The sequence below is a fragment of the Pristiophorus japonicus genome, chromosome 7, assembly GCF_044704955.1.
Source record: "Pristiophorus japonicus isolate sPriJap1 chromosome 7, sPriJap1.hap1, whole genome shotgun sequence".
Classification (NCBI taxonomy): domain Eukaryota; kingdom Metazoa; phylum Chordata; class Chondrichthyes; family Pristiophoridae; genus Pristiophorus; species Pristiophorus japonicus.
Genome location: NC_091983.1, coordinates 233,074,200 through 233,218,378, shown reverse-complemented (window position 1 = coordinate 233,218,378; position 144,179 = coordinate 233,074,200). Strand labels below are relative to the sequence as shown.

The following is a 144,179-nucleotide window of genomic DNA, read 5'->3' as shown; positions in this document are numbered from 1 at the left end:
AGTGTTGCCTCAGGAGGAAACGGTCAGCTGAGACCAGTGGTGTACTCCTCCAGGGTCCTCACGGAGGTAGAAAAGGGATACTCCAATTGTGAGAGGCACTTGCTTGCCACCCACTGGGCAGTAAAGAGAGCTCAGATCTTTACCGGAATATCCCCCATTACACTCCTCACCCATCATACCCCGACGCAGATGCTGTTGGACGGGAGGATTAAGGACGGGACAGTGAGCAGTGCTCGAATCACTCGCTGGACCCTCCTCCTCTCCCAAATGACTTTAAAGGTCAAGGGCCTCTGCGAGCCCAGGCTCGCAGCAAATTTAATCTATCCAGGGCAGCCGCATCGATGCTCTGTGGAGGGAGTATGGGACATTAACTTTGGATTTCGGGCAGGGATACACCCCACAGAGGCCGCGAGATCTACGTTGATGGCTCCAGTTCAGTGTCCGCGGGTACAAGACTCACGGGCTGTGGAGTTTGGGATCCCAAGGCAGGAATTGCCTTGGCTCTTAAACTCCCATGCACCCTGAGCGCCCAGCAGGCGGAACTCTCGGCGGTGATGTATGTGGTCACACACCCCGAGGAATTCCCTACCCCATACACGATTTGCTCGGACAGCATGTTCACTTGCAATTCATGTACAGAGTATCTGGCGATTTGGTCACGCCGGGGGTACACCTCTGCGGATGGGAAGCCCCTTGTGACCAAACCCCTGCTAGAAAAGATCGTGGCTGCAGTGGGAGAAACCGGGGATGTATATATCCATAAGGTAAAGGCCCACTCCAAAACTGAGCCACGGGGGGAAGGTAACCAGCAGGCAGACCTGCTGGCAAGCGAAGGTGCTCACACAGGTCGCCCATGGGACCCATATGAGGCAGGCAGGATAGCAGCAGCAAGAAGCAAGCCAGGGACACAAGGGAGCGTAGGGGCGGCTGCGGCCCCGGACCTTAAAGTAGTCCAGATGCAGGATCCGATCCTGAAGGCTGCCTTGGCTGCTATCAAAAGGGGGGAAAAGGCGGAGGGCCCATACAGTGCTGTAGATATTGCTGTGCGGGAAGGCATGTTGTTTAAAGGGGACAAATGGGTAGTGCCGCCACAATACTGGAGGGAATTCCTTCAGCTGGCCCATGAGGGTCCAGGTGCGGGACACCCTGGGCCGGAATCTACCTGGCAACGGGTAGAAAAGGCAGGGTGGTGGCCAGACCTCCGGGAAGACGTCCGCAACTTCTGTGCGGGCTGTCTGGTTTGCGCTGCAAACAACCCAGACCATCAGAAAAGGAAGGCATCTATGGGACACGTCAGGCAGGTAGAGGGACCATGGCAGTCGATCCAGATCGACTACATCGGACCCCTACCGGCCGCCCAGGGAGGTTATAAATACTGCCTCGTCCTGGTGGATGTGTTTTCCAAGTGGGTGGAAGCCTTCCCTTGCCGAACAGCTACCGCGGTGGGGACTGCAAAAATCCTAGTGAGGGAGGTGTTCTCTTGGTGGGGTCTACCTCAAATCTTGGAGTCCGACCGGGGAAGCCACTTCACCGGCCAGTGATGCAGGCCATCCTAAAGGTGCTGGGGATAAGAGCCAAATGGCATGTCGCCTACAACCCTCAGTCCTCAGGCCCCGTAGAACGCCTGAACCGGACCCTAAAGGAAAGGCTGCGCAAGGAGACGGGAGACTCACCAAACAAGTGGGTGGAGGTCTTACCGTTGGTCCTCATGGGAATCCGGGCCAGTCAGTCAAAGAGCACAGGGTACTCACCCCATGAGCTGATGACGGGCCGGATCATGAGAACCCCAGTGCATGTGTTGGCGCCGGTTCTCACCGAAGGGCAGCTCCGAGAGGTGAACCGGGACCGGTTTGTCAGGAACCTGTTTGAACACCTGAAACAGATTCACTGGCAGGCTGCTAGTAACATGGGCAGACAGCATCAGAGTAACCGATTGCTGCTAGAACCCAGCAAACACCACGAATGGGAGATAGGGGACCAGGTCATGGTGAGGAACTATGCTCGGGTCGGGGTTTTTGAAGCATTATATATGGGACCATACAGCATAATCGACAAGGCTAGCCCTATGGTCTATGCGGTTCGACTGCCTCGCCGGGTGAAGTGGTATCACATTAATCAGTGTAAATTGTTTGACCCTAAAAGAGGTAAAAAACAGAGGGGACGAGCAAGGGAAGGGAATCAGGCACTGGGGGAAGAACAGGCCCCAGTGGATTTGGAGGCTGGAGGAGGCAGCGGGCCCCAAAGCTCTACAGCCGGGGCTGGTTCATTGCTCCTGTAAGGCTATCCCACCACTAGGTAGAGGTTCCCAGCCCACTAATAGAAGTAGGGAGAAAGGCTCTACCATTAGCAAGGTTCAAGGGGAAGCTGAACCTCCCATGGTGGATCAGCTGGGGCTAGCCCAAGAGGTGAAGGAGATGGCATTGCAGCCCATAACGTGGGACTCTGCACCGACAGTAAGGAGGAGTCACAGAGTGCCACAGCCCAGGGCGCCGTGGTCCCCTGTTTTCTTAGCCTCCTGCCCCAGACTGATATGGCGAAAGACAACAGGGAGGGTGCTCTGTTGCACTAGCAAGGGTCTCCCACCGATTATCCGGGGCTCGGGACGGCCTTGGAGGGCAGCACAAGACTCATTAAGGGGGACCATACGAGCCCCTCAGCGGAGGACATCCTGGTCCCCAGGGTACGGTCAGCCGAGTGGTCGACGACGCCTGTACAGTGACAGGATGTAGCCTGGCCACCCGGGGACGGGTGGCGGTGTATATATTTTCCCTTCCTGTTTTGTTACTTTGTGTTGTGTGTATATGTGTTTAGGTAAGGCAGTGACGGTTGGGTACAGCATTTTTGTGTTTGGAACATGTTAAGTGGGCCGAGCCTGGAGAGGTCTCTTAAGGCAAGGCCATGTTCTTCTTGCCTTTCCGATGTCAACACCTCCCGACTGGACGTTAGTGATGCTGGTATCGCTAAGGATCTGCACCGGGCACCGAGGGGACACCGAGGACTCCCTGGTTTTTGGATGCTCCAGGGGCAGAGCGCTGACAGTGACCACAGGAGAAGGGACTCCGGTGGCGGATGGCCGGGTCACCTACTCCCACGAGAGGAGATGGCCTGGGTGGTTGGGATCGAACTCCACCAAGTGCTCCAACCATAAGGACTTTACCTACGGAGAGGCCTCCATCCCCTGCCCGGAGATCACTGTGGCCACTTCCAGAGTGAGAGTGACAGAAGGCAGGAAGGTATGCCTAACTTGCCAAGGGGACATACCTCTGGGACGGTGGTGGTGGCTCAGAAAGCTCAAGAGGGACATGGGAGACCGACACTCAGACTGGGAACGTCTGGATAATGATACCTACCGAACCATCATGGAGTCATCTGGCGGGGTCACGGTGTGCTGGGAGAAATGGTGGGCGTACGACCAAGGAATTTATTTGTGTATGTGGGGATCCACTCGCGTGTGTTCAGAGGGGGTCTCCATTGCTTTTTATAGGTGGTGGCAGGATGTCGGGGATGGGGTGGTATGGGATCGCAGCGGGGAGGCGTGTGTGATCCCTAATCCCCGGGTACCAGTAAATGCCACTGAACTTGTAGTTCGGGAAAGGAAGCCCCCACCCACGGCCAAGCCCACCGTCCCACACGAGTGCCCGACAATAACCAGGGGGCCGGGGAATGGTTTAGTGTTGGTCCCTACCGAGAAACTATTTTATCAGGGGGTACACTACGCAGTGGCATCAGTGGTGCTAAATCTGACAGAAGTCCGCCTACCTACGTGGTGTCCCCGGGAAACCGAGCTGTTATACCAGGCTCTGCTGCGGGAGATGTTCCGGAAGTTCTATGAACTGGACTTCGGGGATGTCAAAGTGACAGACTTGTATAAACAGTGGGATAGGGCCGAACCGGGCAGGCAGAGGCGTGGCACTTTAAATGACATTCTTACGGGGTTTAACACCGGGGCGTCCGCCATAAACAGTTTGGATAACATGCAGCTGGCCCTCCAGATAAATGGGTTAAAGAATCAGCTGCGCAAAGTCCTGGGGGACGAGAATACCATAGTGGGATCCGCGCTCCACGAAGAGGTGGCAATGACAGTTCACTTAAAGGAGATTATCTATCAATTGGAGGCGCAGGCCAGGGATGTAAACGCCTTGATTCGGGAGGATAGAAACGCCTCCGATCAAACCGCCCAAAATGAGGTGTGCGTGCTCTATGGGGCCTGGTTGCTGGGAGAGGGACGGAGTAACCTCGAGGATCTGAGACAGGGACAGGTCCCCTCCTGGATCAGCAACCAGCACTTAGCAGCACTGCACCCTTACGATAATGTTTTGAGTCCTTGCCAACTTCGTGTAGCATCGGAAGCCTACCCGGTACCGGTGGACTGTGGAAAGTCAAATCATACCATCATGGGTGTGGTGGTCAGGATGCCCGTGATGGGGGCGTCCCCATGACCAGCACCCCTGTACCGAGTGGAGAATGTGGGAGTCATTCGTGGAGGGGTGTATGTTCGATTCCAAGAGGTCCCACTTTATGTCACAATGTGGGAGCACACTGTGACAGGTACAGACCTCTCGGGTTGTCGGAGCAGGGGAGCACAGGTAATCCTGTGCCCCCAGCACTTGAACGCTTTTGCAAGGCCACAATGCGGGTTCAGCACTGCTGGGGCAGAGCCTATCAATTGCACAATGGAGGTAATGGCCCCTAACCACATGCCTCCACAGGTAGCGTATGTAGGCGGTGGGACATATTGTGTCACCACAAGTGCCCAACGGTATGAACACGGACCGGGAAGGTGGTGTCCATTTCCGTACAGCAGCTTTTGCTTTAAACCCAGGGCAGAGGTTCAAGTGGCACACAACAGAATCACACCCATCCCTGAACCTTCCACGATTCACCTCACGATACAAAACAACCTCAGCCATCTACAACAATATGTCACCCAGTTTGGCTATCCCATTGCCCCACTACCTGAGAAACTTACAGCCCTCCTCCAGGCAGTGGATTTGTCTCAAAAACATTTTTACACCATGGAGCAGAAAACTGAAATTCTGGCAGGGGAGATTGCCCAGATTAAACCCCCAGCATGGTGGGATTTGGGAATATGGGCAGACATACCTGCATGGATCTGGGTGGGATCGCATGCCTTAGTAATCGGCCAACTCCTGATTGTAGCTTATCTGCTAGTTACAAGCTGTAAGCTCAGGAGAAAAAGAAAAAGAACGCAGTTCCTCAGGCTACTACACAGCCAGGAGAGCCGTTGCTAAACACTCAAGGCGTGTAAACAAAGTTTGACCGCGACACTTAGGCGGTTTTATTATTTCCAGGGATGACTGCGTTTTTCATACATGGCTCCTGGGGAGTTTGCAGGGCAGGTTTCTTTGTTTTACGTTTGAGACCGAAATGAGACTCAATGTACAATTACTGCTGTAACCTTAAGTACATATATGTATGTTGCTGTCGCGTATTGTAACCTGTTGGATTTTTGTGTTTAGTACCGCTTTAAAAGGAATTACGATATATATCGACGGGATCAGTTTAGAGTTAAACTGGGGAAAGTTGGGCAATTTGGGAGACCTAGGGTTTTCTCACCACCCTGAACTTTGACACACTCGAGTGGTGTCTGACTGTGTCAGATGGGGGATTATGTAGGGGAGGACGAAAACCCCCTCATTTTACCCAGAAGGCAAAGGGCTGTGGGATCAGTCTGTGCTGTGAATTGAAACCGATGGAAGGAAAAACTTTGGGACACAAATGGAGACCCCCCCCCCAGTGTTTGGACTCATAGGAAAGGGAATTTAATTTGGAACTATCTACCAGAAAGTTTGAAATCCTAAAGTGCACATGGAAGAAACTATGAACTTTAATCGAATTTGGGATTTTTTTAAAGGTCTGCAAGAAAAGGGGTGGAGTCAATATCAAAAGGGCCAGTTTGGACATTGGAACTAATCAAATTGTCTGGGAACTGTATACCCTCGAAACTTGCCCCTTGAAAACATTAGCATTTAAACAATGCCACATACATATTCCAACACCTTTTTCATCAGGCATAGAAATATCTGGCTCAGGCCAGACTAGCACAATGGCTACAGGAGGCCAATGCAATCAACACCCACTCAAACCTTGAGTAGGTTAAGATCAGTGGAAAAAAAACCTAAAAACCTCAAACTGCTGCATTTTTCAAAATCAAAAGTCCACCAATGAGAAGAATCGACTTCAGCAGGAGAGGCGGACTGGATAATCTGGCTATAAAAAAGGGGTTTCTGACGTAGTGAAGTAGAGGAGTGATGATTTTCCTTGCCCTCGTGATTCAACAACCACAACCACAGGCCTCTCGACACTGAAGGAAAATCAGTGTCCGAAGACACCAAAGATAGAAGAAACAAACCACCAGACTGCGGAAGGCACAGTAGTGAGTATAACCTCTGGTCCCCAGAACTCCCAACTCAGTTAGGCCAGGAAAGGTGGGAGGTTGGGCATTGTACTGCTAAACTGGTGTAAAGATTTTCGTTGTGTCCGTTTAGTGGGATTTAGGGGGATTGTTTTGTTGGTGTATTGCTGTTTGTTGAGTTACACCTTGCCAAATAAATTGGAAGCCTAAAGTTCCTCTTGGAATCACCTTGTCTCAGTTCTATTGTATTACATCTCCTGATCGTGAGTCTTATGTCAGAACCGTGTAAGGGAAGCTAGGAGCGCCTCGAAAACGCTCAACTGTGTGTCACAGGCTAGGGAAGAAGGGGTTAGGAGTGTTTGACACTCACAGGTGCCTCACAGGCTAGGCATAAGCTGTGGGGACGCACGAGTCTCAAAACCCCCTTCATAAGCTGTGGACACAGTCTCTCCAGGGGTGCTCTTGCAGCACTCAGGGTACCTCACAGGCCAGGCATAAGCTGTGAGGGCAGAAGCCCAGAGAGAGACACCCAAGGCACAACAACAACCCTGTGAAAACCCCTTACACCTTGGTCTCTCTCTGTGTGGGATTACCCGCTAATCAACGGGCTCGGCAGGAACTATTGGCAAAAGCTCCTGCTGTTCAAAGGGAAACAACATGAACTGGGGAGTTTTAAAGCACGGGTCAACTCAAGGGAGAGTCTAGAGATACAGGGCACACAAAACACCCTACAGAGGCCAGCTGGCCCATCGAGCTGGTGCAGCCTCTGAAAAATCTACCAATTAGTACCACTCTCCGCTCTGTGCCCATAGCCCAGCAAATGTTTCCTTTTTAACTCGAGATCCTGTATCCAATTTGAAAGTTACTATTGAATCTGCTTCACCATCCTTTCAGGCAATGCATTCCAGATCATAACAACTCTCAGAGTAAAAATAATTCTCCCCATCTCTCCAGGCTTTTTTTGACAATTATTTAAAACATGTGTCCTTTGGCTCCTGACTGTCCTCCCAGTGGAAACAGTTTTGTCCTCTCTATTCTATCAAATCCCCTCATAAACACCTTCATTTAATCTCCATTTAACATTCTCTTATCTAAGAAGAACAATCCCAGCTTCTCCAGTCTATCCAGGTAACTGAAACCCCTCATCCCTGGAACATTCATGTTAATCTCCTCCGGACCCTCTCCAAGGCCTTGACCCCTTTCTACACCGTGGTGCCCAGATTTGTGAACAATACTCTCGCTGAGATCCAAACGTTTTGGGAAGTATATGAATCAGTTCTGTGAACATAACATGGAAGGCCCTGGGATTCCAGGGCCAGCGGCAGTGTGGATATAAAATTGGCTGCGGGACAGAAAGCAGAGAGCAGTGGTGAACGGGTGTTTTCCAGTGATGTCCCCAGGGGTCAGTATTCAGACCACTGCTCATTTTGATAGATATCAAGGAGCTGGAATTGGATATAAAGGATATAATTTCATATTGTGCAGATGGCATAAAACTCCTGTACACTGAGGAGGAACTCCCTCCTGAACAGCACTGAGGGAGTTCCATCACCACAAGGACTGCAGCGGTTAAAGAAGGCGGTTCACCACCACCTTCTCAAGGGCGATTAGGTATGGGCAATAAATGCTGGCCTTGCCAGCGACGCCCACATCCCGGAACAAATAAAACAGCAGCAGACTTCAGGAGGAATGACACAGACTGGTGAAGTGGGCCGACACACGGCAGGTGTTAGAGTAGAGACGTGGGAAGTGATATATTGTGGAAGGAAGAATGAGGTGAGGCATTATAAACTCAATGGTGCAATTGGAAAAGGGAGTTCAGGTGCAGAGAGACCTGAGGGTTTATGAACAAAAATCTTTGTAGGTGGCCGAACAAGTTAATCAGACTGCTGGAAAATCAAAGGGATCCTTGGCTTTATAAAACGAGGCAGAGAGTAAATCACTCCTCCACCACTGGGACACTTCCATTTCCCTCACCACTTGATCTTTCCCCACCCTGAGTCACATTATCAATGTGTGCTCAGTTAGAGCCATCCTTTGAGAGGAAAGGATAGTTTGCTGACCACTTTGCCACTCGTTCCACAGCTGAGCTCACTCGTCTCAGGCAAGTCAAAGCTTCAACACTGGTCCCCAGAGCTGATGCTCAGAAATATTGGGGTGAGAATTTTTTACAGCCCGTTTTTGGGTCCATAACCAGCGGTGCGCCGACAGCACGTGTCCGAAGCCCAAGGCCTGCCTGAAATTGGTCCTCAGCCCTCATTAACATTTTATACATGAGCTGCCATTGTCTGTTTGGTTTCTACAGGCAGTGGCACATTTTAGTGAGAGGGATATCGGGAATCTTGTCTCACCGGCAGCGGCCTGAATCGAAGACCTGGAAGGGGTGTTGGAGCGGTGACATGGGAGCGATCGCAGGGACTGTGGAGTCGGGGAACACTCCTGCTTCTCCTGACTCTGTTCAATCCCAGACAATTTCTGCAAGGAGGCAGAAAACAAGTAATAGATCCCTCAATTACATCGTAAGAGACCTAACGCCTGTTTTAGATGCTGCTCGGGATGACGGCAAAACCGCCTTTATTAATATGGCAGAGCCCTTAAAACAGGCACTCATCTGGTGCGGGATGTGCTCTGGAATTTTTCCTTTTTGTCCCAATTACTTGCCCGGAAACAACGAGGACCAAATTCTACCCATTTGAAATTTCTCTGTTTCGATAACGTGGTACAGGACTCACAGAGAAACACGGTACCTGGTCATGGGGTCATAGGGTTCATTCAGTGTGGGAGGCTTTTATTAATGTTCTCCATATTTTTATTAAAAACTCAAGGGGAAGAACAAAGGCCCATAGTGCAGGACACCACCAAGGGTGAAAACATGAGAGAGAAAGTAAGATGAACCAGAAAGTGCTGATGCTAAGAGTCCCATCAAAACCTCCTAACTTTCTTCAAATCCCAGTCCAGGACATGAATACTGCCGCCACACCTGGCCACCTAGGACAGTCCCCTCAACACAGATGTGTGTCAGTGACTGTACAGATGTGCCATGTTGTAATATAGTTTCACTTGTTACCTGAGAATTATGAAGTGATAGAATATCCAGCCCTCAGTTGGATGGAAAGGGAAGTTAATGGAATGGATATGAAGATTGCAGTAACGACTGGCCTGGACAATCTTTTGAAACTTGCACATTTTTCGAATGCTCTGGGTGAATTATTTGTTCCTTCAATGTAACAACGGAATATAAAACAAACTTTCACTGTTTGACCCGTCACATTTGAACCTGTATAAAGAGACACACTGGTCAAATAATTTCACCATTGTCAATCCCAGCGGTTGTGCCAGGATTGTGCCCATTGTGCTCTCCATAACTGACCCAGATAAAGTTTTTACATCGGATTACATCGAATATACGGCACAGAAACAGGCCATTCGGCCCAACCAGTCTATGCCGGCGTTTTTACACCACTGGAGCCTCCTCCTGTCTTTCCTCATCTAAATCTATCAGCATCACCCTCTATTCCCTTCTCCCCCATTTGCTTGTCGAGCCCCTCACCTTAAATGAATCTGTATTGTTCGCTTCAACCACTCCGTGTGGTAGTGGGTTCCACATTCTCACCACTCTTTGGGGAAAGAAGTTTCTTCTGAATTCCCTGTTCGGTTTCTTGGTGCTGCTTATATTGATGGCCTATAGTTACGCGCTTCCCCACAAATGTTAACAGCGCATTTAGCACTGGGCTGTTGCAACTATCATTTAAAATAGTAGGCAGCACAAAGTTTGCATGCTGCCTGCATTAATTTAAACGGGTGCTGGTTAATGCGATCCCCCACCTGCGTTTTTGGGTGCTTTCAAATTTTTAGCCCAGTGATTTAACGGGAGCTTTAATTATTCAACCAATTAGAGCTGTGCTGATTAGGCCTGCATTTCCATCGATGTGTGGAAGTAAATTACCTGCGACAACCTGGGCCTCCCCTCCTCCATCGACAACCTGGGCCTCCCCTCCTCCATCGACAACCTGGGCCTCCCCTCCTCCATCGACAACCTGGGCCTCTCCTCCTCCATCGACAACCTGCGCCTCTCCTCCTCCATCAACAACCTGGGCCTCCCCTCCTCCATCGACAACCTGGGCCTCTCCCCCTCCATCGAAAACCTGGGCCTCTCCTCCTCCATCGACAACCTGGGCCTTCCCTTCTCCATCGACAACCTGGGCCTCTCCCCCTCCATCGACAACCTGGGCCTCCCCTCCTCCATCGACAACCTGGGCCTCTCCTCCTCCATCGACAACCTGGGCCTCTCCTCCTCCATCGACAACCTGGGCCTCTCCCCCTCCATCGACAACCTGGGCCTCTCCCCCTCCATCGACAACCTGGGCCTCTCCCCCTCCATCGACAACCTGGGCCTCTCCTCCTCCATCGACAACCTGGGCCTCTCCTCCTCCATCAACAACCTGGGCCTCTCCTCCTCCATCGACAACCTGGGCCTCTCCTCCTCCATCGACAACCTGGGCCTCTCCTCTTCCATCGACAACCTGGGCCTCTCCTCCTCCATCGACAACCTGGGCCTCTCCTCCTCCATCGACAACCTGGGCCTCTCCTCCTCCATCGACAACCTGGGCCTCTCCCCCTCCATCGACAACCTGGGCCTCTCCCCCTCCATCGACAACCTGGGCCTCTCCCCCTCCATCGACAACCTGGGCCTCTCCTCCTCCATCGACAACCTGGGCCTCTCCTCCTCCATCGACAACCTGGGCCTCTCCCCCTCCATCGACAACCTGGGCCTCTCCTCCTCCATCGACAACCTGGGCCTCTCCTCCTCCATCGACAACCTGGGCCTCTCCTCCTCCATCGACAACCTGGGCCTCTCCTCCTCCTGCGGGGACTGGGCCTCTCCTCCTCCTGCGGGGACCGGGCCTCTTCTTTCTCAATATCCGTTCTATCAAAACTTTCATAATTTTAAAGACCTCTATTAGGTCCAGTTTGTGAGATCAGTGGGAGGGCTCCTCATTCACATGTTGCTGGTGGGCTAAAGTGCCACATGGGCTATTTCTTTGGTGCTCACAGGCCCTGTGTGCCCAGAATCTGGAGAGGCTGCCCACACATGGGGGAGTTGGGATGTCAAGCTCACGCCCCCAACTCCAAGACCAGCCATGGCTCCAATCGACCCTTGAGTTGTCTTTGGTGCTATAGACTAGGCCTGGAGCCCACTGTCGGAGTCCAGGTGCACCCTTGTGTAGGCCGATACACTTCATGTCTCTCGGTGTCCTGGCTACCACTGGAATGCTGGATCCTGACTGAGGCTTGTTTGTTGCCCGGGGTGTGAGTGAGGATGAGCGAATGGCGAGCCCGCTGATGACCATTTTCTACCGAGCTTGCACAGGTTATATTCCCCACCATGGACTCGGACTCCGAACTCTGCCCTTTAACATCTACGGTTAGAAGCAAGAAAGTCTGCCATTCTTTTTAGAATAACAAACTTCCTGACATGAAAGTTAATTTGCCCTTTTCCACTTTGACCCAGAGACCCCATTTCCCTCACTTACCCAACCCGTACACTTTAGTTTTCCGGATTTATCTTTTCTAGACCATTTACTATTTTAAGGATCTCTAAACGCTTCCTTTCCCAGCTAGAAAGCCCACGTTTCTGCTGTGTTTGCTCATAATTCAGTCCCTTTCCCCAGGGATCAGTCTCATGCAGTGCCTCAATGGTACTGAAATTTATTCAATGACCGATCCCCCACAGCTTTCTGGGGCAGAGAATTCCACAGATTTACAACCTCTGAGAGAAAAAATTCATCCTCATCTCAGTTTTAAATGGGCGGCTCCTTATTCTGAGACTATGTCCCCTAGTTTTAGTTTCCCCTATGAGTGGAAATATCCTCTCTGCGTCCACCTTGTCGAGCCCCCTTATTATCTTACATGTTTCGATAAGATCACTTCTCATTCTTCTGAAGTCCAATGTGTATAATCCCAAACTACTCAACCTATCTTCATAAGTCAATCCCCTCATCTCCAGGATCAACCTAGTGAACCTTCTCTGAAGCTATATGTGAGATGACCCATTGACAATGACATTTAGCATCGATCCTGTCATGTGGGAATGTTTGAGAATGTAATGTCACCGGGGCTTGCAGGCCCCAATGAAATCACGCACTTTTTAACAATATTTCATTGTTATTATTACTGTTGGTATTGGTTAGGTGAAACGCACCATCAAACTTCTCAGGCTTGTGCACTTAGCTGATTCATGGTTAACACACGAATAGACTTGCTGTATATCGGGGTTTCTGGTTTCTGAACATGATTAACATCATCATCATCACAGGCAGTCCCTCAAAATGAGGATGACTTGCTTCCACACCAAAAAGGGATGAGTTCCCAGGAGTTTCAATGAAGAACCTAATATTCCAGGTACCGAACTACATCTTGAAAGGTGGAAGATGCCTGTGCGTGGATTTTTTTAACGTGTGGTGGCCATTGTACACCAGCCACCACACGGGCTTGACAGAGCTAGGTCTTGGTCCACTGGCAAGAATTAACCAAGATGACTGGAGACCAGCTCTGCTGCATGGACCAAGTGTGCACACATATCGCAGTGTGGGCTAGCCCGTGCTGCCCCTGAGCCCTTGCCTCTTCTGGACCCCGAACTCTCACCTCTCCTGGGCCCCGATCATGTCCCTCTACGATCTCTTACCACTCCTTCGCCCTGACCTCACTGCTCCTTCGCCCCGACCTCGCCCCGACCTCGCCGCTCCTTCGCCCCGACCTCACGCTCCTTCGCCCCGACCTCGCCCCGAACTCACCGCTCCTTCGCCCCGACCTCGCGCTCCTTCACCCCGACCTCGCCACTCCTTCGCCCCGACCTCGCCCTGACCTCGCCGCTCCTTCGCCCCGACCTCGCCCTGACCGCGCCGCTCCTTCGCCCCGACCTCGCCCTGACCTCGCCGCTCCTTCGCCCTGACCTCTCTACTCCTTCTCCCCGACCTCGCCGCTCCTTCGCCCTGACCTCGCTCCGACCTCGCCCTGACCTCGCCACTCCTTCGCCCTGACCTCGCTCTGACCTCGCCCTGACCTCGCCGCTCCTTCGCCCCGACCTCGCCGCTCCTTCGCCCCGACCTCGCCGCTCCTTCGCCCCGACCTCGCCGCTCCTTCACCCCGACCTTGCCACTCCTTCGCCCCGACCTCGCCGCTCCTTCACCCCGACCTTGCCACTCCTTCGCCCCGACCTCGCTCCTCTTCTGCTGTCATCTGAAAGATGCTTAGTTTTCCTCCAGCAGATGGGATATAATCAGTACATAAGCAGACACTCTTTGCATATTATATTGCTCGTAAATGGATTTGTATGTGGTTAGGGACTACCTCCAAGTGTGAACAGATTATGAGAATGACCATACCTGTCAGATCAGAAGTAGGGACAAATTATTGGAAACCTAATGAACGGCTCTTGTACCCATTCTAATGGTTGGCTGCCCAGTAGTTTTGGTAGCATCTGCCACAAATCCATTCAGACATTTTTCATTTTCCAGATTGAGTAACGGGAGAATGTTATAATTGTCTCCAAATATGACTTTCATCACTATTTGAAGAAAGTTTCATTTTATGATTGTACATTCATTAATGCTTTTCTTCTTTCTTTAAATGGTCCCTCTCTCAATTATATCGCCACCTCCTCCATTTACAGAAAGGGATTTATTTCAATGGTGCATTCATTCACATGCCATTTCCACACAGAAAAACTGGGTAGTGTTTCAACTTGTTTCCATGTGTGGCTTGCAAGTACATTGAAAGAATAATGTAACAATTGAAGATTCATTTATTGTTTGTTTGCCGATATAGAATCAAAGAAATTGAAGCACAGATAGAAGCCTTTCATTCCACTGTATTTAGCTATTAAACCGGAGTAATCTACTCTAATCCCAATTCCATGTCCTGTCTATATATATAACTTTTTACATTCTTTTTCTGTGTAAAAAATTCTATCCTGTATATAAGCATAATACCTATATTTAAGGGGATAGAACATGTCCAGGGAATTTTAGACCAGTCACTTAACATCGGTGGTCGGAAAAGTAATGGAACCCCTATTAAAGGAGAAAATAGAAGAACATCTAGAAACCAAAAATATAATAATGAATAGTCAGCATGGATTTCAAAAGGGAAAGTTATACTTGACCAACTTCATTGAATTTTTTGAAGAGGTAACAGAGAGAGTAGACAAGGGTAATGCAATAGATGTCATTTATCTGGATTTTCAAAAGGCCTTCGATAAGGTATCTCATAATAGACTGATGAACAAGGTCAGAGAATGTGGAGTCAGGGCACAAGCAGCAGAATGATTAATACAAGCTGTGGTTAATGTCTGGTTATTGCATTGATTTTTATATTCAACAATCCAACACTAGAGGGTGCCATTGCCTTGGGAACTATGGAAGTGCGGGTTCGATCCTCAGAGTGAGTATTTGCACTCGGTTTTTCTGTGTCCTTCTGAGCATGCGCATTGGACTCCGCCCGCTTTTTTGAGCATGGGCCCTCAACTCGGTTGCGCATGCGCAGTGCAATGTACGAGGAAGTCGGAAGTGGGGCGCAAGGCAGAGAGACAGCCGTTGGAGTTGGAGCTGGAACTGCTTCGAGCTTTTGGATTATTTGGAATATTTTCACAGCCTTCTGTGGGAGAGAAAACATCGGAAGTAGTGGGAGAGAGAGAGAGAGATACAGACTGGGGAGGGAGAGAGAGAGAGAGAGAGACTGGGCAGGGTGAGAGAGAGAGAGACTGGGGAGGGAGAGAGACTGGGGATGGAGGGAGAGAGAGAGAGAGCGAGACTGGGGAGGGAGGGAGAGAGAGAGACTGGGGAGGGAGGGAGAGAGAGAGACTGGGGAGGGAGGGAGAGAGACTGGAGAGGGAGGGAGAGAGAGAGCGAGAGAGAGACTGGGGAGGGAGAGCGAGAGAGAGACTGGGGAGGGAGAGAGAGAGGGAGAGAGATTGGGGAGGGAGAGAGAGCGAGAGACTGGGGAGGGAAAGAAGGAGAGAGAGACTAGGGAGAGAGAGAGAGAGAGAGACTGGGGAGGGAGAGAGAGCGAGAGAGACTGGGGAGGGAGGGAGAACGAGAGAGACTGGGGAGGGAGGGAGAGAGAGAGAGAGAGAGAGACTGAAGGAGGGTGGAAGAGAGCGACTGGGGAGGGAGAGGGATACTGGGGAGGGAGAGGGAGACTGGGGGAGGGAGAAAGAGCTGCGGTAGAGAGAGGGAAAGTGGGAGACTGGATCGCAGAGGAGAGAGAATTCAGGGAAGATGGATCACATTCTTCCATCCCCCTTTACACCCACACCCAATTTCTCAGAAAGCTCGGTACGTGTGTGACAAGGGACATCACTGGAACGGATAAAATCCGGAAGTCACGACACTGTCACTATTCACTTCAGACCTAATAAACCTGTTAACAATCCGTGACCCACGTACAATGCCCCATCTATGGTGGGAATGGGGCAGGAACTTGGGCTGGGATGGAGCAGGAAGTTGGGCTGGGATGGAGCAGGAAATTGGGCTGGGATGAGGAAGCTTTATCCTGTCTGGGCTCTGAAGTCAGAATGGTTCGAATTACATTTTTCAAAGTCACTCAGAGCTTGGGCTGGGCAGTTCCAATTACACTTTCCAGAGAAACGTCTAGGTGTGTCTTACCCTCCAAGGGGACCAATCAGCAATCAGATCATGTGATCAAGGAAAGCCAATCAGAGCATTTTGTAGTGCAAATATCTGCGTCGCGGCTTAATTATACACTCGAGGTAATAATTATACAGAGAGCTGTGAGATCCGATATATCAATGTGTTTTCACTGAGGTGGGGAGGGGGAGTGATATATCAATGTGTTTACTCTGAGGTGGGGAGGGGGGTGATATATCAATGTGTTTACTCTGAGGTGGGGAGGGGGAGTGATATATCAATGTGTTTACTATTCTATTTTAACAGTGAGCTGTTTGATATCAATTAGCGAGGCTGATTGACAGATTGCTGGCCCCAATTGTGTCCTTGGTATCCTGACCTGCCCTGGGGTTAATCACATCGATTGATCACCAGAAATATCAGGCAGAGGGAGAAGACCAGAAGGAGGCAGTAATAAGGGGTTGGATTTCTGTACAGTTGAATATTCTCTCTGATATTCCCGTTCACACACTGAGCTGTGTTTGAGGATCGGAGATATGGGCGAGTGTTGCACTAAATCCCATGGACTGTGTGACCCGGGTTAACATAATGAGACATTAATTAGAGCGATGAACAGAGTCAAATGTGGCCCAGAATCAGAACTGAGCATCAAAGCGAGAGAGCGGAGCCCCTGGATTATGGGCTGTTTGGGATGTCAGCTTTCATTCGCTGCCAAAGGCAGAAATCTTTGTGAAAGATCGCACTTAAAGACAATGTTCAAATGTTCAGTGTTGTTGCGTTTAACCAGAATCTTTAAACAGATTATTGAAGCTCAGCGGGTCTCAGATGAAACAATCTAATAACATTGAAGTGTGTGGGAGCTGTGATATATCAGCTGGTGAACACGGGGCGTTTCATTTCACTGGAGGGGCGGATACAGCGGAAGCAGTAGATCGCATCGTGACCAGAAATGGAGGTGAACGGATTTAACCACCGATCTCCCTGCAGCCGGCTCCTCACTGCTGCTCTTCTCTACCTTAGTGTCTGCAGCAACTCGCCAAGGCTTCTTCAACAGCACCTCCCAAACCCACTCCCTCCACCCACACCGCCCCGTGGCTGCAGTGTGTACCATCCACAGGATGCACTGCAGCAACTCGCCAAGGTTTCTTCAACAGCACCTCCCAACCCACCAACTCCACCATCGAGAAAGACAAGGGCAGCGGGCCCATGGGAACATCACCACCTGCAAGTTCTCCTTTGAGTCACATACATCATCCTGACTTGGAAATATATCGGCCATTCCTTCATCATTGCTGGGTCAAAATCCTGCAACACCGTCCCGAACAGCTCCCTCAATACCACCCCTGTGACAGTGCAGCACTCCCTCAGTACTGCCCCTCTGACAGTGCAGCGCTCCCTCAGTACTGCCCCTCCGATTGTGCAGCACTCCCTCATTACTGCTCCTCTGACAATGCAGCACTCCCTCAGTACTGCGCCTCCGACAGTGCAGCACTCCCTCAGGAATGCCCCTCTAATAGTGCAGCAGTCCCTGATGACTGTGACATATCCTCCTGTGAATTTTGCTAATCTCTGTCACGAGTTTTCAGTTCATTTTAAAATGCCATTCATCTCACCTCTTCCCAATGTCCTTGGGATTGGAATCCGAGAGCACATGGTTTCTGGTCGCCAGTAAATCCCAACCCTTTGAACGGAGACAAGGCTCCAGTGTTCCCACACTGCGCCTGCAATGGGAGCCTGCCCCTGTGTCCTGTTTTACATCGGCCTTTACTCCCATATTACTCCAGTATTCCCACACTGTGCCTGCACTGGGAGCTTGTTCCTATGTCCTGTTTTACATCGGCCTTTACTCCCATATTACTCCAGTATTCCCACACTGTGCCTGCACTGGGAGCCTGCCCCTGTGTCCTGTTTTACATCGGCCTTTACTCCCATATTACTCCAGTGTGCCCACACTGTGCCTGCACTGGGAGCCTGTCCCTGTGTCCTGTTTTACATCGGCCTTTACTCCCACATTACTCCAGTGTTCCCACACTGTGCCTGCACTGGGAGCCTGTCCCTGTGCCCTGTTTTACATCGGCCTTTATTCCCATATTACTCCAGTATTCCCACACTGTGCCTACACTGGGAGCCTGTCCCTGTGTCCTGTTTTACATCGGCCTTTACTCCCATATTACTCCAGTATTCCCACACTGTGCCTGCACTGGGAGCCTGTCCTTGTGTCCTGTTTTACATCGGCCTTTACTCCCATATTACTGCAGTATTCCCACACTGTGCTTGCACTGGGAGCCTGTCCCTGTGTCCTGTTTTACATCGGCCTTTACTCCCATATTACTCCAGTATTCCCACACTGTGCCTGCACTGGGAGCCTGTCCCTGTGTCCTGTTTTACATCGGCCTTTACTCCCATATTACTCCAGTATTCCCACACTGTGCCTGCACTGGGAGCCTGTCCCTGTGTCCTGTTTTACATCAGCCTTTACTCCCATATTACTCCAGTATTCCCACACTGTGCCTGCACTGGGAGCCTGTCCCTGTGTCCTGTTTTACATCGGCCTTTATTCCCATATTACTCCAGTATTCCCACACTGTGCCTACACTGGGAGCCTGTCCCTGTGTCCTGTTTTACATCGGCCTTTACTCCCATATTACTCCAGTATTCCCACACTGTGCCTGCACTGGGAGCCTGTCCTTGTGTCCTGTTTTACATCGGCCTTTACTCCCATATTACTGCAGTATTCCCACACTGTGCTTGCACTGGGAGCCTGTCCCTGTGTCCTGTTTTACATCGGCCTTTACTCCCATATTACTCCAGTATTCCCACACTGTGCCTGCACTGGGAGCCTGTCCCTGTGTCCTGTTTTACATCGGCCTTTACTCCCATATTACTCCAGTATTCCCACACTGTGCCTGCACTGGGAGCCTGTCCCTGTGTCCTGTTCTACATCGGCCTTTACTCCCATATTACTGCAGTATTCCCACACTGTGCCTGCACTGGGAGCCTGTCCCTGTGTCCTGTTTTACATCGGCCTTTACTCCCATATTTGCCTCCAGGATCTCAGTCAGAATTTCATTGAACTGAAACTGCTCCTCCGAGGAATCTCTCCCTATTCTGTGCTTCATAACATCATCTTCAGACTGTCTCTCCCGAGACTCTTTAAAGACTGAGATTCAGTCCTCGATTGGCTCACATCAGCCCTCCTCCCCAAACTTTAAACTTCAATGCTCATTCCCAGAGAGAGAGTCACGGCTCAGAGTGTTGGTGCCAGATTCTACCAAACATTCCTGGGCTGATCCCAGTCCCATTTCTAATTGATTCTACCACATCCTCCTTCCAGAAAATCTCTCCCCCAGAATCCCAAAGGAAGTGTCTGGGCCCACTGCTGCTCCCTGTATAACCGTAACCCTGAACAGGACCAAGATTCTGAGAGGGGACAACCAGCCTGGGAGACATTCCAACCATTCCCATTATCAATGACCAGCTTTATTTGAAATAAGTTTGCTTTATCTCCTGATGATCCTTTTGTTTTTTGTGCTTTACATATTTGTTCATTTCAGAAACAAGGTTGGGATTTATACGGATCATTATTGTGAACAATGTGATAATTTGCAGGAACAGACTCACAGCCCAGGGACCGTCTGTCTCGGGATCCCCACTGTGAACTGGGAAAGAGTTAAAGGTCTTGCTCAGAAACTGGCAGAGTGCCGGCAAATATTCTCATGGTTTGTGAAGGATAATTTCTGTTGAATATCCATTGGGATTCTTCCGATTGTTATTCTGTGTGAATGGTAAATATACCAGCACCAGGTCCCTTGTTTCAGTGTAAATTCTGTTCTCCAACAAGACCTTTACATATTGACATATTGGGAAGCCCAGTGTCATTGTCTTCAGTCCCCACCACAAACTCTGTTCCCTGACCCCCGACCCCATCGCTGACCACTGTCGAAGGCCGAACCAGACCGTCCACACCCTTGGAATCCTATTTAACCCTGAGCTGAGCTTCCCACCCCAAATCCTCCCCATCACCAAGACCGTCTATTTCCATCCCCGTAACATCACCCGACTCCGCACCTGACTCAGCTCATCTGCTGAAACCCTCATCCATGCCTTTGTTATCTCTGGACTTCACTCTTTCAAAGCTCCCCTGGTCAGCCTTCCATCTTTCACCCTCCGTAAACTACAGCTCATCAAAAACTCTGCTGCCCGAGTCCTAACTCGAACCAAGTCCCGCTCACCCATCACCCCTGTGCTCGCTGACTTACATTGGCAACACCTCGATGTTAACTTCTCATCTTTGTTTTCACATCCCTCCATGGCATTGCCCCTCCCTATCTCTGTAACCTGCTCCCACCCTCCAACCCTCTGAGCTCTCTGTGCTCCACCAATTCTGGCCTCTTGCGAATCTCTAAATTATATCACCCTGCCATTGGTGGTCGTGCCTTCAGCTGCCTGGGCCCTAAGCTCTGGAATTCCCTCCTGAAACCAATCCATCTCTCTATCTCTCTCCTCCTTTAAGATGCTCCTTAAACCCTACCTCTTTGACCAAGCTTTTGGTCACCTGCCCTAATATATCCTTATGTGGCTCGGTGTCATATTTTGTCAGATTTACGCTCCTGTGAAGTGCCTTGAGATGTTTTACTACATTAAAGGTGCTATATAAATGCAAATTGATGATGTTATAGGATGGCCACTACACTAACCATACCCCTCTGATACATCCCATGATACTGTTACCATAGTGATGAATGAAGAATTATTGTGAGAGAGCGCAGTGTTAATTAACGATGGCCTGAATTGAGCCCAAACTCTCCAGGAATCAGTGAGTGCCTCCTGGCCCCATGGATTGAGGCAGTGTGTTGAGGGCGGGCTCTCTGTGACTCTTCCTGTGATTATATTGATACTCAGATCTCCTGGTATTACTGGGAGCGCTAATAGTATCAATAACCTGACCCATAACCCTGACAGATTGTGTTAACACAATATCAATACTGAGAACATCTGTACATTTAACAGGCAGTAAAATTACTGGAATAAGACAAGGTTAAGTCTCACTCAATGGTATAGTCCCATCTCTCGCAGTAATGGCCTTGTGCTGATCGAGAATTTCCAGCGGTAACATTCAGTTATAGTGTGTGTTGGCCTCGATTTATTACAATCATTAACCATCGGATCATCCTCACGGTTTCCCAGAATTCCATGACAAATCTTTCATTTATATTATTCCAAGTACCAGACAATTATTCCCAACCACAGCATATCCCACACTGTGCTGTATAATGAGCAATATAAACCATGCAAAGCTTCCTCAGTACTGCGCCTCCGACAGTGCAGCACTCCCTCAGTACTGCACCTCCGACAGTGCAGCACTCCCTCAGTACTGCATCTCCGACAGCACAGCACTCACTTGGTACTGCACTGGGAGTGTCAGCCTGGATTCTGTGCTTGAGTCTCTGGAGTGAGATTTGAACCCATGACCTTCTGACCCAGAGGCAAGAGTGCTGCCCACTGAGCCACGCCTGACTCTGAGTTGTTGGTTGAAATTGTTTTTTCGCTGATGCATCGAATGAGAAAACGAGTCAGTGTGGAGATTGAAGAATGAAATGTGGCCGGACTGGGACAATGTCAGTTTAATTCCTCTAAACCCTGGGATTATTCTATAAAGAGCTTCCTACACACAAAGGATCAGAGATTTCAGTGTTTGCAATTTGACGGGTTATTGAGATTCTCATCCTGCTTCTAGTCTCTGGATTTCAATTTTATTTCACTCCCGTTATTAAACTGTGATATAACAACTTTCTTTTCAACAAGTCCCCGTCCAATCAACTTGGCCGACCCTGGTGTCCATCAGATTGACACTTGACCCCTGAGCCAAGTGGTGTCCATCAGACTGACCCTTGACCCCTGGACTGAGTGGTGTCCATCAGACTGACCCTTGAACCGAGCGGTGACCATCAGACTGACTCTTGGCCTGAGTGGTGTCCATCAGATTGACCCTTGAACTAATGAGTGTTGACCTTGCAGGGATTATATGATATTATTATTGGGGTTTGGGGTCTGGTTGGGGTTGAGATTGGGATTATTGCTGCTTATTATTCTGTGCCAGCAATGTCCTGATTTATACTTTGCTCACATTGACCCTGGATACTGAACCCATGATTAGAATCTGATTTCTTTTCACATTTCGAGAGGGGCGGAATCCTGAGCTCTGCTCCCTGCAGTTACAGAAATCAATGTGACCATTTTCTAATGACGGGAGATTGGTGGAAGGAGGTCACAAGCTGCAAAACCCAAGGAGTAAAGTGAGAAAGTGTGGGAGCCGCTGTGATGTGAGGTGGATATGGGGGAAAGGTTGCTGGGTTTGAATGCTGGAGCTGTCTGATCTCAGGTTCATCATTAGTTTAGTGAAGGGAAAAATCTTTCTTTGACAAATACCAGGAGAAATGAAACCGAAATCAAATTGCAGCATCTGAGCTCAGACAGGAGAAAGAAGGAGCAAAGATTGGGGCCTTTGAGACTGAACTTATTCCTGAGATTTCATATTTGTGGAAAGAGGATCAGGTTTTTATAATGGTGATATCAGAAAGCATTACATATTGGAGGGGGATTAGATCAATTTTCAAAAGGAATTTGAAATTAATTTGCAGAAAATGATGGATATTTATTAAGAGTGAATAAGATTTAATTATTTGAGGATTAATATTCTCAGCCTATGTCCCTTGTATTGTACAGACAGACAGATTGCCCTTTCATAAATCCATGTTGACTCTGCCCAATCTTATTATTTTCTATGTGCCCTTAATAATAGATTTGAGAATTCTCCCTGCAACTGACGCCAGGCTAACTGGACTGTAGTTCCCCGTTTTCTCTCTCCCTCCTTTCTTAAATAGTGGGGTTACATTTGCTATCTTACAATCCACGGGAACCATCCTATAATCTATAGAATTTTGGAAGATGATAACCAATGCATCCACTATTTCTATAGCCACCTCTTTCAAAACCCTAGGCTGTAGGTCATCAGGTCCAGGGGATTTATAGGCTTTCAATGCCATTTATTTCTCCAGTACCATTTTTTTACTAATATTAATTTCTTTTAGTTCCTCATTCTCGCCAGACACTTGGTTCTCCACTATTTCCACTAAGTTGTTTGTGTCTTCTTCAGTGAAGACAGACAGACACAAAATATCTGTTTAATTTCCCTGCTATTTCTGTATTCCCCATTATAATTTCTCCTAATTCAGCCTGTAAAGGACCCACATTTACTTTCACTAATCTTTTCCTGTTTATATACCTATACCTCTTTACATACCTACAGAAGCTTTTAGTCTGTTTGTACTCTCATATTCTATTTTCTCTTTCTTTTTCAATTTCTTGGTCCTCCTTTGCTGAATTCTAAAATTCTCCCAATCCTCTGGTTTGCTACTTTTTATGGCAACATTATAAGCCTCTTCCTTTGATCTAATACTATTTTTAACTTCTCGTTAGCCACGGTTGAACCACATTTCCTGTGGGATTTTGGTACTTAAAGGAATGTATTTTTGTTATAAATTTATGTATTAATTCTTTAAATGCTATAATTGCCTGTCCACCATCATACCTTTTAATGTAATTTCCAATCTACCTTAGCCAACTCACCCCACATACCTACGTAGTTTGCTTTGTTTAGATTTAAGACCCTAGTTTCGGATTTAACTAAATCACTTTCAAACTTATGTAAAATTCTATCATATTATCGTCACTCTTCCCTGAATGCCTATTTACTACAGCTTATTAATCAACCTTTCCTCATTGCACAATAATATATCTAAAATAGCCTGTTCCCCAGTAGGTTCCTCAACATGTTGATTTAGAAAACTATTTTATACACATTCCATGAATTCGTCCTCTACACTACTACTGAAAATTTCATTTGCCCAGTCGATATGTAGATTGAAGTTCCCCATGATTACTGTATTACCCTTATTACATGAGTTTCCAAATTCCCATGATTTATACTCTGCCCTACATTACAACTCCTGTTCGGGGGCCTATAAACAACTCCCACCAAAGTTTTCAGCCCCGTGCTATTTCTTAGCTCCACCCAAACTGATTCTATTTCTGGATTTTCAGAGCTAAGGTCCTTTCTCTACTGTCTTTATCCCATCCTTTATTATCAGGGCTACCTCTCCTCCTTTTCCATGTTGCCCACCTCTTCTAAAATATCCCTGTAATCCCAACCTTCGCCACTTTGCAACCACGTCGCTGTAATGGCTCTTCGATCAAACCTATTAATTTCTATCTGCGCTATTAATTCATCTATTTTATGGTGAATGCTTCGCGCATTCAGATATAGTGCATTTAGCTTTGACTTATTTATATTCTTCCCTGATGTCACCTTAGTCACTGATGCCTTATTAACTTTGTTATTTTCTCCGTCTCTTCCTGATCCACTCTGCTTATTTTTACCCAAAACTTTACTCTGCTCCAGTGCCTTGACATTTCTCTTGCTGCTTTTAAATTTACTCTTTCCTGAAACCTCCTACCCACCCTTCATTAGTTTAAAGCCCAATTCAAAAAATAATGGAGGTTAGAGAAATATTTCTATATTCAAGGACTTTCTATCTCCTGAGCACCATTTATATCAAGGCAAGGTCTTTCTTTAAAGGATGTTGTTGTTTGAGTCTAAGGCCCTTCCCCAGATGTTGCAGCAGCTGTGTCAGAGGCCTGGGAGGGAGTTACAAGCCCACCCTCCCATCCAGTCAATGTTGGGCAGTGAGAGGGAGGAAACGGGAAGATGGAATGGTTGTAACAATGAAGGAGGAAGAAGGGAGAAGTTTACAAATAAACATCGACACTGATAAAAAGGTCACTGGAAAGTGAACACACAGAAACCCAAATACTTTCCACAGGCTCTCCCTGTCCCGTGTGTCTGGGCCTGAGATTTATATTTCAGCTGACTTCAGTCAGAAATAAGAAACACATCTTTGAATTATTGATCTTTCCGACCTGTTTATTTCAAGCTCTTTTAACTCTCATTCGACATCCTGTCAAAAGAGGCAGCAAATATTTCATTGAGGAAATCTGTTGGTATCATTCTTTGCTCAGATTTCAGTCTGACAGTCGATGAGAAACAGGTTCGGAGAAATTTCAGAGTTTTTTGACGGAAAGTTGAACTTTAGGTGTGAGCTGTGGTTCATTGGCAGCATTTCACCTCTGAGTCAGAAGGTCGTGGGTTCAAGTTGGCCCCTAAAGACTTGAGCCCATAATCCAGGCACATACTCCCAGTGCAGTACCGAGGGAGTGATGTCATCTCATCTGTGCACTGTCGGAAGGGGCAGTACTGAGGGAGTGATGTCATCTCATCTATGCACTGTCGGAGGGGCAGTACTGAGGGAGGGCTGCACTGTCAGAGGGGGCAGTACTGAGGGAGGGCTGCACTGTCAGAGGGGCAGTACTGAGGGAGTGCTGCACTGTCAGAGGGAGCAGTACTGAGGGAGAGCTGCCCTATCAGAGGGGCAGTACTGAGGGAGGGCTGCACTGTCAGAGGGGCAGTACTGAGGGAGTGCTGCACTGTCAGAGGGAGCAGTACTGAGGGAGGGCTGCCCTGTCAGAGGGGCAGTACTGAGGGAGGGCTGCACTGTCAGAGGGGCTGTACTGAGCAAGTGCTGCACTATCAGAGGGGGCAGTACGTCACTTGTGACTTTGATGAGAGTTGTTTCGATACTGTGGCAGGGGAGGAAACCTGGTGCTTCACAGGAGCGTAAATTATTTGACACCAAGTCACGTAAGGAGATATTCGGATAGGTGAGGTTTAAGGAGCATCTTTGAGGAGGGAGAGACGGAGAGGTTTAGAGAGGAAATTCCAGAGTTTGGGGCCCAGGGAGCTGAATGCATGGCCGTCAATGTTGGAGTGATTAAAATCGGTGATGTACAAAAGTGCACAGATCTCGCAGGGTGGTAGGGCTGGAAGAGGTTACAGAGATAGGAAGGGGTACAGGGCTGGAGGAGGTTACAGAGATAGGGAGTGGTGTAGGGCTGGAGGAGGTTACAGAGATAGGAAGGGGTGCAGGGCTAGAGGAGGTTACAGAGATAGGGAGGGGTGTAGGGCTGGAGGAGGTTACAAAGATAGGGAGGGGTGTAGGGCTGGAGGAGGTTATAGAGATTAGGGAGGGGTGTAGGGCTGGAGGAGGTTACAAAGATAGGGAGGGGTGTAGGGCTGGAGGAGGTTATAGAGATTAGGGAGGGGTGCAGGGCTGGAGGGAGTTACTGAGATAGGGAGGGGTGCAGGGCTGGAGGAAGTTACAGGGATAGGGAGGGGGTGTATGGCTGTAGTGGGGTTACAGAGATAGGGAGGGGTGCAGGGCTGGAGGAGGTTACAGAGGTAGGGAGGGGTGCAGGGCTGGAGGGGGGTTACAGAGATAGGGAGGGGTGCAGGGCTGGAGGAGGTTACAGAGATAGGGAGGGGTGCAGGGCTGGAGGGGGGTTACAGAGATAGGGAGGGGTGCAGGGCTGGCGGAGGTTACAGAGATAGGGAGGGGTGCAGGGCTGGAGGAAGTTACAGGGATAGGGAGGGGGTGTATGGCTGTAGTGGGGTTACAGAGATAGGGAGGGGTGCAGGGCTGGAGGGGTTACAGAGATAGGGAGGGGTGTAGGGCTGGAGGGGGGTTACAGAGATAGGGAGGTGTGTAGGGCTGGAGGAAGTTACAGAGATAGGGAGGGGTGTAGGGCTGGAGGGGGGTTACAGAGATAGGGAGGGGGTGTATGGCTGGAGAGGGGTTACAGAGATAGGGAGGGGTGTAGGGCTGGAGGGGGGTTACAGAGATAGGGAGGGGGTGTATGGCTGGAGAGGGGTTACAGAGATAGGGAGGGGCGAGGCCATGGATGGAGTTGAACACAAGGGTGAGAATTTAAAATCGAGGTGTGGCCGGACTGGGAACAATGTCGGTCAGTGAACGGCGGGGTGGTGGGTGAACGGGACTTGGTGCGAGTTAGAACACAAAGGGGCCGAAATTGCTCTCCGACCAAAACGGGACACACTCACCGTTTCCTTTGCTGATTTACCGCCCCAATCGTTGTGTCTGGATCGATTTTGGACCTTTGTTAAATGTTTCTCTGGCGGGACGGTGAAGCCGGGCTGCGGCGGGGCGGAAGTCGGTGGGGAGCGGGGCGGAAGGTGGGCGGATTCAGGGGCGTCGCTCTGACGTGTCACAACGTCCCTCCCCTTCAGTTAAAGGGGAGGGCCGCTGCCAGCTCTGCATCAACTTTAGTGGTGCCCACTGGGCCACCAGGGAGGGTTTTGGCCGGGCCAGCGACCGACAATTAAAATAAAATGGCGGCCGCGGCAGTGCGCCCTCCTCTTTAAGGGCAGACGCCCCACGCAGCCACAAGCAGCTTCCCACCGGGGAAAGCTGTCAGTGACACCGACCGCCGGCCGATCTGCTCTCGCGGGACAATTTCCCATGGGGCAATTTCCCTTGCGGGGCGGAAAGGGGGTCAATGCTGCAAGGTAAGGGGTTGGCGTGCGCCCGACGGGATGGGAACACGGGCAGGGTGGTAGCTTACACCGCCATAAAAATGCACCAGGGCAATTTCTAAAATGGCGGCACCTCCGTCCCGACTGAGCGGTAGCTAATTGGTAACTGCTCTTAAAAAAAGGGGCAATTTCAGCCCCAAAACCATTTGATACAAAGGCACCCAACAGAGACAGCTCTTCAAAACCATAAACTAAAGGGAAATAATTTCCCCAAACACTGGGCTCCAGTTCCAGTCCGTGTGGAATGGCTCGAATCTAAAGAGCAAATCATCGTCTGTTATCAGCAACAAGCAAGTTGTAAATCTGCCGATAAATCTTCACACAACCTGTTGAGAGCAAGTGCAGAGCGTTAAACTGAGATGAAAGGGCCCAGTGGAGCCATTCTGACCCCGGCTGTCATGTATCTCACATTACTCTATATAACTGTATCTTACCATGCTATACATGACTGTAACTGGATATGGCCTGTAACAATAGGCATACCTTATCACCAGGGGTGCACTTGCAGGAGACACTCCATACCTGTCCCACTGAGGTATATAAAGGGAGGTCTCAGGCAAGTGCAGCACTGGAGAGCTGGAATGAAAGGTGCAGGTCCTGAGTGACCTTGACTTCAGCATGTGTCTTGTGTAAGTCAGTACATTAGAGTCAGGACTTAACACCGGCGAGTGACTTTTCAACATTTAATATCTGAAATGTCAGATAAATTAGCTTTGATGATAATTCCTTGGAACCAGGAAATATTCTACAAGAGTTCCCGAGACAGGTCAGGAAAAGCTTCTCCAGAACAAGAAATAAATGATGATTAATGTCCCTGTCTAGAGCACCATCGAATGAAATATTTTCAGGACACAATCTCTCTTCTATTTTGTTGTAAAAGCTTCGAATCCTCTGTGTAAGATAAACTCAGAGCAAAGTGAATCATTTCTCAGCCGTGGTCAGTCAAGGTCTCAGGTCAGAGTTTATCTGCACTGTCTGAGGGGCAAAACTGTGGGAGTGCTGCACTGTCGGAGGGGCAATACTGAGATAGTGCTGCACTGTCGGAGGGACAATACTGAGATAGTGCTGCATTGTCGGAGGGGCAGTACTGAAGGAGAGGGGCACTGTAGGAGGGACAATACTGAGGGAGCGCTGCAATGTCAGAGGGACAATACTGAGCGAGCGCTGCACAGTCGGAGGGGCAGTACTGAGGGAGTGCTGCACGGTCGGAGGGGCAGTTCTGAGGGGACACTGCACTGTCGGAGGGGCAGTACTGAGGAAGCACTGCACTGTAGGAGGAGCAGTACAGAAGGAGTGCTGCACTGTCGGAGGGTCAGTACTGAGGGAGTGCTGCACTATCAAATGGAGTGAGGGAAGGAATGAGGAAGGAAGGGAATGGATGGAATGAGAGTGATGGAGTGTAACAAGTGTGAGTGAGTGAGGGAGTGAGTGCTGCACTATCGGAGGTACGATCTTTTGGATGAGACATTAAACCGAGGCTCCGTCTGCCCTCTCAGGTGGGTGTAAAATATCCCATTTCATTATTTGGAAGAAGAGTGGGGCAGTTATCCCCGGTGTCCTGGCCAATATTTATCCCTTGACCAACATCACTAAAACAGGTTGTCTGGTCATTATCACATTGCTGTTTGTTGAGAAAGTCCTTCATTGTCTGTGAGGTGCTTTGGGCCATCCTGAGGGGGTGAAAGGCGATGTAGAAATGCAAGTCCTTTCTTTCTTTCTTTGTCCCCAAGCTGGACATGGGCCGAGCAGCTGGCGATTGCAGAATGAATATTAGCAGCTGCCTGGGCCCCGCGGGGAGTCCGAGAGTCCAGTCCCCACTGACTGCCCATTCCTTCCGGCCTCTCACATCCAGTCGGGCTGGGTGGGCTCCGGCCTCAGTTCCACTTTGCCTTTCCCAGGGGTGGGAGCGTGGGAGGGGAGCGTGTATTACCGGCGACGCAGTAAACGCTGGATTCTCCTGCGCTCTTCGCACCTTCCCGTGAGCGGCCATGGCACTGGAAGCCGGTCAGAGCGGCGGGCGGCCGTTAGCGGTGGTTAGCAGCGCAGTCAGCGACAGCAGCACCCGGTGTAAGGTGGGGTCCTGCGGGGATTGGGAGACACACCCTCCCACTTCCTCCCCACACTGGCCTTTCTCACACAGGAGCCCGGTGTAGGGAGCGGGGCACACACACCTCCCATTGTCCTCACACACTCCTCCGTTCTCACACCGCGTCAGAAAGTTATCGCACACGCCCGCTGCAAGAGGTCAGAGAAAAGAAAGGTCAGGTCATAGAAACTCTCCCACGTTACAGATTGTTCCAACTCTCTCTCACTTTTACAACAACTTGCATTTATATAGCGTCTTAATCGTAATAAAACGTCCCAAGGTGCTTCACAGGTTATCAGACAAAATTTAACACCGAGACACAAAAGGAGATATTAGGACAGGGAACCAAAAGCTTGGCCCAAGAAGTAAGGTTTAAGGATTGTCTTATAGGAGGAGCGAGAGGTGGAGAGGTTTAGTGAGTGAAATCCAGAGCTTCGGGCCCAGGCAGCTGAAGGCACGGCCCCCAATGGTTGAGCGATTAGAGTTGGGGATATGCAAGAGGACAGAACTGGAGAAGCACAGAGTTCTGGAGGGTTATGTGGCTGGAGGGGTTTACAGAGATAGGGAGGGTTATGAGGCTGGATGAGGTTACAGAGATAGGAAGGGGTATAGGGCTGAAGGAGATTACAGAGATAGGGAGGGGTGTAGGGCTGGAGGGGGTGACAGAGATGTGGGAGGGGCGTAGGACTGGAGTGGGTGACAGAGATAGGGAGGGGTGTAGGGCTGCAGTGGGTTATAGGGAAGGATGTAAGGCTGGAGGGGTTACAGAGATAGGGAGGGGAGTAGGGCTGGAGGAGGTTACAGAGATAGGGAGGTGTGTAGGGCTGGTGGGGATTACAGAGATAGAGAGCGGCATAGGGCTGGAGGGGGTTACAGAGATAGGGAGGGGTGTAAGGCTGGAGGGGATTACAGAGATAGGAAGGAGTGTAGGGCTGGAGGGGGTTACAGAGATAGGGAGAGGTATAGGGCTTGAGGTGGGTACAGAGATAGGGAGGGGTGTAGGGTGGGAGGAGGTTACAGAGATAGGGAGGGGTGTAGGGTGGGAGGAGGTAACACAGATAGGGAGAGGTGTCGGGTGGAGGAGATTACAGAGATAGGGAGGGGTGTAGGGTGGGAGGAGGTTGCAGAGATAGGGAGGGGTGTCGGGTGGAGGAGATTACAGAGATAGGGAGGGGTGTCGGATGGAGGGGATTACAGAGATAGGGAGGTATGAGGCCATGGAGGGATTTGAACACAAACATGAGAAATTTAAATTTGAGGCATTGCCAGACTGGGAGCCAATGAGGATCAGCGAGCACAGCGGGGATGGGTGAACGGGACTTGGTGCAAGTTAGGATGGGATAAATATTGAGGCAGAGACTGAGGATTAAATTCTGTGTCCAATTATTCTGTCTAATTCTGGGCACATTAGGAAGGATGTTAAGGCCTTGGAGAGGGAGCAGAGAAGATTTACAGGAATGATACTGGGGATGTGGGACTTCAGTTATGTGGGGAGACTGGAAAAGCTGGGATTCTTCTCCTTCGAGCAGAGAAGGTTAAAGGGAGATTTAATAGTGGTGTTCACAATTATTAAAGGTTTTTGATCGAGTAAATAAGTAGAAGCTGTTTCCTGGGGCAGGAGGGTCAGGGACCAGAGGTCACAGGTTGAAGGTAATTGGCAAAGGACCAGAGGGGAGATGGGGAGAGTTTATTTACGCAGCGAGTTGTTGTGATCTGGAATGCGCTGCCTGAAAGGGCGGAGGGAGTAGATTCAATAGTAACTTTCAAAAGAGAATTGGATAAATATTTGAAAAGGAAAGATGTGCAGGTCTATTGGGAAAGAGCAGTGAGTGGGACTAATTGGATCGCTCTTTCAAAGAGCCAACACAGGCCCGATGGGCCGAATGGCCTCCTTCTGTGCTGTCTGATTCTATGACCCGCCCTCACTGAACTCCAGGCCTCCCTTTGCGAGGAGCTGTGCCACTAATTGTGTGGCAGGTGATGGGAGAGTCCAGGGGGATTCACTCACTAAAAGCCTCTGTGTTTCCCCCCACGGTACCTCTGCTATCGGATACTCTGCTGACCCTGACACCCAGAAGCCGGGGCGGAGTGAGGGGAGGGGCTGGTGCTGGAACGGTTACTTACCTCGACAGCCCCTGTGCCAGTTATATCCGGGCAGACACCTGTCACACTTGGGCCCTGTCGCCCCCTCCTTACAGTCACAATATCCCGTGTCATTACAGCGATGGTGGAACGAGCCATCAGGGTGACACTCACAGTCTGCAGAAACAAGACAACACACACACTGCACACGGCTGTTCCCAATAAACACAGCGACACAACCTCAGCGACAGGAATGAGTGCGAGCCGGGACAAGGGAGCCTCAGACTGTGGGGGTGAAACAAGTCTCCAACACTTTACAAACAGCTTCAATCCTCCACACACTGACTGCACACGGCCCGTGTTCCACTCCCTGGGGCGACTGCACAGAATTAACGCAGGTTAACAAGGCCAGAAAAAACAAGCCAGGTTCATCAATACAGGATAGAATGCACAAGCACAGAAGTGATGTAAAACTTGTATCGAACCTTGGTTAGACCGCACTTGGAGCACTGGGCACAGTTCTGGTCTCCGTATTCTAAAAAGGACATAGAAGCACTGGAGAAGGTACAAAGTAGATTTACAAGGATGATACCAGAACTGAGACGTTGTACCTATCAGGAAAGGCTGACCAGGCTGGGGCTCTTTGCTGGGAAAGAGAAGACTGAGGGGTGACCTGATCGAGGCCTTTAAAATTGTGAAGAGGTTTGATAGGATGGACGTAGAGAAGATGATTCCACTTGTGGGGAGTTGAAAACTAGGGTCATAAATATAAGATCATCACTAATAAATCCAATAGGGAATGGAGGAGAAACTTCTTTATCCAGAGAATGGAACTCGCTACCACAGGGAATGATTGAGGCGAATAGTATCGATGCATTTAAGGGGAAGCGAGATCAACACATGAGAGCGAAAGGAATAGAAGGATATGCTGACAGGGTGAGATGAAGAGGGGTGGGAGGAGGCTCGTGTGGAGCATAAACACCGGCATGGAGTGGTTGGGCCGAATGGCCTGTTTCAGTGCTGCACATTCTGTGTAATTGTGTGTGTGGAGAATGGGAGGAGATGAGGAAATGGAGAGAGATGATTGTTGGTGGACACTGACCGGAGGGGTAACATTGAGCAGAGGGAAGCAATGCTGCTACGATGCAGGATGGTCATTTACCGAGAATACAAACTGTCATGTATTCAACTGTCATTGTAACCCAGGTATAAGCTGACCTAAGTTGTACACCTTGAGAACACTGACCACAGGGGGCGAACTTGTGGGAGACACTCCTAACCTGGACATTCCGGTATAAAAGGGGAAGCTCCACCCACCGTCTGTCTCTTGAGGTCTTGGTAATAAAGGTAACTGGTCACAGAGTGACCTTCTCTCAAGTATGGGCCTCGTGTGCATTTATACTGTATAGTAAGGACATATTATTGGCAACGAGAAACTGGGATTTAAACCACGCGAGCATGGCCACTAGCAGCACAGAAAAGAGGTACTGTGTTGGTGATGATTGGGACGACTTTATTGAGAGACTATAGCTAAGTTTTGTCACTAAGGAATGGTTGGGACAGCATTCGGCCAGCAAACGCAGGGCTCATCTCCTGACTGTTTGTGGATCCAGAACGTACTCCCTGATGAAGGACCTTCTAGTGCCAGAGAAGCCGGCGGATAAGACTTTTCAAGAGCTCAATAAGTTGATCAGGGAACACCTTAAACCAGCGAGCAGCATGCACATGGCGAGACACCGGTTTTACACGCACCGGCGGCGAGAAGGGCAAAGCGTTCCAGACTTCGTGGCAGATCTCCGGCGACTGGCGAGCCGATGTAAGTTCTCAGATGCATGCAGAGCGGAGATGCTGTGAGACTTTTTTTAGTGAGGGCATCGGGCATGCTGGGGTTTTCAGGAAACTGATTGAGACCAAAGACTTGACCTTGGAAGTGGCAGCTCTGATAGCCCAGACAATTATCTCAGGGGAGGAAGAGACTAGAATGATTTATGGCAAAAATCTTGGCTCAAATGCGGCAAATGACCAAGGACTCAACATTGTTAACGCGGCACACAGTTCTCGAGGCAGACAAGGACAATCAGACATGCCCCAGCATGTAGTCGAACCCAAAGGGGGAATTCAACAGAGACAATGGCTAGCTGAATGGCGATTCAGGCCATCGCAATGGACAATGTGCGGCCAGTAATGGGTTCATCAATACCTGTTAATGGTGCGCTTAAGGACAGTTACAGGGACAGTCAGAGACGATCGACTGGTAATGGATCTTTTGTTTGCAACAATGGAGCCTCCAGCTCATGCTGGAGTTGTGGAAGCAAACACCCAGCCAGAGCTTGCAGGTATCAGCAATATACCTGCAGAAATTGCAACATCAGCGGTCACTTGGCGCGTATGTGCAGGAAGCCTGCAGCCAGGTTAATGTACGAGGAGGACGGGACCGATGTAAGCCCTACGAAGCCAAATGAATACTGGGGGAAATCACTGGAAGCTGAAGTTCAGCGAGTTCAGGTGGAGCACATATACAGTTCATACACCAGGACGCCACCGATAATGATGAAAGTGCTCCTCAATGGCATCCCAATATTAATGGAGCTAGACACGGGGGCCAGCCAGTTCCTGATGAGTATCAAACAGTTCGAAAGGTTGTGGGTGCCCAAGGCCAGGAGGCCAAAATTATTGCCGATTGACGCACTGCTACGGACATATACAAAGGAGATCATTCCGGTGCTAGGCAGCACCACGGTAGCCATGACCCACAAAGATTCGGAGAACAGGTTGCCACTCTGGATTTTCCCAGGGGATGGTCCCGCACTACTGGGGAGGAGTTGGCTTGCTGTCATGAACTGGAAATGGGCGATGTCAATGTAATTTCTTCTGTGGCGCGAGTATCATTCTCACAGGTCCTGGACAAATTTGACTTATTATTTCAACCCAGCATCGGCACTTTCATGGGGACCAAGGTAGTGATTCACATAAACCCGGACGCCAGGCCAGTATACCACAAGGCCAGAGCGGTGCCGTAAGTGATGCGGAAAAAGATAGAATGCGAATTGGACCACCTGCTGAGGGAAGGCATCATCTCGCCAGTCGAATTCAGTGACTGGGCGAGCCCAATCGTGGCGGTGCTCAAGGCGGATGGGTCGGTCAGGATATGTGGCGATTACAAGGCCACCATCAATCGGGTATCACTCCAAGATCAGTACCCGCTACCGAGAGTGGAGGACCTCTTTGCGACGCTATCTGGTGGCAAACTTTTATCAAAATTGGAACTGACCTCAGCTTACATGACCCAGGAGCTGGCGAGTGAGTCAAAGAAGCTGACCACAATCACGACACACAAGGGGTTGTTTGTGTATAACAGATGTCCGTTCGGGATTCATTCGGCCGCCGCAATCTTTCAGCGAAATATGGAAAGCCTCCTCAAGTCGATTCCAAGGACAGTGGTCTTTCAAGACGACATCCTCATCACGGGTCGCGATATTGAAGAACACCTCCACAACCTGGAGGAGGTGCTACGTAGACTGGACCGGGTAGGGCTGCGACTGAAAAAAGCGAAGTGCGTCTTCTTAGCTCCAGAGGTAGAATTCCTCGGGAGGAGGGTGGCAGCAGACGGGATCAGACCTACTGCGTCCAAAACGGAAACGATCCAGGGAGCCATAACACGACGGAACTGCATTCGTTCCTGGGGCTCCTGAACTATTTTGTTAACTTTCTTCCCAAATTGAGCACGCGGTTAGAGCCGCAACACGTGCTCCTACACAAAGGTCGTGATTGGGTCTGGGGGGACAGCCAGGAAAGGGCTTTTGATAGAGCACGCAATTTGTTGTGCTCTAACAAACTGTTAACGTTATATGACCCGTGTAAGAAACTAATTTTAAAGGGTGATGCGTCATCCTATGGGGTCGTGTGTGTATTGCAGCATGTGAATGCCAATGGTCAGTTACAGCCGGTAGCTTATGCCTCCATAAGTCTGTCGCAGGCATAAAGGGGTTACGGGATGGTAGAAAAGGAAGCACTAGCATGTGTATATGCAGTAAAAATAATGCATCAGTATCTGTTTGGCAGGAAATTTGAGCTGGAGACAGATCACAAACCACTAACATCCCTTTTGGCCGACAACAAGGCCATAAATGCGAATGCATCAGCCTGCATACAGAGGTGGGCGCTCACGTTAGCCGCCTATGACTACACAATTTGACACGGACCGGGCACTGAAAACTGCGCCGATGCACTCAGCAGGATCCCACTAGCCACCACTGAGGGGACAGCTGAGCATGATGCTGAGATGGTCATGGCTGTTGAAGCTTTCTAAAGCGAAGGCTCACCTGTGACAGCCCATCAGATTAAGTTCTCGACAAATAAAGACCCGCTACTGTCTTTAGTTAAGAAATGTGTCCTGAATGAGGACTGGGCAGCCACGTACGGGGCATGCCCTGAGGAGTTTAAACCATTTCATAGGTGCAAGGATGAACTCTTGATTCAGGCCGATTGCCTACTGTGGGGAAACCGAATAGGCATGCCCCCGAAGGGCAGAGAGGTGTTTATCAGAGAACCACACAATGAGCACCCGGGCATTGTCATGACGCAGCCAGGGAAGCCCCCCTTAGCCCTGGTCCTGGCTCGCCAAGCCATGGTCACGCATCCATGTGGACTATGTCGGTCCTTTCATGGGAAAAATGCTTTTGGTTGTAGTAGACGCTTACTCCAAATGGATTGAGTGTGCCATTTTAAATTGAAGCACATCCTCTGCCACGGTAGAAAGTCTACGGGCAATATTTGCTGCCCATGGTCTACCGAACGTCTTGGTCAGCAACAATGGCCCATACAAGTACTGAATTCCAGGACTTCATGGCAGGCAATGGAATCAACCATGTCAGAATGGCATCGTTCAAGCCGGCCTCAAATGGCCAGGCAGAACGAGCAGTGCAGATAATCAAACAGGGGATGCTCAGAATCCAAGGGGGTTCCCTACAAAGCTGCTTATCACGTCTTCTGTTGGCCAATAGATCCCGATCACACTCGCTCACAGGGGTTCCACCTGCAGAGCTGCTAATGAAAAGGATGCTCAAAACCAGGTTATCCTTATACACCCTACTATGAAAGAAATTGTTGAGAGCAGGCGTCAGTCACAATGTGACGACCATGACAGGAATGCGAGGGCACGATGTATTGATGTCAATTACTCTGTTTTTGTCCTTAATTACGCTGCAGGGCCCAAATGGCTTGCAGGCACTGTGATTGCCAAAGAGGGGAATAGGGTTTTGGTAGTTAAACTTACCAATGGACAAATCTGCCGCAAACTCGTGGATCAAACTAAAAGGAGGTTCAGCAACCCCATAGATGAAGCAGAGGAAGAACACGACGTACAGTTTACTCCACCACAGGTGATGGAACACTGGAACCAAGTGGAGGAGAGCCCAGTCACTGTGGGCAGTCCAGACAGGCTTGAGGCACCGCAAACAGCAGACACTCAGGCCAGTGCCCAACAACTAGAGCCCCAACTCAGGCGCTCTACAAGGGAGCATAAACCACCAGAGAGACTTAACCTGTGATCCCAATAAGACTTTGAGGGGAGGTGATGTCATGTATTCAACTGTCATTGTGACCCATGTATAAGCTGACCTAAGTTGTACACCTTGAGAACACTGACCACAGGGGGCGAACTTGTGGGAGACACTCCTAACCTGGACTTTCCGGTATCAACGGGGAAGCTCCACCCACCGTCTGTCTCTTAAGGTCTTGGCAATAAAGGTAACTGGTCACAGAGTGACCTTCTCTCAAGTATGGGCCTCATGTGCATTTATACTGTATAGTAAGGACATATAACAAACAACATACAAATTCCTGAAAAACAATGGAGACAGGGAGGCAACGATTATATTGTCAAAACACAGAGCTTTCAATTTACCTCAACACAGCCTGGGCCAGGCCTCATCGCTTTGGAAAGGGTGGACCCAGGCCTCATCGCTAGGGAAAGCCTGGGCCAGGCGTCATCGCGAGGGAAAGCCTCACCAGATCTCATCGCTGGGAAAGATTGGGTTGGGGCCAAGTCACTGGGGAAAGGTTGGGTCAGAGTCTAGTCACTGGGGAAAGGTTGGGTCGGGGTCTGGTCACTGGGGAAAGGTTGAGTCGGGGTCTAGTCACTGGGGAAAGGTTGGGTCGGGGCCTAGTTACTGGGGAAAGGTTGAGTCGGGGTCTAGTCACTGGGGAAAGGTTGGGTCGGGGTCTGGTCACTGGGGAAAGATTGAGTCGGGGTCAAGTCACAGGAGAAAGGTTGGGTCAGGGCTGAGTCACTGGGGAAAGGTTGGGTCTCAGTCGAGTCGCTGGGGAAAGGTTGAGTCGGGGTCTAGTCACTGGGGAAAGGTTGAGTCGGGGTCTAGTCACTGGGGAAAGGTTGGGTCGGGGTCTAGTCACTGGGGAAAGGTTGAGTCGGGGCCCAGTCACTGGGGAAAGGTTGGGTCAGGGTCTAGTCACTGGGGAAAGGTTGGGTCTCAGTCGAGTCGCTGGGGAAAGGTTGAGTCGGGGCCTAGTCACTGGGGAAAGGTTGAGTCGGGGTCTAGTCACTGGGAAAAGGTTGGGTCGGGGTCGAGTCACTGGGTAAAGGTTGGGTCGGGGTCTAGTCACTGGGGAAAGGTTGGGTCGGGGTCTAGTCACTGGGGAAAGGTTGGGTCTGGGTCTAGTCACTGGGGAAAGGTTGAGTCGGGGCCTAGTCACTGGGGAAAGGTTGGGTCGGGGGTCAAGTCACTGGGGAAATGTTGGGTCGGGGCCTAGTCACTGGGGAAAGGTTGAGTCGGGGCCTAGTCACTGGGGAAAGGTTGAGTCGGGGTCCAGTCACTGGGGAAAGGTTGGGTCGGGGTCTAGTCACTGGGGAAAGGTTGGGTCAGGGCCTGGTCACTGGGGAAAGGTTGGGTCAGGGCCTGGTCACTGGGGAAAGGTTGAGTCAGGGCCTGGTCACTGGGGAAAGGTTGAGTCGGGGCCTGGTCACTGGGGAAAGGTTGAGTCGGGGTCAAGTCACAGGAGAAAGGTTGGGTCAGGGCTGAGTCACTGGGGAAAGGTTGGGTCGGGGTCTAGTCACTGGGGAAAGGTTGAGTCGGGGTCAAGTCACAGGAGAAAGGTTGGGTCAGGGCTGAGTCACTGGGGAAAGGTTGGGTCAGGGTCTAGTCACTGGGGAAAGGTTGGGTCAGGGTCTAGTCACTGGGGAAAGGTTGAGTCGGGGTCGAGTCACTGGGGAAAGGTTGGGTCAGGGCCGAGTCACTGGGGAAAGGTTGGGTCAGGGTCAAGTCACAGGAGAAAGGTTGGGTCAGGGCTGAGTCACTGGGGAAAGGTTGGGTCAGGGTCTAGTCACTGGGGAAAGGTTGAGTCGGGGTCAAGTCACAGGAGAAAGGTTGGGTCAGGGCTGAGTCACTGGGGAAAGGTTGGGTCGGGGTCTAGTCACTGGGGAAAGGTTGAGTCGGGGTCAAGTCACAGGAGAAAGGTTGGGTCAGGGCTGAGTCACTGGGGAAAGGTTGGGTCAGGGTCTAGTCACTGGGGAAAGGTTGGGTCAGGGTCTAGTCACTGGGGAAAGGTTGAGTCGGGGCCTAGTCACTGGGGAAAGGTTGGGTCGGGGTCTAGTCACTGGGAAAAGGTTGGGTCGGGGTCGAGTCACTGGGGAAAGGTTGGGTCGGGGTCTAGTCACTGGGGAAAGGTTGGGTCGGGGTCTAGTCACTGGGGAAAGGTTGAGTCGGGATCTAGTCACTGGGGAAAGGTTGGGTCGGGGTCTAGTCACTGGGGAAAGGTTGGGTCGGGGTCGAGTCACTGGGGAAAGGTTGGGTCGGGGTCTAGTCACTGGGGAAAGGTTGAGTCGGGGCCGAGTCACTGGGGAAAGGTTGAGTCGGGGTCTAATCACTGGGGAAAGGTTGGGTCAGGGTCTCGTCACTGGGGAAAGGTTGGGTCGGCGTCGAGTCACTGGGGAAAGGTTGGGTCGGGGTCTAGTCACTGGGGAAAGGTTGGGTCGGGGTCTAGTCACTGGGGATAGGTTGGGTCGGGGTCTCGTAACTGGGGAAAGGTTGAGTCGGGGTCTAGTCACTGGGGAAAGGTTGGGTCGGGGTCTGGTCACTGGGGAAAGATTGAGTCGGGGTCAAGTCACAGGAGAAAGGTTGGGTCGGGGTCTAGTCACTGGGGAAAGGTTGGGTCTGGGTCTAGTCACTGGGGAAAGGTTGAGTCGGGGCCTAGTCACTGGGGAAAGGTTGGGTCGGGGGTCTAGTCACTGGGGAAATGTTGGGTCGGGGTCTAGTCACTGGGGAAAGGTTGAGTCGGGGCCTAGTCACTGGGGAAAGGTTGAGTCGGGGTCTATTCACTGGGGAAAGGTTGGGTCAGGGCCTGGTCACTGGGCAAAGGTTGGGTCAGGGCCTGGTCACTGGGGAAAGGTTGGGTCAGGGCCTGGTCACTGGGGAAAGGTTGAGTCGGGGCCTGGTCACTGGGGAAAGGTTGAGTCGGGGTCAAGTCACAGGAGAAAGGTTGGGTCAGGGCTGAGTCACTGGGGAAAGGTTGGGTCAGGGTCTAGTCACTGGGGAAAGGTTGGGTCAGGGCCGAGTCACTGGGGAAAGGTTGGGTCAGGGTCCAGTCACTGGGGAAAGGTTGGGTCAGGGCCGAGTCACTGGGGAAAGGTTGGGTCTCAGTCGAGTCGCTGGGGAAAGGTTGAGTCGGGGTCTAGTCACTGGGGAAAGGTTGGGTCTGGGTCTAGTCACTGGGGAAAGGTTGAGTCGGGGCCTAGTCACTGGGGAAAGGTTGGGTCGGGGGTCTAGTCACTGGGGAAAGGTTGGGTCTGGGTCTAGTCACTGGGGAAAGGTTGAGTCGGGGCCTAGTCACTGGGGAAAGGTTGGGTCGGGGTCTAGTCACTGGGGAAAGGTTGGGTCGGGGTCTAGTCACTGGGGAAAGGTTGGGTCGGGGTCGAGTCACTGGGGAAAGGTTGGGTCGGGGTCTAGTCACTGGGGAAAGGTTGGGTCTGGGTCTAGTCACTGGGGAAAGGTTGAGTCGGGGCCTAGTCACTGGGGAAAGGTTGGGTCGGGGGTCTAGTCACTGGGGAAATGTTGGGTCGGGGCCTAGTCACTGGGGAAAGGTTGAGTCGGGGCCTAGTCACTGGGGAAAGGTTGAGTCGGGGTCCAGTCACTGGGGAAAGGTTGGGTCGGGGTCTAGTCACTGGGGAAAGGTTGGGTCAGGGCCTGGTCACTGGGGAAAGGTTGAGTCGGGGTCCAGTCACTGGGGAAAGGTTGGGTCGGGGTCTAGTCACTGGGGAAAGGTTGGGTCAGGGCCTGGTCACTGGGGAAAGGTTGGGTCAGGGCCTGGTCACTGGGGAAAGGTTGGGTCAGGGCCTGGTCACTGGGGAAAGGTTGAGTCGGGGCCGAGTCACTGGGGAAAGGTTGGGTCAGGGCCGAGTCACTGGGGAAAGGTTGGGTCAGGGTCTAGTCACTGGGGAAAGGTTGGGTCAGGGTCTAGTCGCTGGGGAAAGGTTGAGTCGGGGCCGAGTCACTGGGGAAAGGTTGAGTCGGGGTCAAGTCACAGGAGAAAGGTTGGGTCAGGGCTGAGTCACTGGGGAAAGGTTGGGTCAGGGCCGAGTCACTGGGGAAAGGTTGGGTCAGGGTCTAGTCACTGGGGAAAGGTTGGGTCAGGGTCTAGTCGCTGGGGAAAGGTTGAGTCGGGGCCTAGTCACTGGGGAAAGGTTGAGTCGGGGTCTAGTCACTGGGAAAAGGTTGGGTCAGGGTCTAGTCACTGGGGAAAGGTTGGGTCAGGGTCTAGTCGCTGGGGAAAGGTTGAGTCGGGGTCGAGTCACTGGGGAAAGGTTGGGTCGGGGTCTAGTCACTGGGGAAAGGTTGGGTCTGGGTCTAGTCACTGGGGAAAGGTTGAGTCGGGGCCTAGTCACTGGGGAAAGGTTGGGTCGGGGTCTAGTCACTGGGGAAAGGTTGGGTCGGGGTCTAGTCACTGGGGAAAGGTTGAGTCGGGGCCGAGTCACTGGGGAAAGGTTGGGTCGGGGTCTGGTCACTGGGGAAAGATTGAGTCGGGGTCAAGTCACAGGAGAAAGGTTGGGTCAGGGCTGAGTCACTGGGGAAAGGTTGGGTCTCAGTCGAGTCGCTGGGGAAAGGTTGAGTCGGGGTCTAGTCACTGGGGAAAGGTTGGGTTGGGGGTCTAGTCACTGGGGAAAGGTTGGGTCGGGGTCTAGTCACTGGGGAAAGGTTGGGTCGGGGTCTAGTCACTGGGGAAAGATTGGGTCGGGGTCTAGTCACTGGGGATAGGTTGGGTCGGGGTCTAGTCACTGGGGAAAGGTTGGGTCGGGGTCTAGTCACTGGGGAAAGGTTGGGTCGGGGTCTCGTAACTGGGGAAAGGTTGAGTCGGGGTCTAGTCGCTGGGGAAAGGTTGAGTCGGGGCCTAGTCACTGGGGAGAGGTTGAGTCGGGGTCTAGTCACTGGGAAAAGGTTGGGTCGGGGTCGAGTCACTGGGGAAAGGTTGGGTCGGGGTCTAGTCACTGGGGAAAGGTTGGGTCTGGGTCTAGTCACTGGGGAAAGGTTGAGTCGGGGCCTAGTCACTGGGGAAAGGTTGGGTCGGGGGTCTAGTCACTGGGGAAATGTTGGGTCGGGGTCTAGTCACTGGGGAAAGGTTGAGTCGGGGCCTAGTCACTGGGGAAAGGTTGAGTCGGGGTCTAGTCACTGGGGAAAGGTTGGGTCAGGGCCTGGTCACTGGGCAAAGGTTGGGTCAGGGCCTGGTCACTGGGGAAAGGTTGGGTCAGGGCCTGGTCACTGGGGAAAGGTTGAGTCGGGGCCTGGTCACTGGGGAAAGGTTGAGTCGGGGTCAAGTCACAGGAGAAAGGTTGGGTCAGGGCTGAGTCACTGGGGAAAGGTTGGGTCAGGGTCTAGTCACTGGGGAAAGGTTGGGTCAGGGCCGAGTCACTGGGGAAAGGTTGGGTCAGGGTCCAGTCACTGGGGAAAGGTTGGGTCAGGGCCGAGTCACTGGGGAAAGGTTGGGTCTCAGTCGAGTCGCTGGGGAAAGGTTGGGTCGGGGCCTAGTCACTGGGGAAAGGTTGGGTCGGGGGTCTAGTCACTGGGGAAAGGTTGGGTCTGGGTCTAGTCACTGGGGAAAGGTTGAGTCGGGGCCTAGTCACTGGGGAAAGGTTGGGTCGGGGTCTAGTCACTGGGAAAAGGTTGGGTCGGGGTCGAGTCACTGGGGAAAGGTTGGGTCGGGGTCTAGTCACTGGGGAAAGGTTGGGTCTGGGTCTAGTCACTGGGGAAAGGTTGAGTCGGGGCCTAGTCACTGGGGAAAGGTTGGGTCGGGGGTCTAGTCACTGGGGAAAGGTTGAGTCGGGGCCTAGTCACTGGGGAAAGGTTGGGTCGGGGGTCTAGTCACTGGGGAAAGGTTGGGTCGGGGTCCAGTCACTGGGGAAATGTTGGGTCGGGGTCTAGTCACTGGGGAAAGGTTGGGTCGGGGTCTACTCACTGGGGAAAGGTTGGGTCGGGGTCTACTCACTGGGGAAAGGTTGGGTCGGGGTCTACTCACTGGGGAAAGGTTGGGTCGGGGTCCAGTCACTGGGGAAAGGTTGGGCCGGGGGTCTAGTCACTGGGGAAAGGTTGGGTCGGGGTCTACTCACTGGGGAAAGGTTGGGTCGGGGTCGAGTCACTGGGGAAAGGTTGGGTCGGGGTCTAGTCACTGGGGAAAGGTTGGGTCGGGGTCTAGTCACTGGGGAAAGGTTGAGTCGGGGCCTAGTCACTGGGGAAAGGTTGAGTCGGGGTCCAATCACTGGGGAAAGGTTGGGTCGGGGTCTAGTCACTGGGGAAAGGTTGGGTTGGGGTCTAGTCACTGGGGAAAGGTTGGGTCAGGCCCTGGTCACTGGGGAAATGTTGGGTCGGGGTCTAATCACTGGGGAAAGGTTGGGTCAGGGTCTCGTCACTGGGGAAAGTTTGGGTCAGGGCCTGGTCACTGGGGAAATGTTGGGTCGGGGTCTAATCACTGGGGAAAGGTTGGGTCGGGGCCTAGTCACTGGGGAAAGGTTGGGTCGGGGTCTACTCATTGGGGAAAGGTTGGGTCGGGGTCTAGTCACTGGAGAAAGGTTGGGTCGGGGTCTAGTCACTGGGGAAAGGTTGGGTCGGGGTCTAGTCACTGGGGAAAGGTTGGGTCGGGGTCTAGTCACTGGGGAAAGGTTGGGTCGGGGTCGAGTCACTGGGGAAAGTTTGGGTCGGGGTCGAGTCACTGGGGAAAGGTTGGGTCGGGGTCTAGTCACTGGGGAAAGGTTGGGTCGGGGTCTAGTCACTGGGGATAGGTTGGGTCGGGGTCTAGTCACTGGGGAAAGGTTGGGTCGGGGTCTCGTAACTGGGGAAAGGTTGAGTCGGGGTCTAGTCACTGGGGAAAGGTTGAGTCGGGGTCTCGTCGCTGGGGAATGGTTGGGTCGGGGTCTAGTCACTGGGGAAAGGTTGGGTCGGGGTCTCGTAACTGGGGAAAGGTTGAGTCGGGGTCTAGTCACTGGGGAAAGGTTGAGTCGGGGTCTCGTCGCTGGGGAATGGTTGGGTCGGGGTCTAGTCACTGGGGAAAGGTTGGGTCGGGGTCTAGTCACTGGGGAAAGGTTGGGTCGGGGTCTAGTCACTGGGGAAAGTTTGGGTCGGGGTCTAATCGCTGGGGAAAGGTTGGGTTGAGGCTGGTCACTGGGTAAAGGTTGAGTCGGGGTCTAGTCGCTGGGGAAAGGTTGGGTCGGGGTCTAGTCGCTGGGGAAAGGTTGGGTTGAGGCTGGTCACTGGGGAAAGGTTGGGTCAGGGTCTAATCGCTGGGGAAAGGTTGGGTTGAGGCTGGTCACTGGGGAAAGAGGGGCTGATTTCCAACGCGCTTTGCTCAGCCCTATTGAAGGTATTTTCTTTGTTTCTTTATCTTGTTTTGGGCTGAAAGCAGAAGGGTGAAAGAAGGAGAGAGCAGAGATTGTAACAGGAACTGACCTACGCAAACGTTGTGGTGGTCCAGCTGTGCTGAAGGGTTTTGGTGATAGCCCAGCCGACATAACTGGCAGTGTCGGCCTCTAGTGTTGTGCTTACAGCTCACGCAAATGGCGGTGGTGAGCAGCTCGAGGTAACTGCACCGGTTCGAATGGCCGAAGCATTCGCAGGCTTGCAGGGAAAAGACAGAGAGTGTAGACGGGACACAGACAGTTTGCAGACTGTGAGAGGGTCACATGCTGCAGGAATGAGAGGTGGGGAGGAAATGGTGGAATGGGAGGGAGGGAGGGAACACTGAGGCTTTTAGCAGTGAGGGGAAAACATCAGACTCCTGGCTAGTTACGGTTTGCATTGAATCAGGCAGATGGCAATGGATGGTCCCAATCCTGGGTTTATAGATTCTGTGCCGGGTTTTACACAGCACTTCCAAGTTAGGGGCCTTTCAACTGTGGCTCAGTGGGCAGCACGCTCACCTCGGAGTCAGAAGGTCATCGGTTCAAGTTCCATTCCAGAGATTTGAGCCCATAATCCAGACTGACGCTCCCAGTGCAGTCCTGAGGGAGTGGTGCACTGTCGGAAGGGCAGTTCTGAGGCATCGCTGCAGTGTCGGAGGGGCAGTTCTGAGGGAGCACTGTGCTGTCGGAGGGGCAGTACTGAGGGAGTGCTGCACTGTCGGAGGGGTAGTAATGAGAGAGCGCTGCACTGTCGAATGGGCAGTACTGAGGGATTGCTGCACTGATGGAGGGGCAGTACTGAGGGAGTGCTGCACTGTGTGAGGGGGAGTACTGAGGGAGTGCTGCACTGTGTGAGGGGCAGTACTGAGGGATTGCTTCACTGTGTGAGGGGCATTACTGAGGGAGTGCTGCACTGTGTGAGGGGCATTACTGAGGGATTGCTGCACTGCCGGAGTGGTTGTACTGAAAGACTGCTGCACTGCCAGAGGGACAGTACTGAGGGAGTGCTGCACTGTCAGAGGGACAGTACTGAGGGAACACTGCACTGTTTGAGGGGCAGTACTGAGGGATTGCTGCCCTGCCGGTGGCGCAGTCCTGAAGGAACAATATATAAATGCAAATCCTTGCTTTCTCATGTGCTCTGAGCCAGTCGCGGTGTTTGAGAGCTCCTATCTTGCTCTGGGGTCGTGACCTCTCGTGATGAGATTCTTGGCCGTGTGCGACCGAGCTTTGGGTCAGCTGCATGTGTCAGGAGAAATCAGCAATTATTAATCCCAGCTGGAGAACACGCGTTCTGAACAGAACATCTGTACTGTACGCACACACATCGAGTGGAGACTATCCGAGATTGCAGGAGTATCCGAGAGACAAGCAAACAGACATTTCCATCTCCGCTACACCGCCAATCAGACAGAAACTCACACCGAGACTCGGGAGGAGATATTAGGACAGGTGACCAAAAGCTCGGTCAAAGTGGTAGGTTTTAAGGAGATTCTTAAAGGAGCAGAGAGAGGTGGTGCGGAGACGTTTAGGGAGGGAATTCCAGAGCTTCGGGCCCAGGCAGTTGGAGGCTTGGGAAGGCGTTAGGGATGGAGAAGGTTACAGAGATAGGGAGGGATGTAGGGTGGGAGGGGGTAATAGAGATAGGGAGGGTTGTAGGGTGGGCAGGGGTTATAGAGATAGGGAGGGGTGTAGGGTGGGAGGAGGTTATAGAGATAGGGAGGGGTGTAGGGTGGGAGGAGGTTACAGCGATAGGGAGGGATGTAGGGTGTGAGGGGGTTATAGAGATAGGGAGGGTTGTAGGGTGGGAGGGGGTTATAGAGATAGGGAGTGGTGTAGGGTGGGAGGGGGTTATAGAGATAGGGAGGGGTGTAGGGTGTGAGGGGTTTATAGAGATAGGGAGGGCTGTAGAGTGTGAGGCTTTACTGATAGGGAGGGGTGGGGCCACGGAGGGATTTGAACGCGAGGATGAGAATTATAAATTGGAGGCGTTGCTGGATCGGGAGCCAATGTCGGATCAATCAATCACTTCCCCGGGTCTACTCACTGCCCGGGCTCTCACTCGAACCGGATCGATGGATAATTAGTGGGAATCTGGTCCGCGGAGAGATGATTAAATGGGGTGAGGCCGTGACAGGCTGTTATTGTGGGATTACGGTATATTGAGGGTTTGTACCTGGGTAGCAAAGGAGCAGGTTTGGGGTCAAAGTGTAACATTTCATAGACCCCCAGTCTCGGTCAATATGGTGGGTTATGGTCACTCCTGGTCAGTGTGGGGAGTTTTGGTCACTCGCGGTCAGTGTGGAGAGTTATGGTCACTCCCGGTCAGTGAGGAGAGTTATGGTCACTCCCGGTCAGTGTGGGGAGTTATGGTCACTCCCAGTCAGTGTGGTGGGTTATGGTCACTCCTGGTCAGTGTGGGGAGTTTTGGTCACTCCCGGTCAGTTTGGAGAGTTATGGTCACTCCCGGTCAGTGTGGGGAGTTATGGTCACTCCCGGTCAGTGTGGGGAGTTATGTTCACTCCCGGTCAGTGTGGAGAGTTATGATCACTCCTGGTCAGTATGGAGAGTTATGATCACTCCCGGTCAGTGTGGGGAGTTATGGTCACTCCCGGTCAGTGTGGGGAGTTATGGTCACTCCCGGTCAGTGTGGGGAGTTGAGGACACTCCCGGTCAGTATGGGGAGTTATGTTCACTCCCGGTCAGTGTGGAGAGTTATGATCACTCCTGGTCAGTGTGGAGAGTTATGATCACTCCCGGTCAGTGTGGGGAGTTATGGTCACTCTCAGTCAGTGTGGGAAGTTATGGTCACTCCCGGTCAGTGTGGGGAGTTGAGGACACTCCCGGTCAGTATGGGGAGTCATGGTCACTCCTGGTCAGTGTGAGGAGTTATGGTCACTCCCGGTCAGTGTGGGGAGTTATGGTCACTCCCGGTCAGTGTGGGGAGTTATGGTCACTCCCGGTCAGTGTGGGGAGTTATGGTCACTCCCGGTCAGTGTGGGGAGTTATGGTCACTCCTGGTCAGTGTGGGGAGTTATGGTCACTCTGCTCCCGGTCAGTCTGGGTGTTGGTTCGGGGTTGCGTTATGGCGGATGGTTTGGAATGACATGGACAGCATGCGAAGGGTTAAATAAACGGGAACAAGTTGATGTAAGGTCCAGGAACAAAGAGGAACAGATTGAGGCCGAGACACTCACCCAGTTTCCATTCCTGCATCTGGGATAACGGGATTACAACAGGTCCCCATTGATCTCGGCCTCAACCACCATATGGATTTCTACAAATCTTCCCTCCACTTCCAACTGCACGTTCTCACTGAGACACAGTGAGAAGCATTTTCGTCTCAGCTAAGATGTCCGTCGTACAGATTACATCTTCCCTGCTTTATATCTGCTGCACTGCTCGAGGAGATTATACTTTACTGCATAGATACACGGGCAAGCAGACTCCTGATCCCAGCCCTGTTCATACCTAATCTGCCTCACACTTTCATCTGTTCACACTCAGCCCCTGCTCACACTCAATCCCTGCTCACACCTACACCTGTTCCTCGCTCACTGAGCGACAAGGGAGGTTTGAGGGAATCGGATCATTCCCGATACAGAAATGAGCTCTGGGTCAGCAAGTCACAGGTCAGAGAGCATAGGTCCTACTTACGGCCACTCGCCACGGAGGGGTGAGGGAGGCCTGGAGAGGGAAACGGAAACAGAGTTAGAGAGACATCTGATTAACAATCTTTATCGATAAACACATTACCACAACCCATCACACGGAGTGTTCATCAGATCGACGTCACTCAAACTCACAAACAAGGAACTGATGGGGGATTGGCGTGCTGCATCCTCTGAGCGCTCACACCAGCCCTGTGTGAGACCAGGTAGAGTTGCTAAAGTGCTCCCGTAAGGTGAGTGTGAGAGTAGTACGTGGGGACGCTCCCACTACGTGCGATTAGTGTGTAAGTACGCAGGGTTAATACGTAAGGGCATCAGTGGTCACACACACCCCTCCCCCACTGCCCAGTCAGCTCACTATCTGGATATTGATCTCGGGACATTCCACACACAGCAGGCCACAAATGTCCCTCACAACCTTCACTTCCTGATCTGCTTCAGATATTGATTACACAGAGGCTTATTCTCCTCTCACCTTCCCCAGCTGTTCCCCAGATGTTCATCCAGCTGTGAACATTCCATTCTCACATCAGTCTGCACCTCACTGCTGGCTCTGAATCTGTGGGTGTCCGGAGTGAGGTTTCAGCAAATTCAACCCCTGCTATTACAACCTCACCCGCTACATAATGCCAGCGATCCCCCTCGCTCACTGACCCAGACATTATATTGATAGAGGGCTTCAAAATGAGGAAGGGTTTTGATGGAGTGAATAAGGAGAAACTGTTTGCAGGGGCAGGAGGGTGGGTAACCCAAGGACACAGATTGAAGGTGATTGGCCAAAGACCCAGAGGGAGATGAGGATTATTTTTACGCAGCGAGTTGTTGTGATCTGGAATGCGCTGCCTGAAAGGGCGGTGGGAGCAGATTCAATCGTAACTTTCAAAAGGGAGTTGGATAAATACTTGAAAAGGCAACATTTGCAGGTCCATGGAGAAAGAGCGGGGAGTGGGACTAATGGGACAATCTTTCTTTCATTATTTTTTTTCTTCGCTGTATCTCTAATTCTTTCTCTCACTTTCCTTTCCTCTCTCTTTCCCTCTCTCTTACTTTCCGTCTCTCATTCTAACTTACTTTCTCTGCTTCTCTCTCTCCCTCTTTATCACTTTCTCTATGTCTCTGTTTCCCACTTTCTCTTTCTTTTTGTTTGTTCTCTCTTTCATTCTTTGCTTCTCTCTTTCTCCGTCTCTGTCTCTCTTTCTCTCCCCCCTTTTTCGCTCCCTCCCTCTGCCCTGCTCTCTCCCCTCTCCCTCTCTCTCCCCCCCCCCCCCCCCCACTCCCTCAGTGTGGAGCTGTGGGCACGGACCCTATCTCTGTCCCTGGCTCTGTCCAATCTCCCGCTGTGAGTCTCTGTTCCCACATGAACACAATGACAAAGATGGGTGGGTTGTATTTTGGAGTCGGTGCGTTGCCGGGAGTTGGGCTGAGAATGAAATGTGAAGGGAATCTGGTGCCGGCACTGGGCCGGGCCGGAGCAGCTCTGGTTACTCACAGACATTGGCCGACCCTTTGGGGATTGGGAGGTATGAGCCCGCTCTCCACGCTCGGCCTTGAAAGTCTTTCTTGCATCTCCCGCAGTCCGGCCCCGTCGTGTTGTGCTCACACTCGCAACTCAGCTTCCCCTTCTCCCAGATACAGTTGTTGGCGTGAAGATTGCACTTACACCTGCCAAAAAACAACAGCAAGCTGGTTTCAAATAAGCTGAGCAGCCGGGTTAGACTGGGGACTGGCCGATCCGCGAGTCTGCTCTCCCTTTCCCAGCTTCGCTCTGGAAACAGCAACATTTTTCTCCCACTTACTGCCTTTCAACCCAGGCGGCGGGTCAGTTTCTGGGTGTGTTTCCGCTGATTGACGATCAGATTCTGGGCAGCAACAAGAACACGTTAGGAGAGAGTTTCTGATCAGCTCCGGCCTTCCAGGCCCCTCAAAGGAAGAGCTTGCATTTATAGAGTGCCTCTCACAAGTTATTTATTTACAACAACAACAATAAAACCTGGAACAACAACTTGAATTTATACAGCGCATTTAACTTGTAAAACGTCCCAAGGTGCTTCACAGGAGCGTAAATCAGATAAACTGACACCAGCCACTTAAGGAGATATTTGGACAGGTGACCAAAAACTTAGTCTGAGAGGTCAGTTTTCAGGAGCGTCTTAAGGGAGAATAGAGAGGTTGAGAAGTGGATATGTTTAGGGAGGGGATTCCAGAGCTTAGGGCCCAGGCAGCTGAAGGCACGGCCACCAATGGTGGGGCGAAGGGAGTGGGGGATGGACAAGAGGCCTGTGGTGGAGGAGAGCAGCGATCTCGGAGTGCTGTTCCTGGTGTTGGAGGACAGCAGAAATCTCGGAGGGCTGTAGGGTGGGCGGAGGTTACAGAGATAGGGAGGGGGAGAGGCCATGGAGGGATTTTTAGACAAGGATGAGATTTTGTTGTTGTTGTTGTTCAGGAAATGCGATTTGGAAAGGCACAAAGTGCTGTGACGGTCTCTGTACCGTGAAGCGTGAGAACGCTGGTCTCGGTGACTCTGTGCTAACAGCATCGAGCCGCTGCTTAACTCACTGAGCGGGTGAAGCTTCACAATCCGCAGATTGTATGTTGCACATTCAGCAAATTGTCAGTTCTGGGCACTGTATGCTGAACTAAGCAGATACCCAGACAGTTCCTTGGAGTCACATTAACGGCAGCGTAAACATTTTACTGCTCCTGTTCTCTAATTAGTGTCTGAAGATTGTCCTCGGCTAAAAGCTGGAGCGAGCCTCCCAGAAGCTGAGTGTGGAATAATGAGGGAATGGCTCCGAGCCCTGGAGATTGTGTGATGGGAGAATGGGAACTCACTGACCCAGACTGAATATAGATCCAACACGAAGGAAGCCTTCAGTCACAATCAGTCATCGAATCAGGAAGGGCTTGGATCGAGTAAATAGGGAGCAACTGTTTCCAGTGGCAGTAGGGTCGGGGACCAGATGGTCACAGGTTGAAGGTAATTGGTAGAAGACCCAGAGGGGAGATAAGGAGAGTTTGATCTGGAATGCGCTGCCTGAAAGGGCGGTGGGAGCAGATTCAATCGGAACTTTCAGAAGGGAATTGGATAAATACTTCAAGGGAAATATTTGCAGGGCTATGGGAAAAGAGCTGGGAGTGGGACTAATTGGATATCTCTTTCAAAGTGCCGGCACAGGCCCGATGGTCTGAATGGCCTCCCCCTGTGTTGTGTGATCTTCTCACTCTCTGGATCACGTCAAACATCCCCAGTTACCCAGCGCTCACATAGGAAAAGAAGGAGGCCATTCGGCCCCTCGAGCCTGCTCCGCCATTCAATGGGAACATGGCTGATCTGTGATCGAACTCCATTCACCTGCCTTTGCCCCATATCCCTCAATACCATTGGCTAATAAAATCTATTAATCTCAGATTTAAAATTAACAATTGATCTAACATCAACTGCCGTTTGTGGAAGAGAATTCCAAACTTCTACCAACCTTTGTGTGTAGAAGTGTTTCCTAATTTGACCCCTGAAAGGTCTGGCTCTAATTTATAGATTATGCCCCTACTCCAAGAATCCCCAACCAGGGAAATAGTTTCTCTCTATCTAACCTTTCAGTTCCCCTTAATATCTTGAAAACTTATCAAAACACCTTCTAAATTCTCGGGAACACAATCCTAGTTTATGTAATCTCTCCTCGTAATTAGATGTTGGCCCTGATAGACTGACCTTCAGATGTTCATTGAGATTGTGTGCCAGATGTTAACTCCGATATCGTGCCCTCCAGATAATAACTGATTGAGTGCCATGCCAGATGTTATCCCTGAAAGAGTATCCCAAATGTTAACTCTGATAGGGAACACCAGATATTTACCCTGATGGAGTATCACCAAGGTGATAGACTGAGAATATCCCCCAGATGTTGGCCCTGATCGAGTTCCCCAGTTGTTGCCTTGATAGAGTGCCCCAGATGTTGGCCTTGATAGAGTGTCCCCCAGATGTTGTCCCGTTGACAGCCCCCAGATGTTGGCCCCATGCTTTACCCCCAGATGTTGGCCCTGTGAGTGTCCCCCAATGTTGACCCTGTGAGTGCCCATCCAGATGTTGGCCCCGTGTGTTACCCCCAGATGTTGGCCATGTGAGTGCCCCAGATGTTGGCCTGACACGGCGCCCCCTGGGTGTGAAGTGTGGGGTCTGCGACTCTGGCCAGAAGGAGCGAGGAGCACTCACCGGCCGCGAATGTCCAGGTTGGAGATGGCGTAGAAGTATTTGGAGAGGTTGTGCTGGTCAACACTGGTGGCCCCAGTGGCCGGCCGGAGCAGCCTGACCCGCAGGTCGGTCAGGGTGAAGAAGTCCCTCAGGTCCTTGGTGGTGTCCAGCTGGCCGTACAGCGACGCCATGTCGCGGAGACCGGGCCCCCCGAACAGGGCAAAACGCTCCTGGATCTCGAAGCGGACCATCTTGTCCACCTTCCACACGTAGCCCCTGGAGTACTCCTCCGTGCAGATGATATCCAGCACCGAGGCCGGGCTCAGATCCCGGGCGCTTCTCGGCTCCATCCCGAAGGAGGTGAGGCAGTCGGCCGTGTAGAACTGGTAGGGTTGCCACGTCCGGCCGTGGTCCAGAGACTTCTCCAGGACCATCTGCTCCGGCCGGCCCGACTCAAAGGTGATGACTATGTCCTCGGTCAGCTCGATGGTCTTGCCCCAGGACAGAGTGATATTGATCAGGAGGGGCTCGGGGAAACTCCTCCAGGAGACGCTTTGCCAAAAAGTGTTGGGAATCCGCCCCTCATCATCCAGCATCAGCTCGGGCGGGTGTGCGAGCTCGGGCGTGTGAGCATCACACTCGTTGTTGCACATGTACGGGTTCTCCTGGAAACAGAGACGGAACAACACAGGTTATGTGTTTGAGTGAGTGAGTGTGATAGAAACATAGAAACATAGAAAATAGGTGCAGGAGTAGACCATTCGGCCCTTCGAGCCTGCACCGCCATTCAATGAGTTCATGGCTGAACATGCAACTTCAGTACCCCATTCCTGCTTTCTCACCATACCGCTTGATCCCCCTAGTAGTAAGGACTTCATCTAACTCCTTTTTGAATATATTTAGTGAATTGGCCTCAACAACTTTCTGTGGCAGAGAATTCCACAGGTTCACCACTCTCTGGGTGAAGAGGTTTCTCCTCATCTCGGTCCTAAATGGCTTACCCCTTATCCTTAGACTGTGTCCCCTGGTTCTGGACTTCCTCAACATTGGGAACATTCTTCCTGCATCTAACCTGTCTAACCCTGTCAGAATTTTAAACATTTCTATGAGGTCCCCTCTCATTCTTCTGAACTCCAGTGAATACAAGCCCAGTTGATCCAGTCTTTCTTGATAGATCAGTCTCGCTATCCCGGGAATCAGTCTGGTGAACCTTCGCTGCACTCCCTCAATAGCAAGAATGTCCTTCCTCAGGTTAGGAGACCAAAACTGTACACAATATTCCAGGTGTGGCCTCACCAAGGCCCTGTACAACTGTAGCAACACCTCCCTGCCCCTGTACTCAAATCCCCTCGCTATGAAGGCCAACATGCCATTTGCTTTCTTAACGACCTGCTGTACCTGCATGCCAACCTTCAATGACTGATGTACCATGACACCCAGGTCTCGTTGCACCTCCCCTTTTCCTAATCTGTCACCATTCAGATAATAGTCTGTCTCTCTGTTTTTACCACCAAAGTGGATAACCTCACATTTATCCACATTATACTTCATCTGCCATGCATTTGCCCACTCACCTAACCTATCCAAGTCGCTCTGCAGCCTCATAGCATCCTCCTCGCAGCTCACACTGCCACCCAACTTAGTGTCATCCGCAAATTTGGAGATACTACATTTAATCCCCTCGTCTAAATCATTAATGTACAATGTAAACAGCTGGTGCCCCAGCACAGAACCTTGCGGTACCCCACTAGTCACTGCCTGCCATTCTGAAAAGTCCCCATTTACTCCTACTCTTTGCTTCCTGTCTGACAACCAGTTCTCAATCCATGTCAGCACACTACCCCCAATCCCATGTGCTTTAACTTTGCACATTAATCTCTTGTGTGGGACCTTATCGAAAGCCTTCTGAAAGTCCAAATATACCACATCAAATGGTTCTCCCTTGTCCACTCTACTGGAAACATCCTCTAAAAATTCCAGAAGATTTGTCAAGCATGATTTCCCTTTCACAAATCCATGCTGACTTGGATCTATCATGTCACCTCTTTCCAAATGCACTGCTGTGACATCCTTAATAATTGATTCCATCATTTTACCCACTACCGATGTCAGGCTGACCGGTCTATAATTCCCTTTTTTCTCCCGCCCTCCTTTTTTAAAAAGTGGGGTTACATTGGCTACCCTCCACTCGATAGGAACTGATCCAGAGTCAATGGAATGTGACTGTCAATGCACCCGCTATTTCCAAGGCCACCTCCTTAGACATAGTCATAGACATAGAAAATAGGTGCAGGAGTAGGCCATTCGGCCCTTCTAGCCTGCACCGCCATTCAATGAGTTCATGGCTGAACATGCAACTTCAGTATCCCATTCCTGCTTTCTTGCCATACCCCTTGATCCCCATCAGGCCCTGGGGATTTATCGGCCTTCAATCCCATCAATTTCCCCAACACAATTTCCCGACTAATAAGGATTTCCCTCAGTTCCTCCTCCTTACTCGTCCCTCTGACCCCTTTTATATCCGGAAAGTTGTTTGTGTCCTCCTTAGTGAATACTGAACCAAAGTACTTGTTCAATTGGTCCGCCATTTCTTTGTTCCCCGTTATGACTTCCTCTGATTCTGACTGCAGGGGACATACGTTTGTCTTTACTAACCTTTTTCTCTTTACATATCGACAGAAATTTTTGCAATCTATCTTAATGTTCCCTGCAAGCTTCTTCTCGTACTCCATTTTCCCTGCCCTAATCAAACCCTTTGTCCTCCTCTGCTGAGTTCTAAATTTCTCCCAGTCCCCGGGTTCGCTGCTCTACACTGTCCCATCAAACACTCCCAGGGCACGTACAGCATGGGTTAGATGCAGAGTAAAGCTCCCTCTACACTGTACCATCAAACACGCCCAGGGCAGGTACAGCACGGGTTAAAGAAAACCCCAGGTGTGGACGGAACACTTTGTGCTTTTTAAATGAATTTGGGGAAGAAATAGCAGAGGCACATATTTAATAATTAGTTCAAAAAAGGTGTCCCGAGGACTGGAAGATAGCTAACATAATACTTATATTTAAGAAGGGAGATAGAACATGTCCAGAGAACTGTAAACCCGTCAACTTAATATCGGTGGTAGGAGAAATAATGGAATCCTTACTAAAGGAGAATATAGAAGAATATTTAGAGAGCAAAAGTATAATAATGAATAGTCAGCATGGAGTTCAAAAGGGAAAGTCTTGCTTGACCAACCTCATTGCATTCTCTGAAGAGGTAACAGAGAGAGCAGACAAGGGTAATGCAGTCGATGTAATTTATCCAGATTTCCAAAAGAGCTTCGATAAGGGACCACATAATAGACTAATGAATAAGGTCAGAGAATGCAGAGTCAGGGAGCCAGTAGCAGAATGGATAGCTCGCTGGCTTCAGGACATAAAGCAGAGAGTAGGGGTAAAGGGCAGCTATTCAGAATGTCAGAAGGTAGAAAGTGGGGTCTCCTCATCTCCCCTTAACCTTCTCTGCTCTGAGGAGAAAATCCCAGTTTCTCCAGAGTCTCCACATAACTGAAGTCCCTCATCTCTGGGACCATTCCAGTAAATCTCGTCTGCTCCCTCTCCAAGGCCTTGACATCCTTCCTAAAGTGTGGTGCCCAGAATTGGACACAATTCTCCCGCTGGGCTCTGCCTCCACCACCCTTTCAGGCAGTGCATTCCAGATCCTAACCACTCACTGCGCAAAAACAATTTTCCTCAAGTCGCCTTTGGTTCTTTTGTCAATCACCTTAAATATGTGTCCTCTGGTTCACGAGCCTTCCGTCAATGGGAACAGTTTCTCTCTATCTACTCTGTCTAAACCCCTCATGACCATGAACACCTGTATTAAATCTCCCCTTAACCTTCTCTGCTGTAAGGAGAACAATCCCAGCTTCTCCAGTCTCTCCCTGTAACTGAAGTCCCCCATCCCTGGGACCAGGAACGAACCCCAGCCTGTTCAGCCTTTCCCCATAGTTAGATCCTCTCAGTTCCCCAATCATCCTTGGGAATCGTTTTGAGCAAAATAAAATGGACTGCAAGGAGACCAGGGAGCTGACATTTGGACAGATTTCTGACATGACGACATTTTGGACGTCTTCTTTGTTTAGATTTTCCAAAGTTCATGTTCAGTGAAAGAATCTCCGACCTCTGACCTCTAGAGATGGGAAAATGAGTCTCACTGCAGCTGTCTGTTTGGGTTGGAGAGAGAGAAACGACAAAAATTTTGTGGGCGGAATGATTGACGGGAACTTGTCTTTTTATCGTCTATTGTTAAAACAATCCCTTATTTGTGCTCAGGCCTTACCCCTGGGCTCTGTGTGTCGGACCCTCGCCCAGCCTGTGGGCCTAATGATGCTTTACCTCAGGCTGGTTTGTGAGGGAGCAGTCGGAGGTGGCAGGGCTCCCTCGGGGTCACTTCAGCTCATTGACCTTCCGCGATGAAGCAGCGATGGACACAGCGGCAGCTCCACATGTTGTGATCTGGAAGGCGCTGCCTGAAAGGGCGATGGCAGCAGATTCAATCGGGAATTGGAGAAATACTTGAAGGGGAAAGATTTACAGAGCTGTGGTGAAAGAGCGGGGAGTGGGGTGAATTGGGTAACACTTTCAAAGAGCCAGCACAGGCACGATGGGCCGAATGGACTCCTTCTTTGCTGTATCATTCTATGATGCTGTGATTCTAAGCCGGGACACTGTGTGACTCGAGGGGAACTTGGAGGTGATGGTGTTCCCAGGCACCTGCTGCCCTCGTCCTTCTAGGTGCTGGAGGTGGCAGGTTTGGGAGGTGCTGCTGAAGAAGCCTTGGCGAGTTGCTGCAGTGCATCCTGTGGATCGGACACACTGGGACTCTGCCTGACATCGGCAACATAGAATCAGCCCGACATCTTTTTCCAAATAATCAGAAAGTGGCTGTTGCAGCAATCAATAAAACTAATGCGTGTGATAAAGATGGAGAGCGCGGCAATATACAGAGATCATAGAGATTAATGAATCTACAATTGTCACAGCATCGACTAAAGGCAGTGATTCAAGCCGCATATTGGATTGGTTATTTTTAATACTCGATGTAGAAGGAATGGGGTAACATTAGTACCACAATCCTAAAGCTGTGTAAAGTATAAATGAATAATGGAACGGTGCAGATGTGACGTGCTCCTGAATTGCCGTGTCCTCGGGACATAATTAACAGCACCGTGCCCCAGCGCTACAACTGACCTCCGACTGCTCCGTCACTGTGTGTCCCAGGCCGTGGTCTTTGTTGGTGAAGGAACCATAAAGGTTCAGGCTCAGTTCACCAGCCATGCCCGGCCCATCCAAACCTCGCTCACCTTCTGGTTCCCTACTCAGCCTCACCCCTCCTCACACTACCCTTTCACAAGACTTCAACCTCATCCCTAATCTGAGGTCCTTCTCACCTCATCCCACCGTTCACACATGCACTGTGAGCAGCCACGCAGATTCAAATGCACGTTTACACACATCCACACAGCAGCAACTATTCAACTATGGAAGGCACATGTGGCACACGATGAGCTGCACACTCACTCACACCTTCTTGTGCTTCTTACTACAGGTGAAACTGGCTCACAACAGGAGAGAGCAGCAGTAGAGGGGAGCCTGACATACAAGCCCTCAGTGACGTGGAGGAGCGAGTGTCCATCCCCATGGGCACACCAGTTGGTGCGGTAGTGGCCGGAGAAGCAGCGCCCCCTGTGGACCGTGACGGTATGTGAATGCCCTTTGGCATTTCTGTGAGATCCTTGACCCTTGACAGTAAACGCTGTCCACTTCAACTGACGGGGAAGATGATGAGGAAGGTGAGGAAAGTGTGGTGCCTGTGCGGGACCCTCCATCAGTTGCATCGAGTGGGGACACCACCGTGGTGGAAGGACCAACATTCCTGGGCTTTGAAGAGCCTGAGGCTCCTGAATCCAGTGGCCTGCAGCGCCCAGAGCGAGGGGAAGCTCGGGGGCCATCTCCCCGGACAGTGAGTCGACCCATCTGTCCTGCTCAGAGACAGTCAGACGTGGACCTGGACTTGGAGGCTATGTCCAGAGAGTGCATGCAAATGCACCGCGAGCCAATGGGTGCATTGGAGAAGGTCCCGCAGAGCATGGATACACTTGCCCTGAGGTTGGGGGAGACCGCCTCAAGCATTGTCCCTGCCTCTCAGCAGTTCAATGAACCCATCCTTGCCCATTTACAGAGGGAGATGGACTCAACCAGCGACAGTGGAGTCGCAGAGGGGAGAGCGCGTGCCATGGTTGATGTGGCAGCAGCTATCGCATCACAGACCCAAGCCACGCAAGGTCTTTGTGATGTGATGCTGTCAATGATTGTGGCAACAACTCTCAGAACGCTGCGTTTGAGACTCAGGCTGCTCTGAGTCAGTCACAGAGTGATGCCATGCAAACACTAACTGCTGCCATCCTGTCTGTTCCCCAAAATCCAACGGGGAGGTAACGGTGCCGAAGCAGGCCAGTAATCCGCGCTCCCGCATATTGCTCCGGATGCTGAGGTTCCGCCCTGGGGGAGTGGCAATGGGCCGTGGGAAATGGAACTTGTTGTCTTTGCTCAAGATGACAGCATTCTGGCTCCCACCACTGCCACTCTGCCTTTCCACCTGCCGCGGTCTACACACCAGCCAACCTAGACTGCCGCCGCCGATGCTGAGGTGGTGCAGTCCGCAGCCGGGCCTTCCAGGCCCAGAGCTGGTCCAATGTATCCTACTTGGCCATCTGTAGTGTCTGTGTTACACACACGCAGCCTTGCTGCAGGCAGTGGGGCAACATTGAGGAGGAGCAGGAGGTGTGGGAGGGGGTTCAGGTAAGGGGTAGCAAATGCCAGAGCTAGTCTCAATAAAAACTTTAGCCACAATGGACAGAAGGCCTCATCCTGCAAATATGTTTGTCACAATCTGGTTGCAGTTTTTGAGGCCTGCTATTGTTGTAAGTGTATGTGCCTAATATGGCACATGGATACTGTTGAGGAATGACAAATGGCAGGGGCCTGTGTACAGCTATTGTTGAGGTTAATTGTGTGTTATGGTGTTTCAAGGGGCTGTTGTTAAATGTTTATTGGTTGCTGGTCAGGGGTTGTGTTGTGTTGTTGGAGAACCGATGTATGATGAGCCGCTGACATGTGGCCCTTGCATCGGCAGCAGTGCCAGGGTGTCTCCTCCGTGGCTGCTGCACCTCCTCCTTTGGCTGGCCAGTCGGGGCCTCGCCAGGCTCCTGTTCCTCTTTCTCCTCCTCCTGAGTTGGGGCTGCACTCCCCGCTGGTAAGGTCTGGGCTCTCATGATGGCCAAGTTGTGCAACATGCAGCACACCACAATGAATAGCGACACCTGTTGAGGGAAGTATTGAAGGCTGCCTCCAGAGCGGTCCAGGCTTCGGAAACGCTGCTTGAGCACCCCTATTGTCTGCTCGATGATGTTGTGAGTGGCCGCGTCTTGGATCTTTGGATCAAGACCGCTCAAAATGGAGGAGAAGCATCCGAGAAGGCGACGAACACATCGAGTCTCTTTGCTGGGAGGATGCGGAAGCCAAGTACAAACAGCAGAAGGAACGTACGACAACCCAAGCACCCCACCCACCCGTCCCTCTAACCACCATCTACCCCACCTGTGACAGAGACTGTGGATCCCACATTGGTCTCATCAGTCACCTGACAACTCATTTCAATGTGGAAGCAAGTCATCCTCAACTCCGGGGGACAGCCAAAGAAGAAGAGAAGAATTAAACATCACCATACAGCCCAGGGAGAGAGAGACACAACGGGCTCCTGCTGTGTGTGGCTGCATCAATGCGGGAAGGGAAGATATTTCAATATAAGGATCATGTATTACAGAAACTGCTCTTGCAACACTGGAGCATAAACAGAGCATCTTATGAATCATTGTTCCTTCTACAAATCCACACACCCCTTGACATTTATTTCAGGCTTTAAGTGTTGCTGTCTCGGATTTACACTGTGTGGTGTGACGAAGAGCCTGTCGTTATCACCAACTAAACCACTCGCGATCAGCACGGTTCAGTCCCCTGGTTAATTATGTTAATTAGTGTATTATTGAGTGCAGATGTTAGTGGCTCCATAAAGTACAATCCCGCAGAGTGCTGTCACTTCCCATCACCCAGTAATCAGGCCCTTTGTTGGAGTTAATGTTCGAGCAGAGTTGCTCAATTAGCAGTATTTAGTGGGCCAGTACTGAGCTGAAAGATTACATAGGATTACATATAGGATTACATAGAATATACGGCACAGAAACAGGCCATTCGGCCCAACCATTCCATGTCGGTGTTTATGCTCCACTCGAGCCTCCTCCCGTCTTTCCTCATCTAAATCTATCCACAACCCTCTATTCCCGTCTCCCTCATACGCTTGTCTAGCCACCCCCACCCCTCCCCGCCCGCCCCGCCTTAACTGCATCTACACTATTTGCTTTAACCACTCCCTGTGGTAGCACGTTCCACATTCTCACCACTCTTTGGGTACAGACGTTTCTTCTGAATTCCCGATTGGATTTCTTGGTTCTCTCTGTATCCACTCTATCAAAACCTTTCATAATTTCAAATACCTCTATTAGATCACCCCTCAGCATTCTCTTTTCAAGAGAAAAGTGACCCAGCCTGTTCATCCTTTCCTGATATGTATACCCTCTCATTTCTGGTATCAGCCATCTCCCCACGGCACACAGTGGGTCAGAGAGAGGGTCCTCTCCCCACGGCCCACAGCTCAGGGAGAGGGTCCATCTCCCCACAGCCCACAGTGGGTCAGGGAGAGTGTCCTCTCCCCACGGCCCACAGTGGGTCAGGGAGAGGGTCCATCTCCCCACGGCCCACAGTGGGTCAGGGAGAGGGTCCTCTCCCCACGGCCCACAGTGGGTCAGGGAGAGGGTCCTCTCCCCACAGCCCACAGTGGGTCAGGGAGAGGGTCCTCTCCCCATGGCCCACAGTGGGTCAGGGAGAGGGTCCTCTCCCTACGGCCCACAGTGGGTCAGGGAGAGGGTCCTCTCCCCACGGCCCACAGTGGGTCAGGGAGAGGGTCCATCTCCCCACGGCCCACAGTGGGTCAGGGAGAGGGTCCTCTCCCCACGGCCCACAGCTCAGGGAGATTGCCGTGAAGCCCAACTGGTTCAGTAATGTCCTTTAGGGAAGGAAACCTGCCTCTGTATCCTGCCCGGGCCTATATGTGACTCCAGGCCCACACCAACGTGGTTGACTAGTAATGACCCTCTGAACTGGCCGAGCGAGACACTCAGTTTGTATCAAACCCGCTCCCAGCGGATCAAGAAGGCGGCCCACCCCCACCTTCTCAGGGCACCTGGGGATGGGCAATAAATGCCGGCCATGTGAGCGATGCTCACATCCCCAGAATTAATTTAATAAAGGAACGGCGGTTTTAAGTCAACATCTTGCCAGGGAGCTCGATGGGATTCTACACTTTGGAATTTAATTATAAAGAACAGTGAGCCGGCAGAAATGAATGTTTGTTCAAGTTAATGAAACCCAGAACTCTGCACCTGGTGTTTGTGTCTAAACATTTCAGCAATGAGAAGACCAGAGGGAGGTTTCAGAGAAAGAAACCAGACTGGGGAAAGATTGAGAATCTGCAGCAAATCTTCAACCAGCTGTGGTGTAATCCCACATTATTGACCGGCCTGTGTCGATCGGCCCTTATAGACCACAGCCATCGTTCATTAAACACCCAGCTTCCAATTTTAAACCGTCCGTCCCCAATGGGTGACCTCCTTCTAATGAAAGGTCCCCAATAAAGGGCCTTCTCCCCAAACTAATGTCCCCAGTGCCCGAGCCTCACGGAGACTCAGGGCTGTGAGCAGGTGTTCAGGGAACCCACCGACTGTCTGTCAAACCAGATTTAAACAAACACTTTAATCCCAGGCTCATTTCAGCTCCGTCAGTCAGCAGGTTCCTGGGGGTGGGAAATAAAACAGGAGCTCGCAGACATATACCGCCGTCCGCCCCGCTCCCCACGCACTTCCACCCCGCCGCAAACCGACTGCACCGCCCGCAACAAAAACAATCTACAAAGAGCTGAATTTTGCTCAACTCTCCGCTCCATGGATTGGGGCGGGGAAAATCGTCTCGCTCAGTGAGTGTGCCCCCTTTCGGTCGGAGGGCAAATTCGGCAACAGGGTGTTTCTGGTGAATGAGCCCATGTAATGTGGGAGGGGAGGAGGGAGCAAGAGTGAGAAAGAGAGAGGAGAGAAAGAGAGAGCAAAGACTGAATTCTGAAGCGCCATTGACTATCTCAGGATGAGAGTAGTGCAGCGCTCCCTCAGTACTGCCCCTCCGACAGTGCAGCGCTCCCTTAGTACTGTCCCTCCGACAGTGCAGTGCTCCCTCAGTATTGCCCCTCCAACAGTGCAGCGCTCCCTTAGTACTGCCCCTCCGACAATTTAGTGCTCCCTCAGTACTGACCCTCTGACAGTGCAGCACTTCCTCAGTAGTGACCCTCCGACAAGGTAGTGCTCCCTCAGTACTGACCCTCTGACAGTGCAGCACTCCCTCAGTAGTGACCCTCCGACAATGTAGTGCTCCCTCAGTACTGACCCTCTGACAGTGCAGCGCTCCCTCAGTACTGCCCCTCCAACAATGTAGTGCTCCCTCAGTACTGACCCTCTGACAGTGTAGCACTCCCTCACTACTGCCCCTCCGACAGTGCAGCGCTCCCTCAGTACTGACCCTCCGACAGGGAAGCGCTCCCTCAGTACTGACCCTCCGACAGTGGAGCATTCCCTCAGTACTGCCCCTCTGACAGGAAAGCGCTCCCTCAGTACTGACCCTCTGACAGTGTAGCACTCCCTCACTACTGCCCCTCCGACAGTGCAGCGCTCCCTCAGTACTGACCCTCCGACAGGGAAGCGCTCCCTCAGTACTGACCCTCCGACAGTGGAGCATTCCCTCAGTACTGCCCCTCTGACAGGGAAGCGCTCCCTCAGTACTGACCCTCCGACAGTGGAGCACTCCCTCAGTACTGCCCCTCTGACAGGGAAGCGCTCCCTCAGTACTGCCCCTCCAACAGTGCAGCACTCCCCCAGTACTGCACTGGGAGTCTTGGCCTGGGTTTTGTGCTCAAGTGTCTGGAGTGGGACTTGAACCCTCGACCTTGCCTGTCTGCCTCTATCTGTGTTTATAATGAAATTTGCACGTGGTCAATACAGAGAATGGGTAACAGAGAATAACAGGAGATGGAACCGAGACTCCTCATCATTCAAACTGCTCGATAGAAAAATCCATCCACTGGTGACAGGTTCAGGGGTCAGTTAGTCAGTGCCACAACAACAGTAAATCATTCTTCAAGCATTCTCCTGTCTGAGCTGCTAAAGTGAGTGGAACATTGTCAGAGAGCAGCGCAGTGAGGGAGCTCTGATCCAGGAATCAAGAGACTGGGAAAGTTTAATGTGCAGCCGGTTTACTGGGGACAGTGGGCAGTGAGTGAGATATTGGGCAGGGGGCGGATTCATGGGGATAAAGTCTATGGCCTCAGGTTTAATCCACTTCCTGTCGGCCTCTCCCAAACCCTCGATTTCCCGTCTGAGTAATAAAGGTTTAGTCCCAGACCCAATAGAATGGACTGCGATATTACAAAGAGAATGTTTGGTTCGTTCAGACTGAAATCCCATCTGCTGCTCGCATCTGCTGAAAATAAACTCCCTTAAAACAGGGGAAATATCACAGAATCTCACAGCACAGAAGGCAATTCGGCCCATCGTGCCTGTACCCATTCTTTGAGGAGCTGTTTGAACCTGCTTCAACTAAACTCCCTTAAAACAGGGAAAAATATACTTAATAAATTTGGGAAAAAGGATAAATTTGCAAGGCTATGGGGAAAGAGCAGGGAGTGGGACTAATTGGATCACTCTCTCAAAGAGCCGGCACAGGCACGATGGGCTGAATGGCCTCCTGCTGTGCTGTGAGAGTGTGTGAACAGCTGGCAGGGGAACGGATACAGATGTTAACAATCCCGAGAGGATCAGACACAATCCCCAGGCACCAGTTTACAATCAGTTCAAACTCAGCTTACAGAAATTACCCAGAAACTCCACGTTAACATTCACCAGCTGTCACCACTCGCTGGGATTTCCAGAATTGGTGATCGGATTCAGAAATAATTAGCTGTCAGAATTTTACCCGAGCAAGGCACAGACTGTGTTTCTACAGAAGTGGAGACGATTCTCCCTTTAATTTGACTGTTCGAGCTAACCTCATAACACAGTCCCTCACCCCCTCACCCCTGGTCACACTGTGTCACTGTGCCCCGTGTCATAGAAACATAGAAACATAGAAAATAGGTGCAGGAGTAGGCCATTCGGCCCTTCTAGCCTGCACCGCCATTCAATGAGTTCATGGCTGAACATGCAACTTCAGTACCCCATTCCTGCTTTCTCGCCATACCCCTTGATCCCCCTAGTAGTAAGGACTTCATCTAACTCCTTTTTGAATATATTTAGTGAATTGGCCTCAACAACTTTCTGTAGTCGAGAATTCCACAGGTTCACCACTCTCTGGGTGAAGAAGTGCCCCATCTCTCTCTCCCCTCACCCCCTCACCCCCTCACCCCCGGTCACACTGTGTCACTGTGTCCCATCTCTCCCCTACAATGAGGAGCCCACTCTGCCCGTAGTATTCCAGATGTGCCTCTCCCTCAGTTTGTGCTCAGACACTGTGAGTTTTGCTTTGCAGCACGAGAAACACTCAAATCAATGAACAAATCGGCACTGAAGTGGAATTGGAGGCAAATACTTTGAGCTGGTGCCAGAGATGAATCAAATTGGCGATTACAGACCAGCGGGAGATTCTATTTCTAACATGGAGATCGATGAGCATTAACTGGTGCCTTTTGGTCGAGAAGAACTAAAACAAACAATCGTATCCACTCGATCACCAAGGCCACCTATTTCCACCTCGGTAACATCGCCCGTCTCCGCCCCTGCCTCAGCACATCTACTGCTGAAACCCTCATCCATACTTTGTTCCCTCCAGACTCGACCATTCCAATGTTCTCCTGGCCGGACTCCCATCTTCCACTCTCCGTAAATTTCAGCTCATCCAAACCTGTGCTGCCCGTGTCCTAACACACACAAGTCCTGCTCCCCCATCGCCCCTGTGCTCACTCACCGACGTTGTTTCCCAGTCCGGCAACACCGAAGTGGCAAATAACATTTGTGGTCCACAAGTGGAAGGCAATGATTATCTCCAACAAGCCCGAGTCCAACTACCTCTCCATGACATTCAACGGCGTTACCATTGTCGGATCCCCCACTATCAGCATCCTGGGGATCGCCATTGACCAGAAACTTAACTGGACCAGCCACATAAATACTGTGGTACAAGAGCAGGTCAGAGGCAAGTATTCTCAGCGAGTGTCTCACCTCCTGACTCCCCAAAGCCTTTCCACCACCTACAAGGCACAAGTCAGGCGGGTGATGGAATACTCTCCAATTGCCTGGATGAGTGCAGCTCCAACAATACGCAAGAAGCTTCACACCATCCCGGACAAAGCAGCCCATCCACCACCTTAAACATTCACTCCCTCCACCACCGGCGTACCGTGGCTGCAGTGTTTACCATCTACAAGGTGCACTGCAGCAACTCACCAAGGCTTCTTCGATAGCACCTCACAAACCCATGGTCTCCATGGGAACACCACCACCTCCATGTTCCCCTCCAAGTTACACCGCATCCTGATTGGGAAATATATTCAATGTTCCTTCATTGTCACTGGGTCAAAATCCTGAACTCCCTTCCTAACAGCACTGTGGGAGAATCTTCAACACACAGACTACAGCGGTTCAAGAAGACAGCTCATCACCACCTTCACAAGGGCAATTAGGGATGGGCAATAAATGCTGGTCTTGCCAGCGATGCCCACATCTCAGGAACAAATAAAAAACTGAAGGATGTGCCTGGGACTGAGTCTCCCAGCAGGACCGGCAGTATCTCCCTCTGCCCAGTCTCAAAGCCCATGGAGGGATTGGAATTGCAGTTCTGTGGATTACTGGTCCAGTCACAGAAGCCCTGCACCACCATGCCCAATTCGATCACAACAGTTTATGACCAGGAATTCGTGTCTTTGCACCAAGGTTACAGCCACAGTCTGAATACATTCTCACCCTGGAGTCTTTCTGTCTCAACTCACCCACTCACAGTCAACACACAATCAGGGAACACAAGTTCAGAAGTCGGGACACATCTGGAAAGAAGGAGCGAGTACACCTGTCAAAAATTGTTACATATTAAAAAAAGGCCAATAAATTCAGCCGCGTTTTTATCGGTGAAAGAAAAAATGATTGCGATTTCAAAAAGTCCTCAATTGTCTGTGAAGCGCTTTGGGACGTCCTGAGGTGTAAAACTGAGACAGTAACATCTAGTGTGGTCTCACTGGGTCCGGGCCCTGTTTCACACACAGCTCCCACAGTGCGATATGGGACAGCTGGAAGTTTACCTCAAAGACTCGTATTATTTTTATAACAGATTACTAATTGAGCTGGAGAATAATTCCCTCTTATGAACTGCATGTTCTGCAATAAATTATACATTTTCAATTATTGCTGAAACATACGGCTGATTATTAAACCAGGTGTTTCCCCTCGAACAATGATGTAGGAACCAATTATCCTGAGGAGATGATTCACTCAACAAGAGCATCATTAATATTTAGAAAGAGGCTTGAATTTACATCTCAAGGACATATTCCACACTGGGGATATTGGGCAGGGCTCAGACACAATGGGACATATTCCCCACTGGGGATATTGGGCAGGGCTCAGACACAATGGGACATATTCCTCACTGGAGATATTGGGCAGGGCTCAGACACAATGGGACATATTCCCCACTGGGGATATTGGGCAGGGGTCAGACACAGTGGGACATATTCCCCACTGGAGATATTGGGCAAGGCTCAGACACAATGGGACATATTCCCCACTGGAGATATTGGGCAGGGCTCAGACACAGGGGTCAGGAGCTCCAGGGGTTGTTTATAAACATTCGACCTCCCTCCTCACATCTATTTCCGTGTCTAATTTTACAAACACTGCCACCCCTTCTGGTGCAACACTGGGAAGCAGCGAGTTTTATGGTTTACGTGTCCTGACCTTTCCTGTTCAGCCCAGCAGTTTGACTTCTCCTCACAGTTCCAGTAAATGCAACTTATCAGACTGTTATTCCATCCCCATATCTCCTCCTTCACCAAGCCCGCCTACTTTCACCTCCGTGATATCGTCTGTCTCTGCCACTGGCTCAGAGCTGTCCAGTTAGTCCCACTCTCCTGCTCCTTCCCCATAGCCCTGTACATTTCTCCTTTCCCAGTATTTATCCAATTCCCTTTTGAATGTTATTATTGAATCTGCTTCCACCTTCCTTTCAGGCAGCACATTCCAGATCATAAAAACTCGCTGCATTAAAACATTCTCCTCATCTCCCCCCTTGGCTTTTTTGCCAATTATCTGAAATCTGTGTCCTCTGGTTACCGGCTCTCCTGCCACTGGAAACATTGTCTCCTTATTTACTCTTTCAAAACCCTTCATGATTTTAAACACCTCATCAAATCTCCCCTTAACCTTCTCTACTCTGAGGAGAACAATCCCAGCTTCTCCAGTCTCTTCACATAACTGAAGTCCTTCATCCCTGGAAACATTCCATTAAAATTCCTCTGCACCCTCTCCAAGGCCTTGTCATCCTTCCTAAAGTGTGGTGCCCAGAATTGGATACAATACTCCAGCTGGGGCCTAACCAATGATGCATAAAGGTTCACCATGACTCCCTTGCTTTTGCACTCGATGAAGCAAATGTAGGAATTTGGATGGAATTCACTTTGATAAAGGCCGTTCAGTGAGCGTCCATTCACAGCGCGACACATAACAGAGGCTGTCTCAGAAAGGCTTCTACTCACCAGCGTGCAGTACATCTCGGGGGTCTCTCCACACGTACTGTCGGAGGGATCCAAGCTGACCTTCAGTGACCTGGTGAGCAGGGCGGCCTCGGGCTGGCAGGCCATGTAATCCCAACTCATGGCCTGGTCCCAGTGAAGCTGGGCCTTACAGAGGTCGTAGTGACCCCAGGACGGGAAGTGCTGCGCAGTGAGAGACAGGGCCGCCCAAAGGGCCTGAAGGGGCAACAAACCGGACAGACGCATCGCTCCGACTGGACCGCGCTCAGAGAGGGGCCATCTCGGTACGTCTGGTGGTGATTCAGTGAGTCCCTGCTCCGACTGGACCCGCTCAGAGAGGGGTAATCTCAGTCCATCTGAGGGTGATTCAAGGGGTCCCTGCTCCGACTGAATCCGCTCAGAGAGGCGCTATCTCGGTCCGTCTGGGGGAGATTCAGGGGGTCCCTGCTCTGACTGGACCCGCTCAGAGAGGGGCGATCTCAGTCCGTATGGGGGTAATTCGGGGGGCCCTGCTCCGACTGGACCCGCTCAAAGAGGGGCGATCACTATGCTTGCAGATGTTCCAGGTGTTGGAATTCCAGCTATTTTCCCAGCATTGGTACAGATGTTCTGGATGTTGGAATTCTAGCTGTTTTCCCAGTTGGTGCAGGTGTTCTCGGTGTTAACATTCCAGCTGTTTTCTCACTGTTGGTGCAAATGTTCCAGGTGTTGGGATTCCAGCTGTTTTCCCAGTGTTGGTGCAGATGCTCTGGGTGTTGGAATTCCAGCTGTGTTCCCAGTGGTGGTACAGATGTTACGGGTGTTGGGATTCCAGCTGTTTTCTCAATGGGTACAGATGGTCTGTGTGTTGGGATTCCAGCTGTTTTCCCAGTGGTGGTACAGATGTTCCAGGTGTTGGGATTCCAGCTGTTTCCCCCCCAGCTGGCCGCTGTGTCAGACAGATGCTTTGATTGGCTGATCAGTCAGAACTGGGGCCCAATGTGATGACTGTTTCCTGACCAGAGTCTGTTTCCCATCGATCATCTCTTCCTTCTCCCATCAGTTCCCTATGCGGAGAGAAATAAAATCAATGCATTTCGGAAGAAGTGCTGCTCCTGATCTTCGAGCCCACCCTCCAACATCGCCTCCCATTAGCTGCAGCGTTACACAGAAATAATCACCAGTTGGGAATCACCGCAGCCAATAGGAGGTGGCTAAATCACTCTCGTTAATATACCAAATGAGACAAATGAACAATTATGTTATTTTAGTGATGTTGGTTGAGGGATACATATTGCTCAGGATACTGGGGAGAAATCCCCTGCTCTTCTTTGAAATAAAGCCGAGGGATCTTTGATGTGAAGCTGAGAGGGCAGACGGGGCCTCGGTTTACCGTCTTGTCCAAAAGATGGAGCATTCAACAGTGCAGCACTCCCTCAGTACTGCCCCTCCGACAGTGCAGCATTCCCTCAGAACTGCCCCTCCGACACTGCAGCACTCTCTCAGTACTGCTCCTCTGATATTGCTGCAGTCGCTCAGTACTGCCCCTCCAACAGTGCAGCACTCCCTCAGTACTGCCCCTCCGACAGTGCTGCACTCCTTCAGTACTGCCCCTCCAACATTGCAGCACCCCCTCAGTACTACCCCTCCGACAGTACTGCACTCCCACAGTACTGCCCCTCTGACAGTGCAGCACTCCCTCAGTACTGCCCTTCCGACAGTGCTGCACTCCTTCAGTACTGCCCCTCCAACATTGCAGCACCCCCTCAGTATTACCCCTCCGACAGTACTGCACTCCCGCAGTACTGCCCCTCTGACAGTGCTGCACACCCTCAATACTGCCCCTCCGACAGTGCTGCACTCCCTCAGTACTGCCCCTCCGATAGTGCATCGCTCTCTCAGTATTGCACTGGGAGTGTCAGCCTGGATGCTGGGCTCGAGTCTCAGGAGTGGGATTGAGTCAGCTCCTTCAGCAAAATCTATTCTCCTTACTCCATCATCTCACCTCAATCTCAGAGTTCACACTGGAAAAGCAAAATTATTCTACTGCCTACTTTAAAAAGTCGCCCCTTTAAACACTGATAGACTCTGTGTTTGGTGACCCTCCCACAGCCTGTTTTATGCCACAAGGTGTTACTCTGGGCTGTGACTGATATACAGATTAGTAACAGGGATATTTATAATCTATTTTCTATCATGAATTCAATGAGCTTTTACAAACTGCTGCACTGCGAGCAGGAATAGTCTCTGAATGTCTCACTTCCTCCCCCGTAATGCTGTTCCCCTTCAGCTCGAGCATCAGAATCCACAGTCACCTTCTGGGCCTGACGTCACTCCTCCTGCTCAAACCCCAACACACACTCACCATCTCCAGTCACACCCCCAGCACACACTCACCATCTCCAGTCACACCCCCAACACACACTCACCGTCTCCAGTCACACCCCCAACACACACTCACCGTCTCCAGTCACACCCCCAACACAAACTCACCATCTCCAGTCACACCCCCAACATACACTCACCATCTCCAGTCACACCCCCAACACAAACTCACCATCTCCAGTCACACCCCAACACACACTCACCGTCTCCAGTCACACCCCCAACACACACTCACCATCTCCAGTCACACCCCCAACACACACTCACCGTCTCCAGTCACACCCCCAACACACACTCACCGTCTCCAGTCACACCCCCAACACACACTCACCATCTCCAGTCACACCTGATTTACACTCCTGTGAAGCGCCTTGGAATATTTTACTGGGTTGAGTCGCAAATTGTTGTCCAATGTGTTCCTTCATCGTACAGATTGCTGCAGCGCTCCGATACAATGCACAGCTCTCCTATGCAATGCATGCAATCCTCAGATACAATGCACTCTTATCCAATGGAAGATTGCTGCTCTAGAATGCACACAGAATCGTCCTCTCCAATTCTCCAGCCCTCCGATACAATCCACACAGGAACCAGTCTGATCCCCGCGCCAAGCCGCCAATCTCTGCTGGAAACAGCAAGGCGATCCCGGGAGATCCCGGGACAGAGTCTGACTCACTCTGGGGGAGATCAGCGAGCTCCGGGCGCGGCGAGGTCCCGGACACAGCTCCGCATTGCTCAGCAACAAGTCCAGGAGCCTCCTCAATGGACCGGAGGAGTTTAGCTCAGAATCTGCCCTCAAGGGGAAGGAGGGAGGGAGAGGGAGAGGGGGAGGGAGGAGAGGGGAAGAGGGAGGGTGAGGGAGAGAGGGAGACAGAGAGAGAGAGAGTGAGGGAGAGAGAGAGTGAGGGAGAGGGAGAGAGGGAGAGAGGGAGGGGGAGGGAGGGAGAGAGAGATTGATGGAGAGGGAAAGAGGAAGAGAGAGGGAGGGAGGGAGAGTGAGAGAGAGGGGGAGAGAGGGAGGGAGAGAGGGAGGGAAAGAGAGAGGGAGAGGAAAGGAAAGCGAAAGAGAGTGAGAAAGGGAGACAGAGGAGAGAGATTGAGGGAGAGAGAGAGGAAGAGAGGGAGGGGAGAGAGAGGGAAGGGAACAAAAGAGAAAGAGACAGAAGTGAGTAAAGGGAGTGAGAAACAGAAAGAGAAAATTTGATTGAGAGAGAGAGAAATAGAGAAAGAGGAAAGGGGAAAGAAAACGAGAGAGAGAGAGAAATCGCGATCCCGAGACTCACAGAGAGAGAAAACTGAAATCTCAATCCAGGGGCTCAGACTGGGAACGTCGCCCCAGCTCAGCATTCCGCGCGGTCCTAAAGCCCTCCAGATTTAAATATCCAATTCCTTTAACACTCTTCCACCCCAATCAAAACGAATCGGATATTCAGCACGGTTGTGAGCTGTGAAAAATGTTCTGCTGTTACTTATGTATAAAATTCCATATGAAATGCGGTAATGACAGATTTAATAATATGGGGGAGGGGAGCTGACAGTCAGGGTGGAGGTCAGATGTCTGCACTGCTTCAGGGATCTGTTCTGTTGCTTTTTACAATCTTCCTGGGAGAGCTGACTAATATCCCATCTATACAGGGCTCTGGGGAAAGAGCAGGGAGTGGGACTGATTGGATCACTCTTTCAAAGAGCCGCTACAGGCACGATGGGCCGAATGGCCCCCTCCTGTGCTGTCTGATTGTATGGAAGGATTAAACACATAAACCTTGGGGTGGGGGTTCATGGACCCATCGGCCTGCAGCATTTAACTCGAGAAATGAAGGCAAGTCCAGCCCATTCCCCATCCCATAATATCCCACTGTCCCTGTCCAGCCCACTCCCCATCCTACAATATCCCCCTGCCCCTGTCCGGCCCATTCCCCATCCCATAATGTCCCTGTGCCGGGCCCTTGGACCTTCTGAACCATTACCCACCCCTCCTGATCTGGGACATCCGCAGATTTCCCGCTCCGAAGCCTCAGTGACCAACACGCCCAGTGCCCGGATCGCAGAGACTCGCCGAATAAACTTCTGTCCTTCAGGCATCTCAATTGTTGCAGCAGCAACTCCTCAGCCCGTCAATCCGGATCAGAGCGTCGCCACACACCCAGATCGAGCTGCTTCGGATCGCTGACTGGACCATCGACTCGATCAGACCCTCGGCCGTGCGGTTCGATACGGTGAAAGGAATTCTCTCCCAAACTCTGCTCCACACTGTTCCCCCAAGGAACAATGTACAACAATCAACGTGTCCGTTTGATAAACCCCAGAACAACACAAGCAATAACTCGCGATTTATTGGTATTTAGAGAGACTTCTGTAAACTGATCCTGAGGTTAGATTTAAAAGATATCTGAGGACAAAGAAATCGATCCAAATATAAACAGAGCTTCAAAATTCCACACTCTGCTGTCACTGAAATAAAACTGGGATCTCTGCAACGCCTAGATTTTCAAATTCTCATCTTTGTGTTCAAATCCTTCCAGGGCCACGCCCCTCCCTCTCTCTTGAAACCCCTCAAGCCCTGCACCCCTCCCTATCTCTGTAACCTCTTCCAGCCTTACACGCCTCCCTATCTCTGTAACCTCCTCCAGCCCTACACCCCTCCGTATCTCTATAACCCCCTCCAGCCCGACACCCCTCCCTACTTTTGACAAGGTCCCGCACAAGAGATTAGTGTGCAAAATCAAAGCGCATGGTATTGGGGGTAATGTACTGACATGGATAGAGAACTTGTTTGCAGACAGGAAGCAGAGAGTCGAGATAAACGGGTCCTTTTCAGAATGGCAGGCAGTGACTAGTGGAGTGCCGCAGGGCTCAGTGATGGGACCCCAGCTCTTTACAATATACATTAACGATTTAGATGAAGGAATTGAGTGTAATATCTCCAAGTTTGCAGATGACACTAAACTGGGTGACGGTGTGAGCTGTGAGGAGGACGCTAATAGGCTGCAGGGTGATTTGGACGGTTTGGTGAGTGGGCAAATGCATGGCAGATGCAGTATAATGTGGATAAATGTGAGGTTATATATTTTGGGGGCAAAAACACGAAGGCAGAATATTATCTGAATGCGGCAGATAGGAAAAGGAGAGGTGCAACGAGACCTGGGTGTCATGGTTCAACAGTCACTGAAAGTGGGCATGCAGGTACAGCAGGTGATGAAGAAGGCAAACGGTGTGTTGGCCTTCATAGATACTGGATTTGAGTATAGGCGCAGGGAAATCTAACTACAGGGCCTTAGTGAGGCCTCAGCTGGAATATTGTGTTCAGTTTTGGTCTCCTAATCTGAGGAAGGACCTTCTTGCTATTGAGGGAGTGCAGCGAAGGTTCACCAGACTGATTCCAGGGATGGCTGGACTGTAATATGAGGAGAGACTGGATCAACTGGGCCTTTATTCACTGGAGTTTGGAAGGATGAGAGGGGAAACGTATAAGATTCTGACGGGACTGGACAGGTTAGATGTGGAAAGAATGTTCCCAATGATGGGGAAGTCCAGAACCAGGGACATAGTCTTAGGATAAGGGGTAGACCATTTAGGACTGAGATGAGGAGAATCTTCTTCACTCAGGGAGTTTTTAACCTGTGGAATTCCCTGCCGCAGAGAGTTGTTGATGCCAGTTCATTGGATATATTCAAGAGGGAGTTAGATGTGGCCTTACACTAAGGGGATCAAGGGGTATGGAGAGAAAGCAGGAAAGGGATACTGAGGGAATGATCAGCCATGATATTATTGAAAGGTGGTGCAGGCTCGAAGGGCTGAATGGCCTACTCCTGCATCTATTTTCCATATTTGTATGTTTCTACCTCTGTAACCCCTTCTAGCCCTGCACCTCTCCCTATGTCTGTAACCTCCTCCAGCCCTACATCACTTCCTATCTCTCTAACTTCCTCCAGCCCTGCACCCCTCCATATCTCGTAACCTCCTCCAACCCTACCCCCTTCCCAACCTCTATAACCTCCAGCCCTATACCACTCGCTATCTTTGTAACCGCCTCCCCGCCAGCCCAATACCCCTCCCTATCTGTGTAACCTCCTCCAGCCCCAGACCCCTCCCTATCTGTAACCTGTTCCAGCCCTACACCCCTCCCTATCTGTAACCCCCTCCAGCCCAGCACCCCTCCCTATCTCTGTAACCCCCTCCAGCCCTACACCCCTCCCTATCTGTAACCCCCTCCAGCCCAGCACCGCTCCCTATCTCTGTAACCTCCTCCAGCCCTACAACCCTCCCTATGCCTGTAACCTCCTCCAGCCATTCAACCCTCCCTATCTCTGTAACCTCCTCCAGCCCTATACCCTCCCTATCTCTGTAATCCCCTCCCGCCCTACACCCCTCCCTATCTCTGTGACTTCCTCCAGCCTTACAACCCTCCCTATCTCCGTAACCCCCTCCTGCCCTACACCTCTCCCTATCTCTGTAACCTCCTCCAGCCCTACACCCATCCCTATCTCTGTAACCTCCTCCAGCCCTCCACCCTCACTATCTCTGTAACCCCCTCCTGCCCTACACCCCTCCCTATCTCTGTAACTTCCTCCAGCCCTACACCCCTCCCTATCTCTGTAACTTCCTCCAGCCCAACACCCTTCCCTATCTCTGTAACCGCCTCCAGCCCTACACCTTCCCTATCTCTGTATCCCCCCTCCTGCCCTACACCCCTTCCTATCTCTGTAATCCCCTCCAACCTACACCGTCCCTATCTCTGTAACCTCCTTCCACCCTAAAACTATTGTTGCCCATAAAAAAAATTCCGGGCCGTGCACCTTCCAGGGGAATAGGGGACTGTGCTGGGATACTGGGCTGTGTCCCACAGGGAAATGGAGGACTTTGCTGGGATATTGGGCTGTGTCCCACAGCGGAATGGGGGACTGTGCTGGGATACTGTGTCCCACAGGCGAATAGAAACATAGAAAATAGGTGCAGGAGTATGCCATTTGGCCCTTTGAGCCTGCACCACCATTCATTAAGATCATCACTGATCATTCACCTCAGTACCCCTTTCCTGCTTTCTCTCCATACCCCTTGATCCCTTTAGCCGTAAGAGCCATATCTAACTCCCACTTGAATATATCTAAGGTACTCGCATCAACAACACTCTGCGGTAGAGAATTGCACAGGTTAACAACTCTCTGAATGAAGAAGTTTCTCCTCATCTCGGTCCTAAATGGCTTACCCCTTATCCTCAGACTGTGTCCCCTGGTTCTGGACTTCCCCAACATCAGGAACACTCTTCCTGCATCTAACCTGTCCAATCCCGTCAGAATTTTATATGTTTCTATGAGATCCCCTCTCATTCTTCTAAATTCCAATGAATATAAGCCTAGTTGATCCAATCTTTCTTCACATGTCAATCCAGCCATACCTGGAATCAGTCTGGTGAACCTTCGCTGTACTCCCTCAATAGCAAGAATGCCCTTCCTCAGATTCGGAGATCAAAACTGTACATAATATTCAATGTGTGGCCTCACCAAGGTCCTCTACAACTGCAGTAAGACCTCCCTGCTCCTATACTCAAATCCCCTCGCTATGAAGGCCAACATGCCATTTGCCTTCTTCATCGCCTGCTGTACCTGCATGCCAACTTTCAATGACTGATGTACCATGACACCCAAGTCTCATTGCACCTCCCCTTTTCCTAATCTGCTGCCATTCAGATAATATTCTGCCTTCATGTTTTTGCCACCCAAGTGGATAATCTCACATTTATCCACATTAGACTGCATCTGCCATGCATTTGCCCACTCACCTAACCTGTCCAAATCACCCTGCAGCTTCTTAGCATCCTCCTCACAGCTCACACCGCCACTAAGCTTAGTGTCATCTGCAAACTTGGAGATATTACTCTCAATTCCTTCATCTAAATCATTGATGTATATTGTAAATCGCTGGGGTCCCAGCACTGAGCCCTGCGGCACCCCACTAGTCACTGCCTGCCATTCTGAAAAGGACCCGTTTATCCCGACTCTCTGCTTCCTGTCTGCCAACCAGTTCTCTATCCACATCAATACATTACCCTTAATACCATGTGCTTTAATTTTGCATCCCAATCCCTTGTGTGGGATCATGTCAAAAGCCTTTTGAAAGTCCAAATACACACATTCACTGGTTCTCCCTTGTCCACTCTGCTAGTTACATCCTCAAAAAATTCTAGAAGATTTGTCAAGCATGATTTCCCTTTCATAAATCCATGCTGACTTGGACCGATCCTGTCACTGCTTTCAAAATGCACTGCTATTTCATCTTTAATAATTGATTCCAACATTTTCCCCACTACTGATGTCAGGCTAACCGGTCTATAATTCCCCATTTTCTCTCTCCCTCCTTTTTGAAAAAGTAGTGTTACGTTAGCTACCTTCCAGTCCATAGGAACTAATCCAGAGTCGATAGACTGTTGGAAAATGGTCACCAATGCATCCACAATTTCTAGGGCCACTTCCTTAAGTACTCTGGGATGCAGACTATCAGGCCCCAGGGATTTATCGGCCTTCAATCCCATGAAGTGCAGTGAGAGGGGATTAAACACTCACAGTGACAATTCCATTCTCATGCAAAGTGTGGGATTAATTCAATCTGCAGTCAGTGATCGAGAGTAACCAGGTTACCATCAATCTGCAGTCAGCGATCGAGAGTAACCAGGTTACCATCAATCTACAGTCAGCGATCGAGAGTAACCAGGTTACCATCAATCTGCAGTCAGTGATCGAGAGTAATCAGGTTACCATCAATCTGCAGTCAGTGATCGAGAGTAACCAGGTTACCATCAATCTGCAGTCAGTGATCGAGAGTAACCAGGTTACCATCAATCTGCAGTCAATGATCGAGAGTAACCAGGTTACCATCAATCTGCAGTCAGTGATCGAGAGTAACCACCATCAATCTGCAGTCAGTGATCGAGAGTAACCAGGTTATCAGCAATCTGCAGTCAATGATCGAGAGTAACCAGGTTACCATCAATCTGCAGTCAGTGAGCGAGAGTAACCAGGTTACCATCAATCTGCAGTCAGTGATCGAGAGTAACCAGGTTACCATCAATCTGCAGAGCTCCAGTCACAAGCCGAGCTCTCAAGCAATGAATATTTGCTGTTAAGGAATAAATTATTTATGGTCTGGGACTCTGAATAAAGTCACATTGTATTTTTATCACATGAGAATCTGGAGCTTTATTCATTCCTCTTGTGCTCCTGAAGGTGAAGCATGTTGGTGCTGGGACAGAAACACATTCCCATTTCATCACCCAGTGACGGCATCAAACATTCCCAGGGCAGGCACAGCAGTAAAGATCCCGCTATACTGTCCCATTAAACACTCGCAGGGCAGGTACAGCATGCGTTAGAGACAGAGTAAAGGACTGCTACATTGTCCCATTAAACACTCCCAGGGCAGGTACAGCATGGGTTAGATACAGAGTAAAGCTCTCTCCAAACTGTCCCATCAAACACTCCCAGAGCAGGTACAGCACGGGTTAGGGACAGAGTAAAGATCCTGCTACATTGTCCCATTAAACACTCCCAGGGCAGGTACAGCACAGGTTAGATACAGAGTAAAGCTCCCTCCAAACTGTCCCATCAAACACTCCCAGAGCAGGTACAGCACGGGTTAGGGACAGAGTAAAGATCCTGCTACATTATCCCATTAAACACTCCCAGGGCAGGTACAGCACGGGTTAGATAGAGTAAAGCTCCCTCTACACTGTCCCATCAGACACTCCCAGGGCAGGAACAGAATGGTTTACATATAGAGTAAAACACCCTCTACACTGCCTCATCAAACACTACCAGGACAGGTACATAATGGGGCTAGATATAGAGTAAATCTCCCTCTCCACTCTCCCATCAAACACACCCAGGGAGGGTACAGCACGGGTTAGGTACAGAGTAAAACTCCCTCTACACTGTCCCATCAAACACTCCCAGGGCAGGTATAGCAAGGGTTACATGGAGAGTAAAGTGAAACAGGCTCGAGGGGCACAATAGCCTCCTCCTGTTGCTATGTAGTCAGGGATGGGCAATAAATGCCAGCCTTGCTAGCGACGCCCACATCCTGAGAATGAATTAACGATGATTGCCTGTTAATTTCCCGCTACACACACCGTGATTTCCCTAAATCACTCCGTGTGATATTAGTCCCAATCCCCCAACTCCCAGCTTTGCTCATTTCACAGGATTTACAGCGACAATAAAGAACATAAGAAATAGGAGCAGGAGTAGGCCATTTGGCACCTCGAGCCTGCTCCTCCATTTAATAAGATCAGGGCTGATCTGATCATGGACTCAGCTCACTTACCTGCCCGCTTCCCATGACCCTTTATTCCTTTATCGCTGAAAATTCTGTCTATCTCCACCTTAAATATATTCAATGATTCAGCCTCCACTACTCTCTGGGGCAGAGAATTCCACAGATTTACAACCCTCTGAGAGAAGAAATTTCTCCTCATCTCAGTTTTAAATGGGCGGCCCCTTATTCTGAGAATATGCCCCCTAGTTTTAGTTTCCCCTATGAGTGGAAACATCCTCTCTGCATCCACCTTGTCGAGCCCCCTCATTATCTTATATGTTTCGCTAAGATCACCTCTCATTCTTCTGAACTCCAATGAGCATAGTCCTGACCTACTCAACCTATCTTCATAAATGAACCCCCTCATCTCTGGAATCAACCTAGTGAACCTTAAGGGAACATTAAGGTGGATTGCAAAAGTTTCTATCGGTATGTAAAGAGAAAAAGGTTAGTAAAGACAAACGTAGGTCCCCTGCAGTCAGAATCAGGGGAAGTCATAACGGGGAACAAAGAAATGGCAGACCAATTGAACAAGTACTTTGGTTCGGTATTCACTAAGGAGGATACAAACAACCTTCCGGATATAAAAGGGGTCAGAGGGTCTAGTAAGGAGGGGGAACTGAGGGAAATCTTTATTAGTCAGGAAATTGTGTTGGGGAAATTGATGGGATTGAAGGCCGATAAATCCCCAGGGCCTGATGGACTGCATCCCAGAGTACTTAAGGAGGTGGCCTTGGAAATAGCGGATGCATTGACAGTCATTTTCTAACATTCCATTGACTCTGGATCAGTTCCTATGGATTGGAGGGTAGCCAATGTAACCCCACTTTTTAAAAAAGGAGGGAGAGAGAAAACAGGGAATTATAGACCGGTCAGCCTGACCTCAGTAGTGGGTAAAATGATGGAATCAATTATTAAGGATGTCATAGCAGTGCATCTGGAAAATGGTGACATGATAGGTCCAAGTCAGCATGGATTTGTGAAAGGGAAATCATGCTTGACAAATCTTCTGGAATTTTTTGAGGATGTTTCCAGTAAAGTGGACAAAGGAGAACCAGTTGATGTGATATATTTGGACTTTCAGAAGGCTTTCGACAAGGTCCCACACAAGAGATTAATGTGCAAAGTTAAAGCACATGGGATTGGGGGTAGAGTGCTGATGTGGATTGAGAACTGGTTGTCAGACAGGAAGCAAAGAGTAGGAGTAAACGGGTACTTTTCAGAATGGCAGGCAGTGACTAGTAGGGTGCCGCAAGGTTCTGTGCTGGGGCCCCAGCTGTTTACATTGTACATTAATGATTTAGACGAGGGGATTAAATGCAGTATCTCCAAATTTGCGGATGACACTAAGTTGGGTGGCAGTGTTAGCTGCGAGGAGGATGCTATTAGGCTGCAGAGTGACTTGGATAGGTTAGGTGAGTGGGCAAATGCATGGCAGATGAAGTATAATGTGGATAAATGTGAGGTTATCCACTTTGGTGGTAAAAACAGAGAGACAGACTATTATCTGAATGGTGACAGATTAGGAAAAGGGAAGGTGCAACGAGACCTGGGTGTCATGGTACATCAGTCATTGAAGGTTAGCATGCAGGTACAGCAGGCGGTTAAGAAAGCAAATGGCATGTTGGCCTTCATAGCAAGGGGATTTGAATACAGGGACAAGGAGGTGTTGCTACAGTTGTACAGGGCCTTGGTGAGGCCACACCTGGAGTATTGTGTACAGTTTTGGTCTCCTAACTTGAGGAAGGACATTCTTGCTATTGAGGGAGTGCAGCGAAGATTCACCAGACTGATTCCCGGGATGGCGGGACTGACCTATCAAGAAAGACTGGATCAACTGGGCTTGTATTCACTGGAGTTCAGAAGAATGAGAGGGGACCTCATAGAAACGTTTAAAATTCTGACGGGTTTAGACAGGTTAGATGCAGGAAGAATGTTCCCAATGTCCAGAACCAGGGGTCACAGTCTGAGGATAAGGGGTAAGCCATTTAGGACCGAGATGAGGAGAAACTTCTTCACCCAGAGAGTGGTGAACCTGTGGAATTCTCTACCACAGAAAGTAGTTGAGGCCAATTCACTAAATATATTCAAAAGGGAGTTAGATGAAGTCCTTACTACTCGGGGGATCAAGGGTTATGGCGAGAAAGTAGGAAGGGCGTACTAAAGTTTCATGTTCAGCCATGAACTCATTGAATGGCGGTGCAGGCTAGAAGGGCTGAAAGACCTGCTCCTGCACCTATTTTCTATGTTTCTATGTTTCTATGTTTCTCTGAACTGCCTCCAATGCAAATATATCCTTCCTTAAATACGGAGACCAAAACTGTACGCAGTACTCCAGGTGTGACCTCACCAATACCCTGTATAGTTGTAGCAGGATATCTCTGCTTTTATACTCCATCTCCCTTGCAATAAAGGCCAATCTGTAAACAGGGCGAGTTAAATGAGTAAAGCTCGATGTAATTCGATCCTCGATGGACAGCCCGATCTAGCAAAATAAAACGAGAAGAATTGAGAAACACGACGGGAAACATCAGCTGAGGCCGAGACTCGGGGGCAGAGCGGATTCTGAAATCTGCCGTCATTTATTGTCTGTCCCCAGGGAACAAAGGCAGTCGTTTCACTCTGAACGAGAACCAGGTCTGAAACCCCCCAGCTCTGGGCCGCAGACAGTAAAGAAAGAAAGGACTTGCATTTCTATAGCGCCTTTCACCACCTCAGGACGTCACAAAGCACCTCACAGACAATGAAGTATTTTTGAAGTGTAGTCACTGTTGTAATGTAGGAAACGTGGCAGCCAATCTGCGCACAGTAAGATCTTCATCAAGAATGCAGTGGGATCTTATACATTGAACTGAAAAGACAGATGGGACCTCGGTTTAACATCTCATCTCAATAATGGCACCTCTCAGCACTCCCTCAGTACTGCCCCTCCAACAGTGCAGCACTCCCTCAGTACTAAGCCTATGACAGTGCAGCACTCCTTCAGTTCTGAGCCTCCGACAGTGCAGCTCTCCCTCAGTACTGCCCCTCTGACAGTGCAGCACTCTCTCAGTACTGCCCCTCCTACAGTGCAGCGCACTCTGAATACTGCCCCTCTGAAACCAACATTCCCTCAGTACTGCCCCTCTGACAATGCAGCACTCTCTCAGTATTGCCCCTCCTACAGTGCAGCTGGGAGTATTGCACTGGGAATGTCAGCATTAATTATGGGACCAAGTGTCTGGAGTGGCACTTGAACCCACGACCTTCTGACTCAGAGGCAGGAGTGCTGCCCACTGAGCCATAGCTGACATCTAATTAATGCCAAACTCACTCTTTCCACCACCGGCGCACCGTGGCTGCAGAGTGTACCATCTACAAACGCATTGCAGCAACTCGCCAAGACTTCTTCCCTTCAAACGCTCACTCCCTCACAGCCCTGTGGGAGAACCTTCACCACACGGACCACAGCGAGTTCAAGAAAGCGGCTCACCTGCACCTTCTCAAGAGCGGCTAGAGATGGGTAATAAATGCCGGCCTTGCCAGCAATGCCAACATGTGGAGAATGAATGAAGTGATTCTCCCTCCTGCCTGCCCTGTGTCTGACCTGCTGTGTGTGTCAGGAACAAACCATCGATTTTCTCCACATTCACAGAGAATGTCAATGAATGAAATGACTGCCCTGATCTCGGCACCCCAGTAACATCAGCCACTGCTCCTACAGCGCAATTTACATGGAATTAAAAGGCTGGTGTTTAATTATAAATATGTCAGTAACACATGAGTAGAGAAATAGTAGGATAGCGCAGATGAATACATGGCTTGGTGCAGGAGGGAGGGCTTCAGACCCCTGGGACATTGGGATCGGTTATGGGGGAGGGGGGACCTGTACAGGCCAGACAGGTTACACCTCAACAGAACTGGGACTAATTTCCTCATGGGTGGCCTGGGGGGGGCGGGGGATGGTGGATGGGGGGGCGAAGTGGGGGGGTTTGCTTGCGCTGTTGGGGAGGGTTTAAACTAATTTAGCTGTGATGGCCACCAGGATGTGTCATTAGTCATGGAGGCCGGGTCATTGAATATATTGAAGGTGGAGAGAGACAGATTTTGAACGATAAGGGAGTGAAGGGTTATGGGGAGTGGGCAGGGAAGTGGAGCTAAGCCCAAGATCAGATCAGCCATGATCTGATTAAATGGCGGAGCAGGCAAGAGGGGCCAGTGGCCTACGCCTGCTCCTATTTCTTATATTAGAAAGGAGAAACAAGGTGCACAAAGGATTGGGGAGACAGATAGCACTGGAGTAAGAAATATTACGGTATTAGGTAGGGTCAGACTAAGAGAGAACACAAGAAGGTGTAAGAGCGGTTTACAGTGCATGTGTGTGAATGCATGAAGTGTGGTAAATGAGGTTGGTGAGCTGCAGGCACAAATAGTCAGATGGGAATATGATGTTGTGGTGATAACGGAGACCTGGATCAATAAAGGGCTGGATTGGGTATTAAATATTCCTGGATATAAGGTGTTCAGGAAAGATAGGGAAGGAAAGAAAGGAGGTGGGGTGGCAGTATTGATTAAGGAGATTATTACAGTGCTGGAGAGAGAGGATGTCCTGAAGGGGTCAAGGACAGATTCTATTTGGTTTGAGTTGAGAAACACTAGAGGTGCCATTAAACTACTTGGTGTATTCTATAGGTCACCAACTAGTGGGAAGGATATAGAGGAGCAAATTTGCAGGGAAATTTCAGAGAGGGGCAAGAATTATAGAGTAGTGATAATGGGCGACTTCAACTATCCTAATGTAGACTGGGATAGTAATAGTGTAAAGGGCAGAGAGGGCAAAGATTTTCTGAAGTGCGTTCATGAGAACTTTCTTGAACAGTATGTTTCTGGCCCAATGAGGAAGGAGGCATTGCTGGATCTGGTTCTGGGAATGAGGTGGGTCAAGTAGAGCAAGTGGCAGTAGGGGAGCCTTTAGGGAATAGTGAGCATAGTATTATAAGGTTTAGACAGGGAGCAATCTAGAGTAAAAATACTTAATTGGAAGAAAGCCAATTTCAGTGGGTTGAGACTGGATCTTGTTATGTCCAGAATAGAGTAATGTGATTGAGTACTGTAGACATGAGTAAATGTGACCTTAGTCTCTTTATTCTAACTCCAGAGTGTTGGAACAGCATGGGAGGCCTGCTTATATACAGTCCTCCCAAGGGATGCTGGGATTCCTTGGGACTCCAACAGACATGCCCTCTGGTGGCGGTAGAATGCTGGTTACATAGGGTTGCATATATAACATCACTCCCTCCCAAAGTCAATCGTACACTTATTTACAGGGTGAGACGATCTGGGGCTTTTCGTTCCCTCGTTAATCACCTCTATACAAATGCAGGTGCAGGTGAGTTGGTTGGTTCTTCACTGGGTTGCTGCGCAGCTGGTCTTGCTGGGCTGCAGAGGGTGATGAGTTCAGCTTCATGGTCAACCGTGATGTCGGTTGCCACTTGTGTGTGTGTTGGAGGGTCGAAATTGGTGGTGTCCTCTTCAGGTTGCTTATGGCTTTCTGTGAATCGCAGTTTGTTTTAGTCCAAGTGCTTTCTGCAAGTTTGTCCATTTGCAAGTTTGACCTAAAACACCCTACTCCCTTCTTTGGCTACGAGAGTGCCAGAAAGCCATTTTGGACCATGTCCATAGTTGAGCACAAATACAAGGTCATTGACCTCAATATGGCGTGACAAACTTGCGCGATCATGGTACATGCTTTGTTGAAGCCGCCTGCCCTCAACGTGATCATGGAGATCAGGGTGGACTAGAGAGAGCCTTGTGTTCAGTGCCCTTTTCATGAGCTGTTCGACAGGGGGAACCCCGGTGAGAGAGTGGCGTCTGGTAGCTGAGCAGGACTCGGGACAGGCGGGTCTGCAGGAAGCCTTCCGACACGTGTTTCAAGCTTTGCTTGATGATTTGGACTGCCTGTTCTGGCTGGTGATTGGATGTGGGCTTGAACGGGGCAGATGTGACATGCTTGATCCCATTGCAGGTCATGAATTCCTTGAATTCAGCGCTGGTGAAGCACGGCCCACTGTCGCTGACAAGGACATCAGGCAGGCCGTGTGTGGAAAACATGGCTCGTAGGTTTTCGATGGTGGCAGTGAATGTGCTTACAGACATTATTACACACTCAATCCACTTTGAATAAGCATCCACAACAACCAAGAACATTTTGCCTAGAAACGGGCCAGCAAAGTCAACGTGGATTCTAGACCACGGTTTGGAGGGCCGTGACCACAAACTTAGCGGCGCCTCCCCGGGCGCATTGCTCAGTTGAGAGCAAGTGTTGCATTGGCGCATGCAACACTCCAAATCTGAGTTGATGCCGGGCCACCACACATGGGATCTGGCTATTGTTTTCATCATTACTATGCCTGGGCGAGTACTGTGTAGGTTGCATATGAATGTTTCCCTGCCTTTCTTGGCAAAACCATGTGATTACCCCACAAAAGACAGTCCGCCTGTATGGACATTTCGTCTTTACTCCGCTGGAACGGCTTGATCTCTTCATGCATCTCCACTGGGACGCCGGACCAGCTCCCATGGACAAGGGACAGTAAAGGATCCTGGCTGGTCCAGGTCCTGATCTGGTGGGCCGTAACGGGTGACTATTCATTTTCAAATGCATCGATCACCAAGAGCGAGTCTGCAGGCTTTGCCATTTCCACACCGGTGATGGGCAATGGTAGCTGACTGAGGGCGTCAGCGCAGTTCTCTGTGCCTGGCCTGTGACGAATTATATAGCTACATGCAGACAGCTTGAGTGCCCATCTTTGGATGCTAGCAGAGGCATTGGTATTGATACCTTTGCTCTCTGAGCATAGCGATATGAGCGGCTTATGGTCAGTTTTTAACTCGAACTTAAGCCCAAACAGATAGTGATGCATTTTTTTCACCCCGTAAACACATGCCAGAGCTTCTTTTTCAATCATGGTGTCGGCCCTTTCGGCCTTCGCATAAGCGACCGATTGCAATGTTCCCAATTCGTTTGCTTGTAACACACACCCGACCCTGTACGAAGACGCATCTCAAGCTAGCATTAACGTTTACAAGGATCATACAGGACAAGCAGTTTGTTTGAACATAACAGATTTCGGGCTTACTCAAAGGCAGTCTCTTGTGATTTCCCCCATAAACAGCCATGTCCCTTGCGTAGCAACATGTGTCGAGGTTTGAGCAAGATGCTAAAACTGGTTAGGAAATTACCAAAATAATTGAGGAGTCCCAGGAACGACTGCAACTCCGTCACATTCTGTGGTCTCGGCGTGTTCTTGATGGCCTCCATCTTGGCGTCAGTGGGTATGATGCCACATGCCACGATTCTTCTCCCTAAGAACTCAACCTCTGTCGCCAGGAAAACATACTTCGAGCGTTTAAACGATCTAGCCAAATTAGAACCTCTTCCAGTTTCTGCAAGTGCTCGATGGTGTCCCAACCTGTGACCAGTATGTCATCCTGGAAAACCACAGTGCACGGAACCGACTTTAGCAGGTTCTCCATGTTCCTTTAAAAATTGCCGCGGCCAATCGAATTCCAAACGGGCGTCTATTGTAGATGAACAGACCGTCGTGCGTGTTGATGCAGATGAGGCCTTTCGAAGATTCCGCCAGTTCCTGCATCATGTAGGCCGAGGTCAGGTCCAACTTGGTGAACACCTTTCCTCCTGCCAGCGCCGCAAATAGGTCATCTGCCTTGGGTAGCGGGTACTGGTCCTGCGGCAAAAAACAGTTAATCGTTTCTTTATAGTCCCCGCAAATTCTGACCGTGCCATCGCCCTTGAGAACCGGAACAATCGGACTGACCCACTCGCTGAACTCCACCGGCGCGATGATGCTCTCTCGTTGCAGCCTGTCTAGCTCGATCTCCACTTTCTCTCACATCACATACGGCACTGTCCGTGCCTTGTGGTGGATGGGTCATGTACCGGGAATCAAGTGGATCTGCACCTTCGCCCCGAGAAACTTCCGATTCCTGGCTCAAACAACGACGAAAACTTGCTCAGAACCTGGGCACATGAGGCGTCGTCGATGGACGGAAGCGTTCGGATGTCATTCCAGTTCCAGCGGATTTTTCCCAGCCAGCTTCTGCCAAATAGTGTGGGGCCAGCTCCTGGTACTATCCAGAGTGGTAGTTCGTGCACTGCTCCATCATAGGAGACTTTTACTGCTGCACTGCCAATTACAGGGATCAGCTCTTTAGTGTAAGTTCTCAGCTTGGTGTGAATGGGACTCAGCTTGGGCCTGTGTGCCTTGTTGTACCACACCTGTCGAAGGCCTTTTTGCTCATGGTGGACTGACGAGCACCCATGTCCATTTCCATGGAAACTGGAATTCCATTTTGTTCAACTTTTAACATGATCGGTGGACATTTCGTGGTGAAGGTATGTACACCATACACTTCTGCCTCCTCGCTTTGAGTTTCTAGTTCAGTTTGATCCGCCATGGATCAGTCTTCCTCTGCAACGTGATGGCTTGCAGAGTTTGCAGCTCGTCTGCACATTCGCTGGAGGTGTCCCATTGTTCCACAGCCTTTGCACGCATCGTGTTTGAAGCAGCATTGATGGGTTCGATGATCACCTCCGCAGCGCCAACAAGGTGTTAACTGCCTCGCATTAACGCTTGATGGTGGTCTATGAGTCATCTGAGGTCGTGCAGCTGCAGGCATGTACGTTCTGCCATATGCATTCCTGCCCGAAAACGACATTACTTTGTGTGCCGTACTTGCCAAAACATCTTTATGCTGCGAAATTTGTTTGATGTTATCGCTGGTGGACATAAATGCCTGGGCTATTGTTATGGCTTTGCTCAGGTTCGGTGTTTCAACAGTCAATAGTTTGCGAAGGATAACCTCATGGCCAATGCCAAGCACAAAAAAGTCTCTTAGCATTTGCTCCAGGAATCCATCAAATTCACAATGTCCCGCAAGGCGCCTTCGTTCGGCAACGTAGCTCACCACTTCCTGGCCTTCAGACCGTTGACATGCGTAAAATCGATACCTTGCCATCAGAATGCTCACCTTCGGATTTACTTGCTCCCGGACCAGTGTACACAGTTCTTCATACAATTTGGTTGTTGGTTTCACCGGAGCAAGATGATTCTTCATGAGGCCATAGATTGTTGCCCCGCAGACAGTGAGGAGTATCGCCCTTCGTTTGGCAGCATTCTCATTCTCTTCCAGCTCATTGGCCATGAAGTATTGGTCGAATCGCTCCAGGAAGGCCTCCCAATTGTCATTTTCTGAGAATTTCTCCAGGATACCAAAAGTTCTCCGCATTTTCGCATGATGGTTCGTTATCTCGTCTCCAGTTGTTATGTTCAGAATAGAGTAATGTGATTGAATACTGTAGACATGAGTAAGTGTGACCTTAGTCTCTTTATTCTAATCCCAGAATGTTGGTACAGCATGGGAGGCCTGCTTATATACAGTGCTCCCAAGGGATGATGGAATCCCTTAGGACTCCAACAGATACGCCCTTTGGTGGCGGTAGAATGCTGGTTACATAGGGTTGCATACATAACAGATACAGTCCGTGTAAATTGCAATGTGCGGACACATGGCAGATGACATTTAATGCATAAAAGTGCGGAGTGATACATTTTGGCAGGAAGAACGAGGAGAGGCAATATAAACTATAGGGTACAATTCTAAATGGGAGAGACCTGGGGGTATATATCGACAAACCATTGAAGGTGGCAGGGCAGGTTGAGAAAGCCGTTGAAAAAGCATAAGAGATCCTGGGCTTCATCAATAGATGCATAGAATACAAAACCAAGGAAGTGATGATGGATATTCCAGGATACTTAAATTGGGAACTAAATATTCCAGGATACTTAATTTTTAGAAGGGATAGGAAAAATGGAAAAGGAGGGCTAGACTTATAATACATAGAAACATACATTGAAACATACAGAGAAAATAGGTACAGGAGTAGGCCATTCAGCCCTTCGAGCCTGCACCACCACTCAATAAGAACTCAGCTGATCATTCCCTCAGTACCCCTTTCCTGCTTTCTCTCCATACCCCTTGATCCCTTCAGCCGTAAGTGCCATATCTAACTCCCTCTTGAATATATCCAATGAACTGGCATCAACAACTCTCTGCGGCAGGGAATTCCACAGGTTAACAACTCTCTGAGTGAAGAGGTTTCTCCTCATCTCAGTCCTAAATGGCCTACCCCTTATCCTTAGACTATGTCCCCTGGTTCTGGACTTCCCCAACATCGGGAACATTCTTCCTGCATCTAAGCTGTCCAGTCCCGTTAGAACGTTATATGTTTCTATGAGATCCCCTCTCACCCTTCTAACCCCCAGTGAATAAAGGTCCAGTCGATCCAGTCTCTCCTCATATGTCAGCCCTGCCATCCCGGGAATCAGTCTTGTGAACCTTCGCTGCACTTCCTCAATAGCAAGAAGGTCTTTCCTCAGATTAGGAGACCAAAACTGAACACAATATTCGAGGTGAGGCCTCACTAAGGTCCTGTACAACTGCAGTAAGACATCCCTGCTCCTATACTCAAATCCCCTAGCTATGAAGGCCAACATACCATTTGCCTTCTTCACCGCCTGCTGTACCTGCATGCCAACTTTCAATGACTGATTTACTATGACACCCAGGTCTCATTGCACTCCCCTTTTCCTAATCGGCCGCCATTCAGAAAATATTCTGTCTTCATGTTTTTGCCACCAAAGTGGATAACCTCACATTTATGCACATTATACTGCATTTGCCATGTGTTTGCCCACTCACCTAACCTGTCCAAGTCACCCTGCTGCCTCTTAGCTTCCTCCTCAGAGCTCATACCACCACCCAGCTTAGTGTCATCTGCAAACTTGGAGATATAACACTCAATTCCGTCATCTAAATCATTAATGTATATTGTAAATAGCTGGGGTTCCAGCATTGAGCCCTGCGGCACCCCATTCGTCACTGCCTGACATTCTGAAAAGAACCCGTTTATCCTAACTCTCTGCTTCCTGTCTGCCAACCAGTTCTCTATCCACGTCAGAACATTACCCCCAATACCAAGTGCTTTAATTTTGCACGTCAATCTTTTGTGTGGGAGCTTGTCAAAAGCCTTTAGAAAGTCCAAATACACCACATCCACTGGTTCTCCCTTGTCCACTCTATCAGTTGCATCCTTAAAAAATTCTCGAAGATAATAAAGGATGGGATAAAGACAGTCGAGTGAAAGAATCTTAGCTTGGAAAATCAAGAAGTAGAATCAGTTTGGGTGGAGCTAAGAAACAGCAAGGGGCAGAAAATATTGGTGGGAGTTGTTTATAGGCCCGCACACTAGTTGTAATGTAGGGCAGAGTATAAATCAAGAAATTAGAGGGGCATGTAACAAGGGTAATACAGTAATCAAGGGGACTTCAATCTACATATAAACTGAGCAAACCACATTTGTGGTCATAATGTGGAGGACGAATACGTGGAATGTGTACAAGATAGTTTTCTAGATCAGTATCTTGAGGAACCAATTAGGGAACAGGCTATTGTGCACTGAGAAATTGTTCATTAATAACCTTGTATTAATGGGGCTCTTCGGGAAGAGTGACCATAATATGATAGAATTTTATATAAGTTTGAAAGTGATGTTGTTAAATCCAAAACTAGGCTCTTCAATCTAAACAAAGCAAACACAAAAACCCCACAGGAAAAGTTCTAACCGAGCCTAACGAGAGAAATTAAATATAGTATTAGCTCAAAGGAGGAGGCTTATAATGTTGCCAAAAAGAGTAGTCAGCCTGATGATTGGGAGAATTTTAGGATTCAGCAAAGGACGACAAAGGAATTGATAAAGAAAGGGAAAATAGAATATGAGAGTAAACTGGCAAGAGACATAAAAACAGACTGTAAAAGCTTCTATAGGTATGTAAAAAGTAAAAGATTCACAAAGGTTAATGTGGGTCCCTTGCAGGCTGAGACAGGAGAAATTATAATGGGGAATAAGGAAATGGCAGAGAAATTAAACAAATACTTTGTTTCTGTCTTCACGGAAGAAGACGCAAGAAAGCTCCCGTTAATGGTGGAGCGTTGTTAACCAGAGGTCACAGATTGAAGGTGAATGGCCTCCTCCTGAGCTGTATCATTCTATGATTCTATTACATTACAATTATATTATATTACAATTATATTACATTAAAATTCTATTACATCACAATTTTATTACGAGACTTCTCACCAACTAGCGAATCTAACGGCCACAAAGGAGATAAGAGTCGATGTTGACTATACGGAGAATCTTAAATGACAGATTCTCCTTTCCGCAAGTGACTGAATCCAACCATTAGAAGGAAATCCGAGATTTTACTTGCTCTCAGAAAATGCGACTGGCCGAGTAATTTCATATTTCTCAATGTTGTTGCCATTTCAGTGAATGAAATCTCAGTGTGGCCGCCTTTATCTGTGGGCCTGGTCTCCAGCTCGCTCCAACCAGCTCCTATTGAGGGTCAGTTGTTGTTTTGCACAGGCCCAAAGCCTGTGATTGAGGCCCATCGATTTAACACAAAGGGGACGAAATTGCCCCTTTCCTTAAAGCCTGTTACCACCGCAAATCAGCGGCCAGGCTGCGGAGTGGAATGTCCGCTGACTTTTGGTGGAATGGCCGCTGATAGCCCAATTGCCCTCCCGAGTTTTCCCGGCGGTGCCACGATCCCCCCCCACCCCCCTTACCACTCCGCTGCTGCCGAACAGTCTTAAGCGGTCATCACGGTGTGCATCGCCGATCTAACCCCCTGATAGTGACATTCCCCTCGGAAAACGTTCGGCCCGACCGGCGGTGCCAAAACAAGCTTTTTCCCGATGGTCCAGTGAGGCTGTGGCCTTCTGCTGCGGCGGTGCGGCTTCCGTTAAAGGGGAGGGCCCACTGCTGCTGCCAACATGTTTGTTTTCGGCCGACTAACATGTCGGCCTGACAATGATGCTCCCGGGTTCGGCCAGGCCACCAACAGGCAGCCTGGCTCCGTCTCTTGGCTGTCAGGCTGTGGCCCGGCTGAAACCCTCCCTGCTGGCCCGGTGGGTCGAAGTTTTGAAATCGTGGTGGTGCAGCGCCATAATAATGTCATCGCGGTGGTGACTCCGCACCGCCCCCAACTTCCGCCCCTCAGTTGCTTCACCGCCACGTTTCTGCCCCTCAGGTGTAGTCACCACCGCCATTTACACCGACTTCTGGATCAAAACAAAAATAAACTGCCGAATGTCGCTCAACAGACGAACTGAATCGCAGCTGCGGTAAAAACCACAGAATCGGGGTTCTGGGCGGGGGGCAATTTCTACCCCTAAGATTCTGGACAGAAAACGGAGCAGGAAATGATGGGCCTCCCCCAGCCTTTGGGCCTGGGCTACGGGTGAACTGAGATCAGGGACACGAGCCTCCTATTGGCCCAGTCAATGTGGCTCTGAGTCCCCTTACTGAGCGAGTCAGGGACTGCAGTTTCAAAAGCTTTTTTTATCCATTAAAATAAACCGTGTAATAAAGTAATAACACTGACAGGATAATGTTACCGCGCTGAGCACTGATTATGGGCTGTTGAGTGTGTCTGGAGTTTGTAATGAACACACTTCGTGCAATCTCTCTTTCACCAGCTGACGATTATTCCACATTCCCCAGTGAATATATTTCCATGTTCAGTCGCTGTTTGTGTGAACTGATCACATTCTCCAGTCAGCTTTGTGAATAAATCCACTTCCAATCATCCTCCGCCGCTGGTCGGAGGCACCTTAGGGAATGAGTCGTGTGTTGGAATCATTCAAATATACGTAGAATGTACAGCACTGAAACAGGCCATTCGGCCCAACCGGTCCATGTCGGTGTTTATGCTCTACTCGAGCCTCCTCCCACCCCTCTTCATCTCACCCGATCAGCATATCCTTCTATTCCTTTCTCCCTCATGTGTTTATCTGGCTTCTGTGTGTTGTGTGATTGCACTGCGATAGTAAGGGTTAATATCCAAGGATAATATCCAGGGGTTAATATCCAGGGTTAATATCCAGGGGTTAATATCCAGGGTTAATATCCAGTGGTTAATATCCAGGGTTAATATCCACAGATTAATATCCAGGTTAATATCCAGGATTAATATCCAGGTTTAATATCCACTGCCTTTCTGTTACACGCCATTAATCAGTGGTTGGGCCCGAGCTGGAGTATTGTGTCCAATTCTGGTAACCACACTTTAGGGAGGATGTGAAGAATATGGAGCGGGTTCAGAGGAGATTTACTGGAATGGTACCAGGGATGAGAGACTTCAGTTATGTTCTCCTGAGAGCAGAAAAGGGTGATTTAATTGAGGTTTTCAAAATCATGGGTTTTCATAAGGAGAAGTATTTTTACGCAGCGAGTTGTTGTGATGAGAATGCGCTGTCTGAAAGGGCGGTGGGAGCAGATTCTATAGTAACTTTCAAAAGGGAATTTGATAAATAGTCGAAAAGGAAAAATTTCCAGGCTATGGGGAAAGAGCAGGAGAGTGGGACTAATCGGATAGATCTTTCAAAGAGCCGGCACAGGCCCGATGGGCCGAAAGGCCTCCTTCTGTTCTGTGAGATTCTTTAATTCTCTGAACACTACGACACCGGAATAGAGACATTCCACACTTCCTGCTCCTCCCGTGTTCCCAATCATCTTCCTGAGGTATTGGGGTTTACGGACCAGCTGAGGGACACGGGAACATCTAAAGGGGGCGATCTTTACCCCGGGACATCTCAAACTCACCACAACCCAACATCAGCAAAATCAAAGCAGCAGCAATATTGAGACAAACAGATTGATGGGAGTGACATTTCAATCTGCACATCACAGAAGGAAAGTTGTTCACAGAGGATATTGGAAGTGAGAATCAATCCCGCCTGATGTGGACTTTCTGGAACCCAACCTGATCCTCATGAATATTTCCTGGGATGGATGAGCTGCTTCAGGGAGTTTACAGAAGGTTCAGAGAGCGACAAATCATCTTTATTCATGAAATATTCAGCCTGATTCTCTAGTAGTTTATTGTGTCTGCGAGCGTATCTGTGTCGATTTGTGGATAGCTGTGTGTGTGTGTGTTTGTGTCTTTGTGTGTTTGTATGTGTGTCAGTCGTTGTGAGTGGACGTGAGTGTGTGTGTGTAAGTGTGTGTGAGTGTGTGTGTCTGAGTGTGAGTGTGTGTGAATTTGTGTGTCAGAATGTGGGTGTGTGAGTGTGGGTGTGTGTGTGAATGTATGAGTATGTCAGATGGAGCAGCGTCTTTGTGTGTTTGTAGAAGTGTGAGTCGGTGTTCATGTGAGTCTGAGTGTGAGTGTTCAGTCCCTCAGTACTGCCCCTCCGACAGTACAGCACTCCCTCAGTACTGCCCCTCTGAAAGTGCAGCACTCCCTCAGTACTGCCTCACCGACAGTGCAGCACTCCCTCAGTCATCATCATCGTAGGCAGTCCCTCGAACGAGGAGGACTTGCTTCCACGAATTCACAGGTGTTTCGATGAAGGACCCGATATTCCAGTCTTGAACTCCAATTGAGGGTGTGGAAGATGCCTGCGTGTGAATTTTTTTTAACGTGTTGTGACTGTTGCACACCAGCCACCACACGGGCTTGACAGAGCTATATCTTGGTCCAGTGGCAAGGGTTAACCAAGACGACTGGAGACCTGCTCTCCTGCACGGACCTAGTGCGCACATATCACAGTGTGGGCTGGCCCGTGCTGCCCCTGAGCCCTCGGCTCTTCTGGGCCCCGTACCATCATCTGTCGCACCTCCGCCACAATCTCTCGCTGGTCCTCCACCATAAACATTCACCGCATCTCGCCACAAGCACTCGCCGCGCATGCGCCCCGGCCTTCCCACCCCTCTGTACCTGCCGAGGTTTCTGCCCACGCTCCAAAACGGAGACCAGGGTTTTGATGATGTCACCAAGTCGCCCATCTCAAAATCCTTGGAGCAACTCGCGCTGGAGGTTGAATTGGTATGTCGCTCCAGCTCTTTTGTATCCCGACCTGTGGAGCTTTTCTCTCGCAGGTCTTCCCTTAGTACTGCCCCACTGACAATGCAACACTCCCTCAGTACTGCCGCTCTGACAGTGCAGCATTCCCTCAGTACTGCCGCTCTGACAGTGCAGCATTCCCTCAGTACTGCCCCTCTGACAGTGCAGCACTCTCTCAGTTACATACTCAGAATGTCAGCCTGTGGGAAAGGATTTGTTGAGCAACTATTAGAGTATCGAGTGTCTCTGTAGTGAGCAGAGAGATCTGTCCAGGGACGTGAATACCTGGGATCCTAGAATGATGTAATGCCCTGGGATGGGAGATGATTGTGGAAACAATCTTGTCTTCTCACAAGGTTCACGTTATGTCAGAAAGATTTTAACTAGAATAAGCTGTGAGTGATCAGCAGCACATTCCCAAGCCCGGAGCCTCTGGGAATGGGCCTTCATTCCCTGTAATTGATTCTCAGCCGTTTGGTTCCAGTGAGGAGAATTATAGCAGAGAATGCGAGGTTCGGAAGGAGCATTAAACAATCAGAGGCATTCAGCACAATCCTGCACCAAGAAAGCTATTTCTAGTCAACAAATATCTCCTTCGAGCAGAGAAGGTTCAGGGGAGATTTAATAGAGGTGTTCACAATTATCAGTGGTTTTGATCGAGTAAATAAGGAGGAACTGTTTCCAGTGGCAGGACGATCGGTAACCAGAGGACACAGATCTAAGGTCTTTAGCTAAAGACCCAGAGGGGAGATGAGGAGAAATGTTTTTACGCTGCGGGTTGTTGTGATCTGGAATGCGCTGCCTGAAAGGGCGGTGGGAGCAGATTCAATCGTAACTTTCAAAGGGAATTGGATAAATACTTGAAGGGGAGAGATTTGCAGGGCTCTGGGGAAAGAGCGGGGAGTGGGACTAATATGAAGCTCTTTCAAAGAGCCGGCACAGGCCCGATGGGCCGAATGGCGCCCCCTGTGCTGTCTGATTCTGTGATTCTATGAAACTGTGACAGACTCTGACAGCAGCTCTGCGCAGATTGTGAGGCGACTCACAGATGATTCACTTTCTCCTGCGATCTGCCTTTTACATTTCTCACTGAGTGAGCTCACGATCTTTCATTTTATTGCTTCGATTGTCCGTTTAATCATTGGGGGAAATTATTGCTGCTTTTTCCTGATTTCCCAGTTTGTGATGAACCTTTACATTATTTAACAACCAGTGTCAGGCGAAGGTTTATTTAGGAGAGGCTGTGCTCACAGACTGGTATTATGTATGGTCTGTGTGACCATTACCTGCTCAGAGACTGTGTCAGCACAGGTTTAATAGCTTCACACATTCCATTCAGTCCCTTAGGTTTCTCAACACAAGAGTCGCTGCACACAAATACTGCAATAAATGTGGCAATGAGCAAGATGGCATTTTCACCACAGATACATTTCAATTCACAGAAGTGTTATAAAGTGAAGGGTTTGATGTGAGAATGGCAGACTGGGGAATTTGCTGAGGTTTGTGGATTTAAGGCAACCTTCTCTAATTAAACACTTACCTTTCACAACCTCAGGACATCCCAGTCAATGCAGAATATTTTGAAGTGTAGTCACTGTTTTAATGTAGGAAACACGGCAATCAATTTGGGCACAGCAAGCCCCCACAAACATAGGAACAGGAGGAGGGCATTCAGCTTTTAATCATCGAAAGCACCTCAATTAGTTCACCCATTAATCTTCTACATTTCAGGGAATACAAACCTAGACTATGCAACTGGTCTTCATAATTGAAGCTTTTAGCCCCGGTATAATTCTGGTGAATCTGCGCTGCTCCCCGTCCAAGGCCAATATATCCTTCCTGAGGGGCCGTGCCCAGAACTGATCGCAGGATCCAGGTACTGTCTATCCAGAGCTCTGTACAGCTGTAACTTCCATCCCTTTGTATTCCAGCCCTCGAGATAAAGACCAACATTCCATCAGCCTTGTTAAGTATTTCTGTACCTGTCCACTTGCTTTGAGCGATATCTGGACCTGGATCCCAAATCTCTCTGCTCCTTCACAGTTCCGAGCTTCTCACCATTTAGGAAATATTCTGATCGATCTTTCTTCGGCCCAAAGTGGATGAGCTCACACTTCTCCACATTGAACTCCCCCTGCCACAGTTTCCCCCTCACTCAATCCATCAATGTCCCTGCTGCTCACTTGAGGCCAGGTGGACAACCATTGGATCCTCATGAACTGGCCGAACCAATCAAAACCCTTGGATTGTAGGAACAGAATGCGACCAACAACAGGCTACGTTCTAATTGGAGCATTTAGATGACCAATCACTGAGCTTTACTCTCAAGATCCATGATGCCATCTGAAGCCTGTGATCCAGTTGCAAACCTTGTAGCGATCAACTGATCAGCGATTGTAAGAAGCTAAATATCAAATAATCAAATCTCATTGTGTGGGTGAGGCAATGTTCACCTGTTCGAGAGAACGGCATCTTATCATCGCCCTCGGCAACATAACCACCACCAGAACAACAACTGGCATTGATAACAACAACAACTGGTACTGATAACAACAACTGGCACTGATAACAACAACAACTGGCATTGATAACAACAACAACTGGTACTGATAACAACAACAAATGGTGCTGATAACAACAACAACTGGTACTGATAACAACAACTGGTACTGATAACAACAACAACTGGCATTGATAACAACAACAACTGGTACTGATAACAACAACAATTGTTACTGATAACAACAACAACTGGCATTGATCACAACAACAACAACCTGCATTTATACAGCGCCTTTAACGCAGTAAAATGTTCCGAGATGCTTCACAGGAGCGTAAATCAGACAAAGACTTGACACCAATACACATCAGGAGATCTTAGGGCAGGTGAAGGAGGTAGGTTTTAAGGAGCATCTTAAAGGAGGAGAGAGAGGTGGAGATGTGGAGAGGTTTAAGGAGGAAATTCCAGAGCTTACGGCCCGGGCAGCTGAAGACACGGCCGCCAATGGTGGGGTGAAGGGAGTGGGGGTGTACAAGAGGCCAGAATTGGAGGAACACAGAGATCTTGGGGGGGGGGGGCGGTGTTAAGGCTGGAGGAGATTACAGAGATAGGGAGGGGTGAAGAGCTGGAGGAGGTTACAGGGATAGGGAGGGATTTAAGGTGGGAGGAGGTTAGAGGGATAGGGAGGGGTGTAGGGCTGGCGGAGGTTACAGGGATAGGGAGGGGTGTAGGGTGGGAGGAGTTTACAGGGATAGGGAGGGGTGCAGGGTGGGAGGAGTTTACAGGGATAGGGAGGGGTGCAGGGTGGGAGGGGGTTACAGGGATAGGGAGGGGTTTAGGGTGGGAGGAGGTTACAGGGATAGGGAGGGGTGTAGGGTGGGAGGTGGTTACAGGGATAGGGAGGGTTATAGGGTGGGTGGAGGTTACAGGGATAGGGATTACACTACTGTACCTGCGTTAATAACAGACAGTGTCCCTCAGTTTCATACCTCGGGCAGTGACTGGGGAACGAGAGTGCTGAGGGTCATGGGGACGTCTCTCTACTTAATCCCATCACCTTGTCTGTTATTCCATTAATCACTGGCAGCAATTAACCGGACATTCAATTGCTGACTAGTTGCCCCAACTTGTCATGTAGCAGTCCCGCTGAATCTATGAGATTCAGCATAACGGGTGTTAAACGGTTGATTCCTTCATCTTCCAGCCCTCACCAGCTACATTATTCCCTCTTAAGGTGACTGATTTAATTTGCGATTATAATAGCCTTGGGTTGAGATGTTTTGACTGCAATGATTTTCTGTCCTTGTCGCTCAGTGTCTGAAGCCCAGGACTGGGGATGAGCTTGTTGGTCTGCTTGGTGTTAGAGTGTGGAGTGAGGTGAAGGGTTAAGGCTGAGTTTGAGCTGACAGTAATGGGACGGAGAGCAGGACTTTGCTCAGCTCAGTGCAGGAGTCAGTGGGCTGGAGGTCAGGTCAATAAATGGCTTCTCTTAAACAGTTCATCAAAAGGAAGAAAGGTTCCTTATACAAACTCCGAACTCTCGCAGGCACTCACCTTCATGGGGCAAGAACACACCAGCCAATGGGAATCCACCTGTTGCCCTATTGGAAGAGGAGCAGAGCGATCTCCCAGTGTCCTGGTCAACATTCCTCCCTCAACCAACGAAGAGTTTACATCGACGGAGGGCAATAATATGGAGGGTGAATAAACATAGAAACATAGAAACATAGAAAATAGGTGCAGGAGTAGGCCATTTGGCCCTTCTAGCCTGCACTGCCATTCAATGAGTTCATGGCTGAACATGCAACTTCAGTACCCCATTCCTGCTTTCTCACCATACCCCTTGATCCCCCTAGTAGTAAGGACTAGGACTAGTAAAGGCAGCCTCAGAGTGTTACTGGCCCCTTTCGGGAACGTGAGAGGTATCAGATCTCCCTGTGGGCCGGCAACCCTCCGAGATCAGTGATCCTCCAACACTGGGAACATGAGGGGTAACAGATCTCCCTTTGGACCTGACAACCCTCTGAGATCACTGCATCCCTTCAACACTGGGAACGTGATGGGTATCAGAGCTCGCTGTGGCGCCGACAACCCTCCGAGATCACCGTGCTCCTCCAACACTGGGAATGTGAGGGGTAACAGATGCAGTATAATGTTGGAAAGTGTGAGATCATGCACTTTGTCAGAAAAAAAATCAAAGAGCAAGTTATTATTTAAATGGAGAAAGATTGCAAAATGCCGCAGTACAGCGGGACCTGGGGTACTTGTGCGTGAAACACAAAAGGATATTATGCAGCTGCAGCAAGTGATCAGGAAAGCCAATGGATTATTGGCCTTTATTGCAAAGGAGATGGAGTATAAAGCAGGGAAGTCTTGCTACAGCTATGTAAGGTATTGGTAAGGCCACACCTGGAATACTGCGTGCAGTTTTGGTTTCCATATATACGAAAGGATGTACTTGCTTTGGAGGCAGTTCAGAGAAGGTTCTCTAGGTTGATTCGGGGGATGAGGGGGTTGACTTATGAGGAAAGGTTGAGTAGGTTGGGCCTCTACTCATTGGAATTCAGAAGAACAAAAGGTGATTTTATCAAAACGGATAAGATTATGAGGGGGCTTGACAAGGTGGATGCAGAGAGGATGTTTCCACTGATGGGGGAGACTAGAACCAGGGGGCATAATCTTAGAATAAGGGACCACCCATTTAAAACTGAGATGAGGAGAAATTTCTTGTCTCAGAGGGTTGTAAATCTGTGGAATTCGCTGCCTCAGAGAACTGTGGAAACTGGGACAATAAATAAATTTAAGACAGAAATAGACAGTTTATTAAATGATAAGGGGATAAGGGGTTATGGGGAGCGGGCGGGGAAGTGGAGCAGAGTCTATGATCAGATCAGCCATGATCTTATTGAATGGCGGAGCAGGCTCGAGGGGCCGTATGGCCGACTCCTGTTACTATTTCTTATGTTCTTATGTTCTTATGTTCCCTGTGGGCCCGACAACCCTCCGAGATCACTGTGCTCCTCCAACACTGGGAACATGAGAGATTACAGTTCTCCCTGTGGGGCCAACAACCCTCCGAGATCAGTGATCCTCCAAATCTGGGAATGTGAGGTGTAACAGAACTCCCTGTGGGCCCGACAACCCTCCGAGATCACTGCACCCCTCCAACACCAGGAACATGAGAGGTAACAGATCTCCCTGTGGGGCCTACAACCCTCTGAAATCTCTGTACCCCTCCAACACCAGGAACAACCCTCCGAGATCACTGCTCCCCGACAACTCTGGCCTCTTGTCCATCCCTCACTCCCTTTGCCCCACCATTGGTGGCCGTGCCTTCAGCTGCCTGGGCCCTAAGCTCTAGAATTCCCTCCCTGAACCTTACCGCCTCTCTACCTCTCTCTCCTCCTTTAAGACGCTCCTTAAAACATACCTCTTTGAACAAGCTTTTGGTCACCTGACCTAATGTCTCCTGATGCGGCTTGGTGCCAATTTTTGCCTGATTTATGTGAAGTGCCTTGGGCAGTTTTCCTGTGTTAAAGGTGCTATATAAATGCAGGTTGTTGTCTGATCCTGCCCTATAATCAAATTGCACACAGGAACCATCCAATCCACGGGAGATGGGAATAAACAGACCAATCAGTATCTGAGCCCGAGATTCCTGAGTCGGGGTTTCATACCATTCATCCTCTTTATCCCCTTCAATCTTTCACACAGATATTCATTCCATTCTCTCTTTATTTTAATCTCCCTGAGGCTCAGATTATGTTAGTGTAACGCTGCCTTCCATTTCACTCCCTTCAACCACGTCACCCCGCCCTCATTGGTGAAATATTGAATATTAATAAACCCGGCTCACAATCAATCTCGCTCTTTGCTGTCAGTACATCAGATAATAGGAACAGGAGGAGGCCATTCAGCCCCTCGAGCCTCTTCTACCATTCAATGTGATCATGGCTGGTCTGTATCCTAACTTCATTTACCCACCCTGGCTACATATCGCTTAATACCCTTGACTAGCAAAAATCTACCGGTCTCAGATTTAACACTGTAATTGAGCCAGCATCTGCTGCTTTTTGTTGGGGAGAGTTCCACACTTACAGCATCCTTTGTGTGAAGACCTAAGAACATAAGAACATAGAAATAGAAGCCGGAGTTGGACATACGGCCCCTCGAACCAGCTCCACCATTCAATATGATCATGGCTGATCTTGAACTCAACTCCACTTTCCCGCCCAAACCTCATGGGCTAGATTTTCCACCTTTATGCATGCATAACATCCACTTAACGTCCATGTTAACGCGAAAATAACGTAAAACGTCCAGATATTGCCCATTTAGCCACAAAATGGAAACTGACGCCCATTTTAAGCACACTTATCGCGAGCGGTACTTTCTCCATAAGCGTAATGGCAGTAAAAAATATTACCACCTGCCCACATTTTTTGCATGGAATCATCAGAATGGGCGAAATCAACGGCCATAATATTGCCCAGCGTTACTTTCCGCACGTAATTAACGCCAAGATTCAATAATACCAACTGCCCATTTTTTTTTGTTGAAAAGATCACATTTGCCGAAACTAACGCCCAGGAGATCGCCCAGCGTCACTTTCACCACCTCGCACACATATCGCCCAAAATTTTGCTCGCCCAAAACACCGCTCGGAAAAAGTGGAACGGTTCTGAACAAATCACAGCGGTGTGGGCGCCATTTTTAAAATCGCAGGTCGCTTCATTCAAAAGGCTGCTTCAAATTCAGGGGAGTTTGGATTGACTCTGGAGTTCTTCTCAGGTGAAGTGATCATCTCAATAGACATATTTTTAGACTCTGGATGATTGGGGGTTTACTGCAGGTGTATTTTAGTGAGGAAATTATTGCTTCTGATCAATTGCTATTATACTTTCATTGCAATGGGGCCAGACATTTCTCAGCCTGCATCGATTAATACGCAGATGCTGCCGAGTGCAAATGGCTCAATGTCTGATGCACACCATTATGTGCCCAATTTAAGACATGCCAGAATGGGGAGGAGGTCCAGACCATACACACCCCGCACTTACAGGGCGAAGAGGTCTTACCTCGACGTGCCCGAGCACACCTGCCTTCAGAGACTGAGCTTCCACAAGGTGGTGATCAATGAAATGTGTGAGCTCATCAGGCCACGTATGCAGCCTGCCATCAGGACATCAGTGTCAGTCAAGGTCAAGGTCACCGCGGCACTGTCTTTCTACATGTCTGGTTCCTTTTGGACCTCCGCGGTCGAGATTTCCCCTCTGTCTCACCATGTCACCCATCGCTGCATTAGACAGGTCGCAGAGGCCCTGTACACGCAAAGGATGGTCTTTATCAGCTTCCCCGTGACCACGGAGGCTTAGACTGACAGGGCTGGAGCATTCTACCGCATTGCTAAGTTCCCCAGGGTGCAGGGAGCAATACAGTGCACTCACATCGCCATGCGGGTACCTTCTCAGGACCCAGAGCTTTCTCGTAACAGAAAAGGATTTCACTCCCTGAAGGTCCAACTAGTTGTCGACCACAACCAGATCGTCATGGCAGTGAATGCCAAATGTCCGGGCAGCTTCGATGAGGCTCACATCCGACATGAGAGCGCTATCTCTGACATGTTTAAGAGTCGGCCACAAGGACAATGCTGGATGCTTGGTGACAACCGATATGGCCTAGCCACCTGGCTGATGACCCCCCCCTGCATGACACCCACACCGAGGCCGAGAAGCGATACAACCAGAGCCACAGAGACACAGGCAATGTAGTTCAGAAAACAATAACTGTGCTTAAGCAGCACTTTAGATGCCTGGACCACTCAGGAGGGGAGCTACAATACAACCCTGAGCAAGTAGCTAAATTCGTGGTCGTGTGCTCCATGCTGCACAAACTGGCTCTCAGGAGGGACCAAGAATTGCCAGAAGGGACTGATGCTCCACCTCAGGAGAGAGAAGAAGAGGATGATGAGGGGCTGGACGCTGACCTAGGGCCAGACAATCAGGCTGACTATGCAACCATGCCCACACCCCACGACAGACTGGAGGAAAGGGCCCGTGGTGGCTACATAGCTGCAAGACTCTTACGTCAGGTGGATGAATTAACTGTGCAAATAGATGTTAACAAATATGATGTGATTGGGATTACAGAAACGTGGCTCCAGGATGATCAGGGCTGGGAACTCAACATCCAGGGGTATTCAACATTCAGGAAGGATAGAATAAAAGGAAAAGCAGGTGGGGTAGCATTGCTGTTTAAAGAGGAGATTAATGCAATAGTTAGGAAAGACATTAGCTTGGATGATGTGGAATCTATATGGGTAGAGCTGCAGAACACCAAAGGGCAAAAAACGTTAGTGGGAGTTGTGTACAGAGCTCCAAACAGTAGTAGTGATGTTGGGGAGGGCATCAAACAGGAAATTAGGAGTGCATGCAATAAAGGTGTAGCAGTTATCATGGGTGACTTTAATATGCATATAGATTGGGCTAACCAAACTGGAAGCAATATGGTGGAGGAGGATTTCCTGGAGTGCATAAGGGATGGTTTTCTAGACCAATATGTTGAGGAACCAACTAGGGGGGAGGCCATATTAGACTGGGTGTTGTGTAATGAGAGAGGATTAATTAGAAATCTCGTTGTCCGAGGCCCCTTGGGGCAGAGTGACCATAATATGGTGGAATTCTGCATTAGGATGGAGAATGAAACAGTTAATTCAGAGACCATGGTCCAGAACTTAAAGAAGGCTAACTTTGAAGGTATGAGGCATGAATTGGCTAGGATAGATTGGCTAATGATACTTAAGGGGTTGACTGTGGATGGGCAATGGCAGACATTTAGAGACCGCATGGATGAATTACAACAAGTGTACATTCCTGTCTGGCGTAAAAATAAAAAAGAGAAGGTGGCTCAACCGTGGCTATCAAGGGAAATCAGGGATAGTATTAAATCCAAGGAAGTGGCATACAAATTGGCCAGAAATAGCAGCGAACCCGGGGACTGGGAGAAATTTAGAACTCAGCAGAGGAGGACAAAGGGTTTGATTAGGGCAGGGAAAATGGAGTACGAGAAGAAGCTTGCAGGGAACATTAAGACGGATTTCAAAAGTTTCTATAGATATGTAAAGAGAAAAAGGTTAGTAAAGACAAACGTAGGTCCCCTGCAGCCAGAATCAGGGGAAGTCATAATGGGGAACAAAGAAATGGCGGACCAATTGAACAAGTACTTCGGTTCGGTATTCACTAAGGAGGACACAAACAAACTTCCGGATATAAAAGGGGTCAGAGGTTCCAGTAAGGAGGAGGAGCTGAGGGAAATCCTTATTAATTGGGAAATTGTGTTGGGGAAATTGATGGGATTGAAGGCCGATAAATCCCCAGGGCCTGATGGACTGCATCCCAGAGTACTTAAAGAGGTGGCCTTGGAAATAGCGGATGCATTGACGGTCATTTTCCAACATTCCATTGACTCTGGATCAGTTCCTATTGAGTGGAGGGTAGCCAATGTAACCCCACTTTTTAAAAAAGGAGGGAGAGAAACCAGGGAATTATAGACCGGTCAGCCTGACATCGGTAGTGGGTAAAATGATGGAATCAATTATTAAGGATGTCATAGTTGCACATTTGGAAAGAGGTGACATGATAGGTCCAAGTCAGCATGGATTTGTGAAAGGCAAATCATGTTTGACAAATCTTCTGGAATATTTTGAGGATTTTTCCAGTAGAGTGGACAAGGGAGAACCAGTTGATGTGCTATATTTAGAATTTCAGAAGGCTTTCGACAAGGTCCCACACAAGAGATCAATGTGCAAAGTTAAAGCACATAGGATTGGGGGTAGTGTGCTGACATGGATTGAGAACTGGTTGTCAGACAGGAAGCAAAGAGTAGGCGTAAATGGATACTTTTCAGAATGGCAGGCAGTGACTAGTGGAGTACCGCAAGGTTCTGTGCTGGGGCCCCAGCTGTTTACACTGTACATAAATGATTTAGACAAGGGGATTAAATGTTCCCAATGTTGAGGAAGTCCAGAACCAGAGGTCACAGTCTAAGGATAAGGGGTAAGCCATTTAGCACCGAGATGCGGAGGAACTTCTTCACCCAGAGAGTGGTGAAACTGTGGAATTCTCTACCACAGAAAGTTGTTGAGGCCAATTCACTAAATATATTCAAAAAGGAGTTAGATGAGGTCCTTACTACTAGGGGGATCAAGGGGTATGGCGAGAAAGCAGGATTGGGGTACTAAAGTTGAATGTTCAGCCATGAATTCATTGAATGCCGGTGCAGGCTAGAAGGGCCGAATGGCCTACTCCTGCACCTATTTTCTATGTTTCTATGTTTCTCTGTTTCTTGCATGAGGAAAGAAAGACTTGGATTCATATCGAGCCTTTCACAAACACCAGATGTCTCACAGCGGTTTACAGCCAGTGAAGTACTTTGTAAGTGTAGTCACTGTTGTAATGTGGGAAATGCAGCAGCCAATTTGCGAACAGCAAGCTCCCACAAACAGCAATGTGATAATGACCAAATCATCTGATTTTTGTTATGTTGATTGAGGGATAAATATTGGCCAGGACACCGGGGAGAATTCCCCTGCTCTTCTTCGAAATAGTGCCATGGGATCTTTTACATCCACCTGAGAGAGCAGACGGGGCCCTGGTTTAACATCTCATCTGAAAGATGGCACCTCCGACAGTGCAGCACTCACTCAGTACTGCACTGGACTGTCAGCTTAGATTTTTTGTGCTCACCCAACTCTCTCTGAACAACAACATTTAAAAGTTTTTCACCATTTAAAAAATATTGTGTTTCTATTCTTCCTACCAAAGTGAATAATCTCATATTTCCCTACATTATACTCCATCTGCCACCTTACTGCTTACTCACTTAATCTATCTATATCGCTTTGTGTTCTCCTCACAGCTTGCTGTCCCACCTAGCTTTGTATTGTCACCAAACTTGGATACATTACACTCGGCCCCATCATCTCGGTCATTAATACAGATTGTACAAACAGTGGAAGGAGTGTACGACAAATCAAGCACCCCACCCACCCGTCCCTCCAACCACCATCTGCCCCTCCTGTGACAGGGACTGTGGATCCTGCATTGGTCTCATCAGTCACCTTAGAACTCATTTTAGTGTGGGAGCCAGTCATCCTCGACTCTGGAGGACTGCCTAAGAAGAAGATATAGCTGAGGCCCCAGCACTGATCCTTGCGGCACCCCAGTACTTACATCCTGCCAACCTGAAAAAGACACGTTTATCCTTACTCTCTGCTTTCAGTTTGTTAACCAATCCTCTATCTATACTAATACATTACCTCCAATCCCATTATCCCTTATCTTGTGTAATAACCTATTGTGTGGCACCTTATCAAATGCATTTTGGAAATCTAAATATACTCCTTCAACAGGTTCCCCTTTATCTGCCCCACTAGTTACATTCTCAAAAACTCTGATAAATTTGTCAAACACAATTTCCCTTTCATAAACCGTGTTGACTCTACCTAATAATTTTATGATTTTCTGAGTGCCTGGATACCACTTCCTTAACAATGGATTCCAGCATTTTCCCGACGACTGACGTCAAGCTAACTGGCCTGTAGTTCCCTGTTTTCTATCTCCCTCCTTTCTTGAATAGCAGTGTTATATTTGCTCCCTTCCAATCCACTGGGACTGTCTAGAATCTAGGAAATGTTTGAAGACCAAAACCATTGCATCCACTATCATTGCAGCCATCTCTTAGAACCCTAATATATAGGCCGTCTGGTCCAGGGGATTTGTCGGCTTTTAGACTCATTCGATTCTCTAGTTCCTTTTCTCTATTTATATTATATGTTAAGTTCCTCACTCTCATTAGACCCTTGGTTCCCCACCATTTTTGTTATGCTTTTTGTGTCTTCTGCTGTGAAGACAGATATAAAATATTTGTTTAACATTTATGCCATTTGCTTGTTCCCCATTATAATTTCTCCTGTCTCCGCCTCTAAGGGACCAGCGCTTACTTTTGCTACTCTCTTCTTTTTTACATACTTGTAGAACCTCTTACAATCTGTTTTTATACTTTGTGCGAGTTTTCTCTCATATTCCATTTTTCCATCTTATCAATGATTTGATCATCCTTTGCTGGTTTTTGACACTCCCAATCCTCAGGCTTACTACTATTCTTTGCAACATTATAAGCTTCTTCTTTCAATCTAATGCTTTCCATAACATGTTTAGTTAACCACAGATGGATCACTTTTGCCGTGGAGTTTTTGTTTCTCCATGGAATGTATTTTTGTTGAGAATTATGTAATATTTCTACCCTATCAGTTCAGATTGCTACAAATGTACAGGGTATTGGTGAGACCACACCTAGAGTACTGCTTACAGTTTTGGTCTCCGTATTTAAAGAAGGATGTACTTGTATTGGAGGCTGTTCAGAGAAGGTTCATTAGGTTGATTCCAGAGATGAGGGGTTTGAATTATGAGGAAATATTGAGTAGGTTGGACCTATACATATTGGAGTTCAGAAGAATGAGAGGTGATCTTATTGAAACGTATATGATAATCAGAGGGCTCGACAAGGCAGATGCAGAGAGGATATTTCCACTCATTGGGGAAACTAAAACTAGGGGACATAGTCTTAGAATAAGGGACCGCCCATTTAAAACTGAGATGAGGAGAAATTTCTTCTCTCAGAGGGTTGTAAATCTGTGGAATTATCTGCCCCAGATTATTGTGGAGGCTGGATCATTGAATATATTTAAGGCGGAGATAGACAGATTTTTGTGCAATAGGGAATAAAGGGTGATGGGGAGCGAACAGGGAAGTGGAGCTGAGTCCATAATCAGATCAGCCATGATCTTATTGAATGGTGGAGCAGGCTCCAGGGGCCGAATGGCCTACTCCAGCTCCTATTTCTTATGTTCTTAAATTGCTGGCAGAGAGTGATGTTAGCTCCCAATCTCCCCTCGGACAAGGTGTCCTGGTTAGTAAGGAGCTGTCAAATCACTTGGTTTCAATCCTTAGCTTCAGATCTGCCATGAGTAGATTCAGTGGAGGTTGGATTCTCTCCCAGGTAGGGCACAGACTGAATATACATTTGTGTCTCAGTCACTGAGATTGTTTTCATTTATTAGCCCCGTTTGCAACACACTGACCCCTGACCCCAGCCAACGGGTAATTAGGTTGCGAGGATAAAATAGCAGCTTGGAGTGAATAGAAACATTAAACTCTGTGCCTGGGACATTTACAGGAGCAACCTTTCTATCCCTGCTTCCTCCATGACCAAGGTATTAAACCGTCATCATTTCTGAATATATGATCTGTAATCTGGGCATGTCAGGGCACTAGAGAGAGGAGAGAGCTTTGTTTCTGTGTCTACAAAGAACTTTATCATCCTCGGTGTACAAATCCTGACAACAGAAAACTTTCACTGAGAGATTTTGCATCGATTGCTGGGAAGGGAGAGGTTTTGATCTCCGAGAGTCTGTTGAAAGGGCATCCTGCAGAATCACCAAATCACATACAAGAAAAGAGAAAAAGAGAATAAGAGAACAAGAGAAAGAGAGAAGGAGAGAAAGAGAAAGAAAGAAACAAACAAACAAAAAAAGAAAGAAAGAAAAAAGAGCGAAAGGCCTCCTATTGTGCTGTGAGACTCTCTGAACATCGACTGCAGCCCTGATTAATTCCGTGTCTCCCAGAATTGCTGCTTTTAAAGAGACCCTTCCTACAGCAATCCCACCCTCGGGGCTGCTGGAAATTACTGAATGGTCCCAATAACAGGATCCCAACTCAATGCCTATTTTGGAAGTCCAGGGTTTCAGCCAATCATCTGCAACTGGACAACTGACCAATCGGGTTCAATTCCCCATCACGGGTTTATTGTAAATAAATCATTGCCCAAACATCAGAAGTGGGGAATGTAATGGGTGAAGATAATGTTCCCAGAAGGAAAACAGTGTGTCTGTCGATCAATCAGTACCTTTTTTCCATTTACAAGCTCACTCTGCCCATCTCTGGCCTCGTTCTGTCCTCCTATTGAATTGTGTTTAAGTGGGAATTGGTTTTCAGCTTTTAATCTACAAATGAACATTCCCTCTCACACACGCTGAGGAGGCAATAATGTGCTGCGAGCTGATTGAGAAATGGATTGCCTTCTTTCTCGTTCCACATTACCCAGGATTTATATTGTGGAACAGTTCCCAATGGTTGTGGTGTTAATGAGCCTGGCTGAGGTATGGATCTGCTTATCGGGCAGTGTTCTCTGAGACTTCAATAGTCTTTTGTATGTCAGCCGTGGCTCAGTGCTTGCACACGAGCCCCTTTCACCACCTCATGATGTCCCAAAGCGCTTTTCAGCCAATGAAGTTACTGAAGTAACCAGGAACAATTTACAGGGCTATGGGGAAAGAGCAGGGAATGGGTCTAATTGGATCGCTCTTTCAAAGAGCCAGTTCAGGCACGATGGGCCGAATGGCCTCCTTCTGAGCTGTAAGATTCTATGATGCTTATCGAGACCTTTAAAAACGTGTATCAGATCATCTCTCGGAGAAACATAGAAAATAGGTGCAGGAGTAGGCCATTCAGCCCTTCGAGCCTGCACCACCATTCAATAAGATCATGGCTGATCATTTACCTCAGTACCCCTTTCCTGCTTTCTCTCCATACCCCTTGATCCCTTTAGCCGTATGGGCCATATCTAACTCTCCTCTTGACTATATCCAATGAACTGGCATCAACAACTCTCTGCGGTAGAGAATTCCACAGGTGAACAACTCTCTGAGTGAAGAAGTTTCTCCTCATCTCGGCCCAAATTGCTTACCCCTTATCCTTAGACTGTGACTCCTCGTTCTGGACTTCCCCAACATCGGGAACATTCTTCCTGCATCTAACCTGTCCAATCCTGTCAGAATTTTTAATGTTTCTATGAGATCCCTGCTCATTCTTCTAAACTCCAGTGAATACAGGCCCAGTCATCCAGTCACTCCTCATATGTCAGTCCTGCCATCCCGGGAATCAGTCTGGTGAACCTTCCCTGCACTCCCTCAAAAGTAAGAACATCCTTCCTCAGATTAGGAAACCAAAACTGAACACAAAATTCCAGGTGAGGCCTCAACAAGGCCCTGTCCAACTGCATTAAGTCCTCCCTGCTCCTATACTCAAATCCCCGAGCCTCCTGTACCTGTATGCCAAATTTCAATGACTGATGTACCATGACACCCAAGTCTCATTGCACCTCCCCTTTTCCTAATCTGCTGCCATTCAGATAATATTCTGCCTTCATGTTTTTGCCACCAAAGTGGATAACCTCACATTTATCCACATTATACTGCATCTGCTATGCAATTGCCCACTCAGCTAACCTGTTCAAGTCACCCTGCAGCCTCCTCACAGTTCACACTGCCACCCAGCTTAGTGTCATCTGCAAACGTCAAGATATTACACTCAATTCCTTCATGTAAATCATTGAAGTATATTGTAAATAACTGAGGTCTCAGCACTGAGTCCAGCAGCATCCTACTAGTCACTGCCTGCCATTTTGAGAAGAACCCATTTATCCCAACTCTCTGCTTCCTGTCTGCCAACCAGTTCTCTATCCATGTCAATACATTACCCCTAATACCATGTGCTTTAATTTTGCACACCAATCTCTTGTGTGGGACCTTGTCAAAAGCCTTTTGAAAGTCCAAATACACCACATTCACTGGTTCTCCCTTGTCCACTCTACTTGTTACATCCTCAAAAAATTATAGAAGATTTGTCAAGTATGATTTCCCTTTCATAAATCCATGGTGACTTGGACCGATCCTGTCACTGCTTTCCAAATGCACTGCTATTACATCTTTAATAATTGATTCCAACATTTTCCCCACAACCGATGTCAGGCTAACCGGTCTATAATTCCCTGTTTTCTCTCTCCCTCCTTTTTTAAAAAGTGGTGCTACATTAGCTACCCTCCAGTCCATAGGAACTGATCCAGAGTCGATAGACTGTTGGAAAATGATCACCAATGCATCCACTGTTTCAGTCTGATTCTCTCCAGTGAAAGTAAATTCTTCCCAATTTAAAATATCACCTTCAGTATTTTTCATTCATCAATCAATTTTATGATATACATAAGAATAAAATGTGGGTAAATCTCACTGGGTGTCACCTTTAACGAGCAGGAATGGAGATGAATGATATCGGGATGAGGAACTGCTCATTGTGTGTCTCTGTCTCTCACTGGGAGAACGAGCTGCTCATTGTGTGTCTCTGTCTCTCACTGGGAGAATGAGCTGCTCATTGTGTGTCTCTGCCTCTCACTGGGAGAATGAGCTGCTCATTGTGTGTCTCTGTCTCTCACTGGGAGAATGAGCTGCTCATTGTGTGTCTCTGAGTCTCACTGGGAGAACGAGCTGCTCATTGTGTGTCTCTGTCTCTCACTGGGAGAATGAGCTGCTCATTGTGTGTCTCTGTCTCTCACTGGGAGAACGAGCTGCTCATTGTGTGTCTCTGTCTCTCACTGGGAGAATGAGCTGCTCATTGTGTGTCTCTGTCTCTCACTGGGAGAATGAGCTGCTCATTGTGTGTCTCTGTCTCTCACTGGGAGAACGAGCTGCTCATTGTGTGTCTCTGTCTCTCACTGGGAGAACGAGCTGCTCATTGTGTGTCTCTGTCTCTCACTGGGAGAATGAGCTGCTCATTGTGTGTCTCTGTCTCTCACTGGGAGAATGAGCTACTCATTGTGTGTCTCTGTCTCTCACTGGGAGAATGAGCTGCTCATTGTGTGTCTCTGTCTCTCACTGGGAGAATGAGCTGCTCATTGTGTGTCTCTGTCTCTCACTGGGAGAATGAGCTGCTCATTGTGTGTCTGTCTCTCACTGGGAGAATGAGCAGCTCATTGTGTGTCTCTGTCTCTCACTGGGAGAATGAGCTGCTCATTGTGTGTCTCTGTCTCTCACTGGGAGAATGAGCTGCTCATTGTGTCTCTGTCTCTCACTGGGAGAATGAGCTGCTCATTGTGTGTCTCTGTCTCTCACTGGGAGAATGAGCAGCTCATTGTCTGTCTGTCTCTCACTGGGAGAATGAGCTGCTCATTGTGTGTCTCTGTCTCTCACTGGGAGAATGAGCAGCTCATTGTGTGTCTCTGTCTCTCACTGGGAGAGTGAGCTGCTCATTGTCTGTCTCTGTCTCTCACTGGGTGAAGGACCTACATTATTTATCGGATGCCTGGCTCTTGCTGAGAGTCACATTGAACTTGATTCAGACATTTTACAAAGCATTGATAATACTACAGCAATAGAATGCTTCATTCAATATCATTTAAATACTGAATAATCGGCCTGAAATTGTGCCCTGAACTAAACAAAGAGGAAAGAATTCATTAGAACAGAAATGTAACGAGGTTAGAATCATAGAATAATACAGCCCAGAAGGAGGCCATTCAGCCCATCGTGCCTGTGCCGGCTCTTTGAAACTGCGTTCCAAATAGTCTCACCTGCTCGTTCTCCGTAACCCTATAAATTCTCTCCCATCAAGTATTTATCCAATTCCCTTTCGAAAATTACTTTTGAATCTGCTTCCACCGCCCTTTCACGCAGATCATAAAAACTCACTACGTACAAAATGTTTCCTCATCTCCCCTCTGGCTCTTTTGCCAATTACCTTCAATCTGTGTCCACTGGTTACCGACCCTCCTGCCACTGGAGTGCTGCACTGTCAGAGGGGCAGTACTAAGGGAGTGCTGCACTGTAGGAGGGGCAGTACTGAGGGAGTGCTGCACTGTAGGAGGGGCAGTACTGAGGGAGTGCTGCACTGTAGGAGGGGCAGTACTAAGGGAGTGCTGCACTGTCGGAGGTGCAGTACTGAGGGAGTGCTGCACTGTAGGAGGGGCAGTACTGAGGGAGTGCTGCACTGTAGGAGGGGCAGTACTGAGGGAGTGCTGCACTGTCAGAGGGGCAGTACTAAGGGAGTGCTGCACTGTAGGAGGGGCAGTACTAAGGGAGTGCTGCACTGTAGGAGGGGCAGTACTGAGGGAGTGCTGCACTGTAGGAGGGGCAGTACTGAGGGAGTGCTGCACTGTAGGAGGGGCAGTACTGAGGGAGTGGTGCACTATAGGAGGGGCAGTACTGATGGAGTGCTGCACTGTCAGAGGGGCAGTACTGAGTGAGTGCTGCAATGTCGGAGGTACTGTGTTTTGGATAGGAGGCAGTGGATCTGGTCGAGATCTGAGTGGGAGCAGAGCGAGAGCGGCAGTGGCGATAAAATGAGCGCGGAGTGCAGGCTGAGCTGGGAACAATTGAACAGATGCAGGATTCGAAAGTGAAGTCAGAGTAAAAAATGTGACGTCGGCACAAGGGAAGGAGCTGATTGGTGGGTAGCTGGTGAGAGTTTTTTTTAAGTTTTAAGTTTATTTCTGTTAAGTTAGTTCTTAGTCTATTAAATATAGGCAGGCAGGGCAACTCAGTCCGGTGGGGTGCACATCCTGGGCCATGTGGGAAGTTCTGGAAGCTTCTCATGGCCTGGACGACCACATGTGCAGGAAGTGTCACCAACTACGGCAGCTCGAGATCCGGGTTTTGGAGCTGGAGCGGCAGCTGGAGTCACTGCGGTGCATCCACGAGGCTGAGAACTTCGTGGACAGAACGTTTCGAGAGGTGGCCTCCCCGCAGCTTAAGAGTGTGCAGGCAGAGAGGAAGTGGGTGATTGCCAGACAGAAGAGGAGGACCAGGCAGGTAGGGCAGGAATCCCCTGAGTGCATCTCGCTCTCCAACCAGTATTCTGTTCTGGATATTAGTGGGGACGATAGTTCCTCTGGGATGTGCAGCCAGAGCCAAGTCCACGGCACCACGGGTGGCTCAGCTGCACAGAGGGAAGGAAGAAGAGTAGAAGAGCAACAGTGATAGGGGCTTCGATAGTTAGGGGAGCAGACAGGCGTTTCTGCAGCCACAGACGTGACTCCAGGATGGTATGTTGCCTCCCTGTTGCCAGAGTCAAGGATGTCACCGAGCGGCTGCAGGGCATTATGGGGGAGATGGTGAACAGCCAGAGGTCGTGGTTCATATCAATACCAATGATATAGGTAGAAAGCAGGATGAAGTCCTGCAGGCAGAGTTTAGGGAACTAGGAAAGAGATTAAAGAGCAGGACCTCAAAAGTAGTAATCTCCAGCTTACTCCTGGTACCATGTGCAAGTGAGTACAGAAATCAGAACATAGAGAAGATGTATACATGGCTGGAGAGATGGTGCAGGTGGAAGGGCTTTAGATTTCTGAGGCATTGGGACCATTTCTGGGGGAGGTGGAAACTGTACAAGCCGGCCGGGTTGAACCTTAAAAACCGGGACCAATATCCTAGCGGGGAGGTTTCCAAGTGCTGTTTGTGAGGGTTACATTAGCTTGGCAGGGGAATGGGAACCTGAGAATAGATCCAGAAGGCAAAGAAGCAAAGCTGAAATTGGAAAGCAAAAAAGTAGAAAGTGAATTTGGAAGACAGACGAAACAAGGGCTAGAAAATAGACAACAAGGGAGCTTGGCAGTGCTAAATGGTGTATACTTCAAAGCAAGGCGTCTCGGGAATAAGGCAGGTGAGCAGAGAGCACAGATAGACAGTTGGGAGTACGATATTATAGCTATTATTGAGGCATGGCTGAAAGAAGGGCAGGTGTGGCAGCTCAACATTCCTGGTTACAGGGTTATCAGATGGAATAGAGAGGAGGGTAAAAAAAAAGGGATCGCAGTATTGAATAAAGAAACAATTGCAGCTGTGAGGAGGATTGATATGTTGGAAGGATTAACAAATGAGGCCATATGGTTTGAATTGAAGAACAAAAAATGGGCGATCAGACTGCTGGGAGTGTACTATAGACCCCCAACCAGTCAGAGGGAGATAGAAGAGCAAATATGAAGGCAAATTTCTGAGTGCAAAAACTATAGGGCAGTAATAGTAGGGGATGTCAACTACTCGAATGTTAACTGGGATAAAATTAGTGTGAATGGAATAGAGTGTGCGGAATTCTTAAAATGAATTCAGCAGAACTTTTTTAGCCAGTATGTAACAAGCCCAACAAGGGAGGGGGCGGTTCATAAGAACATAATAAATAGGAGCAGGATTTGGCCATTGGCCCCTCGAGCCTGCTCCACCATTTAATAAGATCATGCTTTTTGTGGTATATATCAATGACTTAGACTTGAATGTAGGGGGTATGATGAAGAAGTTTGCAGATGATACTAAATTTGCTGTGTGATTGATAATGAAGAAGAAAGCTGTAGACTGCAGGACGATATCAATCAACTGGTCAGGTGGGCAGAACAGTGGCAAATGGAATTCAATCCAGAGAAGTGTGAGATAATGCATTTGAGGAGGGCTGACAAGGCAAGGGAATACACATTAAATAGTAGGCCACTGAAAAGTGCAGAGGAACAAAGGGACCTTGGAGTTCAGGTCCACATATCCCTGAAGGTAGCAGGCCAGGTAGATAAGGTGGTTAAGAAGGCATATGGAGTACTTGCTTTTACTAGCCAAGACATAGAATACGAGAGCAGGAAGGTTTTGCTTGAACTGTATAAAACACTAGTTGGGCCACAGCTAGAGTATTGCATGCCGTTCTGGTCACCACATTACAGGAAAGATGTGATTGCACGAGAGAGGGTACATGCAATATTCATGAGGATGTTGCCTGGACTGGAGAATTTTAGTTATGAGGAAAGATTGGATAGGCTGGGTTTATTTTCTTTGGAACAGAGGAGGCTGAGTGGAAACCTTATTGAGCTGTTTAAAATTTGAGGGGCCTGGATAAAGTGTATAGGAAGGATAGATTTCCCTTAGCAGCAGGGTCAACAACCAGGGGACGTAGATTTAAAGTAATTGGTAGGCGGTTCAGAGGAGATCTGAAGGGAAATGTCTTCAATGCGAGGGTGGTGGGTGTCTGGGTGAAGATAGAGGGTAGAATGTTGGACTTTATTGCAAGGGGGATGGAGTATAAAAGTAGGGAAGTCCTGCTCCAACTGTTCGGGGCATTGGTAAGGCCACACCTGGAGTACTGCATGCAGTTTTGGTCTCAGTATTTAAAGGAAGGATATACTTGCATTGGAGGCAGTTCAGAGAAGGTTCACGAGATGGATTCCTGAGACGAACGGGTTGTCATATTATAGCTATTATTGAGGCATGGCTGAAAGAAGGGCAGGTGTGGCAGCTCAACATTCCTGGTTACAGGGTTATCAGATGGGATAGAGAGCAGGGTAAAAAAAAAGAGATCACAGTATTGAATAAAGAAACAATTGCAGCTGTGAGGAGGATTGATATGTTGGAAGGATTAACAAATGAGGCCATATGGTTTGAATTGAAGAACAGAAAATGGGCGATCAGACTGCTGGGAGTGTACTATAGACCCCCAACCAGTCAGAGGAGATAGAAGAGCAAATATGAAGGCAAATTTCTGAGTGCAAAAACTATAGGGCAGTAATAGTAGGGGATGTCAACTACTCGAATGTTAACTGGGATAAAATTAGTGTGAATGGAATAGAGTGTGCGGAATTCCTAAAATGAATTCAGCAGAACTTTTTTAGCCAGTATGTAACAAGCCCAACAAGGGAGGGGGCGGTTCATAAGAACATAATAAATAGGAGCAGGATTTGGCCATTGGCCCCTCGAGCCTGCTCCACCATTTAATAAGATCATGCTTTTTGTGGTATATATCAATGACTTAGACTTGAATGTAGGGGGTATGATGAAGAAGTTTGCAGATGATACTAAATTTGCTGTGTGATTGATAATGAAGAAGAAAGCTGTAGACTGCAGGACGATATCAATCAACTGGTCAGGTGGGCAGAACAGTGGCAAATGGAATTCAATCCAGAGAAGTGTGAGATAATGCATTTGAGGAGGGCTGACAAGGCAAGGGAATACACATTAAATAGTAGGCCACTGAAAAGTGCAGAGGAACAAAGGGACCTTGGAGTTCAGGTCCACATATCCCTGAAGGTAGCAGGCCAGGTAGATAAGGTGGTTAAGAAGGCATACGGAGTACTTGCTTTTACTAGCCAAGACATAGAATACAAGAGCAGGGAGGTTTTGCTTGCGGCCTCTTGGCTAAGATCATGCGTAACTGACCTGACAGGGGAGTAACCACCATAACCCCAAGGTGGTTCTCCCTGGATCAGGAAGGTATATGCTTGCTTTTTTGGAAATAGGAGGTGGGTGGGGTGGCTTGACCCATCCACCTCCACGGAGGTGTGTGGGGGACCTGACCCATCCACCTCCATGGCACGAACCTGGTATTGCAGTACTTCCAGGAACGGTGCAGTGGCTCTAGGCCTTTTGGCTAAGAGCATTGGCGCAGAGATCCTTGAATGGGCTCAAGGTGACCTCTGGCGTTTGTGATTTGACAAAGAATTGGAACGATTGGCTACGAATTTCAAAAAAAAAAAAGGAGGTTTTGCTTGAACTGTATAAAACACTAGTTGGGCCACAGCTAGAGTATTGCATGCCGTTCTGGTCACCACATTACAGGAACGATGTGATTGCACTAGAGAGGGTACATGCAATATTCATGAGGATGTTGCCTGGACTGGAGAATTTTATTTATGAGGAAAGATTGGATAGGCTGGGTTTATTTTCTTTGGAACAGAGGAGGCTGAGTGGAAACCTTATTAAGGTGTTTAAAATTTGAGGGGCCTGGATAAAGTGTATAGGAAGGATAGATTTCCCTTAGCAGCAGGGTCAACAACCAGGGGACGTAGATTTAAAGTAATTGGTAGGCGGTTCAGAGGACATCTGAGGGGAAATGTCTTCAATGCGAGGGTGGTGGGTGTCTGGGTGAAGATAGAGGGTAGAATGTTGGCCTTTATTGCAAGGGGGATGGAGTATAAAAGTAGGGAAGTCCTGATCCAACTGTACGGGGCATTGGTAAGGCCACACCTGGAGTACTGCATGCAGTTTTGGTCTCAGTATTTAAAGGAAGGATATACTTGCATTGGAGGCAGTTCAGAGAAGGTTCACGAGATGGATTCCTGAGACGAACGGGTTGTCATATGAAGAAAGATTGAGCAGGTTGGGCGTATAGTCATTGGAGTTTAGTCGACTGAGAGGTGATCTTACTGAAACATCTAAGATTCTGAGGGGGCTTGACAGAGTAGATATTTTCCCAAGTGGGAGAATCTAGAACTAGGGGGTATAGATTCAGAATAAGGGGACGCCCATTTAAAATGGAAATGAAGAGGAATTTCTTCTCTCAGAGGGTTGTGAATCTTTGGAATTGTCTACCTCAGAGAGCTGTGGAGGCTGAGTCACTGAATGTATTTAAGGTGGAGTTAGAGAGATTTTTGAATGATAAGGGAGTCAAGGGGTTATGGGGATTGGGCAGGGAAGTGGAGTTGAGGCCTGGATCAGATCAGCCATGATCTTATTGAATGCAGAGCAGGCTCGAGGGGCCAAATGGCCTACTCCAGCTCCTATTTCTTATTTTCTTATGTTCTTATGTCTGGAATTCACTGCATGAAAGGGTGGTAGAGGCAGAAATGCTCACGACATTTAAAAAGTGCTTGATGTGCACTTGAAGTGTCGTAATCTACAGATCTACGGACTAAGAGATGGAAAGTGAGATTAAGCTGGATAGCTCTTTGTCGGCTGACACAGACACGGTGGGTTTAATTGGCCTCCTTCCGTGCTGTAACTTTTTATAATTCTATGATTAAACCAAGGTTTCATCTCAGTTGAATGTAAAAAAAATCCCATGGCACTGTTTCAAAGAAAAGCGGGGTAACTCTCCCAGCTGTCCTGGTAAATATTTATCCCTCAAGCAGCAGTGATGAGGCATGTTTTCTGGCCATTATCACATTGCTGTTTGTCTGATCTTGTTGTGCTCAAATTGGCTGCCGTGTGTCTACATTGCACTAAAGACAACACTTTATATGTACTTCATTATCTGTAATGTACTTTGGGATGTTCTGAGGGAGTGAAAGGCACTGTAAGATTGCAAATGTTTTATTCCAATTTGAGTGGAATTAATTCCTTGTAACTGGGAGGAGAATATTTAATTACCAGACTCATTAAAGCAACACGGACCTCACCAGATTGGAGTTGAGTCAACACACACTGTGCACAGCAGACAAACTCCCCGTAACCCATTCTCTGCGAAGCTCAGAAACCGGTGAAATGCAGAACAATCTCAAATCAAATCAAGTCTTCACTTCAGGGCAATGGCTGGAAATCAGACATCTCACTGGAGAAAATCTCTGCTGGTTCAACAGAGGCGACGGGTCTAATTATACATCGAGCGGGGAATAAGAGTGTTGGCAGATTGTGAGCTCGTTCTGTTCCTCTGGGCACTTGAGGGATAATTAGAGGGACAGGCTCCAATCAGGGAGATTATCAGGATGTCTCTGGCATCACAATCTGAGCTAAACGGTGTGACCGCAACAAGAAATTACTGAAGAATCAGCATCTGTATCAAACTTGACTGGACCCAGATTGTTCACACCCAGGACATGGACATCCCATAATTCCCAGGTACAACACCACCATATTCCCCAGGTATAACATCACCATATTCCCCAGGTATCACATCACCATATTCCCCAGGTATAATATCACCATAATCCCCAGGTATCACATCACCATATTCCCCAGGTATAATATCACCATAATCCCCAGGTATAACATCACCATATTCCAAAGGTGCAATCCTGCGGCACTCCCTCCGTACTGCCCCTCCAACAATGCAGCACTCCCTCAGTACTGCCCCTCCGACAGTGCAGCGTTCCCTCAATATTGCGCTGAGAGTGTCAGCCTGGATTTTGTGTCAAGTCTCTGGTGGGGGTCTTGAACCCACGACCTTCTGACTCAGAGGTGAGAGTGCTGCCCAATGAGCCACGGCTGACACACAATGCACTGAAACTAGACACAGCCCATAATATAGAGTGCGATGTGGTTTATGGTGCCCACTCTCAGGGATGAGGATGTGTGAGTGAATGATTCACACAATGAATGATGTGTTTATGAAGGGTCGGGTTTGGAGTTTTCATTAAGCCGGGTGATTAGGGATGAATCGATGAGCTGTGGTTCAGTTTGTGACACTTGCTCCAAGACTGGGAATGAGGACGTGCAGAATAACTGGAATGTCACTAATATTACGTGTCTGCACCTTCTCCCAGTGAGGATCAGGAATCAGCTCCGGGACATTTGCTCTCATTTATGGGGAGACAAACTCGGGGACTAGGCTGGATTTTTGCTTCAATTCCATCGACACAATCCTCTTCCCAATGTGTTGGGAGCAGCTGTTTCCAGATTTGTTCCTGCGCTGTCCTGGGATGGTGTGTGTGTTGACTGTGACAGAAGATGTCCCTCCTTGTCTGCTGTGTAACCAGGATGAAAAGGTTCAGGAGCTTCCCCGGGGACAGTCGGTGGATTTCAGGAGCCTTTTACTGAAATATTAAAGGGGAAGCAGACTTGGAACCTGCCCCGTGAGTGGATGGAGTGAGGGAGCGAGAGAAAGAGATGCGGAAGGGCTGAGGAGGGGAGGAGGGGAGAGTGGCCAAATGAAGATGTGAAGCTAAGTTTGTGAATTGCTCGCTGATCGAGGCAGGCGGGCGAGAGGAGTGGAAGAAAATCTTCTTGACATCTGTGTGTTGTTGGGAGTAAAGTGCAAGCCCATCAGTAACGGGGTGTGAGTCACCAGGGAGCTGCTGTCAGAGTGAGGTTGGAACACTGATGACCTGATATTGATGTTTCTGTCTGCTGGGCAGGTAATGAAGGAAGGGAAATATTCTTCCTGCTCTTTTCACTCTTCGATAGTACGCGGCCCACTAATTACTGGGAGGCTTGCCAACCCAATGTGATGGGATTTGCATTTTGGAAATGTGAAGCCTGTCATCCTGCCCATGCCCTTTGAACTACGAACTCTTGGGACAGATTCCGACCTGCCCTGATTGCAGCTGGATCGAAAAAATATCAACCCATTTCCTGCCTCCATCCTGATCATTGGGCCCTCCCTGTATCTCATAGAGTCATAGAATCAGACAGCAGAGAAGGAGGCCATTCGGCCCATCGTGCCTGTGCCGGCTCTTTGAAAGAGCGATTCAATTAGTCCCACTCCCGCCCTTTCCCCACAGACCTGCAAACTTCTCCTTTTCAGGTATTTATCCAGATCACTTTTGAAAGTTACTGTTGAATCTGCTCCCACCACCCTTTCCGGCAGCGCATTCCGGATCACAACAACTCACTGCGTAAAATTTAAATCTCCCCTTCACCTTCTCTGCTCTAAGGAGAACAATCCCAGCTTCTCCAGTCTCTCCACATAACTGAATCCCGCATCTCTTCACACTTTATCTTCATGTTTTCCAATCGGTTCAGGAAGCAGTGACCAGAACAATATAAAGTTCCCGACCCGGGCTGTGTTATTGATACATTCTCAGAATGTGTGCGTCACTGACAGGGTCTTCATTGGCTGTGAAGCACTTTGGGACATCCTGAGGTCGTGAAAGGTGCTATAGAAATACAAGTTCTTTCATTTCTGTAGAATCGGTGGGAATAAAACAGGATTTATTTTACCATTCAGAGCGCGAGTTGATTTGTGAGATATTATCAGTGTTTGACACTCTGTGTAATGTTTCTGTCAGTCTTGTCTTTAACATCACTGAACCGTTATTACTCTGCACAGATCCCAGCTCGATCTGGAACCTCCATCAGCTGTAGTGACAGCAAAGTCCCAGACAGTCTGTGGGTGTCACTGATCTCCATGTCTGTCCCTTGCCCAACACCAGGGCACCCTGAGATCACCCAGCTCCCCGCCCCTCTCCCTCCATCAGCCAGCTCCCCACCACCCCCCCATCACCCAGCTCCCCATCCCCCCACCATCACCCAGCTCCCCGCCCCTCTCCCCCATCACTCAGCTCTCCACCCCTCTCCCTCCATCACCCAGCTCCCCACCCCCCCCCGCATCACCCAGCTCCCCACCCCCCCACCATCACCCAGCTCCCCACCCTCTCCCCCCATCACCCAGCTCCCCAACCCTCTCCCGCACATCACCCAGCTCCCCACCCCTCTCACCCCTCTCACCCCATCACCCAGCTCCCCGCCCCTCTCCCCCATCACCCAGCCCCCCGTCCCTCTCCCCCCATGATCCAGCTCCCCGGCCCTCTGCCCGCATCACCCAGCTCCCCGGCCCTCTCACCCCATCACCCAGCCCCCCGTCCCTCTCCCCCCATCACCCAGCTCCCCGGCCCTCTCACCCCATCACCCAGCCCCCCGCCCCTCTCCCCCCATCACCTAGCTCCCTGCCCCTCTCCCCCATCACCCAGCTCCCTGCCCCTCTCCCCATCACCCAGCCCCCCGCCCCTCTCCCCCATCACCCAGCTCCCCGCCCCTCTCCCCCATCACCCAGCTCCCCACCCCTCTCCCGCACATCACCCAGCTCCCCACCCCTCTCCCGCACATCACCCAGCTCCCCACCCCTCTCACTCCTCTCACCCCATCACCCAGCTCCCCGCCCCTCTCCCCCATCACCCAGCCCCCCGCCCCTCTCCCCCCATGATCCAGCTCTCCGGCCCTCTGCCCGCATCACCCAGCTCCCCGGCCCTCTCACCCCATTACCCAGCCCCCCGCCCCTCTCCCCCCATCACCCAGCTCCCCGGCCCTCTCACCCCATCACCCAGCCCCCCGCCCCTCTCCCCCCATCACCTAGCTCCCTGCCCCTCTCCCCCATCACCCAGCTCCCTGCCCCTCTCCCCATCACCCAGCCCCCCGCCCCTCTCCCCCCATCACCCAGCTCCCCGCCCCTCTCCCCCATCACCCAGCTCCCCACCCCTCTCCCCCCATCACCCAGCTCACTGCCCCTCTCCCCCCATCACCCAGCTCCCAACCCCTCTCCCCCAATCACCCAGCTCCCCACCCCCCTCTCCCCCCCATCACCATCTCTGTGTCTGCCCCTCTCCACCCCCCCATCACCAGCTCCCTCCTCACTGATTCCCCACAGACGTCGGCCACTCTTTAGTGAACCAGAGCTGGGCTTTCAACAATAAAACTGTGATCAACAACAACGACAACTTGCAATTATATAGCGCCTTTCACAGAGTAAAATGGTGCTCCACAGGAGCTTAAATCAGACACAATCTGACATCGAGCCACATAAGGCAGTATTAGGACAGGTGACCAAAAGCTTTGCCCAGGAATTAGGTTTGAAGGAGCCTCTTAAAGAAGGAGATGGAGGTGGAGAGGCAGAGCGGTTTCGGGGGGAATTCCAGAGCTTAGGGCCCAGGCAGCTGAAGGTACGGCCGCCAATGGCGGGTGATGAAAGTAGTGGGATGAGCAGGAGGCCAGACAGGTGCCACTGATCTCAGGTAGCGTCGAACTGAGCCATTCACAACAGAACCCCCGGGAGAAATGGGTCTCTCGCTAAAAATTTACATTGTCGGGGGATCAATTTCAGGCCCAGATTCAGGAACATAAGATTTGTTAAACAGACCCAGGTCCATCGAGTTCACCTTCTACCATCCTGGTAGTCACATGATCCAATGATAATGGAGTTATTGACCAATCACAGCGATCGATCTCAATCAATGAGTCTACAACTGACCCAGACATGAGGTGAAGGAAAACCCCGGGGTGGAGAGTTTTGGGAACCATAGGCCCAAAGTCACCTGTTCCCCCCGAGCTCGCTACACTCACCACAAGGCACGTCCCAAATTACTCAGACACTGGAGCACACAATGTGATTTTCTGGAGGAAGTCTATCTCATTTACCTTTGAATGAATCAATACAAACTGCTCCCACTGTCTCCCTAGGGAGCCTGTTCCATAGACTGACCACACTCACTGAAATATTATTTCCCCAGATTAGTTTTGAATTTGCCCTTCAAGCGCAGGCCATGTCCTCTGGGTCTACTGTTCTGGACAAGGTGAGACAGCTGGTCACGGTTGACATTATCCAGTCCCTTTAGAATGCTAAAAACAGCGAGTGTGAAAGTCACAACAGCCCAGACCTTGGAACACACACAAGACCCAGGATGTTCAGTGTGAGCAACACTGCGATCAGATCCAACCAAATCAAAGCTCCAGGATGAAACAAGCAAAGTGCCGTGGGAACAGGAGGGAAATTAGCGGAGTGAGAATCTGTGGAGCAGCGAGAGAGACATTTGGAAATGTTGGGTCCGTCCCGAGTACTGGGGCAGTCGGAAATGTCCCACTCTGCAAATTACTAAACAATCAGTCCAAGGATGAGTAAAGTGAAATGATTGGGGAGTCAAGTGGAAACAATTCCACTTTATTAACATTTAAACAGGCGACGTCAGGCCCAGATATAAATAATGAATAAAGTGTGTGCAGAATGACGGGTGTGTTTGACCTTCAGATCAGCGCTACACTCTCTGAGGATTTCTCTCAAACCTTTCACTAGAGCTTCCAATCGCCAATTTTTTGCCCTGCTCAGGACGCAGAGCCTGAAATCACAACAGGGAGAGTTTGTGAGAAATGACCAACATGTTCAGCTGAGAAACAAATACCTTGCATTTCTATAGCGCCTTTCACCACCTCAGGACGTCCCAAAGTGCTTCACAGCCAATGTCGTATTTTTGGAATGTAGTCACTGTTGTAATTTAAGAAATGCAGTTGCAAATTTGTGCACAGTAAGCTCCCAGAAACAGCAATGTGATATTGACAGATAACTGTTTTACTGATATTGGTTTGGGGAAAAATATTGGCCCAGGACATAAGGGAGAACTTCCCTGCTCTTCTCCCAAATAGTCCCATGCGATCTTTTACATTTACCGGGGTCTCGGTTTCACATCTCATCTGAAAGACGGTATCTCCGACAGTGCAGTGCTCTGTCATAGGAACATAGGAACAATCGGAGGCCATTCAGCCCCTCGAACCTGCTCTGGTTTTCAATGAGATCATGGCTGATCTGTATCCTAACCCCATTTACCTGCCTTGGCTCCATATCCCTTAATACTCTGGTATTGCAAAAATCTATTGACTCAGGTTTAACATTATTAATTGAGCGAGCAACTACAGCTTTCTGTGGGAGAGTTCCACACTTCTACCACCCTTTGCATGAAGCAGTGTTTCCTAACTTCTCTCCCGAATGGCATGGCTCTGACTCAGTATTGCACTGGGAGTGTCAGCCTGGAATATGGGCTCAATAAAAATCTGGGATCAGAAAAGTTGACCATGAAGCTGTTGGGTTGTGGAAAAACCCATTAATCTTCTCCCAATGACCCGTCAATCTTCTCTCAATGACCATCAATCTTCTCTCAATAACCATCAATCTTCTCCCAATGACCAGCAATCTTCTCTCAATAACCATCAATCTTCTCCCAATGACCAGCAATCTTCTCTCAATGACCATCAATCTTCTCCCAATGACGATCAATCTTCCCTCAATGACTATCAATCTTCTCTCGATGGCCCATCAATATTCTCTCAATGACCCATCAATCTTCTCTCAATGACCTATCAATCTTCTCTCAATGACCATCAATCTTCTCTCAATTACCATCAATCTTCCCTCAATGACCCATCAATCTTCTCTCAATGAACATCAATCTTCCCTCAATGACTATCAATCTTCCCTCAATGACCATCAATCTTCCCTCAATGACCATCAATCTTCCCTCAATAACCATCAACATTCTCTCAATTACTATCAATCTTCTCCCAATGATGATCAAAGTGTAATAAAAAGGCAAGCATGAAAGCTCGGTGCCTCAATGCAAGGAGTATTCGGAACCCAGGAGAGGGCTCTGAGCTAGTTAGATTGGGTGAGAACTCAGATGAACAGGACCCCAAGAAAGAATGCAAAAGGCAGGATGCAACAGAGCAGAGTAGCACTGGGGTAAGTCTAAACCAGAAAGTGACAGGAAGGGACAACATGTATGAATATAAAGGGGCTGCAGGAGGGGTCAAAACTAAAAATCATGGTTTAAAAACTAGTATTAAAACACTCTACCTAAACGCACGCAGCAGTCGAAATAAAGTAAATGAGTTGACGGCACAAATCATTACAAATGGGTATGATTTGGTGGCCATTACAGAAACGTGGTTGCAGGGGGGCCAAGACTGGGAATTAAACATACAGGGGTATCTGACAATTCGGACAGATAGACATGAAGGGAAAGGAGGTGGGGTAGCTCTGTTAATAAAGGATGATATCAGGGCAGTTGTGAGAGATGATATTGGCTCTAATGAACAAAATGTTGAATCATTGTGGGTGGAGATTAGAGATAGTAAGGGGAAAAAGTCACTGGTGGGCATAGTTTATAGGCCCCCCAAATAATAACTTCATGGTGGGGCGGACAATAATCAAGGGAATAATGGAATTATGTGAAAAAGGAACGGAGGTAATCATGGGTGATTTTAACCTATATATCGATTGGTCAAATCAAATCGCATGGGATAGCCTTGAGGAGGAATTCATAGAATGCATACGGGATTGTTTCTTAGAACAGTATGTTACAGAGCCTACAAGGGAGCAAGCTATCTTAGATCTGGTCCTGTGTAATGAGACAGGAATAATAAACGATCTCCTAGCAAAAGATCCGCTCGGAATGAGTGATCACAGTATGATTGAATTTGTAATACAGATTGAGGGTGAGGAAGTCGTGTCTCAAACGAGCATACTATGCTTAAACAAAGGGGACTACAGTGGGATGAGGGCAGAGTTGGCTAAAGTAGACTGGAAACAAAGACTAAACAGTGGCACAATTGAGGAACAGTGGAGGACTTTTAAGGAGCTCTTTCATGCAAAAATATATTCCAGTGAAAAAGAAGGGCGGTAAGAGAAGGGTTAACCAGCCGTGGATAACCAAGGAAATAAGGGAGAGTATCAAATTAAAAACCAATGCGTATAAGGTGGCCAAGGTTAGTGGGAAACTAGAAGATTGGGAAAATTATAAACGACAGCAAAGAATGATTAAGAAAGCAATAAAGAAAGGAAAGATAGATTACAAAAGTAAACTGGCGCAAAACATAAAAACAAATAGTAAAAGCTTTTACCGATATATAAAACGGAAAACAGTGATTAAAGTAAATGTTGGTTCCTTAGAAGATGAGAAGGGGGAGTTAATAATGGGAAATGTGGAAATGGCAGAGACTTTAAACAATTATTATGCTTCGGTCTTCACAGTGCAAGACACAAAAACCATGCCAAAAATTGCTGGTCACAGAAATGTGAGAAGGGAGGACCTTGAGATAACACTATCACGAGGCGGGTAGTGCTGGATAGGCTAATGGGACTCAAGGTAGACAAGTCCCCTGGTCCAGATGAAATGCATCCCAGGGTGTTAAAAGAGATGGCGGAAGTTATAGTAGATGCATTCGTTATAATCTACCAAAATTCTCTGGACTCTGGGGAAGTACCAGCGGATTGAAAAGCAGCTAATGTAATGCCTCTGTTTAAAAAAGGGGACAGACAAAAGGCAGGTAACAATAGGTCGGTTAGTTTAACATCTGTAGTGGGGAAAATGCTTGAAGCTTTCATTAAGGAAGAAATAGCGGGACATCTAGATAGGAATAGTGCAATCAAGTCTACGCAACATGGATTCATGAAGGGGAAATCATGTTTAACTAATTTACTGGAATTCTTTGAGGATATAACGAGCATGGTGGATAGAGGTGTACTGATAGATGTGGTGCATTTAGATTTCCAAAAGGCATTCGATAAGGTGCCACACAAAAGGTTACTGCAGAAGATAAAGGTACGTGGAGTCAGAGAAAATGTATTAGCATGGATCGAGAATTGGCTGGCTAACAGAAAGCAGAGAGTTGGAATAAATGGGTCCTTTTTGGGTTGGAAATCGGTGGTTAGTGGTGTGCCACAGGGATCAGTGCTGGGACCACAACCGTTTACAATATACATAGATAACCTGGAAGAGGGGACAGAGTGAAGTGTAACAAAATTTGCAGATGAGACAAAGTTTAGTGGGAAAGTGAGTTGTGTAGAGGACACAGAGGCTGCAAAGAGATTTAGATAGGTTAAGCGAATGGGCTAAGGTTTGGCAGATGGAATACAATGTCGGAAAATGTGAGGTCATCCACTATGGAAAAAATAAACAGTAAAAGGGAATATTATTTGAATGGGGAGAAATTACAACATGCTGCGGTGCAGAGGGACCTGGGGGTCCTTGTGCATGAAACTCTTTTGAGTTTACCTGCAAAACATAAAACATTAAAACCATGTCACCCTCCTTGTGCATGAATCCCAAAAAAAGTTAGTTTGCAGGTGCAGCAGGTAATCAGGAAGGTGAATGGAATGTTGGCCTTCATTGCGAGAGGGATGGAGTACAAAAGCAGGGAGGTCCTGCTGCAACTGTACCGGGTATTGGTGAGGCGACACCTGGAGTACTGCGTGCGGTTTTGGTCACCTTATTAAGGAAGGATATACTAGCTTTGGAGGGGCTACAGAGACGATTCACTAGGCTGATTCGGAAGATGAGGGGGTTACCTTATGATGCTAGATTGAGCAGACTGGGTCTTTACTCTTTGGATTTCAGAAAGATGAGGGTGATTTTATAGAAACATTTAAAATACTGAAAGGGATAGACAAGATAGAGGCAGACAGGTTGTTTCCACTGGTCAGGGAGACTAGAACCAGGGGGCACAGCCTCAAAATATGGGGGAGCCAATTTAAAACCGAGTTGAGAAGGAATTTCTTCTCCCAGAGGGTTGTGAATCTGTGGAATTCTCTGCCCAAGGAAGCAGTTGAGGCTAGCTCATTGAACGTATTCAAATCACAGATCGATAGATTTTTAACCAATAAGGTAATTAAGGGTTACGGTGAGCGGCTGGGTAAGTGGAGCTGAGTCCAATGCCAGATCAGCCATGATCTTGTTGAAAGGCGGAGCAGGCTCGAGGGGCTAGATGGCCTACTCCTGTTCCTAATTCTTATGTTCTTATGACCCGTCCATCTTCCCTCAACGACCCGTCAATCTTCCCTCAACGACCCGTCCATCTTCCCTCAACGACCCGTCAATCTTCCCTCAACGACCCGTCAATCTTCCCTCAACGACCCCTCAATCTTCCCTCAACGACCCCTCAATCTTCCCTCAACGACCCCTCAATCTTCCCTCAACGACCCCTCAATCTTCCCTCAACGACCCCTCAATCTTCCCTCAACGAGCCCTCAATCTTCCCTCAACGAGCCCTCAATCTTCCCTCAACGAGCCCTCAATCTTCCCTCAACGAGCCCTCAATCTTCCCTCAACGAGCCCTCAATCTTCCCTCAACGAGCCCTCAATCTTCCCTCAACGAGCCCTCAATCTTCCCTCAACGAGCCCTCAATCTTCCCTCAACGTGCCCTCAATCTTCCCTCAACGAGCCCTCAATCTTCCCTCAACGAGCCCTCAATCTTCCCTCAACGAGCCCTCAATCTTCCCTCAACGAGCCCTCAATCTTCCCTCAACGAGCCCTCAATCTTCCCTCAACGAGCCCTCAATCTTCCCTCAACGAGCCCTCAATCTTCCCTCAACGAGCCCTCAATCTTCCCTCAACGAGCCCTCAATCTTCCCTCAACGAGCCCTCAATCTTCCCTCAACGAGCCCTCAATCTTCCCTCAACGACCCCTCAATCTTCCCTCAACGACCCCTCAATCTTCCCTCAACGACCCCTCAATCTTCCCTCAACGACCCCTCAATCTTCCCTCAACGACCCCTCAATCTTCCCTCAACGACCCCTCAATCTTCCCACAACGACCCCTCAATCTTCCCTCAACGACCCCTCAATCTTCCCTCAACGACCCCTCAATCTTCCCTCAACGACCCCTCAATCTTCCCTCAACGACCCCTCAATCTTCCCTCAACGACCCCTCAATCTTCCCTCAACGACCCCTCAATCTTCCCTCAACGACCCCTCAATCTTCCCTCAACGACCCCTCAATCTTCCCTCAACGACCCCTCAATCTTCCCTCAACGACCCCTCAATCTTCCCTCAACGACCCCTCAATCTTCCCTCAACGACCCCTCAATCTTCCCTCAACGACCCCTCAATCTTCCCTCAACGACCCCTCAATCTTCCCTCAACGACCCCTCAATCTTCCCTCAACGACCCCTCAATCTTCCCTCAACGACCCCTCAATCTTCCCTCAACGACCCCTCAATCTTCCCTCAACGACCCCTCAATCTTCCCTCAACGACCCCTCAATCTTCCCTCAACGACCCCTCAATCTTCCCTCAACGACCCCTCAATCTTCCCTCAACGACCCCTCAATCTTCCCTCAACGTCCCCTCAATCTTCCCTCAACGACCCCTCAATCTTCCCTCAACGACCCCTCAATCTTCCCTCAACGACCCCTCAATCTTCCCTCAACGACCCCTCAATCTTCCCTCAACGACCCCTCAATCTTCCCTCAACGACCCCTCAATCTTCCCTCAACGACCCCTCAATCTTCCCTCAACGACCCCTCAATCTTCCCTCAACGACCCCTCAATCTTCCCTCAACGACCCCTCAATCTTCCCTCAACGACCCCTCAATCTTCCCTCAACGACCCCTCAATCTTCCCTCAACGACCCCTCAATCTTCCCTCAACGACCCCTCAATCTTCCCTCAACGACCCCTCAATCTTCCCTCAACGACCCCTCAATCTTCCCTCAACGACCCCTCAATCTTCCCTCAACGACCCCTCAATCTTCCCTCAACGACCCCTCAATCTTCCCTCAACGACCCCTCAATCTTCCCTCAACGACCCCTCAATCTTCCCTCAACGACCCCTCAATCTTCCCTCAACGACCCCTCAATCTTCCCTCAACGACCCCTCAATCTTCCCTCAACGACCCCTCAATCTTCCCTCAACGACCCCTCAATCTTCCCTCAACGACCCCTCAATCTTCCCTCAACGACCCCTCAATCTTCCCTCAACGACCCCTCAATCTTCCCTCAACGACCCCTCAATCTTCCCTCAACGACCCCTCAATCTTCCCTCAACGACCCCTCAATCTTCCCTCAACGACCCCTCAATCTTCCCTCAACGACCCCTCAATCTTCCCTCAACGACCCCTCAATCTTCCCTCAACGACCCCTCAATCTTCCCTCAACGACCCCTCAATCTTCCCTCAACGACCCCTCAATCTTCCCTCAACGACCCCTCAATCTTCCCTCAACGACCCCTCAATCTTCCCTCAACGACCCCTCAATCTTCCCTCAACGACCCGTCAAACAGTTCAGCGAGCTGGAAATCAGCCTTGGAAGGAGCTTGGTTTCCACCTGTTGATTCAGGAGTGGGACGTCTCATGAATAGATCACCTTCATTAATAATTTAAAGCTTCTCCCGAGAATAATGACCATGATGAAATAATTACAGGAATTCGATGAGGGGATAATGTAGTTTATGGATTTCTGTGCGATCTATAAAAAGCTCAGGATAACAGATTCTGCCCCTGAAGACATTATTGTATAAATTAGTCAACTTAACCCTCAGTGAATTAAGATTGTTACTTGAATTTAATGAAGCTGTTCAGTTTCAGTGCTGGGATTTCTCTAACAAGGTTTAAATGTTATTTTATTTCATTTGTGATAATCTTTGATTCTCATTCAACATAAATATTCTTGTACTTTTGTTCATAACAGTCGCTGTTCTCCGTAATCCCAAATTCCCATGTTTCCCAATTGCAGGTGGACGAGAGGAGGTTTACTGATCAAAGGCCCCTCAGACAGAGAAGGAGCTCATGGGAGTTGATTTCATTTCTTTCATTCATTCGGGGGATGTGGTCATCGCTGGCACGGCCGGTATTTATTGCCCATCCCCAGTTGCCCTGAGAAGGTGGGAGTGGGCCGGCTTCTTGATCCGCTGGGAGCGGGTTTGATATAAACTGAGTGTCTCGCTCGGCCACTTCAGAGGGTCATTAATAGTCAACCACATTGGTGTGGGACTGGAGTCACATATAGGTCAGAGGACAAGTGAAAAATAAAATAAGAGAGCCAAAGAGTGGGTATGAGAATAAAATGGCAGCCAACATACAAGCAAAACATAAAAACAGATATTAACAGCTTTTACAGCAAAACATAAAAACAGATAGTAAAAGCTTTTACAGATATATAAAACAGAAAAGAGTGACTAAAGTAAATGTTGGTCCCTTAGAAGATGAGAAGGGGGATTCAATAATGGAAAATGTGAAAATGGCTGAGACCTTAAACAATTATTTTGCTTCGGTCTTCACAGTGGAAGACACAGAAACCATGCAAAAAATTGCTGGTCACAGAAATGTGGGAAGGGAGGACCTTGAGACAATCACTATCACTAGGGGGGTAGTGCTGGACAGGCTAATGGGACTCAAGGTAGACAAGTCCCCTGGTCCTGCTGAAATGCATCCCAGGGTATTAAAAGAGATGGCGGAAGTTATAGCAGATGCATTCGTTATAATCTACCAAAGTTCTCTGGACTCTGGGGAGGTACCAGCGGATTGGAAAGCAGTTAATGTAACGCCTCTGTTTAAAAAAGGGGGCAGACAAAAGGCAGGTAACTATAAGCTGGTTAGTTTAACATCTGCAGTGGGGAAAATGCTTGAAACTATCATTAAGGAAGAAATAGCGGGACATCTAGATAGGAATAGTGCAATCAAGCGTACGCAGCATGGATTCATGAAGGGGAAACCATGTTTAACTAATTTACTGGAATTCTTTGAGGATATAACGAGCATGGTGGATAGAGGTGTACCGATGGATGTGGTATATTTAGATTTCCAAAATGCATTCGATAAGGTGCCACACAAAAGGTTACTGCAGAAGATAGAGGTACGCGGAGTCAGAGGAAATGTATTGGCATGGATAGAGAATTGGCTGGTGAACAGAAAGCAGAGAGTCAGGATAAATGGGCCCTTTTTGGGTTGGAAATCGGTGGTTAGTGGTGTGCCACAGGGATCGGTGCTGGGGCCACAACTGTTTACAATATACATAGATGACCTGGAAGAGGGGACAGAGTGTCGTGTAACAAAATTTGCAGATGACACAAAGATTAGTGGGAAAGCGGGTTGTGTAGAGGACACAGAGAGGCTGCAAAGAGATTTGAATAGGTTAAGTGAATGGGCTAAGGTTTGGCAGATGGAATACAATGTCGGAAAATGTGAGGTCATCCACCTTGGGGAAAAAAAACAGTAAAAGGGAATATTATTTGAATGGGGAGAAATTACAACATGCTGAGGTGCAGAGGGACCCGGGGGTCCTTGTACATGAATCCCAAAAAGTTAGTTTGCAGGTGCAGCAGGTAGTCAGGAAGGCGAATCGAATGTTGGCCTTCATTGCGAGAGGGATGGAATACAAAAGCGGGGAGGTCCTGCTGCAACTGTGTAGGGTATTGGTAAGGCCGCACCTGGAGTACTGCGTGCAGTTTTGGTCACCTTACTTCAGGAAGGATATACTGGCTTTGGAGGGGGTACAGAGACGATTCACTAGGCTGATTCTGGAGATGAGGGGGCTACCTTATGATGATAGATTGAGTAGACTGGGTCTTTACTCTTTGGAGTTCAGAAGGATAAGGGGTGATCTTATAAAAACATTTAAAATCATGAAAGGGATAGACAAGATAGAGGCAGAGAGGTTGTTTCCACTGGTAGGGGAGACTAGAACCAGGGGGCACAGCCTCAAAATACGGGCGAGCCAATTTAAAACCGAGTTGAGAAGGAATTTTTTCACCCAGAGGGTTGTGAATCTGTGGAATTCTCTGCCCAAGGAAGCAGTTGAGGCTAGCTCATTGAATGTATTCAAGTCACAGATAGATAGATTTTTAACCAATAAGGTAATTGAGGGTTACGGGGAGAGGGCGGGCCAGTGGAGCTGTTTCCACGGCCAGATCAGCCATGATCTTATTGAATGGCGGAGCAGGCTCGAGGGGCTAGATGGCCTACTCCTGTTCCTAATTCTTATGTTCTTATGTTCTTATGTTCTTATGTTTATTATACAAAAGTCTTCTATCGGCATATAAATAGTAAACGGGTTGTAAGAGGAGGGGTGGGGCCAATTCGGGACCAAAAAGGTGACCTATGCATGGAGGCCGAGAGTATGTATGGCTGAGGTACTAAATGAGTACTTTGCATCTGTGTTCACCAAGGAAGAGGATGCTGCCATAGACGTAGTGAAGGAGGAGGTAGAGGAGATACTGGATGGGCTAAAAATTGATAAAGTGGAGGTACTTGAACAGCTGACTGTATTTAAAGTAGATAAATCACCAGGACAGGAAGGGATGCATCCTCGGATGCTGAGGGAATTGAAGATTAGAGATCGTGGAGGTACTGACCATAGTATTCCAATTCTTTTTAGATGCTGGGGTGGTGCCAGAGGACTGGAGAATTGTAAATGTTACATCATTGTTCAAAAAACTAGTGTAACGATAAACCCAGCAACTACAGACTGGTCAGTTTAACCTCGGTAGTGGGGAAGCTTATAGAAACAGTGATCAGGGACAAAACTAATAGTCACTTGGACAAGTGTGGATTAGTAAAGGAAAGGCAGCACAGATTTGTTAAAGGCAAATCGTGTTTAACCAAATTGATCAACGATTTTGATGAGGTAACAGAGAGGGTTGATAAGGGCAATGCGGTTGAGGTGGTGTACATGGTGTTCCAAAAGGTGTTTGATAAATTGCCACATCATAGGTTTACCAGTGAAGTTAAAGCCCATGGAATAAAAGGGACAGTTGCAGCATGGATACGGAATGGGCTCAGTGACAGGAAACAGAGAGTCGTGGTGAATGGTTGTTTTTCGGACTGGAGGAAGGTACACAGTGGTGTTCCCCAGGGGTCGGTACTCGGACCACTGCTTTTCTTGATATATATTAATGACTTGGACGTTGGTGTACAGGGCACAATTTCAAAACTTGCAGATGACACAAAACTTCGAAGTATAGTGAACAGTGACGGGGAGAGTGATAGATTTCAGGAAGACATAGCCAGACTGGTAAAATGGGTGGACACGTAGCAGGTGAAATTTAACGCAGAAACTCGTGAAGTTTAGGTACAATCCGAAAGGGGGTGCAGGAACAGAGAGACCTGGGTGTATGTGTGCATAAATCATTGAAGATGGATGGGCAGTTTGAGAAAGCAGTTAAAAAGGCTTGTGGGATCCTGGGCTGCATAAATAGAGGTATAGTGTACAAAAGTGTGGAAATTATGATGACCCTGTATAAAACATTGGTTCGGCCCCAACTAGAGACTGTGTCCAATTCTGGGCACCACACTTTAGGAAGGATATGAAGGCCTTCGAGAAGGTGTAGAAAAGATTCCTGAGAATGATTCCAGGAATGAGGGACTTCAGTTACGTGGGTCGATGGAGAAGCTGGGGTTGTTCTCCTATGAGCAGAGAAGATTGAGAGGAGATTTGATGGAGGTGTACAAAACCATGAGGGGTCTGGACAGAGTACATAGAGAGAAACTGTTCCCATTGATAGAAGGGTCGAGAACAAGAGGACACAGATTTAAGGTGATTGGCAAAAGAACCAAAGGCCATCTATGATTTTTTTTATTACACAGCGAGTGGTTGGGTTCTGGAATGCACTGTCTGAAAGGGTGGTGGAGACAGACTCAATCTTATCTTTCAAAAGGGAGTTGGGTGAGTATCTGAAGGGAACAATAATTGCAGGGCTATGGGGAAAGGGTGGGGGAGGGGGACTAGCTGGAAGCTGGACCGTGCTGCTTGGGCTGAATGGCCTTCTTCCGTGCTGTAACCATTCTATGATTCTATGATAGGCCCAAACCGGGTAATGACGGCAAGTTTCCTTCCCTAAAGATGTAAATACTGATTTCCTGTAATCTGTAAGAACTCCTGGAGACTCCTGTTTGGAATGTTTAATGTTAATCTGTGCTAAACAATGAGAAACCCCTGTAAGAAACATTTTGTGGAAATGTAAAACCACACAAACTGTAATCAGAAGAGAAACCCCAACACAATAGAACCGATACATCTATAAGAATCCTTTGTGGAGATGTAAACACCAATACTGACTAATCCTTTGTAGAAATGTAAACACCGATACCGACTATGTAAGAACTATAATGAGACACAGTGAGGTCCATGATAGCGTAGACTATAGACAATAGACCAGTTATCGAAGTGCTAAATGCATGCTCAAAGAAGATAGATCATCAATGGATCAAAGGAAGGATTCAATGAGCGGCAGGTAGCCATGGAAACAACACAGGAGTAAAGGCAGGGACATGCGCTCACAGACCACGGAACAGCAGCCTGTAGTAGTCAGAGAAGGGTGACCCGGTCAGTCATCAGAAGTTGTGCTCCACAAACCCGTCAGACCACCGGGTCGATCGTGAGTGTGCAGGGAAACTGAGGCAAAGACTCAGTAAAGACGAGTGGGAACACGGCTGCAGTCAAGGAAGGGTGACCTGGTCAGTCATCAGAAGACGTGCATCACGACACGGCAGTGGACCACTGGGACGATCGTGAGCACATAGGGAACTGAGGAACTGGTAACTATAATGCAGCTTATCAGCTCAAGGGACAGACTGATAGGTGCAATGCTGATAACAGGTTGATCAGACTCAGTGGAAATAGTGGCTCAATCAGAATGAGCTCTCTTCACAAAGTGTAATTAAGGGAAGGGTGCGGACAGTAATGAATATCCCTGTGACTGGCTCCCTGCTTCCTCTCCATCTCTCTCACCCTCTCCCTGCAGCACTGAAGGGCTGAGCTTCACTATAAGGAGAGGCCACTTTCACATTACACAGTGCGATCCCATTCAGCTACACCGTCAGTCAGTGGGGCCTCTAGGAGTTCATTCCCGGGCTGATCCTTGTATTAAAATAATCTTCATTCTAATAACTAGAACTGTACAGCCCATTTGGTTAATTGCCTGGTGTGTGGAAGGCCGGGTGTAATTAAGAGGCTGACAGGTTTAATCAGGGCCGTAATACGACTTTATGAAAGGGTTTGTTACTGGAACAGATTTGAATTTAGAGGAATGTTGAGCTCTGAGCTTGCTGGGCCGCTGGTTTTGTTTGTTGAAAGGAAGTGTATTGTTGGGAACTGATTCCCTTCACACAGTCCTATTAATGAGATCTAGGGTTGGAAGTGAGAGATTGAGGATCAGACAATAATTAACAGGCAATTGTGGGTATTTACTTGTGTCACTGACACTATTCCCAACAGGACAGAAGGTCGTGGGGTCAAACCCCAGTCCAGGCCTGAGCATCATGGGATGTCCTGTCCTCTGGACTGGATGGTCAGTTGACATTCTGTCCACCTGCCCAGGTGACCGTTAACCATCCAATGGGATTGTGTGACCTGGAGCAGGGATTTCTTCCAGTATCCTGGACAACACTCCTCCCTCAGTCTATACCCGAATCAAACAATTCACCGGCCCATTGCTGTAGGATCATCCTGTGCACAACATTGGCTGTGTTTGAACAGGTTAAATATAAAAGGATGTGGAGAAAGGGCAGGGAACGGGCAGACAGCTCCAGATGAAGGGCTGCACCAGCATGAGAGTGATGGGCCGAGTGGCTTCTTTCTGTGCTGTAAATTCTGTCTCCCCACAAATCAGCCCCCGGATAGGGCAGGCATCCCACAGTTCCTGTTGGAAGTGATATGTACTTACTATACAGTATAAATGCACACGAGGCCCATGCTTGAGAGGAGGTCAGTCTGTGACCAGTAACCTTTATTCCTTAGTACTCAAGTAATGAAGGTGGGTGGAGCTTCCCCTTTTATACCTGAAGGTCCAGGTTAGGAGTGTCTCACATCTAGTGGTCATTGTTATCACAGATTTTGTGGGTCACGACTACCGTGGCGCTGCCTCGCATTGGAATGATCTGCTTTGTGTAAGTCCACAGCTGTGCGTCAATCGGCGATAATTTTGGCCTCTTGGCCTTGGACGCCCACAACTTTTTGAACTGTTTGATACCCATCAGGGACTGGCTGGCCCCTGTGTCTAGCTCCATTGATACTGGGATGCCATTTTGGAGCACTTTCATCATTATTGGTGGCTTCCTGGTGTATGAACTGTATACGTGCTCCATATGAACTCACTGAACTTCAGCTTCCAGTGATTTCCTCCAGCGTTCATTTCTGCAATTTCTGCAGGTCTGCTCATCTCTGCAAACTCTGGCTGAGTGTGTGCCTCCACGCCTCCAACATGAGCTGCTGTTGGAAACAAAAGGTCCCTTGCCAGTCGATCGTCCCTGACTGCCCCTGTGACTGTCCTTGAGTGTGCCATTAACAGGTGTTGATGGCCACATTACTGGCCGCATTGTCCCTTGCAATGGCGTGAATCGCTGTTCAACTTGCCATTGTCTCTATCGAACGCCCCCTCTGGGTTTGACTACATGTTGGGGCATGCCTGACTGCCCTTGTCTGCCTGGAGAACTGTGTGCTGCTTTAACAATGTTGAATCTCTGTCCCAACCATTCCTTAACACAGTACCTCTCGTCTGTTCTGCTAGTGGCCATGCTCGCGTGGTTTAAATCTCAATTTCTCGGCGCCATTGATACGTCCTTACTATACAGTATAAATGCACACGAGGCCCATGCTTGAGAGAAGGTCAGTCTGTGGCCTGTCCTTTATTCCTTAGCACTCAAGTGATGAAGGTGGGTGAAGCTTCCCCTTTTATACCTGAAGGTCCAGGTTAGGAGTGTCTCCCACCTAGTGGTCATTGTTCTCACAGTGTACAACTTAGGTCTGATTATACATGGGTTACAATGCTGGTTGAATAAATGACATGGAGCAAGGCCTCCACTCCCCCACATGTGGTCCTGGGGAAGAGGGAGGAAGGGGGATGGACCAGGGAGCGTTGGGAGTTCCTGAGCTCCAGGTACTCAGCGGTTCCTAGCAGAGGTCTGTCTACCTCGAGCCGGCATTGATTGCCCACCCTCTGTCAAGATGGCATGCTCCATCCCTGGGAACAATTGTACAGCAGCCCCTCACACAGAGAGAGAGGGGGACAGCTACAGGAGTCCGAGATAGGGGTGTCAGCCGTTGCTCAGTTGGCAGCACTCTCGCCTCGGAGTCAGAGGGTCGTGGGTTAAAGCTCCACTCCAGAGACATCAGCACATAATCCATACTGATGCTCCCACAGCACTGTACTATTGGAGGGGCAGTACTGAGGGAATGCTGCATTGTTGGATGAGCAGCTCTGTCGGAGAAGTAGTACTGAATGAGCACTGCACTGTCGGAGGGGCAGTACTGAGAGAACGCTGCACGGTCAGAGCGGCAGTACTGAGGGAGCACTGCACTGTTGGAGGGGCAGTACTGAGGGAGCGGTGGACTGTCGGAGGGGCAGTATTGAAGGACTGCTACACTGTCAAAGGGGCAGTACTGAGGGAGCGGTGGACTGTCGGAGGGGCAGTATTGAAGGACTGCTGCACTGTCTGAGGGGCAGTACTGAGGGAGCGGTGTACTGTTGGAGGGGCAGTATTGAGGGACTCCTACACTGTCAGAGGGGCAGCTCTGAGGGAACACTGCATTGTCGGAGAGTCAGTACTGAGGGAGTGCTGCACTGTTGGAGGTTCACGACTGAGGGAGTGCCGCACTGTCGGAGGTTCACTACTGAGGGAGTGCTGCACTGTTGGAGGGACAGTACTGAGGGAGTGCTGCGCTATTGGAGGGGCAGTACTGATGGAGTGCTGCACTGTTGGAGGGGCAGTACTGAGGGACGCTGCTCTGTCGGAGGGTCAGTACTGAGGGACGCTGCACTGGCAGATGGTCAGTACTGAGGGAGTGCTGCACTGTCAGAGGGTCAGTACTGAGGGTGTGCTGCACTGTCAGAGGGACAGTACTGCGGGAGTTCTGCACTGTCGGAGGGTCAGTACTGAGGGAGTGCTGCACTGGTGGAGGGTCAGTACTGAGGGAACGCTGCTTTAGACCAAAGCACCATCTGCTATCTCAGGTGGACGTAAATGACGCTGTGTAAAAATAAATTAAAAATCTGGGATCTGTAAAAGTGACCATGAAACTGTCAGACTGTTGTAAAAACCCAACTGGTTCTGTAATGTGCTTCAGGAAAGGAAACCTGCCATCCTTACCCGGATTACTGCTGTCCAGTTACAGCGAGTGAGCCATAAAACTCCTTTTATTTCTCTCAGCCCACTGTTTGAAGCACAAGTGACCATCACCGACCCTGATCTATAACTCAGTGCCAGAGGTTCTGGTTGGAAAAGATTCACTAAATCAGCTCATTGTTTGAACTGCCACAAGCGATGTAAGATTACTCAGAACACATCTTTATCACAAAGCTCACACAACCTCAGGCACAGACTGAGGGAGAGACCCCCACACCCCGAGCCCAGGGAACACTGTCTGGAGGGAGAGACTCCCTCACCCCTAGTCCAGGGAACACTGTTTGGAGGGAGAGACTCCATCACCCCTAGCCCAGGTAACACTGTCTGGAGCGAGAGACTCCCTCACCCCTAACCCAGGGAATACTGTCTGGAGACACAAAGTGTGAGAGGCTTGCAATGAATCTCAGCAATAAACACCCACGCAAAGTACTTTCAATGCTGTATGAGCAGATAATTGATATCTGACTTACAGCTAAAAGAGTAATGATTCTTCAATTCAACATCTTCAAAGAGTAATGAATAATGTTTAAACATTACTGAAAGGCAGAAACTGCAGTGAGCTCAGAAGGACACAGGAAGGAATTGTAATCACAGAAAGAGGTGTATTTCGACAGCACCTTCCAATGGGCAGCAAAGGGCTGAGCATGTGACAGGGCCGAGGCCTGGTCCTGGTCGGCTTCTGATCAGGTTTCACAGACTCATCGCCCTGAGATTCACCGAATCCTCATATCTAGCTCTCGGCTCAGCACTTTCCCTCGCCCCAAATTATTTTGGGTCATCGTTTTCAGGCAGTTTGCGAGCGTCGGTGGATTCACCGCGCTCGGTCGGTAACCCTTTACCGCCCCATTACTGCCCCCCACAGGCGCTAACGGGAGGCACAAGCCAGGCCAATTTCTCCCGCTCTCTCTCCTGGGGTGAATGGGACTGTTTCCATTGGGAGGCTCGGTTGGATCAGACCTTTTGGAATTGATGAAGCTTTTCCTACCTGTCTGTGTAATATCTTCACAATCATAAAGTGGGCCTTGCCGAGCCCAGGAACTGGCCGCCCCTCAATCCATCAGTGACACTGCTATCGCCCGGGCCCCATCTCACACACAGGCTGCACACAGTCACCTCTCTCCGTCCGCTCAAGGTGACAGCGAGAAGACTCACCAGCAGAGAGTGTGTGGAGCTGGGCCTGGGGCTGGGAGAGCCCCAGGAGAAGGACAGACACACACACAATCGCTGAGCAGAAGCAGCGGCACTGAAAGGACAGACAGACTGGCTGAGGGCCACACAGCAGGCTCTCATTCCCTGAGCCTCAGACACTGGGCTGGGATGAAGTGTAATTGAGGACTTTCTCATGGATCCCTGCTCCTTGTCCCCAGCCACGCACAGGGAATAAGGATTGAGCATTGGATTGAGTCCCGGTTTACAGGCATCGGCTGACACTGAGCCCTCAGAGAAATATCATTATCCCCACCACCCCGCCCCACTAAATCCACCTGCAACATCTGGGCAGCAGTTCAGGGACACCACTGGGCAGCAACATCTGGAAATGGCAGTGTGCTCCTGGGAATCTGTCCCCTTCAATCCCCCAGAGTGAAGAATCTTTCTCAATGATTCTTTTCACAGAGTCTTCACTGCGAGTTCAATATTGGCCGTGTGTGGTTAGTAAATACAATTCTACACAAAGCCCCCTGAGAAATCAGCAGCTCATTTTCACACAGGGATCTCACAGAACAGAAAGAGGCCATTCGGCCCATCGTGCCTGTGCTGGTTCTTTTATCCAGTCATTATCGCATTGCTGTTTGTGGGAGCTTGCTGTGCACAAATTGGCTGCTGCATTTCCTACATTACAACAGTGACTACACATCAAAAGTACTTCCTTGGCTGTAAAACACTTTGGGACGTCCTGAGATGGTGAAAGGCGCAATAGAAATGTCGGTCTTTCTTTTTACTTTCCAACTCTCCCATCGGGTGTAACGGGGAGGTGACACGATGCTGTCTGACTGGGATAGTCCCACCATCAGATTCCCCAAATTCACATTCAGAGAGAGAGAGAGATAGCGGGGAGGGGGAGACAGAGAGCGAGATAGAGGAAGAGACAGACAGCTAGAGCGACACACAGACAGAGGTGGGGAGACATAGAGGAGGAGGGAGAGGGAGACAGAGAGAGGAACGGGGGAGACAGAGAGAGGGAGGGAGGGGGGAGACTTACCTTCACTGATCGGGGTCCCTGGGCTTTAGTTCTGAAGCAGTCTGATCTCCTGCTGCTGTTTCCCAGTCGCTCTGTCACAGATCCCGAGCTCTCCTTGTTTCCCCACAAGGGATGTTTCAGTAACGGAGAGAAAGAGAGAGAGGGAGTGGGGATGGGCTGCAGGTCAGTCAAGGTTGCTCCCCCAGGACCCTGCACCAGACGGAAGGGCTGGGAACCAGGAGGAGCTTTGTGTTTGGGAGTTTCTCAGAGCCCAGAGTGAATGTGACACAAGTCCCTGTGTCCACTGTCACTGGCTTTCGCTCCCTCTCATTCTCAGGCTTCACCACAGCACCTGGAGCCCGGCTTTTATTATCAATCTTTTCTTGGGCTGCAGTGAATAATTGAAGCTGTGTGGAGAGGCTGTCTGGTTGTGTGAGGAGTGGGAGGTTCCTGTGTAAGGTGCTGCTGGTCTCTGCTCCCCATCTCAAGCCTCTTCTTTCATTCTGCTCTCTCACAGATGCTGATTAAAGGCTCTGTGCCGATTGGTTAGTGAGCGGCCAATGATGGCATGTGGTGACAGCTTGTCTGTCTGGGATTGACATCCAACTGACTGAGTCACAGTGACAGCAAAACTACAACTTGCATTTATATAGCGCCTTTATCTAGGAAACCTCCCAAGGTGTTTCACAGGAGCCTAGATCAGACACAAATTTGGCAGCAAGACACATAAGGTGATGTTAGAACAGGTGAACAAAAGCTCGGTCAAAGAGGGAGGTTTAAAGGAGGGTCTTAAAGGAGGAGAGAGAGGTAGAGAGGAGGATATGTTTAGGGAGGGAATTCAAGAGCTTCGGACCTAGGCAGCTGAAGGCACAGCCGCCAAAAGTGGAGCGATAAATATCGAGGATGGACAAGGGACCAGATTTGGAGTAGCACAGCGATCTCGGAGGGGTGTAGGGTGGGAGGGGGTTACAGAGATAGGGAGGGGTGTAGGTGGGAGGGGGTTACATGGATAGGGAGGGGTGTCGGGTGAGATGGGGTTGCAGGGATAGGGAGGGGTGTAGGGTAGGATGAGGTTACAAGGATAGGGAGGGTGTAGGGTGGGAGGCGGTTACAGGGATAGGGAGGGTGTAGGGTGGGAGAGGGTTACAGGGATAGGGAGGGGTGTAGGGTGGGAGGGGGTTACAGGGATAGGGAGGGGTGTAGGTGGGAGGGGGTTACAGGGATAGGGAGGGGTGTAGGTTGGGAGGGGGTTCCAGGGATAGGGAGGGGTGTAGGTGGGAGGGGGTTACAGGGATAGGGAGGAGTGTAGGGTGGGAGAGGTTCCAGGGATAGGGAGGGGTGTAGGGTGGGAGGGGGTTCCAGGGATAGGGAGGGGTGTAGGGTGGGAGGGAGTTACAGGGATAGGGAGGGGTGTAGGGTGGGAGAGGTTACAGGGATAGGGAGGGGTGTAGGGTGGGAGGGGGTTACAGGGATAGGGAGGGGTGTAGGTTGGGAGGGTTTTACAGAGATAGGGAGGGGTGTAGGTTGGG

The 144,179-nt window shown here is 49.3% G+C and overlaps 1 protein-coding gene across 1 annotated transcript; it reads right to left on the bottom strand.

Annotated features, from left to right (window-relative positions):
* Positions 1 to 29,534: 29,534 nt before the first annotated feature.
* Positions 29,535 to 68,773, bottom strand: LOC139266956 (netrin-G1-like). The gene is made up of 7 exons (XM_070884592.1): positions 68,390 to 68,773; positions 52,474 to 53,117; positions 49,753 to 49,925; positions 45,210 to 45,236; positions 44,642 to 44,809; positions 31,740 to 31,874; positions 29,535 to 29,764 (listed from the first exon to the last, which is right to left on the bottom strand). The coding sequence occupies exons 1-7, from the start codon at positions 68,630 to 68,632 to the stop codon at positions 29,535 to 29,537; spliced, it is 1,620 nt and encodes a 539-aa protein (XP_070740693.1). The 5' UTR covers positions 68,633 to 68,773.
* Positions 68,774 to 144,179: the final 75,406 nt, after the last annotated feature.

What these genes read in the sequence shown, in the direction of transcription:
- LOC139266956 (XM_070884592.1), bottom strand. Translation starts at nt 68,632, where the DNA reads ATGCGTCTGTCCGGTTTGTTGCCCCTTCAGGCCCTTTGGGCGGCCCTG. An exon ending in AACCTGGACATTCGCGGCCG is followed by an intron (nt 49,926 to 52,473) that starts GTGAGTGCTCCT and finishes GTTTTTTGGCAG; the next exon opens with GTGTAAGTGCAATCTTCACG. An exon ending in CTGGCACAGGGGCTGTCGAG is followed by an intron (nt 29,765 to 31,739) that starts GTAAGTAACCGT and finishes GACCTCTTGCAG; the next exon opens with CGGGCGTGTGCGATAACTTT.